Source organism: Castor canadensis, chromosome 12, assembly GCF_047511655.1.
Source record: "Castor canadensis chromosome 12, mCasCan1.hap1v2, whole genome shotgun sequence".
In the NCBI taxonomy this organism is placed as follows: Eukaryota; Metazoa; Chordata; class Mammalia; order Rodentia; family Castoridae; genus Castor; species Castor canadensis.
Genome location: NC_133397.1, coordinates 129,278,803 through 129,422,981, shown reverse-complemented (window position 1 = coordinate 129,422,981; position 144,179 = coordinate 129,278,803). Strand labels below are relative to the sequence as shown.

Below are 144,179 nucleotides of genomic sequence, written 5' to 3'. Positions count from 1 at the left end.
TATAATGAGCTACATGCTCTTGACTCGAATCCACACGGTTTACTTGGAGAGATATATGTGTTTCCACGTCTCAGCTGAATAGGCCTGTTGGCTCAACCACATCCTATCTCCACCTTGAAAAGTATGATTTGCAGGAGGATACCTTTCAAAACCTACCTCAAGGCTCACAGTGAAACAATGAAACAATGTGCTGGGTGCCCCTGTTTCTAACATAGACGGATTTCTATGGAGAGATGCATGTGTCTCTTCAACTCTTCTGAATAGGCCTATATGGAGCAAAATGAGCCTCTCTGCGGTGTGACAATTACGGTTAGCTGGAAGTATTTCTATCAAAAACTAACTCAGTTCTCACAGGGAAACAATGAGCTAGTTTTGCAGCTTCTAACATTCATGGTTTTCGTTTTGGTGAGATGCATGTATTTCTTCATCTCGGGTGAATAAGCCTCTTTGCAGCAAACAGAGCGTATGTCCAGCTTGAAACACTTAAGGCTCTGCAAGTATTCCATTCAAAATACAAATCAATTCTCACATGGAACAAGGCACTAGATGCTCCTGCTTCTGTCATCGATCCTATTCGTTCGATAGATACATGTGTTTCTTCAACTTAGCTGAATAGGCCTATTGGGAACAAAATGAGCATATCCCCACCTGGAAACCTACGATATGAAGGAAGTGATACTTTCAAAAACCAACTCGATTCTCCGACGGGAAATTTTGTGCTAGAAGTGCCTGTTTCTCACATAGATAGTTTTCTTTCGAGAGATACAACTGTTTCTTCAGCTTAACTGAATAGGCCTATGGGGAGGAAAATGAACCTATCTCCACCTTGAAAACCACGATTTGCAGGAAGTATTTCTTTCCAAAACTACCTCAGTTCTCACAGGAAAACAGTACGCTAGATCCTCCTGCTCTAACATTGATGGTTTTCCTTGTAGAGATACATGTGCTTCTTCAACTCTGCTGAATAGGCCATTTGGAACTCATGAGCCTTTCTCCAGCTTGAAATGTAGGATTTGCAGGATTTTTTCCTTTCAAAAACTACCTCAACCCTCACAGGGAATCAACGTGCTAGATGCTGTAGTTTCTAACATACATGGTTTTCTTTAGACAGATACTTGTGTTTCTTCATCTCAACCGAATAGGTCTATTTGTAGAAAACAGATCCTATCTCCACCTGAATCACCTAAGTTGCCGAAATTATTCCTTTCTAAAACTAACTCATTTCTCACAGGAAAACAATGTGCTACATGCTCCTGCTTCTAACACAGATGGTTTCCCTTGAAGAGATACATGTGTTTCTTCTACTCTGCTGAATAGGCCTTCTTGGAGCTACATGAGCCTTACTCCACATTGAAAACTGTCATTGGCATGAAGTATTTCCATCACACAAAGTAAATTCTCATAGGGAACAATGTGAAACATGCTCTTGCATCTAACACACATGGTTTTCTTTTGAGAGATACATGTGTTTCTCAACTCAGCTGAATCGGCTTCTTTGGAGCAACATAAGCCTTTCTCCACCTTTAAATCTACGATTTGCATGAAGTACTTCTTTCAAACTAATTCAACTCTCTCAGGGAAACAATGCACTAGAGTCTCCTGATTCTAACACAGATGATGTTCTTTCGAGAGATACTTGTGTACCTCTCGTGTGTAGGTCAATATTCCTATTTGGAGCAAAAGGAGGCTATCTCCACCTTGAAAGTTGCGATTGGCTGGAAATATTCCTTTCAACGCTAAATAAATTATCACAGGGAAACAATACACTAGACGCTTCTGCTGCTAACATTGATGGTTTCATTGGAGAGATACATGTGTTTCTTCAACTCTGCTGAATAGGCTCTTCTGGAAAAAAGTGAGCCTTTCTCCAGCTTGAAATGTATGTTTTGCAGGAAATATTCCTGTCACAAACGACCTGAACTCACAGGAAATCATGTGCTAGATGCTGCAGCATCTAACACACATGGTTTTCTTTGGAGAGATACATGTGTTTATCCACTGCGCTGAATAGGACTATTTGGAGCAAAGGGAGCACATCTCCACCTTGAATCACCTAAGATTCAGGAAGTATTCCTTTCCAAAACCAAGGCAGTTCTCACAGGGAAAACGTGCACTGGATGCTCCTGCTTCTAACATTGATGGTTTTCTGTCTACAGACACATGTGTTCTTCAACTCACCTGAATTGCCCTATAGGGAGCACACACAGCCTGTCTCACCCTTGAAAACTATGATATGCAGGAAGTATTTCTGTCTCACACTAAATCAATTCTCACAGAGCAACAAGGTGCTAGATGCTCCTGACTCTAACACAGATGGTTTTCTTTCGAGACATACATGCGTTTCTTCAACTCAGCTGAATAGGTCTTTTTGGAGAAACATGAGACTGACTCCACCTTGAACACTAGGATTTGCATGAAGTGTTTCAATCAAACTAACTCAATTCGCATAGGAAACAATGTCCTACATGCTCTTGATTCTAACGCAGATGGTTTTCTTTCGAGAGATACCAGTGTCTCTCCAACTTAGCTGAATAAGCCTATTTGGAGTAAACAGAGCCTACCACCACATGCAAAACTATGATTTGCAGGAAGTCTTTCTTTCAAACACTAACTCAATGCTCACATGGAAACAATGTGCTAGATGCTTCTGCTTCTAACATTGATGTTTTTCCTTAGAGAGATACATGTGTTTCATAAACTCTGCTGCAAAGTCCTATTTGGTACAAAACGAGTATTTCTACAGCTTGAAATGTACCATTTCCAGGAAGTACTCCTTTCAAAAAGTACCTCAACTCTCACAGGGCATTAATTTGCTAGATGCTGCAGCCTCTAACATACATGGTTTTTTTTTTTAGACATCCATGTATTTCTTCATCTCAGCTCAATAGGCCTATTTGGAGCAAACAGAGCATAACTTCAGCTTGAAACACAGAAGTTTCTCGAAGTATTCCTTTCAAAATGTAAGCCAATTCTCACCCGGGACAATGAGCTCGATGCTCCTGCTCCTAATATACATGGTATTCTTTCAAAAGATACATGTGTTGCTACAACTTAGCTGAATAGGCATATTTGGAACAAAATGAGACATTCCCCACGTTGAAACCTATGAACAGCCGGGTGTATTCCTTTCAAAACCTTAGTCTATTCTAACAGGGCAGGCAGTTCTAGATGGCCCGGCTTCTAGCACTGATGGTTTTCCTTGGAAGATTCATTTGTTTCTTCAACTCTGCTGAATAGGCCTCTTTGGAACATAATGAGCCTCTCTCCACCTTGAACAGTCGGATTTGCAGGAAGTATTTCCTAACAAAACTACCTCACATCTCACAGGGAAGCAATGTGCTGGTTGCTGCAGCTTCTAACTCACATGGTTTTCACTGAAGAGATACATGTGATCCTTCAAAAACTCAGCTGAGTAGAACTATTTGGAGCAAACAGAGCATATCTCTACCTTGAAACACCTAAGTTGTAGGAAATATTTCTGTCGAAAGCCAAGTGAATTCTCACAGGGAAACAATGCACTCCATTCTCCTGCTTCTGACATTGCTGGTTTTCTTTATAGATATACTTGTGCTCTTCAACTCAGCTGAATAGGCCTATTTGGGGAAAACAGAGCCTAGCTCACGTTGAAAACTATGATTTGCTGGAAGTATTGCTTTAGAAAATCTAACTCAATTCTCACAGGGAAACAATGTGCCAGAACGTCCTGCTTCTAACGCAGATGGTTTTCTTTCAAGAGACACATGTGTTTCTTCAACTTCGCTCAATATGCATAATTGTAACAAAATGATCCTATAAGCATCTTGAAAAGTATGGTTTGCAGCAAGTATTGCTTTCAACAACGAACTCAGCTCTCACAGGGAAACAAGGTGCTAGATGCTCCTGCTTCAAACATAGATGGTATTCTGGCGATAGATACATGTGTTTCTTCAACTTAGCGGAATAGGCCCACTTGCAACAAAATGAGCCTTTCCCCACTTTGGAACCTATGAATTGCAGGAAGTATTCCTTTCAAAACCTTAGTCTATTCTAACAGGGGCAGAATGGGCTGGATGGTCCTGCTTCTAGCACAGATGGTTTTCCTTGGAGTGATACGTGTGTTTCTTCAACTCTGCCGAATAGGCCTATTAGGAACAAAAGGAGCCTTTCTCCACCTTGAAAAGTGTAACTTGCAGGAATTATTCCTTTCAAAAACAAACTCAATTCTCACAGGGAAATCATGTTCTTGGTGCTGGATATTCGAAAATAAATGTTTTTCTTTGGAGTGATACATTTGTTTCTTCAACTCAGCTGAATAAACCCACTTGGAGCCATCAGATCCTATTTCCACCTTGAAAACTACGATTTACAGGAAATATTTCTTTCCAAAAGTATCTCACTTCTCACAGGTACACAATGCACTGGATGCTCCAGCTTGTACATGATGATTTTCCTTGGAGAGATACACGTGCTTGTTGCACTTTGCTGAATAGGATTACATGGAACAAAACGAGCCTTTCTCCAGCTTGAAATGTAAGATTTGTAGGAAGTATTCCTTTCCCGAACTACCTCAATTCTCACAGGGAATCAAGGTGCTAATGGTTGCAGGTTCTATTATACATGGTTTTCTTTCGAGAGATATATGTGTTTCTCCATCTCAGCTGAATAGTCCTATTGCAAGCAAACAGAGCATATCTCTACCTTGAAACACCTAAGTTGTAGGAAATATTTCTTTCAAATACCACGTGAATTCTCACAGGGAAACAATGCACTCCATTGTCCTGCTTCTGACATTGCTGGTTTTCTTTATAGATATAGTTGTGTTCTTCAACTCGGCTGAATAAGCCTATTTGGGGAAAACAGCGCCTACCTCACGTTGAAAACTATGCTTTGCAGGAAGTATTCCTGTCACAAACTAAATCTTTTCACACAAAGATATAATGAGCTACATGCTCTTGACTCGAATCCACACGGTTTACTTGGAGAGATATATGTGTTTCCACGTCTCAGCTGAATAGGCCTGTTGGCTCAACCACATCCTATCTCCACCTTGAAAAGTATGATTTGCAGGAGGATACCTTTCAAAACCTACCTCAAGGCTCACAGTGAAACAATGAAACAATGTGCTGGGTGCCCCTGTTTCTAACATAGACGGATTTCTATGGAGAGATGCATGTGTCTCTTCAACTCTTCTGAATAGGCCTATATGGAGCAAAATGAGCCTCTCTGCGGTGTGACAATTACGGTTAGCTGGAAGTATTTCTATCAAAAACTAACTCAGTTCTCACAGGGAAACAATGAGCTAGTTTTGCAGCTTCTAACATTCATGGTTTTCGTTTTGGTGAGATGCATGTATTTCTTCATCTCGGGTGAATAAGCCTCTTTGCAGCAAACAGAGCGTATGTCCAGCTTGAAACACTTAAGGCTCTGCAAGTATTCCATTCAAAATACAAATCAATTCTCACATGGAACAAGGCACTAGATGCTCCTGCTTCTGTCATCGATCCTATTCGTTCGATAGATACATGTGTTTCTTCAACTTAGCTGAATAGGCCTATTGGGAACAAAATGAGCATATCCCCACCTGGAAACCTACGATATGAAGGAAGTGATACTTTCAAAAACCAACTCGATTCTCCGACGGGAAATTTTGTGCTAGAAGTGCCTGTTTCTCACATAGATAGTTTTCTTTCGAGAGATACAACTGTTTCTTCAGCTTAACTGAATAGGCCTATGGGGAGGAAAATGAACCTATCTCCACCTTGAAAACCACGATTTGCAGGAAGTATTTCTTTCCAAAACTACCTCAGTTCTCACAGGAAAACAGTACGCTAGATCCTCCTGCTCTAACATTGATGGTTTTCCTTGTAGAGATACATGTGCTTCTTCAACTCTGCTGAATAGGCCATTTGGAACTCATGAGCCTTTCTCCAGCTTGAAATGTAGGATTTGCAGGATTTTTGCCTTTCAAAACTACCTCAACCCTCACAGGGAATCAACGTGCTAGATGCTGTAGTTTCTAACATACATGGTTTTCTTTAGACAGATACTTGTGTTTCTTCACCTCAACCGAATAGGTCTATTTGTAGAAAACAGATCCTATCTCCACCTGAATCACCTAAGTTGCCGAAATTATTCCTTTCTAAAACTAACTCATTTCTCACAGGAAAACAATGTGCTACATGCTCCTGCTTCTAACACAGATGGTTTCCCTTGAAGAGATACATGTGTTTCTTCTACTCTGCTGAATAGGCCTTCTTGGAGCTACATGAGCCTTACTCCACATTGAAAACTGTCATTGGCATGAAGTATTTCCATCACACAAAGTAAATTCTCATAGGGAACAATGTGAAACATGCTCTTGCATCTAACACACATGGTTTTCTTTTGAGAGATACATGTGTTTCTCAACTCAGCTGAATCGGCTTCTTTGGAGCAACATAAGCCTTTCTCCACCTTTAAATCTACGATTTGCATGAAGTACTTCTTTCAAACTAATTCAACTCTCTCAGGGAAACAATGCACTAGAGTCTCCTGATTCTAACACAGATGATGTTCTTTCGAGAGATACTTGTGTACCTCTCGTGTGTAGGTCAATATTCCTATTTGGAGCAAAAGGAGGCTATCTCCACCTTGAAAGTTGCGATTGGCTGGAAATATTCCTTTCAACGCTAAATAAATTATCACAGGGAAACAATACACTAGACGCTTCTGCTGCTAACATTGATGGTTTCATTGGAGAGATACATGTGTTTCTTCAACTCTGCTGAATAGGCTCTTCTGGAAAAAAGTGAGCCTTTCTCCAGCTTGAAATGTATGTTTTGCAGGAAATATTCCTGTCACAAACTACCTGAACTCACAGGAAATCATGTGCTAGATGCTGCAGCATCTAACACACATGGTTTTCTTTGGAGAGATACATGTGTTTATCCACTGCGCTGAATAGGACTATTTGGAGCAAAGGGAGCACATCTCCACCTTGAATCACCTAAGATTCAGGAAGTATTCCTTTCCAAAACCAAGGCAGTTCTCACAGGGAAAACGTGCACTGGATGCTCCTGCTTCTAACATTGATGGTTTTCTGTCTACAGACACATGTGTTCTTCAACTCACCTGAATTGCCCTATAGGGAGCACACACAGCCTGTCTCACCCTTGAAAACTATGATATGCAGGAAGTATTTCTGTCTCACACTAAATCAATTCTCACAGAGCAACAAGGTGCTAGATGCTCCTGACTCTAACACAGATGGTTTTCTTTCGAGACATACATGCGTTTCTTCAACTCAGCTGAATAGGTCTTTTTGGAGAAACATGAGACTGACTCCACCTTGAACACTAGGATTTGCATGAAGTGTTTCAATCAAACTAACTCAATTCGCATAGGAAACAATGTCCTACATGCTCTTGATTCTAACGCAGATGGTTTTCTTTCAAGAGATACCAGTGTCTCTCCAACTTAGCTGAATAAGCCTATTTGGAGTAAACAGAGCCTACCACCACATGCAAAACTATGATTTGCAGGAAGTCTTTCTTTCAAACACTAACTCAATGCTCACATGGAAACAATGTGCTAGATGCTTCTGCTTCTAACATTGATGTTTTTCCTTAGAGAGATACATGTGTTTCATAAACTCTGCTGCAAAGTCCTATTTGGTACAAAACGAGTATTTCTACAGCTTGAAATGTACCATTTCCAGGAAGTACTCCTTTCAAAAAGTACCTCAACTCTCACAGGGCAATAATTTGCTAGATGCTGCAGCCTCTAACATACATGGTTTTTTTTTAGACATCCATGTATTTCTTCATCTCAGCTCAATAGGCCTATTTGGAGCAAACAGAGCATAACTTCAGCTTGAAACACAGAAGTTTCTCGAAGTATTCCTTTCAAAATGTAAGCCAATTCTCACCCGGGACAATGAGCTCGATGCTCCTGCTCCTAATATACATGGTATTCTTTCAAAAGATACATGTGTTGCTACAACTTAGCTGAATAGGCATATTTGGAACAAAATGAGACATTCCCCACGTTGAAACCTATGAACAGCCGGGCGTATTCCTTTCAAAACCTTAGTCTATTCTAACAGGGCAGGCAGTTCTAGATGGCCCGGCTTCTAGCACTGATGGTTTTCCTTGGAAGATTCATTTGTTTCTTCAACTCTGCTGAATAGGCCTCTTTGGAACATAATGAGCCTCTCTCCACCTTGAACAGTCGGATTTGCAGGAAGTATTTCCTTCCAAAACTACCTCACATCTCACAGGGAAGCAATGTGCTGGTTGCTGCAGCTTCTAACTCACATGGTTTTCACTGAAGAGATACATGTGATCCTTCAAAAACTCAGCTAAGTAGAACTATTTGGAGCAAACAGAGCATATCTCTACCTTGAAACACCTAAGTTGTAGGAAATATTTCTGTCGAAAGCCAAGTGAATTCTCACAGGGAAACAATGCACTCCATTCTCCTGCTTCTGACATTGCTGGTTTTCTTTATAGATATACTTGTGCTCTTCAACTCAGCTGAATAGGCCTATTTGGGGAAAACAGAGCCTAGCTCACGTTGAAAACTATGATTTGCTGGAAGTATTGCTTTAGAAAATCTAACTCAATTCTCACAGGGAAACAATGTGCCAGAACGTCCTGCTTCTAACGCAGATGGTTTTCTTTCAAGAGACACATGTGTTTCTTCAACTTCGCTCAATATGCATAATTGTAACAAAATGATCCTATAAGCATCTTGAAAAGTATGGTTTGCAGGAAGTATTGCTTTCAACAACGAACTCAGCTCTCACAGGGAAACAAGGTGCTAGATGCTCCTGCTTCAAACATAGATGGTATTCTGGCGATAGATACATGTGTTTCTTCAACTTAGCGGAATAGGCCCACTTGCAACAAAATGAGCCTTTCCCCACTTTGGAACCTATGAATTGCAGGAAGTATTCCTTTCAAAACCTTAGTCTATTCTAACAGGGGCAGAATGGGCTGGATGGTCCTGCTTCTAGCACAGATGGTTTTCCTTGGAGTGATACGTGTGTTTCTTCAACTCTGCCGAATAGGCCTATTAGGAACAAAAGGAGCCTTTCTCCACCTTGAAAAGTGTAACTTGCAGGAATTATTCCTTTCAAAAACAAACTCAATTCTCACAGGGAAATCATGTTCTTGGTGCTGGATATTCGAAAATAAATGTTTTTCTTTGGAGTGATACATTTGTTTCTTCAACTCAGCTGAATAAACCCACTTGGAGCCATCAGATCCTATTTCCACCTTGAAAACTACGATTTACAGGAAATATTTCTTTCCAAAAGTATCTCACTTCTCACAGGTACACAATGCACTGGATGCTCCAGCTTGTACATGATGATTTTCCTTGGAGAGATACACGTGCTTGTTGCACTTTGCTGAATAGGATTACATGGAACAAAACGAGCCTTTCTCCAGCTTGAAATGTAAGATTTGTAGGAAGTATTCCTTTCCCGAACTACCTCAATTCTCACAGGGAATCAAGGTGCTAATGGTTGCAGGTTCTATTATACATGGTTTTCTTTCGAGAGATATATGTGTTTCTCCATCTCAGCTGAATAGTCCTATTGCAAGCAAACAGAGCATATCTCTACCTTGAAACACCTAAGTTGTAGGAAATATTTCTTTCAAATACCACGTGAATTCTCACAGGGAAACAATGCACTCCATTGTCCTGCTTCTGACATTGCTGGTTTTCTTTATAGATATAGTTGTGTTCTTCAACTCGGCTGAATAAGCCTATTTGGGGAAAACAGCGCCTACCTCACGTTGAAAACTATGCTTTGCAGGAAGTATTCCTGTCACAAACTAAATCTTTTCACACAAAGATATAATGAGCTACATGCTCTTGACTCGAATCCACACGGTTTACTTGGAGAGATATATGTGTTTCCACGTCTCAGCTGAATAGGCCTGTTGGCTCAACCACATCCTATCTCCACCTTGAAAAGTATGATTTGCAGGAGGATACCTTTCAAAACCTACCTCAAGGCTCACAGTGAAACAATGAAACAATGTGCTGGGTGCCCCTGTTTCTAACATAGACGGATTTCTATGGAGAGATGCATGTGTCTCTTCAACTCTTCTGAATAGGCCTATATGGAGCAAAATGAGCCTCTCTGCGGTGTGACAATTACGGTTAGCTGGAAGTATTTCTATCAAAAACTAACTCAGTTCTCACAGGGAAACAATGAGCTAGTTTTGCAGCTTCTAACATTCATGGTTTTCGTTTTGGTGAGATGCATGTATTTCTTCATCTCGGGTGAATAAGCCTCTTTGCAGCAAACAGAGCGTATGTCCAGCTTGAAACACTTAAGGCTCTGCAAGTATTCCATTCAAAATACAAATCAATTCTCACATGGAACAAGGCACTAGATGCTCCTGCTTCTGTCATCGATCCTATTCGTTCGATAGATACATGTGTTTCTTCAACTTAGCTGAATAGGCCTATTGGGAACAAAATGAGCATATCCCCACCTGGAAACCTACGATATGAAGGAAGTGATACTTTCAAAAACCAACTCGATTCTCCGACGGGAAATTTTGTGCTAGAAGTGCCTGTTTCTCACATAGATAGTTTTCTTTCGAGAGATACAACTGTTTCTTCAGCTTAACTGAATAGGCCTATGGGGAGGAAAATGAACCTATCTCCACCTTGAAAACCACGATTTGCAGGAAGTATTTCTTTCCAAAACTACCTCAGTTCTCACAGGAAAACAGTACGCTAGATCCTCCTGCTCTAACATTGATGGTTTTCCTTGTAGAGATACATGTGCTTCTTCAACTCTGCTGAATAGGCCATTTGGAACTCATGAGCCTTTCTCCAGCTTGAAATGTAGGATTTGCAGGATTTTTGCCTTTCAAAAACTACCTCAACCCTCACAGGGAATCAACGTGCTAGATGCTGTAGTTTCTAACATACATGGTTTTCTTTAGACAGATACTTGTGTTTCTTCATCTCAACCGAATAGGTCTATTTGTAGAAAACAGATCCTATCTCCACCTGAATCACCTAAGTTGCCGAAATTATTCCTTTCTAAAACTAACTCATTTCTCACAGGAAAACAATGTGCTACATGCTCCTGCTTCTAACACAGATGGTTTCCCTTGAAGAGATACATGTGTTTCTTCTACTCTGCTGAATAGGCCTTCTTGGAGCTACATGAGCCTTACTCCACATTGAAAACTGTCATTGGCATGAAGTATTTCCATCACACAAAGTAAATTCTCATAGGGAACAATGTGAAACATGCTCTTGCATCTAACACACATGGTTTTCTTTTGAGAGATACATGTGTTTCTCAACTCAGCTGAATCGGCTTCTTTGGAGCAACATAAGCCTTTCTCCACCTTTAAATCTACGATTTGCATGAAGTACTTCTTTCAAACTAATTCAACTCTCTCAGGGAAACAATGCACTAGAGTCTCCTGATTCTAACACAGATGATGTTCTTTCGAGAGATACTTGTGTACCTCTCGTGTGTAGGTCAATATTCCTATTTGGAGCAAAAGGAGGCTATCTCCACCTTGAAAGTTGCGATTGGCTGGAAATATTCCTTTCAACGCTAAATAAATTATCACAGGGAAACAATACACTAGACGCTTCTGCTGCTAACATTGATGGTTTCATTGGAGAGATACATGTGTTTCTTCAACTCTGCTGAATAGGCTCTTCTGGAAAAAAGTGAGCCTTTCTCCAGCTTGAAATGTATGTTTTGCAGGAAATATTCCTGTCACAAACTACCTGAACTCACAGGAAATCATGTGCTAGATGCTGCAGCATCTAACACACATGGTTTTCTTTGGAGAGATACATGTGTTTATCCACTGCGCTGAATAGGACTATTTGGAGCAAAGGGAGCACATCTCCACCTTGAATCACCTAAGATTCAGGAAGTATTCCTTTCCAAAACCAAGGCAGTTCTCACAGGGAAAACGTGCACTGGATGCTCCTGCTTCTAACATTGATGGTTTTCTGTCTACAGACACATGTGTTCTTCAACTCACCTGAATTGCCCTATAGGGAGCACACACAGCCTGTCTCACCCTTGAAAACTATGATATGCAGGAAGTATTTCTGTCTCACACTAAATCAATTCTCACAGAGCAACAAGGTGCTAGATGCTCCTGACTCTAACACAGATGGTTTTCTTTCGAGACATACATGCGTTTCTTCAACTCAGCTGAATAGGTCTTTTTGGAGAAACATGAGACTGACTCCACCTTGAACACTAGGATTTGCATGAAGTGTTTCAATCAAACTAACTCAATTCGCATAGGAAACAATGTCCTACATGCTCTTGATTCTAACGCAGATGGTTTTCTTTCAAGAGATACCAGTGTCTCTCCAACTTAGCTGAATAAGCCTATTTGGAGTAAACAGAGCCTACCACCACATGCAAAACTATGATTTGCAGGAAGTCTTTCTTTCAAACGCTAACTCAATGCTCACATGGAAACAATGTGCTAGATGCTTCTGCTTCTAACATTGATGTTTTTCCTTAGAGAGATACATGTGTTTCATAAACTCTGCTGCAAAGTCCTATTTGGTACAAAACGAGTATTTCTACAGCTTGAAATGTACCATTTCCAGGAAGTACTCCTTTCAAAAAGTACCTCAACTCTCACAGGGCATTAATTTGCTAGATGCTGCAGCCTCTAACATACATGGTTTTTTTTTTTAGACATCCATGTATTTCTTCATCTCAGCTCCATAGGCCTATTTGGAGCAAACAGAGCATAACTTCAGCTTGAAACACAGAAGTTTCTCGAAGTATTCCTTTCAAAATGTAAGCCAATTCTCACCCGGGACAATGAGCTCGATGCTCCTGCTCCTAATATACATGGTATTCTTTCAAAAGATACATGTGTTGCTACAACTTAGCTGAATAGGCATATTTGGAACAAAATGAGACATTCCCCACGTTGAAACCTATGAACAGCCGGGCGTATTCCTTTCAAAACCTTAGTCTATTCTAACAGGGCAGGCAGTTCTAGATGGCCCGGCTTCTAGCACTGATGGTTTTCCTTGGAAGATTCATTTGTTTCTTCAACTCTGCTGAATAGGCCTCTTTGGAACATAATGAGCCTCTCTCCACCTTGAACAGTCGGATTTGCAGGAAGTATTTCCTTCCAAAACTACCTCACATCTCACAGGGAAGCAATGTGCTGGTTGCTGCAGCTTCTAACTCACATGGTTTTCACTGAAGAGATACATGTGAACCTTCAAAATCTCAGCTGAGTAGAACTATTTGGAGCAAACAGAGCATATCTCTACCTTGAAACACCTAAGTTGTAGGAAATATTTCTGTCGAAAGCCAAGTGAATTCTCACAGGGAAACAATGCACTCCATTCTCCTGCTTCTGACATTGCTGGTTTTCTTTATAGATATACTTGTGCTCTTCAACTCAGCTGAATAGGCCTATTTGGGGAAAACAGAGCCTAGCTCACGTTGAAAACTATGATTTGCTGGAAGTATTGCTTTAGAAAATCTAACTCAGTTCTCACAGGGAAACAATGTGCCAGAACGTCCTGCTTCTAACGCAGATGGTTTTCTTTCAAGAGACACATGTGTTTCTTCAACTTCGCTCAATACGCATAATTGTAACAAAATGATCCTATAAGCATCTTGAAAAGTATGGTTTGCAGGAAGTATTGCTTTCAACAACGAACTCAGCTCTCACAGGGAAACAAGGTGCTAGATGCTCCTGCTTCAAACATAGATGGTATTCTGGCGATAGATACATGTGTTTCTTCAACTTAGCGGAATAGGCCCACTTGCAACAAAATGAGCCTTTCCCCACTTTGGAACCTATGAATTGCAGGAAGTATTCCTTTCAAAACCTTAGTCTATTCTAACAGGGGCAGAATGGGCTGGATGGTCCTGCTTCTAGCACAGATGGTTTTCCTTGGAGTGATACGTGTGTTTCTTCAACTCTGCCGAATAGGCCTATTAGGAACAAAAGGAGCCTTTCTCCACCTTGAAAAGTGTAACTTGCAGGAATTATTCCTTTCAAAAACAAACTCAATTCTCACAGGGAAATCATGTTCTTGGTGCTGGATATTCGAAAATAAATGTTTTTCTTTGGAGTGATACATTTGTTTCTTCAACTCAGCTGAATAAACCCATTTGGAGCCATCAGATCCTATTTCCACATTGAAAACTATGATTTACAGGAAGTATTTATTTCAAAAACTAACTCATTTCTTGCATGGAAGCAACGTGCTAGAGGCCCCTGCTTCTAACATTGATACTTTTCCTAGGAGTGATACAGTTGTTTCTTCAATTCTGATGAATAGGACTGTTTGGTACAAAATAAGCCTTTCTGCCTTTTTCCCCCATGAAAAGTATGATTTGCAGGAAGTATTTCTTTCAAAACTACCTCCACTCTCATAGGGAATTAATGTGCTAGATTCTGCAGTTTGTAACATACATAGGTTTCTTTGGAGAGATACATGTGCTTCTTCATCTCAGCTGAATAGGCATATTTGGATCAAACTAAGCCTACCTCCACTGGAAATGCGTAAGTTGCAGGAAGTATTCAACTGTAAAACTAACTCAATTCTCAAGGGAAACAATGTTCTACATGCTTCTGCTTCTAACACAGATGGTTTTCTTTCGAGAGATACATGTGTTTTTCAACTCAGCGGAATAGGCTTATTTGGAACAACATGGGCTATACTCCACGTTGAAAACTACGATTTACATGAAGTATTTATTCCAACTCACACATGTGACAGGGAAAGAATGTGATAGATGTTCCTGATTCTACACAGATGGTTTTCTTTAGAGAGATACATGTGTTTCTCAACTCTTCTAAATAGGCCTATTTGGAAGAAAATGAGCCTTTCCCCACTTTGAAAGGTATGATTTGCAGGAAGTATTCCTTTCAAAAACTACCTCAACTCTCAAATTGAAAAAATGTGCTAGATGCTGCAGCTTCTAACATAGGTCGTTTTCATTGGAGAGATACATGTGTTTCTTCAACTCAGCTGAATAGGCCTATTTGGAGCAAACAGAGCCTATCTCACCCTTAAAAACTATGATTTGCAGGAAGTATTCCTTTCCAAAACTAAATAAGTTCTAATTTTGAAACAAAGTTTTAGATGCTTTATCTTCTAACATACCTGGTTTTCTTTCAGGAGATACATGTGTTTCTTCAATTTAGCTTTAGGTCTATGTGGAGCAAATAGAGCATATCTCCACCTGAAACACCTTAGGTACAGGAAGTATTCCTTTGAAACACTAACTCAATTTTCCTAGGGAACAATGTGCTATATGCTGTAGCTTCTAACGTGGATCAGTTTCATTGGAGTGAAGCGTGTTTCTTCAACTCAGCTGAAAAGGCCTTTGGAGAAAACAGAGCATATCCTTACCTTGAAACACCTAAGTTTCTGGAAGTATCCCTTTCACAAACTAAGTCAATTCACACAGGGAAACAGTGCGCTAGATGTTCCTGCTTTTAACACAGATTGTTTTACTTGGAGAGATATATGTGTCTTTGCAACTATTCTGAATAGTCCTGTTTGCAAAAATTAAGCCTTTCTTCACCTTGAAATGTATGATTTGCAGGATGTTTTCTTTTCAAAAAGTACCTCAACTCTCACAGGGAATCAATGTGATATATTCTGTAGCCACTAGTTTAGATGGTTTTCATTGGAAAGACACATGTGTTTCTTCAACTCTGCTGAATAGACCTACTTGGAACAAAATGAGCATTACTCTACCTTGAAATGTATGATTTGCAGAAGGTAATCCTTTCATAAACTACATCAAGTCTCACAGGAAATCTACGTGCCAGGTGCTGCAGCTTCTAACACACACCGTTATCTTTGCAGAGATACTGTGTTTCTTCAACTCACCTGAATAGGCCTATTTGGAGCAAACACAGCATTTCTCCCCCTTGAAACACCTAAGTTGCAGGAAGTATTCCTTTCAAAAACTAAGTCAATTTTCACAGTAAAAAAAAATGTGCTAGATGCTCCTGCTTCTAACATTGATCATTTTCTTTATAGAGATAAATGTGTTACTCAACTTAGCAGAATAAGCATACATGGACCAAAGAAAGACTATCTCACTTATGATAACTCTGATTTGCAGGAAGTATTGCTGTAAAACTTTAAATCAATGCAAACAGAGAAACAATGTGCTACATGATCTTGACTCTAACACAGACGGTTTTGTTTCTATGGATCCATGTGTTTCTTCAACTCAGCTAAATAGGCCTATTTGGAGCAACATGAGCCTTACTCAACCTTCAAAATTGTGATTTCCATGAAGTATTTCTTTCAAAAACTAACTCCCTTCTCACAGGGAATCAATGCACTAGATGCTCCTGATTCTAACACACATGGTTTTCTTTGCAGAGATATATGTATTTCTTAAACTTAGCTGAATGGGCCTATTTGGAGCAAACAGAGCTTATCTCCACCTTGAAAACTATGATTTGCCTGAAGTATTTCTTTCAAAAACTAACTCACTTCTCACAGGGAAACAATGCACTAGATGCTCCTGCTTCTAACATTGATGATTTTCCTTGTAGAGATACATGTGTTTCTTCAAATCAGCTGAATAGGCCTATTTGTAGCAAACAGAGCCTATCTCCATCTGAAACACCTAAGTTGCAGGAACTATTCCTTTCTGAAAGTAACTCAGTTCTCACAGGGAAACAATTTGCTACATGCTCCAGCTTCTAATACAGATGGTTTTCTTTCAAGATATACATGTGTTTCTTCAACTCAGCTGAATAGGCCTATTTGAAGCAACATGAACCTTACTCCACCTTTAAAATTATGATTTTCATGAAGTATCTCTTTCAAAAACTCAGTTGTCACATGGAAACAATTCACTAGAAGCTCCTGATTCTAACACAGATGGTTTTCTTTAGAGATGCCTGTGTCTATTCAACTTAGCTGAATAGGCCTATTTTGAGCTAACAGAGCCTATCCCACCTTGAAAACTATGATTTAATGGAAGCATTTCTTTCAAACACTAAATCAATTCTCACATGGAAACAATGAGCTATATGTGCCTGCTTCCAACACTGATGGTTTTCCTTGGAGAGATACATGTGTTTCTTCTATGCTGCTGAATATGCCTATTTGAAACAAAATGAGCCTTTCTCCAGCTTCAAATGTATGATTTTCAGGAAGTATTCCTTTCACAAACTACCTGAACTCTCACAGGGAATCAATGTGGTACATGCTGCAATTTCTAACATACCTGGTTTTCTTTGGAGAGATACATATGTTTATCAACTCAGCTGAATAGGCCTATTTGGAGCAAAGGAAGTTCATCTCCACCTTGAAACAACTAAGTCACAGGAAGTATTCTTTTCAAAAACTAAGTCAATTTTCATAAGGAAAATGTGTGCTAGATGCTCCTGCTTCTAACATTGATGGCTTTCTTTATAGAGATAAATGTGTCTTTGAACTCAGCTTAAGTGGAATATAAGGATCAAACAGAGCCTATCTCACCTTAGAAAACTATGATTTGCAGGAGGAATTCCTTTCAAACACTGAGTCAATTCTCACAGGGAAAAAATGTGCTAGATATTCCTCAGTCTAACACAGATGGTTTTCTTTGAGACATATATGTGTTTCTTCAACTTAGCTGAATAGACCTATTTGGAACACAATGAGTCTTTTCCCACTTTGAAACCTTTGATTTGCAGGAAGTATGCCTTTCAAAAACTAAGTCAGTTCTCACAGGGAAACAATGAGCTAGTTGTTCCTGGTTCCAACATAGATGGTTCTCCTTGGAGAGATACATGTGTTTCCACAACACTGCTGAATGGGCCTATATGCCTGAAACTGTGCCTTTCTTCACCTTGAAAATATGATTTGCAAGAAGTATTCCTTTCAAAAACTACCTCAACTTTCACAGGGAATCAATGTGGTATATGTTGTAGTTTCTAATTTAGATGGTTTTACTTGGAGAGATACATGTGTTTTTTCAACTCTGCTGAACAGGCCTTTTTGGAACAAAATGAGCCTTTCTCCACCTTGAAAACTATGATTTCCAGGAATTATTCCTTTCAAAAACTGACTCCTTTCTCTAGGGAAACAATGTGCTAGATGCTGCAGCTTCTAACATAGATGGATGTCATTGGAGAGATACATGTGTTTCTTTAACTCAGTTTATAGGCCTATTAGGAGCAAACAGAGCCTATCTCCCCTTTGAAAACTGTGATTTGCAGGAAGTATTCCTTTCAAACACTAACTCAATTCTCACAGGAAAGTAATGTTCTAGAGGTTTCTACTTCTAATACAGATGGTTTTGTTTCAGGGGATAAATTTGTATCTTCAACTTAGCTCAAATGTTCTATTGGAACATAATGAGCCTTTCCCACCTTGAAACCTATGATTTTCAGGATATATTCCATTCAAATACTAAGTCTATTCTAACAGGGAAAGAATGTGCAAGGTGCTCCTGTTTCTAACACAGATGGTTTTCTTTCAAGACATACATCTGTTTCTTCAACTTAGCTGAATAGTCCTATTTGGAGCAAATACAGCCTATCTCAACCTTGAAAATTTTTATTTGCAAGAAATATTCCTTTCAAAAACGAACTCAGTTCTCACAGGGAAACAATGCACTAGATGCTCCTGTTTCTAACAGTGATGTTTATCCTTGGAGAGATACATGTGTTCTTCAACTCTGCTGAATAGGCCTATTTGGAAAAAAATGAGAATTTCTCCAGCTTGAAATGTGTGACTTTCAGGAAGTACTCCTTTCAAAAACTACCTCAACTCTCACAGAGATCAATGTGCTAAATGTTGTGGTTTCTAACATACATGGTTTTCTTTGGAGAGATACATGTGTTTCTTCAACTCAACTGAATAGGCCTATTTGGAGCAAACAGAGCATTTCTCCACTTTGAAACACCTAAGTTGCTGGAAGTATTCCATTCATAAACTAAGTCAGTGCTCACAGGGAAACAGTGCACTAGATGCTCCTGTTTCTAACATTGATGGTTATCCATGGGGAGATACATGTGTTTCTTAAACTCACTAAATAGGCCTATTTGGAATAAAATGAGACTTTCTCCACCTTGAAATCCTGGATTTGGAGGAACTATTCCATTCAAAAACTAAGTCAGTTGTCACAGGGAAACAAACACTAGTTGCTCCTGCTTCTAACGTAGATGTTTTTCCTGGAGTGATACATGTGTTTCTACAACTCTACTGAATAGGCCTATTTGCCAGAAACTGAGCCTTTCTCCACCTTGAAAAGTATGATTTGCAGGAAGTATTTCTTTCAAAAACTACATCAATTCTCACAGGGAAACAATGTGCTAGGTGCTGCAGCTTCTTTGGCGAGATAGATGTGTTTCTTCAACTCAACTGAATAGGCCTATTTGGACCAAAGAGAGCCCACCTACACCTGAAAACTATGATTTGACAGAAGTATTCCTTTCCAAAACTAAATCAGTTCTCAGTTTGAAACAAAGTGCTAGATACTTTATCTTCTAACATACCTGGTTTTGTTTCAAGAGATACATGTGTTTCTTCAACTTAGCTTTAGGTCTATTTGGAGCAAATAGAACATATCTCCACCTTAAACATCTAAGGTACAGGAAGTATTCCTGCTCCTAACATCAACGGTTTACTTTATAGAGATAAATGTGTTCCTCAACTTAGCAGAATTAGCATACATGGAGTAAACAGAGACTACCTACCCTTGACAACTCTGATTTTCAGGAAGTATTGCTGTCAAACTCTAAATCAATTCTCACAGAGAAACAATGTGCTACATGCTCCTGACTCTAACACAGATGGTTTTGTCTCGATAGATACATATGTTTCTTCAACTCAGCTGAATAGGCCAATTTGGAGCAACATGGGCCTTACTCCACCTTCGAAATTTTTATTTGCATGAAGTATTTCTTTCAAAAACTAACTCCCTTCTCACAGGGTATCAATGCGCTAGATGCTGCTGATTCTAACACAGATAGTTTCTTTGAGAAATACATGTATTTCTTCAACTCTGTTGAACAGGACTATTTGGAGCACACAGAGCCTATAACCACCTTGAGAACTATGATTTGCAGGAATTCTATCGTTCACAAACTAACAAAGTTCTCACAGGGAAACTATGCACTAGATGCTCCTGCTTCTAACATTGATGATTTTCCTTGCAGGGATAAATGTTTTTCTTCAAATCAGCTGAATAGGCCTGTTTGTAGCAAACAGAGCCTTTCTCCGTCTGAAACACCTTAGTTGCAGGAAGTATTCATTTCTAAAGTAACTCAGTTCTTACAGGGAATCCATGTGCTACATGCTCCTGCTTCTAAAACAGATGGTTTTCTTTCGAGATATACATGTGTTTCTTCAACTCAGCTGAATAGGCCTATTTGGAGCAACATGAGCCTTACTCCACCTTTAAAACTATGATTTTCATGAAGTACTTCTTTCAAACACTCAATTGTCACATGGAAACAATTTGCTACATGCTCCTGATTCTAACACAGATGGTTTTCTTTCGAGAGATGCCTGTATTTCTGCAACATAGCTGAATAGGCCTATTTTGAGCAAACAGAGCCTATCTCCCCCTTGAAAACTATGATTTGCTGGAAGTATTTCTTTCAAAAACTAAGTCAATTCTCACAGGGAAACAATGTGCTAGTTGCTCCTGCTTCTAACATACATGGTTTTCCTTAGAGATATATATGTGTTTCTTCAACTCAGCTGAAGAGGCCTGTTTTGATCAAGCAGATCCTATTTCCACCTTGAAACTATGATTTGCAGAAGGACTTCTTTCAAAAACTAACTCATTTCTCCTAGAGAAACAATGCACTAGATGCCTCTGCTTCCAACAGTGTTGATTTTCCTTGGAGATATACATTTGTTTCTTCAACTAACTGAATAGGCCTATTTGGAAAAAAAGAGCATTTCTCCAGGTAGAAAATATGATTTGCAGGAAGTGTTACTTTGAATAACTACCTCAATTCTCACAGGGAGTCAATATGCTAGATGCTGCAGCTTCTGATATACATGGTTTTCTTTGGAGCGATACATGTGTTTCTTCAACTCTGCTGAATAGGCCTATTTGGAACAAACAGAGCCTATCTCTACCTTGAAAACTATGATTTGCAGGAAGTATTCCTTTCAAAATCTAACTCAATTCTCACAAGGAAACAATGCTCCTGCTTCTAACACAGATGTTTGGAGCGATACATGTTTCTTCAACTCAGCTGAATAGGCCTATTTGGAAGAAAAATAGCCTATTACCACCTTTAAATATCCATGTTGCAGGATGTATTCCTTTCAAAAAACTAACTCCTTTCTCACATGGAAACAATGTGCTAGATGCTGCTGCTTCTAACGTAGATAGTTTTCTTTGGAAAGAAATATGTGTTTCTTCAACTCAGATGAATAGGCCTATTTGGAGCAAACAGAGCCCATCTCCACCTGAAACACCTAAGTTGCAGGAAGCATTCCTTTCAAAAACTTACTTAATTCAAACAGAGAAACAATGTTCTAGATGCTCCTACTTCTGACAGATGGTTTTCTTTCGGGAGATATATGTGTTTCTTCACCTCAGCTGAACCACGCCTATTTGGAGGAAACAGAACCAATCTCCACCTTGAAACACCTCAGTTGCAGGAAGCACTCCTTTCAAAATCTAACTAATTCTCGCAGGGCTCAATGTGCTATATGCTCCTGCTTCTAACACAGATGGTTTTCTTTCGAGAGATAAATGTGCTTCTTCAACTTAGCTCAATATCCTGTTTGGAGTGAACAGAGCCTGTCTCCACCTTGAGAACTATAATTAGAAGGAATTATTCCTTTCAAAAACTAACTCAATTCTGACAGCGAAACAATGTGCTAGATGCTGCAGCATCTAACATAGATGGTATTCTTTGGAGAGATACATGTGTTTCTTCAATTCAGCTGAAAAGGTCTACTTGGAGCAAACAGAGCCTATCTCCTCTTGAAACATCTAAGTTGCAGAAAGTATTCCTTTCGAAAACTAATTTGATTCTCACTGGGAAACAGTGAGCTGGATGCTCCTGCTTCTAACATGGATGGTTTTCTTTGGAGAGATACATGTGTTTCTTCAAGTCAGGTGTATAGGCCTGTTTGTAGCAAACAGAGCCTATCTCCACCTTGAAAACTTTGATTTACAGGAAGTATTCCTTTCAAAAACTAACTCAGTTTTCAAAAGGAAACAATGTGCTGGATGCTCCTACTTTTAACAAGATGGTTTCCTTTGGAGAGATACATGTGTTTCTTCAACGTAGCTTAATAGGCGTCATTGGAACAAAAGGAGCCTTCCCCGCCCCCCCCCCTTGAAAACTTTGATTTGCAGGAAGTATTCCTCTCAAAAACTAACTCAATTTTCACAGGGAATCAATGTGCTAATGCTTCAGCATCTAACATACATGGTTTTCTTGGAGAGACATGGTTTTCTTGGAGTGTTTCTTCAACTCAGCTGAATAGGCCTATTTGGAACAAACAGAGCCTATCTCCACCTGAAACTCCTAAGCTGCAGGAAGTATTCTTTTCTTTTTTTTTTTAATTCATATGTGCATACAATGTTTGGGTCATTTCTTCCCCTCCCCCCACCCCCTCCCTTACCACCCACCCCTTCCCCTCCTTCTCCCCCCCCACCCCGATACCAGGCAGAAACTATTTTGCCCTTATCTCTAATTTTGTTGAAGAGAGAGTATAAGGAATAATAGCAAAGAACAAGGGTTTTTGCTAGTTGAGATAAGGATAGCCATACAGGGAGATGACTCACATTGATTTCCTGTGCATGTGTGTTACCTTCTAGGTTAATTCTTGGAAGTATTCTTTTCAAAAATTACCTCAATTCTCACAAGAAAATAATGTGATAGATGCTCCTGTCTCTAAAACAGATGGTTTTCTCTCAAGAAATACATGTGTTGATTCGACTCAGGTGACTAGGCCTATTGGAGCAACATGAGACTTTGTCCACATTGAAAACTATGATTTGCCAAAAGTACACCTTTCAGAAGTAACTCATTTCTCACAGGGTAACAATGTGGTAGATGCTCCTGCTTCTAACACAGATTGTTTTCTCTGGAGTGATACATGTGTTTCTTTCCTTAGCTGAATAGGCCTATTTTTAGCAAACAGAGCTTACCCCCACCTTAAAAACTTGATTTGCAGGAAGTATTCCTTTAAAAACTAACTGAATTCTCACAGGGAAACAATGTGCTAGAAGTGATATACACTCCGGCTTCTAACATAGATGGATTTCTTTGGAGACATACATGTGTTTCTTCAACTCAGCTGAATAGGCTTATTGGGAACAAAATGAGCTTTTCTCCACCTTGAAAACTATGATTTCCAGGAAGTATTCATTTCAATAATAACTCAACTCTAACCCTAAACCTAACCCTAACCATAACCCTAAATCTAATCCAAAACCTAACCCTAACCCTAACAAAACCCTCACCTTAATCCTTACCATAACCCTCACCCTCACCATCACCCTCTCCCTCACCCTAAATCTCACGCTAACCCTCACCCTCAACTTAACCCTCAACCCAACCCTAGCACTATCCCTATCCCTAGCCTTAGCCCTCATCCTAATCCTAACCCTAAACCCTAAATTGTAACCCTAACCCCAACACCAACCCCAACTCACCCCAACCTCAACCCTAACCTAACCCTAACCCTAACCTTACTCTAACCCTAACCCTAACCTAACCCTAACTCTCACTCTAACCCTAAATCCTAACCCTAACCCTAACCCTAATCCTAACCCTAACAATTCTTGCATCAGATAAGTAAATTTCAAACCTAAATTCATCAGAAAACATAAAGACGGTCTCTTCATATTCACAGAAGTAGCCGCTCCTCCACATCATAGTAATATTTAACTACATGAACCCCATTTTGATATAGCCAACTCCATTAGTCATATGCTGTTGTCCTTAAAAACATAAATACAGCCCAAAACAGTGATAGTAGGAGACTTCAACAACCTGACTGTAACCAATAGATAGGTCATCCAGCCATAAGACATCAAAAAGGAAATTATAATTGAATGGCACCTTAGATTAACACAACCTACAGACTATTCCATCTAGCAAAAGCACAATACACATTCTCTCAGCTGCCCATTGAACTTTTTCCAAAATTGATCATAATTTAGTTCACAAAGCAAGTCTTATCAAATATAAGAAAACTAAATAACCCCATCCATACTGTCCAAACTCAACAGATAAAAATTAGAACTCAGCAACAAAACAGCAGAACATACTCAAACACCTGGAGACTGAACCACACATTGCTCCTTGACCAGTGGGTCATTTTTTTTTATTTCACATTCTTTTCTTTTATTGTTTTATTATTCATATGTGCATACAAGGCTTGGGTCATTTCTCCCCCCCTTGCCCCTGCCCCCTCCCGTACTACCCACTCCACCCCCTCCCTCTCCCCCCTACCCCCTCAATACCCAGCAGAAACTATTTTGCCCTTATCTCTAATTTTGTTGAAGAGTATAAGCAATAATAGGAAGGAACAGAGTTTTTGCTGGTTGAGATAAGGATAGCTACACAGGGAGCTGACTCACATTAATTTCCTGTGCGTGTGTGTTACCTTCTAGGTTAATTCTTTTTGATCTAACCTTTTCTCTAGTTCCTGGTCCCCTTTTCCTATTGGCCTCAGTTGCTTTTAAGGTATGTGCTTTAGTTTCTCTGCATTAAGGACAATAAATGCTAGCTAATTTTTTAGGTGTCTTACCTATCCTCACCCCTCCCTTGTGTGCTCTCGCTTTTATCATGTGCTCAAAGTCCAATCCCCTTGTTGTGTTTGCCCTTGATCCAATGTCCACATATGAGGGAGAACATACGATTTTTGATCTTTTGGGCCAGGCTAACCTCACTCAGAATGATGTTCTCCAATTCCATCCATTTACCAGCGAATGATAACATTTCATTCTTCTTCATGGCTGCATAAAATTCCATTGTGTATAGATACCACATTTTCTTAATCCATTTGTCGGTGGTGGGGCATCTTGGCTGTTTCCACAACTTGGCTATTGTGAATAGTGCTGCAATAAACATGGGTGTGCAGGTGCCTCTGGAGTAACCTGTGTCACAGTCTTTTGGGTATATCCCCAAGAGTGGTATTGCTAGATCAAATGGTAGATCAATGTTTCCAGTGGGTCATTGAAGAAATAAGGTAATAAATCAAAAAGTTCTTGGAATTTAATGAAAATGAAAACAGTACCAATTAGAACCTATGGGACACAGCAAAGGCATTGCTAAGGGAAAGTTTACAGTCATGGATGTACACGTTAAAACACAGAAAGATCTCAAATAAATGACCAACTGCTTCATCTTAAACTCCTAGAAAACAAGAGCAAGTTAAACCCAAAATAATCAGAAAGAGAGAAATAATAAAAAAAATAAGGACCAAAGTCAATGAAATAGAGAATGAAAAACATACAAAGAAGCAACAAAAAAAATCTAAAAGATAAATAAGATTGGGAAAATAGCCAAATTAATAAAATTAGTAATAAAAAAGGAAAGATCACAGTAAACACCAACAAATCTAGGGAATCATTAGGGATTACTTTGAAAACCTATAGTCAAATAAATTGGAAAATCTAGAAGAAATGCACAGATTTCTAGACACATATGACCACACAACATTGAACCATGAGGATATAAATCACCTGAAATTGAAGCATCAGTAAAGAGTCTCCCAATAGAATATTCCAGCACTTGGTGGTTTCACTGCTGAATTCTACTAGACTTTAAAGAAGAACTAACAGCAACACTTCTCCATCTTTTCCATCTTTTCCATGAAATAGAAAGGGAAGGAACACTGCCAAAGTCATTCGCATGATGTTACACTCATCCCAAAACCAGACAAGGATCCAAAAAGAGAATTAGTGGCCTGTCTTTTTATAGAACTTCGATGCAAAAATCCTCAATAAGATATTGGTAAATTAAATTCAACAACATATCAAAAAGATCATACACCATTGCCAAATCAGTTTCATTCCAGGGATATAGGAATGCTTCAACATACAAAAATCATTAAATATAATACAGCATATACTAAGAGAAGCAAATAGAAAAACCATATGATCATCCCAATAGACGCAGCAAAAGCCTTCAGCCAAATTTAACATCCTTTCATGATAAAAGGTCTGGTGAAACTAAGAATAAAAGGAATGTATCTCAACATAACAAAGGCTATAAATGACAAGCCTATAGCCAACACCATCCTAAATGGGAAAAGACCTAAACCGTTTCCTCTAAAGTCAGAAACAAGACAGGGATGCACACTCTCCACTTTTATTCAACCTTGCCTTGGAATTCCTAGCTAGAACAGTCAGACAGGAAGAGTAAATAAAAGGAATTCAAATAGTAAAAGAAGAAGTCAAACTATTCCTATTTGCAGATGACATGATCTTATACCTTAAAGACACAGAAAACTCCACCAAAAAACTCCTAGACATTATAAACAACTTCAGCAAAATTAGTGGGATACAAAATCAATTTACAAAACTCAGTAGCCTTCCTATGTACCAACAATGAACAGACTGAGAAAGAATATAGGAAAACAATTCCACTTACAATAGCCCCAAAAAATAATAAAATACCTAAGAATAAATTTAAAGGAAGTGAAAGACCTCAACAATGAAAACTATAAACTATTAAAGAAAGAAACCAAAGAAGACTACATAAGATGGAAAGATCTCCCATGCTCATGGACTGGCAGAATCAATATTGTAAAAATGGCTATGTTACCAAAAGCAATCTACATGTTCAACACAATTCCCACCAAAATTCCAATTTTATTCATCACAGAAATTGAAAATTCAACCCTAAAGTTCATTTGGAAGCATAAAAGATTGTAAATAGCCAAGGCAATACTAAAAAAGACCAACACTGGAGGTATCACAATACCTGACTTCAAACTACACTACAGAGCCATAGCAATAAAAACAGCACAATATTGGCAAAAAAAAAAAAAGGATATGAAAACCAAGGGAACAAAACAGAAGACCCAGATAGGAACCCATGCAGCTATACCCACTGGATTTTTTAACAAAGGTGCCCAAAATATATGATGGAGGAAAGACAGCCTCTTTAACTGGTATTGCTGGAAATATTGGATACATGCATGCAGAAAACTAAAGTAGATCCATTTCTTCCACCCTACACAAGTATCAACTCAAAATGGATAAGCACCTTAATAAGACCTAAAACTTTGAAGCTAGTGCAGGAAGGAACAGGGAATACACTAGACCTTATAGGCACAGGCAGTAACTTCCTAAATAGAACACCAGTGGCTCAGCAACTAAGAGAAAGGATTGACAAATGGAACTACATGAAACTAAAAAGCTTCTGCACAACAAAAGAAATAGTCACCAGATTGACGAGGCCACCCACAGAATGAGAGAAAATCTTTGGCAGCTATACATCTGATATGGGATTAATAACCAGAATATTACAGGAAGCTCAAAAAATTAAACTCAAAATGAAAATTAATGACCCAATGAATAAAGGTAAATGAACTGAACTGAGACATTTCAAGAACACATGAAGAAATGCTCAACATCCCTGGTCATGAAGGAAATGCAAATCAAAACCAGGTGAAGATTCCACCTCACTCCTATTAGAATAGCAATCATCAAGAACATAAACAACAAATGCTGGCAAGGATATGGGGAAAAAAGAACCTTCATACACTATTGGTGGAAATGTAAATTAGTAAAACCTCTATGAAAACAGTATGGAGGCTCATCAAAAAATTAAAACTAGAACTGCCATAGGATACAGCAATTCCACTCCTAGGGATATACCAGAAGGAACGTCAGTCAGGTTACAATAAAGACACCTGCACACCCATGTTTATTGCAGAATTATTCATGATAGCTATGGAAACAACCAAGATGCCCCACTACTGATGAATGGATTAAGAAAATGTGATAGATAGATAGATGATAGATAGATAGATAGATAGATAGATAGATAGATAGATAGATAGATAATAAATATACAACGGAGTTTTATTCATCCATAAAGAAGAAGGAAATTTTGTCATTTGCAGGTAAATGGATGGAAATGGAGAACATCATTTTAAGTGAAATTAACCAGGTTCAGAAAGGAAAAGGCCATGTTTCCTCTTATATGTGGAATATACACCTGATACAAATATAAGCAATATTATGAAAAACAGGAGCTCATTAATGGGAGAAAGAGGGCAGAAGAAGGAACTTAAGAAGGTGAAAATGGTTGATGCATTTTCTATACAAGAATGAATAAAGAATTTTCAAACTTGTTGAAATTACCATAAGAAGGGGACTAAGGTAGAAGGGAGAAAAATAGAGATGAACCAAGTTGGGTTATAATACATATATATATGGAAATGTTACAATAAAAATCGCTGTGTAGCTATCTTATACTAACAAAAATCTATTTTTTCAAAAATGTGAAACAAGTCCTGTCTGGGGATTGGCACCAGTGAGAGGGGGAAGATGTGGAGAAAGGGTATAGGAGGGTGAATATAGTGGAATTATTATGTACTCATGTATGAAAATTGAAAAATGAGACCCACTGAAACTGTTCCAGGAATGGGAGAGGAAGGATGAAGGAGGATGATGGAGGGGTGAATTCATCTATTGTACATTGTGAGAACTTGTGTAAATTTCACAATGTACCCACAGTACATCAAAAATATAATAATAATAGGTGAAAAGTGGATGAAAAAGGAAGATAATTAGAGTGCTGATAATTATTAAAGGAAGATAATTAGAGTACACTAATTAGAATATTAGAGTATTGGATGAGAATAATTAATGTTGTATTTTATATCACCTGAATAAAATAAGCCACAATTAGACAGACAAAATTCCAAATCTCCATTTCTGAGATAGGCTTTCTCTAGTTAGACTAAAGTAAATATCCCTTAACCAGGATAACCTTAGGTGAGCATAGTCATCAAATCTGTTTTTTAAATTTCTGCCTCACTGAAAAAGTAGAACTCCTACAATAACCTTAAACTGAGGGGGGAGAGTAGCCATTGATCTCTCAAAAGGTCACCCCTGAGACTTGAATCACTGAAATTAATCCTTGGTGTGGTTGGCCCCCAATGAGACAGCTTCAGTGTAAATGGGGGGAGGGGGTTGTAGACATTTCAAATGTAGACATTCAAATATCTGATGTCAAGTCCCAACTCATTTGTCACTTTTAGGAACCTTTGCCCCTTCTCTGTGCCTCAAGAGGACTTTATGAATATACCTAGTGTAGCAGATAAAATTACATTAGGATTACTTATTTATATGTGTATCTTTGGGCTATAAGCTTCTCAAAGCCTGAAAACTCACCCCAGGTCTTAGTCCAATATATAGAACAGAGAAAAAGTTAAATAAAGATTAAATGGTTTAGCTATACCCTGTGCAGAAAAAAAAACTGAGTGAAACAGTTTGGGAGCTAAATGGAATCTCTGAGGATAGTCTGAAGTACCTCTCTGGATTCAAGCCCAAAGAGAACTCCAAGTTCTACGCCTTCATCAGGGCCACTTTCCACATCTGTGTCAGATCCGGGACTAAAGTGAAATTGAACTGAGTCTTCATGGAAGATAGTAGTGAAACATGGGATACATATTCTTGTTTTACTTTTTTGCCCTATCAATCCACTGTTCTCCATATGTATTTCCTACTCTGGGAAACTGTATTAATAATTTAGGGAGTTATATGGCCAAACAGAATTTCTAATTAAAGCCTTTTGGTTTTGTGATTATTTTTCTCTAAGCATAAAGTTTTATGAATTACAATTTTTACTACTAAGTCTTATAATTTAAGCATGAAAAAACTTGTCCCAAATCTTGTCAAGCTTATACAGGAAACATGGATTTATATGAATTTAATTTGCTTTATATATCTACCACTCTTGTGTTTTCTATGGCAATCAGCCTTTGGCATTTAGAAGCAAGCATTAAAATCTCTGTAGGAAAGTAAAATTTGATGAATTTTTTCTCAATCCCAAGAAGGAGACTGAACTCTCAAAATGAATATTGTGCATAATGAAAGGCATGGCTGCACCTGAAAACATTTAAAATAAAGTAAATGACTCAATTTCTACTTTGTTGACATTCATAAAATAACTGGGTATATAACTTGTTGATATTGCATTCTTGTTAAATGTATGAAAGCTAGAAGCCAAGTACGGTTGTCCTAGAAATAAAACCAGATCAAATGTGTACAACTACTCAACATATACATACATACATACATATTAAACAAACACTTGCACAGTTTTCTAGACATAAAAGAACTCCTTCCTGGATTTAATAAAAGATTTAGTTTCTTTTTCTGTTTGGGTTTGGTTTGGTTTTTTTATGGAGGTTGGAAATGTCGGGGCAGGAAGAAAATGCTTTACTTGAGTGGAACAATGGCACTTTTACATGTCTACATGCCTGCTGAAGGCCATCAAACCAATGGAGAATGGGTGCAGTCTCCTTTGTGGGGAGGAGACTGGCATCATGGCAGGTCTAATCAAAACCTCTGTGATCCATGCCCTAGCAGAGTAGGACTTTTCATGCATTATCCTACATAATCCTACTTAATCCTCTCAACAAGATTTTGAGGGACAGGTAGTATCCTTTTCATTTTAAAGTTGAGGAAAGAGGGTAAGTCCAAAAGAGTATCTGAACCAGTATTCATTCAAGCCTCCTGATTCCAGAGACAGACAGCTTCAAACACCTGAATGCATGTACACTGATGATGGACTTACTGTATCCAAAAAAAGTGTGAGTGGTGGTCTTATGGCCATTTTAAGCTTATTGCCCCACAACTTGGTATGTTCTATATTTGATTTAAGTAGGGTATTCTGAAAAAAAAGGCTGAGTTACTTTATCACCAAACAATATAAAAGACACCTTGGAAATTGGTGTTTGATACTGTGACCATGTCTGTCTTGACCCATCTTATTCACATTCCCCAATATCAGGGAATGTGGAAGAGCTAAGGAACTTTCTGAGTAGCTTGGTTGGGTGACATGCAAAACAATGCCACACAACCAGTTTAATGACCGATTTCCACTCACTTTTCCTAGAACCAAACCATGACTGGATACTCTCAGTATTACTGCTCTTCAAAAGTTAGTTCCCTTAATTACAAGCTGTTTTGAAGCTGCCCCATGAATGCCTGCTGCAGGTGTCATCCAAAGATGTGGACAGAGTTTACCTACAATATTTGGGGGCCCCACTATCAGGTTTTCTCCTTTCTGCATCCCCTTCTCATTTCCCAGCTGCTGCAGCTATCTTTGTCTCTCTTCTCCAGTTCTTCAATCCAGTAAAAGTTCAAGTTTCTCTCCAGAATTTGTCACCCACCACCTGGGGGCCTTGAGGTCTCACTCACATTTGCATTCATCCATGCCTCCTCAAACACACTTTTGAAGTTGTGAACTGAAAATGAGAGTTTTTGAAGTTGCAAAGAAAGGGGAAGAATTGCAAGATGCTAGCTTTCTATCTCTGGATTCAGTAGTACAATGAGATTTCAGACAATACAACATTCATTGTTTCATTCCTCTTCTTCTCTTTCATCTTGTTCCCCTCTTATCCCCTCCTTTTCTCCTTCCTCTCCTCCTCCTTCTCATTCTTTTTCTCACTATTTAATTGTGTTCTAATTCAGTCTTCAGATTTTTGTATGCCTGTCTCATCTTTAAAATGGGAGAATATGTATATCAGTGTAAACCACTTTTTGCTTTAAGTTGCTAAAGTTCAATTAGAGAGTCTTTTTTTATAGTTGTAGTGACAAAACTCAACAGTCCAGTAAAAATGGATAGAATTACTCAAACACCTGATTCTTTCTTAATTTGTAAAATATTATAATAGAATTTCATAGGTTACATTGTTAATGACAAAGGGCTTCTCTAAGTATTTCTCTAATAAACATACTATAAAATGAAAACTAGAAATAAGGTTAAGTGAGTTAAATTATTTTTCCTATCTCATTCTTCTCAGATTCATGTCAGAAGACATTTAATAGGAGAAGATCAATCATAAACTGGGCCTTTTGGCAGAGTTCTAGCACTCACCTGGATAACTTACCAAATGTCACCAACATGTCCTATGCCAGTACAGCCCTTTGGAGTTTCTCTACCAGGTGTTTGTGAGAATGACAACCTGCCCAGACTTACCTTGCTAATTCTCATTTTGAGCTGTAAACTGTGAAAAGAAGTTTGAGAAGAGGGCTCTGCCCCCAAATGGAAGAGCTATAAACACCCGTGGCTTTAACTAAGAATCTTTATTCTTACTTCAAAAAATAAAAATCTTATTTGAGAGTCAGAGGCAAGATGGCAGATTGCCAACACCTCCAAACCCTGGAGCTCTCACAAACCTGAACAAAGGTGGAAACTGAGGGTCCTAGAAGATCTGCACCTGGTTCCAGAGTAAGTGATTAGAGAGCTCTGCTTGGAACCCACAGAATGAAACACCAGAATTTGTGGAGGTCTGTAGATGTGCACTCTGTGCCCTGGAGCTAAGCACCTACTCCTCCAGTGGGGAGGCAGAAGCTGAACTCTTTGTCCCAAGAACTGTGTGGAGAAAGTCAGTGCTCAAACAAGAAAGGTGCCCAGCATGTGAATTGCTGATGAAAGCTGCTGGAATTGGGGGAACAGAAGTGGAGCCACATCGCATGGGTGCCTTTGAACAAAGACTTTTCCTGTAGCCCACATACCACACTCCCTGTAGTTCACAAAATCACATTCACTGGAACCTGTGTGTCTATCTTCAGTAGTGAAGACCAGTGGGGAACAGGTACCCACCAGGGAAAACTTACTGGGAGTCAATGGCAGCCCACAGAGGTCCCAGGGAATGTGACACAGTGTGGCCTAAGAAGTTGCTGAGCACACAACAGCAGCCACAGCAGAGATAGTGACACCAACAACTTGCTGAACCTCCAACCCCACTAGAGACCTCCACCAGTGAGGACATCTGGACAAAACCCTGCATTTGTGTAATAACTACAGTCTGTAAGTTCTGGGGTGCTTGAGAGAGGGTAAAGTTGTAGTGTGGAAAAGGTGAGACTGGGAAGTTGACAGTACAAATGTCAGGGATCCCACTTAGATATTCAAACACCCCTCTCCCCAGCATCAGGCACCATCCCAAAGGCAGGTATCCAATTTAGCTTCCTATCTAATAGACTGAAAGACTCAGACACAGGGTGTGGGGGGATCAATAACTCAGAAAAGCAATAGGAAATTTGCAGTTTTTACATAAAATTTGTGTTCAATGCTCCTAAATTTGTGATACAGATTTTTTACTCATTTGTTGGTAGCTTATTTTTCTGTACACCTTAACAGCAGTTTTGCATTCTCACTCCCCAGTTTCCCTTCTCTCTGTCTACCCACCCACAATCCTTCACTACCAATACTTTTAGTGAATAGATACCCAGACTTTTTTTCAGTTCTGTGGTTTGTATATCTGTTTGCCTGTTCAATTTTCTCCATTGTTCTCCCCCCCCAGCTTAATACTTATTTGATCCTTCCTACCTTTTCCACTCTGCTGCCCAGTTAACCACTTCCATTAGCTCAGCCACCACCCCTTTCTGCTACCTGAACTTCTCACCTCATAATATCTACTAGAGCTAACCCCTTGTCTCCCTCCCATCAAAACCCTTAGTATATTTAGTCTTCTAGGACCACAAAGATTCATATTTGCTCCAGTAGACAACTAAATATACTGGGACAGTAGCACTAATTGGCACTTATTAGACTGCAGCTTGACAACTGTGAGAGCCTTAGCAGCTAAGCCCCCATACCCTGTGTGGAACAGGGGGTAGAATCCAACATCTTGAGAACAAGAAGCTGAAGGGTTTACTATCGAGCTCCCCCCACCATGTAGAGACAAGAAAGCACACGAGAGCTCAACCCCAACTAAAGGAACATAGATGACTGGAACCTCCCATCAAAAACGACCCCAAATGCACCAATCTTAATGCAGAAACATGAAGCAGCAAGGCAACAGCTCTCCCTCAAAAGCCAACTCCACCACTAAGGATCTAAACAACTGTGAAGAAAAGGAAATATCAAATACTGAATTTAAAAAATAGTAAAAATGATCAAGGAGTTCAAAGAGGAGACACATAAGCTACTGACTGAACTCAAAGAGGGTATGAACAACTAAAGGAGCTGAAATAGAATTCAAACAAATAAATGAGTGAAATGAAAGAGGAAATCAGTAAAGAGAGAAATCCTGAAAACAACCAATTTAAAATGAACAGCACAATATTCCAAAGTAAAAAACTCAATTGAAAGTTTGGCTAACACAGTGGAGCAAGTTGAAAATAGAGTATCAGGAACAAATGAATTAGATCAAACAGTCAAAGATCATTAAAAAATGCTAAGAAAATATGACTGGAACATGCAAGATGTCTGGGACACCATCAAAAGACCAAATCTATGAATCATGGGTATAGAAGAAGGAGAAGATATACAAACTAAAGGCATAGATAACTAATTCAACAACATAATAGCTGAAAACTTCCCCAGTCTTGAGAAAGAGAGGGACATCCAGGTTCAGGAGGTTTACATAACACCAAACCATCAGGACCAGAAAAGAAACCCCCCCACATAATCATAATCAAAACACTTAATATACAGAACAAAGAAAGAATACTGAAAGCTGCAAAAGAGAAAAGATAAGTCACATATAAAGGTAAAACCATTAGAATAACAGCAGATTTCTGAACACAAATTTTAAATGCAAGGTCATAGAAATATATATTTCAGGCCCTGAAAAAAAATAACCATCAACCTAGACTAGTTAATTCAACAAAACTAAACTTCCTAATTGAAGGAGAAATTAAAACTTTCCACAACAAACAAAAACTAAAGGAATTCATGACCACCAAATCAGCAGTGCAGAAAATACTTAAAGATCTCTTACATACAGAAGAACAAATTAAAGTCAGCCAGAAAATTGCAGGAAAGAATAAACCTCTTTGACCAGACAGAGTAACAAACAAGGAATAGGGATAAATAAACATCAGGGGAATAAAAATGACTAGAAACACCACACAGCTCTCAATACTAACACTGAATGTTAATGCCCCAATCAAAAGACATTGAATAACAAATTGGATTTAAAAAAACAAGACCCAACTATCTGTTGATTACAAGAAACACAACTCACTGAGAAAAATAAACACTGGCTTAGAGTTAAAGGGTGGGAAAAGATTTTTCCAAGCAAATGGACCATACAAAACAGGCAGGAGTAGTTATATTTGACAAAGTAGACTTCAGACTAAAATCAGCCAGAAGAGACAATGAAGGTCCCTTCATATTAATAAAAGAAGCAATTCATTTAGAGAAAATAATAGCATTTCTTAATATATATGTACCAAACACCAGTGTACCCAACTATGCTAATAAAAAAAAAACCACAATGAACTTAAAAGTACAAGTAGACTCCAACACAGTGGTAGTGGGAGATCTTAATACCCCACTGTCCCTAATAGATAGGACATCCAGACAAAAAAACAACAAAGAAACATCAGAATTGCTAAACACCTTAGACCATTAGACATCTACAGAGTATTTCATCCAACCACCCTGAAAAACACATTCTTCTCATCAGCTCATGAACCTTTCTCCAAAATAGATCATATTTTATCATACAAAGCAAGCCTTAACAATTTAAGAAAATTGAAATACCCCCATATCATATCAGATCACAATAGAACAAAAATAGAACTCGATAACAAAAGAAACCACAGAAAATATTCAAACACATGGAGACTGAACAACACACTGCTGAATGACCACTGGATCATCAAAGAAATAAGGGACAAAACAAAAAAATTCCTAGAATGTTGTGAAAAATGAAAACACAACCTACCAGAATCTGTGGGACATAGGAAAGGCCATGCTAAACAGACAGTTTATAGCTATGAGTGCCTACCTTAGAAAAATAGATACATCTCCAAGAAACAACCAAATGATGCACATTTAAGCTTCTAGAAAAACAAGAAAAAACCAAGTCCAAAACTAGCAGAGAGAAATAATACAGATCAGGGTCAAGATTAATGGGATCAAGACAAAAAAAAACTATACAAAGAATCAATGAAACAAAAAGTGGATTCTTTGAAAATATTCATAAGATAAATAAACCCTTAGCCAACCTGACAAGACAGAGAAGGGAAAAGACGAAAATTGATTAAAATTAAAGATAAAAAGGGTGACATACCACAGATACTAACAAAATCCAGAGAATCATCAGGAAATACTTTGAAAACATATTCAAGTAAACTGGAACATCTGGAAGAAAAGGATAAATTTCTAGATGCATATAACCAACCAAAATTGAACCAAGAAGCTACTGATCACCTAACAGATCTATAACAAGCAATGAGATTGAAGCAGTAATAAAGAATCTCCCAAAACAAAGAAGAGCCCAGGACCTGGTGGATTCACAGCTGAATTCTACAGGACCTTTATAGAAAAACTAATGCCAACAATCCTCAAACTTTTCCAGGAAATAGAAAAGGAAGGAACATTACAAAACTCACTCTATGAAGCCAGTATTACACTCATTCCAAAACCCAACAAAGATGCAATAAAAAAGAGAATTGCAAACCGATACCTTTAATGAATACAGATACAAAAATTCTCATCAAAACACTTGCAAACCAAATTCAAAAATGAAGCCCTTCCCTGGTGGTCTAGTGGTTAGGATTTGGCGTTCTCCCAAATTCAAAAATGCATTAAAAAGATCACACACCATGACAAAGTAGGCTTCATTACAGGGATGCAAGGATGGTTCAACATATACAAATCTATAAATGTAATACATCATATAAACGGAAACAAAGACAAAAATCACATGATCATCTCAATAGATGCCAAAAGAAAGTCTTTGACAAAATTCATTACCCTTTCATTATAAAAGCACTGAAGAAACTAGGAATGGAAGGAATGTTCCTCAACACAATAAAGGCTGTATGCCACAAACCTACAAACAACAACATACTAAATGGAGAACAACTAAAACCATTCCCACTAAAATCAGGACTACAACAAGGATGTCCACTTTCCCTACTTTTACTCAATATAGTTTTGGGATTCCTAGCCAGTGCAATAAAACAAGAGCTAGACATAAAAGGGATCCAAATAGAGAAGGAAGAAGCCAAACTATCCGATTTACAGATTACATGATCATAAACACTTTTGCAAAGTAGCAGGATACAAAATCAATATACAGAAATCAGTAGCTTTTCTAAATAAGAACAATAAACAGACTGAGAAAGAAATCAGGGAAACAATCCCATTTACAATAGCCTCAAAAAAATACCTAGGAATAAAGTTAACAAAGGAAACCAAAGACCTTTTCAATGAAAACTGTAAATCACTGAATAAAGAAATCAAAGAAGACATCAGAGGATGGAATTTTCTCCCATGCTCACAGATTGGTAGAATCAGCATTGTGAAAATGGCTAAAATACCAAAATCAATATAGATGTTCAATGCAATCCCTATCAAAATTCCAATGACATTCTTCACAGAGATTGAAAAATCAATCCTAAAAGTCATATGAAAACACAAAAGATCTCAAATAACCCAAGCAATTCTGAGCAAAAAGTCCAGTGCTAGAGGCATCACAATACCCGACCTCAAACTCTACTACAGAGCCATAACAATAAAAACAGCATGGTATTGGCACAAAATCAGACAGGAAGACCAATGGACCAGAATAGAAGATCCAGAAATAAACCCATGCATCTATAGAAAACTGATCTTTGACAAAGGAACCCAAAACACATAATGAAGAAAGCACAGCCTCTTCAACAAATGCTTCTGGGAAAACTGGATATCCACATGTAGAAGGCTGAAACTAGATCCCTGTCTTTCACCCTGTACCAAAATCAGCTCAAAGTGGATCAAAGACCTTAATATAAGGCCTGAAACTTCAGAACAACTCCAGGAAGCAGTAGGAAATACACTGGGAGAGTAGATATAGGGAACGACTTCCTAAACAGAATTCAAAAGGCTCAGCATATAAGAGAAACAATGAACAAATGGGACTGCATCAAACTAAAGAGCTTCTGCAAAGCAAACAGTCACCGGATTCAAGAGACAGTACACAGAATGGGAGAAAATCTTTGCCAGCTATTCATCTGATAGGCACTAATATCCAGAATCTACAGGGAACTCAAAAAACTCTGCCCCTAAAGAATCAACACCCCAGTGAAGAAATGTGCACATGAATTAAACAGGGAATTCTCAAAGGAAGAAGTACAAATGGCCAGTAAATACATGAGGAAGTGTTCAACTTCCCTGGTTATAAAAGAGATGCAAATCAAAACTACACTTAGATTTCATCTCACCCCAGTTAGGATAGCCAAAAATGCTGGCAAGGATGTGGTGAAACAGGAATCCTTATACACTGCTGGTGGGAAAGCAAATACAAGCAAGTACAACCACTATGGAAAGCAGTATGGAGATTCCTCAAAAAACTAGAGATAGACCTGCTATATGATCCAGTGATACTGCTCCTGGGCATCTACCTAAAGGAACATAAGACAGGATACAGTAGAGACACCTGTACACTGATATTCATTGCAGTACTGTTCACAATAGCCAAGCTTTGGAATCAAGCCAGGTGCCCTACAACTGTTCTGTGGACAGAAGGTGGAAGTGATTGAGGCACAGAGACATCATGGTTGCAGCTAGCTGGATGCCAGAACTGACTGACAATCAGCTGCTGTGACTGACTGAGACTTAGCTGTTTGTTATGAGTCTACTCTAAATTAGGGGTCCAGTCACTTCTGGTTGCATATTGTTAGGCAAGGTCTCAAGTGCGGAAGCATCCTCAGGCCAAATGTGTTCAATACTGGTGATTTTTAACTTTTACCCCTTGGATAAGGTGATATTGGCCAAGGGCACTGGAGGAGTAACACTTACCCCCTGGTGTTATTGACAGCATTTGCTAAGCTGGCCACACCAGCCACAAACAGCCACACCCGCCACAAACCCTCAGCTGTGACTAGGAGAAATGGGTACACATATTTTTATTTTGTTATAAATTTATATGGTAAGAACGAAAAGGATGACAAACATTTAATTCAACAATATGTTAGTTTGCTTCATGGACCTTCATGTATACTTTGCCCTAAATCATGCCAAAGTGGTCCTATTGCCAGATAGACTTTCTTTCCCAAGGCTTCTAACTGCAGTGTAAGCATGGCCTTACCAAGATATATGGCACTTTAGGTAGGCTGATAAATTAATAAACCACCAAAACAAAGGTCTTTAAGTATTTTGTATACATACAGATTGCCTCTCTATATTTTCAAAAGCTGCTCAGTTGGCCAGGCTTTGCACATGTCTACAATCCCAACTCTTGGGAGGCTGAGGCAAGAGTTCAAGGCAAGCCTGTGCTACATAGTGAGACCCTGCCTCATGAAAGAAAATGCTATTCACCACAATGGAGCCACATTTGCCTGTGAGGAATATTGTGACATTTCTCCTCTAGAGCTCTGTGACATTGGCCAGAATGGACTCAGTGTCCATTTTTCCTATTATATCAGGAATTACAGGTTGAGACTGGAGGTAACTGGCAGAATTCTGTTTTATTTCAGTGGAAGTTTTTGGAGCCACTTAACCTTGTTAATCTGAGGAAGCCCCTTCCCCTTCTCTGACATGAGCAGCTGATGTCCTGATTATGTCCTACCAAATTAAACCCAAGCACACCTGTCTCATGAGGGCAGACTTGTGTCAGTGGAAAATAAGAGTGTGGAGTTAAAATTCCTAATGAGGGTAGTCCTCTTATTCTGGCAGAACCAGTAAATTGGACATAGTAGGATGTGCTTTGTTTTCCTGACACCTGACTTGATTAAGGCCAAATTTAAAATGCAGATTCCCAGCCCCAAACCTCAGTGTCCGACTTTGTACACATGCAATATATTTAGATATCCGTCTTTTTCTATGCTGGGTATTGACCCAGAGCCTTGGACGTGTTAAACAAGTGCTCTACCACTGAGCTACACCCATAGACCTAGATATCTGTATTTGACTGGTACCTAAATCATTCCCATGCAAGAAGCACAAAGGTCACCTCTGAAGTTCTGCTAGGTGAAGGAATGCTTTCTTTTTTTGAGAGAGGATGTTGCTATGTAGTGCAGACTGACCTTGAACTCACTGTCCTCCTGCCTCAGCCTCCCTACAGCTGTGATTACAGTGATGTACCACCATGCCTGGCTGACTACTTGTTCTTGAGGTGCTGTCTTAATTTGGTTGGTTTTCATCAGTCTCCGTGTGTAATGGGAAAGGAGGCTGGATCATTTCCACAGTAACAGTTAGTTCTAAAAGAATGACAAAGGAGACTTTAAATAGCCAAGTTGACCTGCTCAGAGAGGGAGGGAGAGAGAGAGAGAGAGAGAGAGAGAGAGAGAGAGAGAGAATGAGAGTGCGGGAATCAGGGAAGACGATGAGGTGAAGGGAACAAGAAAGAGCAGCTCTTTTGCCATATAACAATGGAGTACTCAGTAAATGTCTGCACTGAAGGAGTTTACAGCCTTGGGTGCTCTGAAGCAGTAGGAAGGTACTGTGTGCAGACAGAGGAGTGGCCCTGCCCCAGGCTTGAGGCTCGTAATCAATGCTTCCTGGGGAACCCTGCATTCTCAGGACCAGGATGAGTATTCCAGGAGATGGAGACTTGGAGAAGACCAGAGAGCTTCAGGTGCAAATTCATTTTGTTTAATTTAAAATGTTTTTCCTGCTTAGAAAAGTAATACATGTTGGCTATGATAAAACATTCTTGAAAAAAAAAAAAAAAACAAGCGAAAGCCTCCTGCAACCCTCCCTGCTCCTCACCGCCCATCCTGAGGATGCTCTGCCTAGAGCGTTGGTACCTGAGGGTTTGTGGACCGAGGCACCGTCGGATACGCACCCTCCAGCCAGCAGGGGGCGGTAAACAGCACGTCTGGTAGCCCGCGCCCTCGCTCTTCCACACGTCGCTCGCGTAATCGGCGCCTACATACTGCGCATGCGCGAGGGCCACGGCCTTTTTTTTCCCCCCCTCTATCGCTGCTGGGCTGGTGTGTCGAGCTGCGGACACTGGTGTGTGGCCCGCAGGATGGTGAGTGGACACCTCCATTTCGAGGCTTCACATGTGCGGGGTTCCCTCTCCTCTTCCGAGGCCAGGTTAGGGCCCCGCAGGCGCGGCATAGAAGTCGGATGGCGTTGGATGCCGGCTCTGCGACTCTCGGGCTGACGCTCCCAGCGTGGCCTTAATGGCTGCCGTTCTGCTCGGGAGCTGGGGGGAGGGGCCGGTGGAGAAGGGTGGGCTGGCGTGAGCTGGGTGTGGGGAAGAACAGGGTGGCTCAGTTAGCTGCTTGGGGTGCTACCGGCTGGTCTGAGGGGCGCCGGGGAAAGGGGAGATTGCGTGCGTTCGGCACGGTGGTCTTCCGGGCAGCGACGCCGCATCTCCGTCCACTCCTGCCGCGGGCCGGCGGGAAGCGCTTGGGTGCGGCTGTCGGGGGAGGCCTGGCCTCGCGGGCCCGGGTTAGAGCTGGCTTGTAAGCAGTGCGCGGCCCCTGGCCTTTCCTAGTCCGGCGCGGCCCTGGTTTGCAGCGCTTGGTGGGCAGGACCCCCGAGATGGGGTGCAGCATCGGCTGAGTGTGCCCGAGTTGGGCTAGAGCTGCGGCTGGCCCTCGGTGGGTGCGGGGCCATTGCGAGGTTCCCCGACGCCGAGTTCCCGAGGCGCTGGCGGACGTCCCGCCGCAGCGCAGGGCGGCGCTCCCCGAAAGCGCCCGTGTGCTGAAAGTATGAGCAGGCGTCTAAAGATGCTTGTGTGAGCGTGATTTTGAACCTGTTGAGCCCAATAAATTGGAGTCTGCAATTTTTTTTTCTTTTTAGCAAAGTGCTGGGGGTTGGACCCAGAAATTGCTCATTCTGGGCGATCTTACCGTGTTTTCCAATATTGCATCTTTATATGAGTCTGTAGCTGACGAGAAGGGGGAAAAGTGGCTGTTGACCCCAGCTGGTTTAAAACATGGTACGAAAATTGACAGGAGTTTGCATTTGCTATGAAGTTTAAGCGTTATTTTGTTAGGATTAACTCATGTCAAACGTATCATAGGCTAAAACAGTGGGTCACTCCTGTAATCCCAGCATTCGGTATCCTGAAGCGGGAGAACGGCTAACTCAAGGCCAGCCTGGGCTACATAGAGAAACTCTGTCTGAAACAAACAGAAGTATCAGACTAAAGTATTTAACAAACTTCAATAATGTTCTCTTTTCTTTAAAGGGGTTTGTTAAAGTTGTCAAGAATAAGGCCTACTTCAAGAGATACCAAGTGAAATTTAGAAGACGACGAGGTACGGACAGTTTTGATGTTTCAGTATTAAAAGAATCCACTTTGTAGTGGAAAATCCCTTTTGAGTTTTTTTGTTGTTGTTATTTTCCTTTCAGAGGGCAAAACCGACTACTATGCTAGGAAACGCTTGGTGATCCAGGACAAAAATAAATACAACACACCCAAATACAGGATGATAGTTCGTGTAACTAACAGAGATATCATCTGTCAGGTAAGTTGTGTTCTGTTCTTAGGCAGTGCGTCATGGAACCCCACTCCATTTTATTCACTGTGCTGGAGAAATTGTACTTGTGAAAAAGACCTGGTGCTCACAGCCCTCGGTTTGATCCCCAGCAGCACATACACACAATTGGAAGGTCAGCCATGGGGCAGGAGGCTTGGAGAAGCCTATTTTATGAATGTGAGTGGGGCGAGAAAATTATTACACAAGTAGAGGATCCTGCCCATCCCAGTTCCGGTAGAATAGACTATCATTAGGTGCTGACTCTTGATATATGGCCTTACATAACATTTTGCTTATTGAGATGGGTAACTGTAAGGGTTAAACCAGATTCAAGGCTGCTCTTATTTCTCCTTGTTGTATGAAGTAGGTTTTAATAAGATGAATAGTGGTTTCTCTCACCTGAAAGATGTGCAAGAGGTGGCAATGCATTCGGGGCTTTTGGAACTAGGGACCATTTGGACGAGATTTGCTGGTCTTTTGTAGGAGGCAGGCACACCTGTTCCTGGGCAAATTGATTTGTTGGCTGGAGCAGTGTCTTCAAACCTATGTTCAGATAACAGAACATGCATTAACCTGAAACTATGGTGAACTTTATGCGTAGTTCAACGGCATTTAACATAATCATGATATCTTTTTAAGTGCCTCTTTAATTCACCAGCTCACATAGCTAAAAGCTTTTAATACTTAGAACTTGGGAACTACAGTATAATTTATTCCCAATACATTATAACATTTAGTGTCTCAGGTAATTTTAGCCTTACACGTGTCCATTGAGGTTTTGTGTTCTTTTGAAAAAGCAGGCGGTTGGGACAAGTGAAACAGTGAAAGCACAACGACTAACCTGATTTTTCTCTTGTAGATTGCTTATGCGCGTATAGAGGGGGATATGATAGTCTGCGCAGCGTATGCACACGAACTACCAAAATACGGTGTGAAAGTTGGTCTAACAAATTACGCTGCGGCCTATTGTACTGGCCTGCTGCTGGCCCGCAGGGTATGTACAAGATGACTTGAATTGCTGCACTTTGTGATTTGTTTCTCATTTGAAGTTGTCTTCAACGTGTTTCCACAGTATAAAAGACTGTTACGTCTTCAGGAGAATGCATTTGTTGCCCTGTAGACTTCAAGGGCATGCAAGTGTCCTGAACTTTGTTGGGTGGGAAAATGGAAAGACTCATTTTTGTCTTGATTATTTTTCCACCTATATGTGCTGGGTTGGTACTGGTAGGAAATGAAAATGCGAATTTTGCCTTGTTTTTGTTATTTCAGTTAATGACCTCGTTTTGCAATGTTGATTGTCAAGCATATGCATTAAGGTTGAGAGCCCACATCTTCATTGTTAGTAAATATTTTGAATAGAGAGGAGCATTGTCGCTAGTTACACAAGAGCAACTTAGTGTGAACATTGCTTGTGGTAGAACCATAGCTAGTTTACAGCTATGGCCAGCAGAGGAGTGGCCCAAAGGAGAGTAGACCCACAAAAAATGGTCCCTTCAGCCCAGGATCCTACCCTTATAATTTATTCCAGAAATACATGTGATTACACTTAATACTGAGTTGTCACAGCCAAATAAGACCAAAGAAATGTGATCACTTGAGTCAACTATAGGATAAAATTAAGAATACCATCATTGTGACATGAAATATTTTAGAATGGTCTAAATAATGTTGAAAGGTATTTACGATGACCTCTTTGTTAATAGCTTCTCAATAGGTTTGGCATGGACAAGATCTATGAAGGCCAAGTGGAGGTGACTGGAGATGAATACAATGTGGAGAGCATTGATGGTCAGCCTGGTGCCTTCACCTGCTACTTGGATGCAGGCCTTGCCAGAACTACAACTGGCAATAAAGTTTTTGGAGCCCTGAAGGGAGCTGTAGATGGAGGCTTGTCCATCCCTCACAGGTAATAGTGTTCAAGACACCATTCCTAGATTCCAGTGCCTCCCTGTTTCTAACTGGTGGGACTAGAGGTTGCTGAACTGATTACGGTTGCTATCATTCAATGCCTGCTCTGCTCAGTATTGTGCAAAAAGGAACCCAGCAGAGCAGGAAAGGACAGTAACTCATTTTCGAAATGAGACTGAGTGGATGAGCTGAGGTAGAAAGCATTACCTTTTCCATGTGACTTGATTATGGTCAGAAGTGAGCAGCCACTTTGCACGTGCATATTTCTTCATTCAAAATAAAGATAATTTGCTGGGTTAAGGAAAAATGTGTACTGTAGAATAAAAGTTTTAAAGATTTTTCTAATGGAAATCAGAATGCAGGCCATTCTTGGAAGTTCAGTAGATTAATTTGTAATTCCTTTAGTTAGAGTTACAGGATTCTTTTGTGATATTATTTATTTTATTTTTGGTAAGTAAAAGCTATGTGGGATTTTGCTTTTTAAACGTTGAGTGGCTTGGTGTGCAAGTATACCAAGAGCATTCTCATTAGACAGTTTCAGTCACGAACTTGGACAGATCACTACTTTAACTTAAGTTGGAGGCACCACTGAGAACATGCAGGATTTGGGAATAAGTTCTGAAGCCACTTTCTCTGCTAATATATTGGGGTGGGGGGCCGTGGTTGCAACTGGTGGGAAGAGAGGGCTTGAGGCAGGCGGATCAGTTGAGCCCAGGAGTTTGTGCAGCATAGCAAGGCCACCCTTTGGAAAAAAGGAAAGGTGCTTGTGGCATGATTTTCTTTTCTGATTCAGAGATGAGCTGCTGAATGATGATACCCCACTAACTGAGCAGTCAGTAGTTGGTCCTTTGGTTGCATGTGATGCAATAATTGTTTCAAGACGGGACTGATGGCAGCTTCTGAAGTGAATTTCTGTGAGTGAACTAATTTTAGTCAATCTATGCTAAAATATGAAAAACTTTATTTTAGTACCAAACGATTCCCCGGTTATGATTCTGAAAGCAAGGAGTTCAATGCAGAAGTACATCGAAAGCACATCATGGGTCAGAACGTTGCAGATTACATGCGTTACTTAATGGAAGAGGATGAAGATTCTTACAAAAAACAATTCTCTCAGTACATAAAGAACAACGTAACTCCAGACATGGTAAAAAATTTACCTAAAAATGCGTGTATTGGTTAATTTATAGAAAAGTACTGCTTGTCTTTGGTGGGTTATATTCTTACGTGTTTCAGACTAGCAGCTGTAAGTTGAATGTAGGTGTGTTTGGAGGTACAGATGGACTCACTCATCCGGTGTTGAGTGAGTACACTGACCGGTCAGGTGAGGTAGTGTAAGTAACGAGACAGTTGTATCAGACATGGTTTTTAGGAATCTTTAGGTGCTGGAGTGAGGCAGGCTCCAAGCAGCTAAAGCTTTTGTCCCTATATGCTTTAACTGATCTACATTTGTAGCTCTCGCTCCTGTGGTCACAGTTGTCATCTACTTTGGTATGAGATACTAGCTGGTGGTTTTGAGAAGGGGGAAAGCATGCACATAGAAGGGGGAGATGCAGATATTTGACACTAGGTGTGTGTGATGGTGTAGAGATAAAGGAAACCACGTCTGGAAAAGCAAGTTTAAGGTTGGAAATTTATCACCCTTAAGTTGACTCTCCAAGAGTGCCTTTGCTAAGACATTGGAAAAATTGAAAGCATAAGTAAAATCATTTGGCAGGTAGTTTTATTAGGGTCTTTCCTGTTACTGCACGGTAGTTACTGTTTTGCACAGCTTGACTATGAAGAATTTTACAGTCATAATTGAGAAGAGGTGACTTTTGTGATTAGTATGCATCGGATACTGAGATACTGGACTATGGTTCTTTCTTATGCCATACCTGCCTATGTCATGTTTGCTCCAAACTTTTCAAACTCCTCATCTGTGCCTTCAGATGTTTATTTCTTAATGCTTTCCTATGTCCACATTGGGCTGCTGTTTGGCTAATGCCCTTTTTTTTTTTTTTTTCCCTTGGTATTCCCAAGGATTCAATCCTTGGCTTTATGGCACTACTAAACACCACAGAGTTACACCTATATGCCTAGCTTGTTAACTGTGGTGGCATCTTCCCTCCTGTGCAGCTGCCATAATCCTCTGCAGACATCTGATGTGTCTAACAGAAAGTAAGCTAAACTCCACATAGATGCATTTATTACTTTACACTTTTGTCGGGGCCACTGGGGTTTCAAACTCAGGGACTCTCATTTGCTGGGCAAGTAGTCTACTACTTGAGCCAGTCGGCCAGCCCGAAGTTTCTTCAGTGCTAGGTATTGAGCCCAGGGCCTTGCGCACACTAGGCAGGTGCTCTATCACTGAACCACATCTCTTGAAATGAACTGGGTTGCTTAGATTTGTTAACTTAGTCAAAGCCTTAAAATACAGTGGACACTTTAAAGTGCTAAAGAGGTAGAGGAATTAACTTTTAACAGGAAATTTAGGCATGCCTATAATCCTGGCACTTGGGGGTGTTGAGGCAGGAAAATACAAGTTCAAGACCAGCCTGGGCTACATAGGGAGACTGTCTGAGTAAACACGGGAGGGACATTGATGTTCATTGCAGCACTGTTCACAATATCCAAGCTCTGGAAACAACCCAGATGTCCTGCAATTGATGAATGGATCAAGAAATTACGGTGTATATACACACATTGGAGTATTGCTCAGCCACAGGGTATAATGACATGTAGTTTGAAGGTAAATGGATGCAATTGAAGGACAGCATGTTATGTGAAGTTAGCCAGAATCAGAAACAAAAGCTGAGTGTTTTCTCTCATACATGAAAGATAGATCCAAAGATAAACATACACAAAAACAAGTGATATATATAAACTCAGATGTAGAACATGTTTGTAACAGTGGAACTACTCTGGAACTCAGGAAAAGGAGAATGATAGACCGTCAGTATAGGAAGGTAGAGGATATAAGGATATGTACTAAAAGTTGTTGAAAAATGGGTGGGGAGTAAGGGAGAGTAATGGAAGGGGTTGAGTAGACCGAAGTAAAGCACCCCCACAGTGGGCATACATCAAGATACTCCTTTGAGTATCAACTTAAATATTAATGATGAGAACCAGAGCTATAAAATAGGTATGATGGGAGGGTGAAGGAAGGAGATTAAGGTTACAGCATATAAAGGAGCTTCATATACCTATATGAAATTGGTGGGGAGGGGGAGAGACAGTGGGAGCACTGTAAATAATGTGCAATATAAGTCTGATCGGATTGTCACTACAAATCCCCCATGTATAATGAATATATCCTAATTTTTAAAAAACGGAGGGGTTAGGATAGATACTTACAGTCTTAAGTGCAATGAACGTTCTTGCATTGTTTTCCTCAAATGGGTGGTTTTTAAGGTATTGGGGGCTGGGCCCAAATCCCTGTTCATGCTAAGCACACTGTACCAGAGCCACACCCCAAATCTCCTATCTTGAGTTCTTTTTTTTTTTTTTCCCTCGGTGCTGGGAGTTGAACTCCCTCTACCAATTGAGTCACACCCCTACTCCTTTTTGCCTTATTTTTCTGATAGAATCTCACATTTTTGCTAGGGGAAAGATGGAAATTGTAAAGCTAGAAACATGTAAGTTGATAAAAGAATTTGACAGTGGCTTATTGCACCCATATACTTAGCATCTTAAGTACTTTGGTTTTGCCATTATCGCTTAATGGAAAGAATTCGGGTCAGACAACTATTGAGTGAGGAGCCTAGTGTATTTCTACCAAAATTAATTTGTGCTCAGCTGGGGATTATAGTTCAGTGGTAGAGCAATTACCTAAAATACACAGGACCCTGGATTCCACCTCATGCACTGTAAGAAAACACACCAAAAAAATTGCTGTACAGGGGCTTATGTATGGCTAAATTCCTCGGGCATGCATGCATGCAAGGTTTTCCTCAGTCGAATTTTGTGAATGATGTCAGTTAATGTCGCATAAGGTAAATACTGGGAATTTGTTAGGATAAGAACAGGTTATATTAAGCAGGTACCAACACTGACTTTGTTTAGTTCCTTTTGAGAATTGGGCTTAGAAGGACAACAAAGCAAGTAGTAAAATGTTGTACCTTAACGTAGCAGGGCTTAGGAAATGAAACCAAGTACTGTTTGATTTCCTTTGTTTCAGATGGAGGAGATGTATAAGAAAGCTCACACTGCCATACGAGAGAATCCAGTGTATGAGAAGAAGCCCAAGAGAGAAGTCAAAAAGAAGAGGTGTGTGTTTTATTACTATCTTCAAGAGAAAGCAGTTGGGAGTATTTCCTGTATTGCCATATTCATCTTGCTCAGACTTTCAGTGAGGTGCAAACTCGATCACTAGCTCTGCCTGGTGTGGCAGAAGCTAAGGGAACCAGGTTTGCTAAAGTAATTGTGGTGATAGGAATGTATTAGCCTCAGAAGCTCCTGAGGTGGCCCATTCTATCCTAATACAATACAAGCAAGTTACTGATTTTTATTTTATTTTATTTTATTTTTACTTTATATAGAAAAGAGTTGCCTTCAATGCTTCATATTTTGATTTGGGGGGAGAGGTACTAGGGTTTGAACGCAGCCTCACACTTGGTAGGCAGGCCACACTCCCTATTCCCTATTTTGATCTTTAAATAGAATTAAAATAATACATAATGAGAAATTTAGCCATTATACTAACATTATTTCTTATGTTTGACACTGAGTATGTAATGGGACAATATCAAGAAGTTGGCCTTTGGGGAAATTAGCTTAAGAATCTATTTAAGTATATATATTAGAACTTAAAGTTAGTCATCTTCCATTTGATTACAAATTCATTTCCAATTTGAAATTAAATATTTTCTTTAGCTATTGTTTTTAAAAACATATTTCTGTTACTTTGCTTATAGGTGGAACCGTCCCAAAATGTCCCTTGCCCAGAAGAAAGATCGGGTAGCTCAAAAGAAGGCAAGCTTCCTCAGAGCTCAGGAACGGGCTGCTGAGAGCTAAACCAAACAACTTTCTGTGAAGATTTTTTCAGACAAAGACAATAAACTTATTGAACAAGCAGCTATTTCTGTGTTAAGCTCTTGTTATGAAACTATAGGATACACCGTGAAGTACAAAAGCAAGAATTTGTCGATTTTTTTTTTTTTTTTTTTTCTTCAAGAAACAAGTGTAACTTTTTCTTGGGTCACTATTCTCCCTAAACAGGGCTTATCCCTTAAATTGCATTTTGTACATTGTGCGATAAAAATTCAAGCAACAGACGAACAATCACTAGGAAATAATTCTTCCGTCCATTTATTGTAACCAGATCATTACTGGAAAGAAAATGTATGCTGCAAGTGTACAGTCTTAAAGCAAACAAAATGTGCTAAAGGAGGTCACGTGGGTGGTGGTAACACATTTGACTTTAAATAGGCCAAACCTTTCTGCAGGAAATACCGGGGCTTTTCTCAAAGAATGTGTTCCATGTACATGCCACATATCTGAATATTTCATATATACATGTATATATATGAAAATAATGGATAAAGCCTTGCATATCAAGTTTACATGAGGAAAACAACTGGAAAAGTTCACATGATTCTATAAAAAAAAGCCCTTCAGTCCATAGGAAATAGTGGAAAATTGTTACTTAACAGTTTTCCATGATTTCAGTTGCTAATATTTCTACCTTTTCCATAGTGCAGATTCAGGATGTATGGATCTTAATGGGGTCTATGACCTTAAGACTGCTTTGTACTACTTGGGGTTCACATGTACTACATAAGCACTTAACCACTGAGCTATATCCCCTGCCAGCCCAAGAGAACTTTTGGCAGTCCTGGGGTTTGAACTGGGGCTTTGTACTTGCTAGGCAAGTCATGCCTCCAGCCCAAGATACTCAATTTTAGTGGGTTCAGTTGAAGGCTGGTTAAGACAGACCTATAGAGTCTAGGCTAGTGAAAGTTCATCCAGTTTCAGTCAGTACAGTTGCGTAATTGCACGCTGTCAAGTTGAATAATTTCTGAAGCCACGTTTTCCAGCTACACATAACACTCGATGTCTGAAGTTAAAATGTTTAAGTCTATAATGGAATAATCCATGCTATTGACTGTCTCATAAAGGACTAATTTTAATTTGCCTGCTTTGCAGTCTTAATGTGCAAACTTTACCATGCTAAGACAGAAAATTCCAGGATAATTTTTTTCAAACAGCAGCTTCAATGCAAACAGTGTTCCCCAGCAGTGGTATTTTGGCTAAGAGAAATCTACAAAACATTCATTGTCGATATTTCTGGAATGAGGTTTTTTTGTTTTGTTTTTTAAGTCAGAATAGTACACAGTGAATGTACTTGGGAAATGTAACAGGGCTTCTGGAAGGGTAGGGATGAACTCTTGGAAATGGTCTTACACTTGCTGTTACTCTGGAAATCACATGCACTGAAGGTGATAGCTTCACAGGCCCAGGGGAAGGGATCTCTGAATCAGAACCATTCTTTTAAGCGCTTAAAATTGTTCCTACAATAGTGACAATGTCCAAATGAATTAAGAGTCATTTGTGTAGGAAATTTTCTTCCACAATAATGTTTTTAGGTTATTTAGTATCAAAGAATGTTCCATTTCCATTTGATTTGCTGTGACTTTGAGAGCGATACAAGAATAAAGCTGCTTTTCTAATTCTTCACGAATTTCATTTGGAGCACCACGCAGTAAGTAGTCTTTGAGTAACTGACAGGCTTTTGCCAAGTTTGGCTGTATTACTTCTGAAGTACATCTCATTGTGTTCTGGTCACAGCTAGTTCTGCAGTCTGTGCCATAAACACAGTCCAGGTCAGACTCACAGTGGCGATCCTTAATAAGTTCTTTTAGGTTTGTCTCTGGCACAATTTTTCTCATATCCACCATCTTCAAATCATACTTATCATTATATCCTAGGTTTTTGGCACTAGTATCACACATGAGAAAGTTTCCATAGGGACCATGGAAAACGTCTTCCACAAATTCTAGAAGTCCTATGGCTATTTTAGCCTTTCTAGGCCATGATGGTGTGAACAACTGATCCATGCTTCTTCTGAACCCAGATGGAATAAAAAGTTCAATGACCCATGGAAGGCTTATTCCATAAAGAGAGGTATATTCGATACTTTCCATCACATAGAGGTCACCACAGAACCCCATTAGTTTAGGGGTATGTTCTTTATCTTGAAGTATCACCATAAGAAGAAATTCATTTAACTGAAGAAGTGCCCATGCTGACTTTGCTTCTCCCAAGGAAACCTGGCCATCTTTGTCTCCATCAGCCACCGTCAAAATGAGATTAACAAGTTCAGAGAGGTTTCCTTGGTCCCCCAACTTTGCCTAACAAAACAAGAAGTTGGCAAATTACACAGAAGGAATGAGCAAATGGGTGTAATGGTGCACACCTGTAATCCCAGGTACCCAGGAAACTGAGGCAGAAGGATGGTGAGTTCGAGGGCAGCCTCAGTAACAGCCAGACCTGTCTCAAAAATAAAAATGGCTGCGGTTGTAGCTCAACGGTACAGTACTTCCCAATTGTGTGAGGCCCTGGTTTCAATTCATAGCATTAAAAAAAGTATCTCTCATGTAACATACTAAATAATTCTCCTGTGGGGTCACTGCCATATAACTGCGGTAAAACTGAGTTGGTTTTGTTTTGTTTTGTTGGTGGGACTGGAGTTTGAACTCAGGGTTTCATTTTTGCAAAGCAGGCTCTCTACCGCTTGAGCCACACCTCCCCAAGTATTTTTTTGTTAAGAAATGGCTTCCCTACCTCCACCAAGATAGTTAACAAAGACGCTAACTTGTTATTCCTTGTCCTACATTCTACTTGAACTGCATTCATTGCAATGTACTCACATCAAAGTTATAAGGGGCAAAAGTTCTTCCTTTTTTGGAGGTTAAAAAGTCTGAAATGCATGTAAAATAGTCAAAGAAAAGAAAGCTTTCAAGCGAAAGTACAAATGAGACATTCTAACACTAATTTCATTCTTGGAGAGACAGATTTTTGGGGGAGTGGGAGGCATACTGAGGCCTCATCTGTGCTGCACAAGTTCTCTATCACTTTAGCCATGCCTCCCTCCCTCTATATTTTGTTTTAAATTTTTTAAAATTTTATGAAATAATCTGAAGCAGGTGCAATGGTGCACACATATAATCCCAGCTACTCAGAAGACTGAGAGAGGCAGATTCCCAAGTTCAAGGAGCCTGAGCAACTTCGAGCCTTTATCAAAATAAAATGTAAAGGGTGGGCTACAGAAGTAGCGCAGTGGTTCTGGGCTCACTCCTGTTAAGGTTTGAATATGAAATGTCAGCCACAGGCTCATGTGCAGAGCTCTGGTTCTGAAAACATCGGGAGGTGGAACCTGACTGGAGGAAGTGAGTCAAGGACAGGGAGGGACATGCCTTTGAAGGTTATACCAGGACCCAATCTGCTCCTCTGCTCCCTGCGCCGTGATGTCAGCTGCCTCACCATGTCTTCCCCACCATAATGGACTGTGCCTTCTGAAACATGAACAAAATTAAGCACTTCCAAATCCTTCCTCCCTTAAGTTATTCTCTCAGGTATTTTGGTCACAGCAACACAAAAGTAACCAATAAAATTCCCTAGTACCACATAATTTAATTAATAATAAATGTGCAATCAGAGTGCACTCACTGTGTGTGTGTGTGTGTGTGTGTATATATGTGTCTTGCTAGGAATCAAACCCAGACAAACACTCTACCACTGAGCTACATCCCCATGTAGCTATGTTGCCCATGCTGGCCTTGAACTCCTGGGATAAAGGAGATGGTGCTTTCTAAGCCTCCAGAATAGCTGGGATTATAGGCATATACCACTGTGACTGGGTGGAGTGTACTAATTTAATTTCATTTTTTTTGGTATCAGTTTTAATGTCAAAATGTACAGGTATCCAAGTAGTTAAACTCTTCCGTCATATCTGGATAGTTTTAGCCATTATGAATATCTTAAAGTTATCATCCTCCAACATGGTTTTCTTCTTTCTTTCCTTAAGATGGAATCCCTGATAGATGGTCAAAGAATATCAACATTATAATGACTCCATCTAGAAGAATTTAGCACCACACTGGCAGTATGTGAACAGACAAACCCACCTTAAAGAGGCTGTAGACCATTTCTTTGAACTTCTGTACAGTGGTCCCCCTCGTTGGCTTATCAAAGAGCACCACTTCTTTTCTTGGCTCCAATTCAGCTCCAAAGTCAAGATGAAGTGCTTGTTCCATTTGACATTTCACAACACCTGGTAGATTATCCCAAATCCCTAAATACATCTTTATGAAGAAGAATGACAAGTTATATATTACACTGAATAGAAAACTCTAAAGTATTTATCACTGTATTCTTAGGGTCCTCCACTACAAAACACAAACAAGCAACAAGACACTGAACTTTATTTTTAATTTTTTGTTTCTGTTCTCTTGAGACAGGGTCTTACTATGTAGCTCTACTGGTCTTGAACTTGAAATCCTCCTGCCTCAGCCTCCTGAGTACTAGGGCTACAGGAAGGCATTATGCCTAGCCTTGTGACTTTATTTTTGAACTGCAAATAGGAAACCCTTGGAAGACATTTTTTCTTACATTTTTGGGGGTAGAACTTGAATTTGAACTCAGTCGAGTTTTACACTTGCAAAGCAGGTGCTCTACCACTTGAGTCACAACTCTGGTCCTCTTAGATTGTTTTGGGTTTTTTTGTTTGTTTGTTTTTTGGGTTTTTTTGGTGATGCTGGGGTTTGAACTCAATGCCTCGTACTTCCTAGGCAAGTGCTCTACCCCTTGAGCCAAACCCCCAGACTTTTTGCTTTGATTATTTTTGAGATAGGGTCTCATGCTTTTGCCTGGGCTGGCCCAGACCACAGTCTTCCTACTTACACTTCCCATGTAGCTGGGATGACAAGTGCATGCCACCACACCCAGCTTTTTGTTGTCATTGCTGAGATGGAGTCTCACTTACATTTCTGCCTGGGCTGGCCTTGAACTGCCATCTTCCTGATCTCTGCCTCCCAAGCAGCTAGATTATAGGCATGAGCCACTGCACCTGATCTAGGTGATTTTTTAAATTATGAACATAATGTATACATAGACACATACACACATTATATTAATTTTATATTATACTACATGTAAATTTTTTAGCAGCACTGGTGTTTGAACTCAGGGCTTTGTAGTTGCTAGGCAGGTGCTCTACTGCTCAAACCACATCTCCAGCTCCTAAATATATTTTTTGAAAAGTGAGATTAGATAGGATGTAAAGCAAATCTAGACTCCTCCACATTCCATTTTCCCAGTACCACTGCCAAGAATTAATTGCTACTTTTTCTTTGTGGTACTGGGGTTTGAACTCAGGACCTACACCTTGAGCCACTCCACCAGCCCTTTTTTGTGATGGATTTTTTTACAGATAGGGTCTCGCAAACTATTTGCCCAGGCTGGCTTTGAACCATGATCCTCCTGATCTCTGCTTTCCGAGTAGCTAGGATTACAGGTGTGAGCCTCCAGCACCCAATCAATCTTGTCCGTCTTAATCACCATTGTATTCCTAATAACTAAAACAGTGTTTGAACACAGTGAGAATAGGGAATTAATAAATAGCAAAGCATACAAAATTGAAATACATATAATGTCCTAAAGCTTGGGTTCAAGAATTGTTTTAAAATGTTTTCAGTTGACAGCAAAATAAGAGCCCACTGATGTTCTGGAAAGTCCATACCTGATTGTTGGGCTTGGTGGATAAGCATTTCCCAAAGTAAAGAGTTTCTGTGACACAAAGGCTGTTGCATGCAGGCCCGTCAATCACTCCAGTCTTGTACTTGTCACACTAAAAACCAGAAAATAAAAGTAGTTCATAGAACATTGTTCATAAGAAACATTGGGAAAATACCAGTGAAAGATATTTACATCCTTGAAGAGAAATTCTCTCATAAAAGAGCTCAAACTCTGGATGCAGGCAGACCTGGAGTTGAATCGAAGCTGTTTCTTCCTGGCTGTGAGATGACGAGAACTTGCAGCTCTGGGGTGCTCAGGATGTTTTCCCACTTAGCATGGCCCGTCCCTCCTCCCACCAAGAGCAGAGACACTTTTTTTAAGTGGCTCTGGTTTAAAAACAAATTTTAACATTTCTAATAACAAAATAACTTAAAATAAGTTATGCCTGTCCTTTTGTTATCCTAGGAAAAGATATGCAAACTTTATCTTTGATAAATACAAATTTTATCTTTCATGAAATTAGGTATCAATGCCAGGTATGGTGGCCCACACCTGAATTCCCAGCACTCAGAAGGCTAAGGCAGGAGGGATCATGAGTTCAAGGTGAGCCTGAGCTACATAGTGAGACCCTGTCTCCAGGGGCAAAAGAAAACAGGTTATCAATGTACCCTAGGCACAATAAATAAGAACAATTTCTAAATTCAGAGATTATGCCAAAGGCCAGAAGTACGCTAAAATTAAAAGAGTTGCCGTGGCCTCAGTTCTCAGACAAGGGTGGGCACCAAGTAGAAAGTAGAACCTCCTGAGGAGCAGAACCAGCATCCTAGGTGGCAATGAGTGCTTACAGGGCACAAGCTATGGAGACTTCCCAGGACTCCATCTGGCACCATGAAGAAGTAGGGCAAGGCAGTGCTAAATGATAAAATTCTTCAACCATTATCTTTGTTGCAGGCAGTCTCCTGAAAGACTAGTGTTTGCAGAAACTATGTTATGAGCAGCCCTGTAGGTGCTGGGGAGAAATACAGGCTAAGTCAATTTATGTGAGTATCTGTCTCTCTCTGCCTCACCTTAGATCTCTCTCTCTCTCTCTCTCTCTCTCTCTCTCTCTCTCTCACACACACACACACACACACACACAGCTTCACTACCAGCTTAGCTGACTGGTTGAAGATGAACTCATTTCATGCAGGAATGAGTAATAATCAAGATAAAACAAGCAAATCTACACAGAAAATCTTACCAAAATTAGGACAAAAGGAATAGGAAAGCAAATGTCACATACAGAAATTTTCTAGAAAAAAAATGTTGCCTTGAAGCAGAACAAACATGAATTCAAAATATTTACTGAAAGAGTTTATAATAACATCTCCAAGCAGAAAAAATGATGAGGCAACACAGGAAATGTAAAATAAGCTAACAGAACTCAAAAACGAAGAAAAAAATCCTAGAAATTAAAAACTACATATTAAGTGGCGTAGGAGGAAGGATAAACAAGGACTAAAAACACATAAGACTTATGATGACTAGATTGAGAAAAGTCAGATAAATGAATTTGAGATAAATTTGCAAACAGGTTGGGCACACAGTAGCTCCTTCCTATAAACCTAGCTACTCAGGAGGTAGAGATTGGGAAGACTGCAGTTCCTTGGGGGAAAAAAAGACAAAACAACAAAAAAAGTGACACCCTACCTGAAAAATAACTAGAGCAAAAAAAAAAGGGGGGGGACTGGAGGCATGGCTCAAGTAGTAGAACACCTGCTTAGCAAGCTCAAGACCCTGAGTTTAAACCCCAGTACCATTAATTAATTAATTAATAATCATTTGAGTACCTATTCAAAAAGATCAAGTCACCTTCAAGAGGAAAGAAATCAGATTTTACCACAGTCATCTTCAGTGGTAGACAGCAGTGGTGCCATGCCAACAAATCTTTGGGAAAGGAAGTATGACTTGCCTGTGTCTTGGTTTTCTCCTCCGTAAAAGAGGGTGTTACATAATTTATGGCATGATTATGAGGATTAGAGGTACAATAATACAGATCACCTGTGACTTCAATAAACTCAGTAATATCTATCCTTATTTTACATTCTTTCTTACAAGTAAAAAGCTTTGAATGATTCTGAACATACAGGCTCAGAAAATACAGCTCCCAATAGCATCTCTTGAAGAGAATATTAGAAAATGAATTCCAGCAACCAAGAGATGAATGGAGAAATATAGGACTGGACTGAAAACAGTCTTGGGAACTGAATTAATAACTGTTAATACAATATCTGACTGTTACTCCATATTTACAATGTGTCAGGCTCTGCCCTTGTGTTATACATTTATCATCATGACAATAACCCTGTGATACAGAACCTATTGCTAGATTCATTATAAAGCTAAGGAAACAGGACTATCCATTGAGTAACTTGTTCATAGCTACAAAATGATAAAGCCATGATTCCAACTCAGGCAATCCAGCTTCAGAGTCCATTCTCTCAATCATTACTGAACATTGTTCTGGATGGCACAGCTCTTCAGACCTGCCCACTGGGCCTTCTCCATGCCGTTTGCTAAGAAGATAATAGTCCTGATAGAGGATAAGAGTCCTGCCCATGTGCAGAGCAAAGTGTCAATTAACAGCCCTTCTGCTACCAACAGCAGAGGAGATCCTAGATAAGCCCTTGAGCATGACCTGCTTTCTCCTTCAAATCTGGCTATAACTAAGAATATGGAGTTTCACCTTCAAAGAAGGAGCAGAGAAATCAAGTTCCTGGCCTCGTGTCCGGGGGCGGGACATGGAGGGCAGAGTGACAACCTCTGGAGAGTTTTGGGAAATGCAGCTGCATCTGTTTAGCAGCAACAGCCAGCAATTTCACTGGCATGTTTCTTCTTTGATGAGTGGTGGGAATTCGAAGGCCACACTCAGAAGCTTAAGTGGAAACTCCTGAAGGTATAGTTTAGGGAAGGGATTTAAACCTCACAGAACACATTTTCTGACCAGAAATAAATAAACAAGTGGAAGAAAAACAAAAGTTAGTTTGCTCAAACATAGCCTAGTGCAAAAGAAAACAGAAAATGAAAGTACTGAAATATGAGAAAGGAAGAAGAAAAAGAAAGAAAGGAAGAAAGGAAAGGAAAAACAGTTTAGAAAGTAAAAGGCACATTCCTAAATAATTTGGGTTAGAGTAGAAATCACAATGAAAATGCAGACTGTTTAAAACTGAACAACAAAACTTGTGGGAGACAGCTAAAGCAGTACTTCCTGGGAAATCTGCAGTTTTAAATGCAATGATGAAACAGTCAGAGTCTGAATAGAGCTAAGCAAGTACTCAATTAAAGAGGCTTTAAAAACTAACAATTATGATAGCAAGTAAACTCCTAAAAGATGTAGAAGAAATACAAATGCAGAAATTGGTGGGAGAAAGTCAACAGCATCTACAGCTACTTCTTTTTGACAACTTAACAAAGTCAACCTGTAGAGCACTGATCATGAAGATGTGAGAGGCGGCTCACATGGCACTGTGAGAAGAGAGGGAGGTGATGGTGAAGACATGAATGACTGTATGCCAACACAGCTGAATGACTTTTTCTAGAAAAAAAATAAAATTATGCAAGAAGAAAAAGCAGAACATTAAGATTAAAATTTTTTTAATTGAATCAGTAGGGCTGATCAGTGAGGAGGGATGTGGCTCAGTAGTAGGGTGCTGCCTGTATGTGTGAGGGTTTGATCCCAGCACTGAAAAAAAAAAAATTGAATCAGTGACCCAAAATCTTTCCCTCCAGAGACAGTTGGCCGAGGATGACCTTTGCACACCAACATGTGGTTCCATTTTCAAGAGTGGAAAATGGGTAACAATAGAAATGCCCTCAACAAGAGATAATTAGTCACCAGCCGTTGTGGTGCACACCTGTAATCCCAGCACAAGGGGCTTAGGCAGGACAATCATGAGTTTGAGACCAGCCTGGGCTACAAAGGGAGAACCTTTCCCAAAAAAAGCTAAAAACAAACAAAAAGCCATGTATATATTTGTAAAATAAATACTATATAGGAATTGAAATGAAAGAACCAGGCCCATATATTAACATGGAAAACGTTAAAAACATAATGAGGACAAAGTTGTAGGATGATAGGCAGTTTAGTACCATTTATCACAGCTCAGAAACATGTGGGCACACTATATATATATATGTATGTATGTATGTATTGTTATGTGCCCACATACATGTAGCAAAAGTATGAAAATATGATGACAAGGACTCATACCAAATCTAAGAACGCTGTTATTCTGGAGAAAGAGATGTCAGAGTGATACAAAGAACTGCAACTGACCTGTGAAGTTTTACATATTTTGAAAAATGAAGCAAATATACCAAAAGATTAAGAAGGCAGTAGGTAGCACCCGCATCTGTCAAATTCTTTTGGTACGCCAAACACTGTCCTAAGAGAGCTGCATGTGAAGTAAGTGTTTCCATTGTCTCCAGGACAGGGAGGTCAAGAAGAGGTTGAGAAAGTGCACAGCAGGCTAATGGTAGACTCCAAGTCCATAGTCTACCTCCAGAGCTGGTGCTTCTAACCAGTCAGTTAAAAGAAAAAGAATTACCTTTATTGGAGAGGAGCTGACAGAGCAGGTTCCCTACTGACAGGGTCAGATGCCTCTCCCTAGAGTTCCCATTAAAGGTCTGTCATCATACTCAGTCCCTCCACACAAGCAACTCAAAACAGAGCAGAACTTTCATCTTTGTTTCCTTAGGGCTTTCACAGTGCCTGACACATAACCAAACTCATATGAAAAGCTCCTGCTAATCATATGAGTGAATGAATGAAGTGTGTGTCAGGTTCTTATCTAGAATTCTATCATGAGCAACTTCTGGGATAGGGCTCAAGGAGCTATTCCTTCAACTGTCCTCATCATGGGTTCCTGAATCCTTAACTTGTCCAAGGTCAAGATTTAAACATGGTCCTTTCTGCAACACCCATCTTTCCAAATGAATAATCTCAAAGCTGTATATTTCTTTCATGAATATTCTTCCTACCTTCTTTGCTTATATTTCTAAATCTAACACCGTTTGCATTCATGTTATCTTCCCAGCTAGAAAGTAAGGTTATTTAAAGGCACAGACACAGTCATATTCATTTTTTAACTTCCTCTTTCCCTATAGCATGTAGCAGTTTGATATTTAAGTGTTCAGTAAATGCTTTTTAAATAACTAACATAAAGAACATAGCAGGCTTGGTTTTAAAATCTCATTGAGGAGCCGGGTACAGTGGTTCACTTCTGTAATCCTAGTTACTCTGGAGGCAGAGATCTGGAAGACTGTGGCTTGAGGACAGCCCACGCAAAAAGTTCACAAGACTCCAAAAAACAGGGCATGGTGGCACATGACTGTCATCCTGAGACTGGAAGTTAGGAGACAGAAATGGTCAGGCAGAACAGGGACAGGGAAACTCATGGAAACTTACCAAAGACACAGAGATGGGATAAACAGGTGTGGGAAATGGGGAGTCTTAAAACCACATGCCCAAGCCTTAAAACTGCTGAGGCACATAAACTAGGCCCTGATAGGATGTCCAGCCGATGCACTGGACCTCAGGGCTATTGGTAAGGGAAAGGGGGGCATGCACAGTGCCCCAGTGATGCCCACGGACTGGCACAGATGTACACCCCCTAAATTGACTGTAACAAAGAGACACAATCAGCTCCCCTTCAACCAGAAAATAAAATTCCTATAAAAACCTCTAGACAAAGAGCCTTGAGGGCTCTGAGACCCCTCGAACGTACACGGGAGCTTTTCTACTCTTTCCTCTCCTCTACTTAAATAAAACTGCTCTTTTGTTCACCTGTTGTCGGTGAGTTTCATTCTTCCATTGCTCAAGACAAAATCCCTGGCAACTATGACAGCACACCTGAGCACAAAGATTGTGATCTGGGCTGGCCTGGGCATAAATATCCGACCCTATTCGAAAAAATAACTAACGCAAAAGAGGCTGGGGGGGTGTGGCTCAAGTGGTAGAGCACCTGCCTAGCAAACAAAACACCCTGAGTTCAAATCCCAGTACCACAAAAATGATAGCTATATAGATGACAGGTAGATAGACAGACAGACAGACAGATAAAAACCTCTTTGGGAGCGAAGTGCAATGGTATGCACTTGTAGTTCCTGCTACTCCTGAGGTTTATGCAAAAGGATCTCTTGGCCCAGGAGTTTGAAGCCAGTGTGTGCAACAGACAAATAACCCATCTTTTTAAAAAACAAAAACTTACTGGTAAAAGAGTATTACTTTTCCATATATCTAAATCACTTTTAAAGTACAGACTAGGTATCACTTAGTAACTGGCAAGCAATGAAGACTACTCTGGCATTCAGCAACAAGAATCAGATTCCTTGTTTTGAGCAAAGGCCTCAAGCCAACCCTGGATCAAAGAGGTGGTCACAAAAAACAGGCTCCTCAACTTGTGGTGTCTGTCACAAACCAAAAGCAAACTTCCCACACACCTGTCTGGAAAGGGTAGTTAGTTGGTCGCATACTGTTTTGTTGCTTTTCAGGCACAGCCATACATTCAAACCATAATCACTGTAAGCAATATGATCTTCTAAACAAAAACAATGCTCTACTTTACAGTAAGATAATCACAGAAAATGTCAAAGGTTTTTCCGCCCCTAAAACTTTTTCTACTTTAATTCCAATAAAGGCCATCCCTTGGCTGGGGTCATGGCTCATGTGGTAGAGCACTTGCCTACCAAGCACAGGGCCCTGAGTTCAAACTTCAGTACCACCAAAAAAAAAAACCACACATACACACACACACACACACACACACACACACACACACACACACACACAAAACCCACACCTTTGCTTGCATATACCTCATAATGCCAGAAGATAGCACTCTTTGGCTTCATTTTACAAAGCTCACCATGTTGAAGGAATAATTTCATAAACTATACCACAAGGGGGCAATAAGAACAAACATGGATATTACTAGACCTTAAATAATTTTGTTAAGATCTATGTTCTAAAAATGAATTTCAGACATCAATTTCAGACTTCAGTTCCTTACTAAGGAAAAAAAAAAAAGAGTTCTTCACAATGCCTGAAAATCCTTATGTCCGTGTTAACAATGCCATTCCCAAAATCAACTATTCTAAATCTTTGCCATTTTCTCCTATCTTCTCCCTCTACTGACGTCTCAAATCTCTTCCCTGCACACACACACACATCTTGTCCATTTTCCCTTCCTTACTGTTATAATGGCCATAATTCAACTAAAATTTTCCTGGTGCACATCGTACAGTATTTGTGTGCGCACAGCTTATAGTTAGGTGTCTCTAATATCCTAACTAAAAATGCACAGATGTTCAGCTAAGCTCTGATCAGAAAGCCACCCTCCAGAGGCAACCCTTCTAAGTATGTCTACATTCCTGATCTTGACTGAGATGGAACCATTACCCAATTTGGATTTTTTGCTGGATATCAAACCCAGGGCTTCATGAGCTACAGCCCTAGTGCCATTTCTGATATTTTGCTAATTAGAAAATTAGTATTTTATTAGTAAAATTTGTGGCATCCATCAATGGATTGATGTTGATAAAATTAAAGGCTTTTAAGATATATAGATTAGCTAACTATAAGATATTCTATAATCTTTCTTGAAGAGGGTATAAGAACCTGTTGGAACTATAACTTTTCTCTTTAGAAAGAGACCTCAACCTAATGGAGCTAATCATTTTACACAGACATTCTCAAACAGTAACAAAGTCTCACAGTTTCTGTCTCTTTAAGTCTTGGGTGGGGCTGAAAATATACATGGATAGCAACTTCCCGGGTGAAGTGGATTTGGCTGATCTAAGAACTATTTTGAGAATCATTGGTTCAGAATCTGTAGCTGCCTAATGTTAATTACAAGTTCACAGACAACTGCCTCAAGAGTGTCACTGCGTCTTGCCTTGCGTAAATCTTTCACATTCAAGTTAATAGGGCAACTAAAAAAAGTGTTAGAATTTTAATGAGTTTATAGATTATATGACATGTTTTGTGACTGCTTTCAAATATATTCATATACGGAAAATAAATGTTTTATGACTGAATAACTATTTTATGCCTGTGCATATGTAACAGAAATTGTTTTCATCATAGAGTAAGGTTGCATGGGAATAGTTAATCCTTACCTATATCAAACACTTTTCAGTGGCTTCCCATTCTCCCACTTCCTTCCTTCCTTCTCAATCTCTATTCTTTTTATTTAGTTAGTTAGTTAGTTAGTTTTGGTGGGACTGGAGTTTGAATTCAGGGTTGATACTTGCAAACCAGGCACTCTAACATTTGAGCCACACCTCCACTCCATTTTTCTCTGGTTATTTTGGAGATGGGGTCTCCAACTATTTGCCAGAGCTGGCCTCGAACTGCAATCCTCCTAATCTCAGCCTTCCAAGTAGCTATGTTTACAGGTGTAAGCCACCGTCACCCAGCTTTCTCTAAGCCTTTTATTTATATTTCTTGTCTTATTTCAGTGGCTAGGACACTCGGTAAAATGCAGAATAGAAACAAGGAAAATATACATCCTTGCCATGATCTTGATCTCAGAGATTATATGAATTCAGACACTCACCATTACATATGATGTTGGCAAGCAGAGGTTTTGTAGTCAGGTTGTGAAAGTTCCTTTGTACTGTTAGCTTGCTAAGAATTTATTGAATTTTGTCAAGTGCATCAATTTAGACAATCATATTGTTCGTCTCTTCTACTCCTTTAAGTTGATAATGGATTTTCAAATGCTGAGCCAATCTTTCATTATAGGAATTACTTTTAATTAGGATCAACTACCTTTCAAATAAAATCTAAGGACTGTGATAGACCAAACTAGTAATTTAAAACAATTTCTCAGCTAAAAAAGTAAAAGCAATCCAAATCTCCACCAATGATGAACAGATAAATAAAATATACTATATACATACAACAAGATATTAGCTTAAAGAGGAAGGAAATTCTGACATACATACATATCCATTCAACATGGATGAATCTTGAGGACATTATGCTAAGTAAAATAAGCCAGTCACGAAAGGACAAAACCTGTATGATTTCACTTCTACAGTAGTCAGATTTGTAGAAACAGAAAGTATGATGTTGATTGTTAGGGAATTAAGGGAAGAGAAAAGGGAGTTGTTGCTTAATGGATACAGAGTTTTAGTTTACAAAATGAAAGTTATGGAGATGGTTGCACAACAGTATGAATACCAAGACTACTGAAAATCGTCAAGATGGTAAAGCTTTATCATGTACATTTTATGGCAAATTTAAAACAACCTACCCCCAAAAATGCAACCAATAAAAAACCCACTTACTAGAACTTTCTAGAAACATTAGTCTGTACTCACTGTTCACTTACTCCCCCCACTCCAACTAGATCCAACACATGACATTTTTTTATTATTATTAATGTTATACTGGAGTTACATTGTGACATTTACAAAAGTTCTTACAATATATCACAGTTGAATTCACCCCTCCATCATTCTTACCCCTGTTCCTAGAATAGTTTCAACAGGTCTCATTTTTCCATTTTCATACATGTGTCACATTTGATTTTTGACTCTACTATATTTTTAAAATACTCATAACACTTTAAAGTATGAACTCTGAATTATAAATTTCAATCTCATATTATTCAACCTCCTTCAGATTTTGTCCTTGCTGACCTCACTGCTTAAAATCTTTTTCCTAATGGCTTCTCTCCTTGTGTTTTTCTCCAACTTCTCAGGCAACTCCTTATGAGTCTTTTTCATGGAATTATCTTCTTTTCTCACGTGTTTAAATATCATTGTTTTCCAGGGGTTTGTTCTACTTTCTTTGGATTCTCTGTACACTGTCACAAGGGATATTTATTCTTACAGCTCTGAGGAACCTGGCTCTCTCCCAGACCAGGCCTTTCTTTAGAACTAAACATTCAAACGCCTCCTGTCTCCATTTGGATAGTTTACTTGTACTTCACACTCAACCAACCACAAACTGAGCTCACCACCTCCTGCTCCGACAAAGGGTTGTCCTCCTTTATTCCCTACCTCAATGAAAGGTGTCATCATTCACCCAAATATTTTAAAAATACAGGATAATGCCACAAAATGGACCTATCCAGCCAAATAATAATTGATCTTAAGCAAAGAGTAAAGCCAAATGAAATATAGATATTATTATCTAACCAAAAACATGATTCTAAATAAATTTAGTTTATCTTAAGCTCATTGTTTTAAGCAATAAACCATTATCCCTAGAAACTGAATCTCAATAGAGACTGTAATAAAATGTAGCGGCCCTTCCATCTTTTAATGCTTCTGTTTACAGTGGCAGCTGCTTTCCTAGCCACAAAGGTCTGTAGAGTGGTGCAGGAAGTGAGTCCTCACATTAGTCAGGTTGGATCTTGAAAAGCCAAAAGATCCCAGCATTAAACAATGGACCTGAGAATGCACAGAAGGGAAATATCCCAACAAATGAAAGAGATTGTGTCAAGGGAATCTTGCCTAACGAGTCAAACTGTGCAAGGTTCTTTATGAGTAGGCACTAATCAGGATTTGCTGACATAATGGATCAATCAGGGTTTCTATTAACAGAGAAAATGTATTCTGAAGCACATAACATATTATCTGCTTGGCTGAAAAAGAAAAAAAAGTGAAGATGATCCTTCCAAGCAAATCTGACGAGGGCTAGAGGTAGCTCTCATTTTTAGAGAACTGCTTCCAAACAAGGAAGAGCAGAACAATTCTCATCCTTACAAACTTCCACAGTTAACCGTGGCTTTCTGAGCATAGTACTCTACTCCATTTACCTTCTCAGAGTTTTAAAAGCCTATTATCCACTTCATTAGAGTCAAGCCTATGGACTGAATAGGAGAGTAGGAAAATTTATTCCCTCCCACCCCACTGGCTGGCCTCCAACTCTTGATCCTCCTGCCTCAGTCTCCTGAATGCTGGGATTACAAGCATGAACCACCAAGCCCTGCTTCATGATTCTTCTGATGGGTCAGTTTGCCTAGGCTATAGTTCCTGGTTGTTGAAGAAAACAAGCTAGGTATTGCTGTGAAGATATTTTGCTGATGTGACTAAAGTCCACAATCACTTGAGTTTAAGGGAGATTATCTTAGATAATCTGAGTGGTCCTGACTCAGTTAGTTGCAGGGCTTTCGAGCAATGCTACAGCTTCTGTGAAGAAGAAATTCTGCCTGTAGATGACGTCCTCATTTAGTCATGCCCAGGAGTTTCGGCCTGCCCTTCCTCACAGTCGACCCTAAGAACTTCTGGATGTGTCTCCCACAATTGCATAAGCCACTTCCTTGCAGTAAGTTTCTCGTATTGGCTTTGCATCTCTGGTGGAACTCTGACTGGTACACATGAACATATAATATCATGTGTATGTGTGTAGATGTCTTATCTTTCCAATCAGACTCAAGGGTAGCAACCAGAGGAATGATAATAATGATACTATATGTCAGGCACAGTGATAAGCCTTTTAAGATATGAACTCGTTTTATCCTCACAACCACCTGATATAGAAAAATTATTAATTTCCATTTTTTAAAGGCTAAAAACTCACCCAACTTACACAGATCAGAAAGGACAAACTGGAACTAAAACCTAAAGCTCTTGTATTCCAATTTAGGCTCCTAACTGGTACAGTAGATATGACCCCTCACAGAAATGGAGAGGGCGGAGAGACAGACATACAGAGAAGAATGCTGTATAAACCAGGGTAGACCATGCTTGTTGAACAGCTATAAAGTGCTTATCACCTGTTAATATCCTCTCATCCCTAATTCCTAAAGAGTGAGCTCAGCCGGGAGGCAATGCTCTAAGTGGGATGGTTACAGCACTCCTCCAGGAGAACCTCTGACTTAACTAATACCATGGTTCTTGCCCCATGAAAACAAGCCAAGGACTCGAGAACCTCCTTTATATCCAGTAAATATGTCAGAGCCATGCAACCAACCATATTCATCAACACTGCTTTCCTTTTTGGGCATTTGTTTACAAAACCAGTTATCATATTGTGATATTTGCCAATTTCTGGACTGGGTGGAATGGGAGGCTAAACCTTTATTGAAAAGCAAAGCAGATATACGGTATTCTCATGAGATCCAGGGTACAGGTACGAACCTGCCAGAGGCAGAAGCCTCAAGGAATGCCAGGCTCTCAGTTAAAAACCTTGGAGAACCAGGCACAGTGGTGCAAAGGCTCTTCTGGTTTCTTTTCTTCCCTTCTTTTTCTGGGGGGAGGTAGTACTGGGGATTGCCGGTGCTCTACCACTTGAGCTACACCCCCAGTCCCTGTTCTGCCAATTTCTTGTCCCCAGCTTCTTATATGCTTTGTTAACAACTTGAATATTTCCGAGAAATGCATAGTTAAGCAATTTCATCTTTGTGCTAACATCACAGAATATACTTACACGAACATAGATGATATAGCCTACTACCCACATATATGGCATTTGCTAACATGTTATATCTGTCATTGACTGAAATATCCTCATGTACAGCATAACTGTAGTTTTGCTTCTCAGACCCCCGCCCACATCCAGAACCAGCAAATTCCCCCAGGGTAAAAGAAATTACAGAATTTGGCTCACCATTCTGAATTTTAACTCACCTTTACTCTTGGGGTTCAGACCCTCAGGGTTTCAGCCTAAAGCATGGTGTACCAGGATTCTCACCCTTCATTGGATCTGTACCAGATTTTATTTACCTAGCTCCATAAGACTGCATCTCAAAGCAAACATCTCCATGTAAAAGCAGCCACAAAAACTACGCTCACCTCTATCAAGTCTTATCCTCTCCCAGAACTTAATCAAGTCATTCCTCACTATCTTGGTAGCTCTTTGAAGCTTTAGAATATTTTTTTCTGCTTGCCTTTTAGTTCTCATCCCACAGTTCCTATGAAACATTAGTATTAGCTTAGTACTGTCCTTAGTATTAGAAGTTACGGGAGGTTCTAGGAACATAATCCCAAATGCAGAGTATGTACAGTTTTTTTTAAAGCCAGCCTTAATAAATATGATGTATTTTACACTCAGAAAGCTTTTTTAGCATTTTCAGGTTTTAGTAAAATAGCCATCAACTTAGGCTAGAATTATTCTGTTTCTCTATTTCTCATGAAATAAAGGAAAATGAAATCAGAGCAAAAATGATGAATTACTTCAACTGTAGTTCACTCATGAGAAAGCATGTACCAATATGAGCCTTATACTTAGTAAGATGTTACAGCAATACAAGATATTTAAAACCATATCCATTTCATTTTGGTTTAATCGCTTAGCATAATATTCCTAATATCACCAGAGGATGATAACACACTTTCCTGGAAGGGTGGTGGTGGGCTTGTATTTTTTTTTCCAACCAAGTAAATGTGTTCTCTTAGGGATGTATAACACATATTACTGTATCATACACCCTAAAGAGTCTCCAGGAAAGTCAGCTATAATTTTTGCTTAACCCTTTGTTTCCAATATATCTGACCAGAGAACTAGCTTATCTATAGAATACCTATGTTTTTAAGCTGCTGGGGATTGAGCCCAGGGCCTCATGCATTCTAAGCAAGCACGCTACCACTGAGCTACACCTCCAACTCTACATTACTATTGATGTGCCCCAAGGTACATAGGTTGAAAAAGATGGCCTACTGGAAGGGACACAAACATTTCAAACAGTTTTGGTAATTTGTAGGTTTTTGTAATTGATTGATAATTTTTGCTTCCTCCTTCTTCATAGAAGGTGAGCAGATGAGTTTTAGGGGCAGGGGGGTTCATCAGCTTTATTAGACTATAGGTTCCTCTGTCTTTTGTGGCATGGGGTAGCAGAAAGACTAAGCTTTATATAGAAACAGAATTGGATCAAATCATCTTGGGCAAATTTTCTCCAGGTCATATTTCTGTATTTGTAAAATAGGCATGGGGAGTTTACAGTATTATTTTTAAGAAATAATTAAACAGGTAAAGTACCTACTGCATTACCTGGCCACAGAGGTTTCTCCTACCTTGAAATTCTTCAAGAATCTGGAATGCCAACAGTATGAGACAGGACTGACATATTTGAACCTCAACTGGGGACTCCTGATTGGGGACTCTGTTTCTCAAATTAGTAATTCCTCCCTTTCTACTTAAAAGACCACAGTAATAGTGCTGAGATTTGTTGTTGTTGTTTTTGGTGGCACTCTACCACTTGAGCCACACTCCAGCTGTTGTTTTTTAATCCAATTTGATAGAACACTGAGTGTTAAACTGACTTTCATTTTCTTAGACCTTTGGGAAGACTCAGAGCTGACTGGCTTATGTTCCTATAACACTTACTATGGTAACATTTATCTTGTTGAGTACTGTGACTACTCATTTTCCTCCCTGCTCAGCTGTAAATTCTAAAAGGTCAGGGACATCTTGTTTCCCACTGTATGCACACACCTAACACAACTGGCCTGGGTAAAGAGTCACATTCAGTAATTATAGAATATGTAATAATTTATAATCATTGGAATCCCAATAATCTGGGGATTTTTTTAAGTCAGAGTCTTGCTATGTTGCTCAAGCTGGTCTAGAACTTGTGATTCTCCTGTCTTAGCCCTCTGAGTCCTGGGATTACAGTTGTGTACCACCACCCCAGCCTCCAGAGATCACTATTAAAAATATAACTGTATTGGATAGGGGTGTAGCTCAATAGTACAGCACCAGCTTAGCATGCAGCAGGTCCTGGGTTTGAGCCCTAGCACCAGAAAAATGAGATAAAACAAAACAAAAAAACATATATATATATAATTCTGAGATAAACTGTTTTAGTATTTCTTATATTAGAAGATATTGGTAGAAAACAAGAAATTAAATTTACTTGAAATCTTCAAATATTTAAAATGTAAGTGCTATGGAATCAACAGAAAGCTGAGACAGACACAATGATCTCCCTGCACTGCATCAAATCAGTAGAAGAGAAAACAGAAAAGAAATACAGGCATTATAGATAAATTTCAAATGTATTTGAGAAACACAAAACAAAAACTCCTCTTTGTAGTGAGGATGCTCCCACACTAAGTATCTGTGTTATATCTATACTGTACTTTTCAAAGTGGGGAACACTCCTGATGTGATCATATCAAAAGTCATGAAGTTCAGCATAGCTCTAAGGTCAAACTGACTTTAACTGTTGTAAGTGCTTACGTAGTGCACATGGTATGTCATTAGAAAACCAAAAAAGCAAAAATACTTACTATTATTTTCTTACAGTCCTTTCCTCTGCATAGTTCTGTATAGGTGGAATACTGCACATATATAATCCAGCTTCCAACAAAAACCACCAGCCAGGAAAAGAAAAGATACTTCATCCGCACGTACGAGAAGCGAGCCTGGGAGGGGAAGAGCACATAGCAATCGTTCATCAGCACCAAGTCACACTCGCTGCTGGAACAGGATTTCCCTTCCTTAGAATGCACAGAGTATGTCTTAGGCTTTCTTATGGAGGTACAGAACAAAGTTCACTTTCAGAGTCCAAACAACAGTGGACTTGGGAAAAGGAAGCTCCTCGTCTTGCCAGGAAAAAAAGGGAACAAATATCCTTTCCAGTATCTTCTAAGAAAAGCTACTCATGAACACAAGTGTGAGCCAGGCTACCGAATAATAAGCTCAGGTACAGAGACACAGCTGCCACCTACCAGAGGCTGACAAAACATTGTTTCACACAAGGATTTTAAAGGTCTATATGAATAATCATGATAAAAAATACTTTTAAAATTAAAATTAAAAATACTTTTAAAGAAAAGTAAGAACAGAGTGGAGCATGCCTGTAATCCTAGCTACTTGGGAAGCAGAGATTAGGAGGATCACAGGTTCAAGGCCAGCCTGGACAAAAAAGTTAGCGAGACCCCCCCCCCATCTCAACCAACAAGCTGGGTATTGTGGTTCACTCTTATAGACCCAGCTACACAGGAGGCATAGGAAGGAGGATCTCCATTCAGGCTGGACAGGGGTGGGGAAAACTGAGAGACTCTATCTCAAAAATAACTAAAGCAAAAAGGGCTGGGGGTGAGGCCCAAGTGGTAGAACACCTGCCTAGCAAGCACAAGATCCTGAGTTCAAACTCCAGTACCAGAGTGGGGAAAAAAAGGAACAGAGAATCTGGTTATCGTCTACTATGTCATGGTGACAACCAGAAGAACTCAAACTCCAGAGTCATTCTCATGCCTGCTTGTACTTACCTGGGCTTTGGATTCTTCTATTTAGCCACCCAATGTTTCACCTAATAGATATTCTGGAAACTGGGCAGAATGCTGCAACTAGGAGGGACAAATGTCTGAGAAGGACAAAGGTGTGTTAAGAATAAATTGCCCTTTCACATCCATGTGAAAAGCTGCACAAAGGGTCCTCTTCATGTGGTTTTGCTTCCAGGGCTCTGATATCTAATTGCAACTTAGACTATTTGGGGCTTTTCTCCATCAAACACATACCAGACACCATAATCTTTTAAAGTGATGCTTGGAGCTGGGCACTGGTGGCTCACGCCTATAATCCTAGCTACTCAAGAGGCAGAGATCAGGAGGATGGCAGTTCAAAGCCAGCCAGGGAAAAATAGTTTGCAAGACCCTATCATGAAAAAACTCACCACAAAAAAAGGCTGGTAGTGTGGCCCAAGATGTAGGCCCTGAGTTCAAGCCCCAGTACCACAAAAATATATAGAATAATAATGGTCAACTTAATTTGACATTTTTTGGGCAGTGGGGGGTTCCTAGAGCTCCAGTGGTCTGATTTTATAAACAGTAGATTATGGAAAGACTTGAGCAGAATAAATTAGAGGTACATGAACAATGAAAAGCTAGTTTTGCTTTTATAATCCCAAGCCAGTTTCTCACACTGGGAAACTGTGAGCACTGTGAGCATGCAAAGAAGGCAGAGAAGGTGAAAGAGCTGTAAGCGCACCTGCAGAGGACAAGGACATGCAGAAAACGCTGGATTCTGTGGCCCACTGGCTGTCTTTGTGAGGGTCACACATGGTGAACCCTAGTTCCAAAGGCTTCAGTACAGTGAACTCATAATCACATGATAGGCAGATAGGTCTTTGAGATTTATTATTAAAATTTACAGGGCCTTTACTGTAAAACATGTTTGTATAGCTCTAAATGAATTCATAAAGAAAGTGAAGATGAAATTCACATTAAATCACATAAGTGACAGTGGGATATATACCAAGGCTTTTAAGACTTTTAAGATTACTTGACCCTAACAAGAGATCAGATCACATAGCAACTGGTAAGTAATATTATTATGAGGCTTAACTAACATTAAATGACTTAATGTTTATAGTAAATAAGAACATTTCTGGGCACATGACAGATAAAGAATTGCAGCTCAGCTAGGTACCAGTGTCTCAGTCCTGTAATCCTAGCTATTCAGGAGGATCGTGGTTCGAAGCCAGCCTGGGTAAATAGTTGAAGAGACCCTATCTCAAAAATACCCAACACAAAACAGGGCTGGCAGAGTGGCTCAAGTGGTACAGCACCTGCCTAGTAAGTGTGAGGCCCTGAATTCAAATCCCAGTACCACCAAAAAAGGAAAAGAAAGTCAGCTCAGTTTGCAAGAGGCCAACAACACTGCCATTGGTGATTGCCTTCTTTCTGGACTTGCCAAAAAAGAAAAGAAAATCTGGATCTGATCAAGCATTTAACTGCAACTACCAGTTTACAGTAACCAGCAGAGACAGACAGGAAAACAAGTGACACCGAGGCAACTCCAGGCGGTGGGAAACAACACAGTTTCTTCAACAAGTAAATTACAAGGGGGAAGAGAGATGGAGAAACTTAAAAGATTAGGAAAGATTTAAGGAATGTATCAAATCATCACACGGAAATCTTTTTGCAGTTCTGATTTAAATGAAAAACTAAAAAGGAAAATGACATCTAAAACAAGTGGAAGTTGAAGAATGAGAGCACACATGATGCTCTTAGGAGCTTATCTAACTTTCTAGGTGTGATAATGGTTCTGTGGTAATATTTAAATATCCTGCTTTTTTCTCTCAATAAGCCACATTTTTCTACTTCCTCTGGTATGTGTTTAAACTGACTTTCAGGATAAGCTCCTCCTGATACAGGACGTTAGACTAAGGATGCTCCCAGCAGGGGCTGGTCGTCACTGGTGTAGACACAATGACAAATGCAGTGGCACATTTTTATTCCCCCTGCTTTGGAAAGCCGCTGTGAACACAGCCAAGAACCTCATGTGTCCTTTAATATCTACAGGTCCTCAGCCTTACATTTAAAAATGATGAAGAAAGAAATAGTCATAAGCTACATCTGTGACAATTAACTAATTTTATTTCCTCAGCATGGTATTCAGTAAACTATTTCTACTGTTCTGTTCTATACCAATGACCTACACAATCTAGGCTTTGCTTAAGAAATGTAATCTGACATTTTTGTTCATACTGAATGATTCAAAATTACTGCCTAGCACATTTTTTTATTCTGATTTTGCACCTAGCTACTAGTGGAACATTGCTTTATTCCAAATTATGTTGCTGAAAAGCATGACAACAGCTTCCACCAATGCACCAAGGCAGTGACTGTCAACTGCAGGTGACACTAAAATGTCAAGGGCAGTTATCCAAAATGGTCAAGAGGGTTACGGATTTTTATTTTTCTTCTCTATTACATACACTTCGTATGCTTTTCTTAGAGAAAAAAACTGTATATTTATACCTGCGTGTTTAACGTACATATTTTGAAAATATATTCCTAGGATCTGGAAGTCTCTTGATTGCTTTGAAATGTCTTACTGTAGGGTAAAGGCTACAGGTCAGTGGTAAAGCACTTGCCCAGCATGCATGCAGTCCTGGGCTCCATTCTCCCCACCACACACACAGAAACACTTTTCCTGTGAAATATACTATTCATTTGCAAGTGTTTAAAAGTTTATACATATAGCTCAAATGGTTACTACAAGGCAAATACTTATGTAAATACCATTTGAGTCAACAATCCCCTACAGACATCTTTCCTCCCCAATAAAGGGTTAATTAACTTGTTCCTACATACTATGATAACCAAGTAGAAGCCTTTCTAGGTAGTCTGACCACAAATCATGTGTCCCTAAAATGTGGAGTTTGATGTGAATTGCTCCTGAACCTTCCATAAGTAGATGCACACACACAATGGATTCTATTTTAACTTGCACCCTTCTCTCAGCATTACATTGTCATTCACCCATGCTGGTATATGGCTAATCTGTTCATTTTCTTTGCTATAGAGTGTTCCACTGGTTTTCAGTAAACTTTTTTTTTTTTTGGTAGTATGGGAGATTGAACGAGGCAAGTAGTCTACCACCCGAATGGCATCTCCAGTGCTTTTGTTTTTATTTTGTTTTTGAGATAGAACTTTGTGCTGACTTTGCCAAGGATTGCCTCAAACTTGTGATCCTCCTGTCTCTGCCTCCTGAGGAGCTGGGATTACAGGCATGTACCACCATGGCCAAGTTCTATAATCTTACATTTTATATACAATCAATATGTACACTTTTCAAACTCAAAAAAAAAAGAATGTGAAGTTGCACTCTGCCAGACAATACTATGTTCATCTCATGTATTTTGTGCAATGTTCCTGGAAATGGACTTGAAGGTGTGAGAGACTACGAGAATGTACAGCTCATTCACATGCTGATGTAATAATAGGTTTACAAAGATGAGAGTTTGGGCTCTAAGTCAGTTCTGCCAGGAAGGCAGCTAAAGGCATCACACAGGTGCAGGCGGTATTACAGAACTGCCCTGGGGTAGGTGCAAGGTTAGTTCCTAACCAATGAGGGAGTGATTTTCCCACCAAAAGCTGAAGACTGCAAAATCCTTCACTTTGCTGCTACTTTAAAGAACACAGGCAAGACATATGTTAAAGAGAGCTATGAGACCAAGAAAAAGATCAAACCTATCCCCAGCATTAAAAGAAGGCATGCAGAAGGCTCAGCCATGTGATTTGCTTTGGCCAATGTTTGTTAGTAAACGTAATGCAATTGGATTTGCTGTGCTCCACTTCAGACACTGCCAGTAGAAAAACAGGTCCCTGGTAGTTTATTTACTCCAAAAGAGTAAGTGACATGGTAGTCCTCCTGAACCAAACTGCTGTCCTGAGCCAAGCTCAGCCTACATCAGCTGAGCTCCAACTGACCTATAGATGTGCGAGTGAGAAACAAATGAGTTTGGGAGAATTGTGTTATGTGGCACTGCTGTGGCTAATACTCAAAGGGATCCTGCTGCCCTCTTACAAGAAGAACTATTCCACACTGAGACACACAGAGTAAGCAAGTTCACCTTAGTCATGAGTAGCACAGCTGGGATGTGAATTGAGGTAACCTGACTTCAGGGCCTACTCAACTTCTACTGCATTAAGTACAAAAATATTTGCTTGAGTATTTGATTATTTCTTCAGCAGAGATTTCAGTAAGTGAAATTTCTAGATCAAAGGCTATGCAGTTTTAAGAGCTTTATGATAACATATTATGACACTGCTTTCCAAAAAGCTTGTAACAACTAGTATTCACTGTTTCTCCAAATGTATTTATTGTCTTCCCCAGAACCCAGTTCTAGAGGCAATTATACTTTCAGTTTCATTTCTTTGACAGTGGCCTTGACATTTTACAGAATGCTGTCTGAATTCTGAGCACTAAACCTGGCAAAAGTCCAGGGATACACAGTCCAGTGGGACACTGAATAGAATTGGTGAATAGCCTTCTCAGGACTCCTGCAATGCACAAATGTCAGGGATGTATCTGGGAAATTTATTTCAAAGTTATTACAGAAGACAAGAGTTTTGTCACATTTTAAAAGTACCCTGCAGGTAGCGATGACCTAGGTCAACTTCACATATCTTAAGAGCACCCAAGACTAAATTCTTCAGACTTGACCCAGAATAATTAAAACAGAGGAGAATCTATGTTACATGGGTCCCCAGAATGAGGCCTTAACCTGCCCAGATACAGTCTCTCAGAGAACAGAGAGCTCCCTTCTTGTAGCGAACATCACCAACATCTATCTAGCTATGCTCTTGAGTTTGACAATAAAATGTTAATAGTTGCAGAGTTTTCAGAATACCCTAAAAATCTGTTTGGAATGACAAAATCCTCTTTTCATGCAAACCAGATGGCCAACTCTAGTTAGGGGATTTCTTAGACTGGTATTAATCCAAAATTGCCTTCCCATTTTTCTCTTAAATCCCAAAGAAGGCTAACAGCAAAACAAAACCAATTTAAAAATGCTTCAGAGACAAATGACAGCTGTTTTGTTCATAGCAATGTTCCCTTAGAAGGTGCCAACTTATTTTTTAAAAATGCACTGAAAGCCAGGCTTCAGGGGCTCACACCTGTAATCCTAGCTACTCAGGAGGCAGAGATCAGGAGGATCACAGTTCCAAGCCAGCCTGTAAAAATAGTTTACAAGACCCTACCTCGAAAAACCCTATCACAAAAAATTGGGCTAGTGGAGGTAGCTCAAGGTGAAGGGCCCTGAGCTCAAGCCCTAGTACCACAAAGAAAAAAAAAATGCACTGAGACATTGTAGGGAATTGAAGTACCAGTACTTAAGAAAATAACAGGCTTCACTTTGGCATAAAGGAAAATAACTACCCAAAATCTGCATGAAAATATACTGATAGAATTACCTATGATGCTTAAAGTAATGGATATCTTGTAAATTATGTCTGAAGTGGCTGTTGCCACTTTTTTAAAAATTAAATCAGGTCAGTGGATGCTTTAGTAGATGACTAGGAAAGTCACAAGAGAAATTTCTAGAGAGATGGAAATATTCTGTCTTAATGGGGAGAACATTATGCTATGAACACATCTGTTCTAATCTGCTTTTTAGAGCAGAGAAATAGAGGGAAAAGAGAAGGGTTGTGTTAGCGTGAATAAAAGGAAGCCATGTGAGAACTGACCCCCACACACCCTTGCAGGCAACTTACTGGAAAGGCCACCCTTAGCCTCAAGGGAATGACAAACTATACCTTGTGGGGGAGGGGGTTAACCCAGGAAAAAATTTCCCCCACAGATAAACTTTCCCTCCAGACCCCTCTCCTATATTTACTCCAAGTCCATAAGTAGTAGTGGGGTTCCGGCACTGGCTAGATACTTACCCCTTCACAAGGTTTCTTCCCGAATAAATCCTGTTTGGGTCATCTCCTGCCTATCTGTTCTGTGCCTCTTTCAGTCTAATAGATTGAAAGATAGGGAGGCAAAAGGAACAGGATTAATTCACAGGTTAAATGGACAAGGACTGATATTGAAGAAGAAATTAAGTTTCTGGCTTGAGCAACTAGATAAATTATGGTGCCATTCCTTGGACAGGGAACACTGGAGGACAAAAACATTGGGGAAAAGATGAGTTTCCCCATGACTTCAGTTTTGTACATGTTGAGACAGAAGACTCTGTGGGTCACACATGATATTTAGGAGTGTCTGGAGGTACAGATCAATGGCTAAGAAAACAGAAGTTAGAACTGGCAATAGAAGTTTGAGAGTCACAGGGAAAATAACAGAAGTCACGGGAATAGCTGCCATCACTTGGATAAATTTAGTGAGAAAAGGGTTTAGGACTGAGTCCTGGGCAACGGACAAGAGCAGGGAGAAATCAGCAAGGTAGAAGAAAACTAGACTGGTATAGCACGGAAACCATGGAAGGAATTTTAAGGAGTAGAGAGTGGTTGGTGGTCAGTGGTGTAAGGAGCTGGAGACTGAAAAGCACCATTGAATTTAGTGAACTGGAAGTCCCTGCTGACTTGACAAGAGCAACCTGATGAGAGAGAAAACAGAGTAAAGTTGACTGAAAATAAAGACAACCAGGTAGATACTGGTAAGAGAAAGTTGGCTATGAAGGAGAGGAAAGACATACGGCATTTGTGAGGTAGTTTATTTGTTTTGTTTTTCTGACACTGGGGTTTGAACCCAGGGCCTCAAGCTTGCTAGGCAGGTACTCTACCACTTCAGCCATGCCCCCAGTCCTTTCTTGCTTTAGTAACTTTTTAGATAGGGCCAGCTTAGACTGCGATCCTCCTACCTATGCCCATGGCGTAGCTGGGAATTACAGGCACCATGCCCACCCTGTTAGTAGAGATGCAGGACTCCCTAAGTTTTCCTCTGGGCTGTCTCAAACCCATCTCCACCTCTCAAACAGCTGGTATGACAGATGTGAGCCACCTTGTCAGCTCCAGAGATTTTTTTGAAAGTTAAGAGAAACTAGGACATATTTCAATATTAACAGAAAGAAGTTCATAGAAAAAGATAGGTTTGAGGAAGTGAGTTGTTGGCAGATAAACAGAACAAGGTTCCTGAGAGGTAAGAAGGGAAGGGATCAAGAGAAGAGGTGGAGGGGCTGGAATCACAGCAAAGAGAGACACCAATCCCATTGTACCTACGGGGAAGAAGGAGATGGGTCCATATATATCTGAAGGTGGAGAAATGGATCAGTTTCTATCAGATGATTTCTGTGTTGTTTTGAGAATAAAGAACCTTCAAGCTTTAGGAAAGTTAACGTGACCTAGATCGTTTTTTCCGTTTTATTTTAAATTACAAAACATTTCAAAATATAAAAAGTCTGTGTCAAAAAAAAAATGTTCCTCTATTTCTTACTACCACACCCTAGTGTGATAGTCTCTTAATGTACCTTTCTTTCCTAACTCTGTAGGAGACAGACAACAAATGTCAGTTGTACATGTGAATAAATGAATAAAAATAAAATAAAAAATAAAAATAAATTTTAAAAAATGTCACTTTGCCTTATTCATTTAAAACTCTTTTCTAAGAAATAAAATGTTACAACCAGACCTAAACTTTTTCTTTTACATTCTTCATCTCTCCCTCATCCTGGGAGGAAATACAAATATGTTTTTGTATTTTTACCACATATAATGCCAAGTTACACATAGTGCTATAAGCTATGAGCACAAAGATACAATAAAAGCTACACACCAATGTGAGGTGCTCAATAAAAGAACCCACTAAAAGTCAAATGTGTCAGGGCTGGTTCTCTGATGCATCTGAGTCAGATGCACGATCACAGGAAGACAGAATCTGCAGCAGTTTCTCTGGAGAGGTATGCTACTCCAATGTGGCTACCCTTAAAAGGAAGGGATGAGGTCACTCTGGCCCACACCTGCAGAGAGTAGCTTCCCCAGGACAAATCCCAAGATCAAGCACATTGCCCAGATATTTGGGAAGCAGCTGAACCTAGCTCTGACATAAACCCAAAGAATCCCCAAAAGAAGATGTTCTGATTATACGCTTAAGGTGGCAGAGCATAGACAGGGTCACCCAGATTTCAAAAACCTGCAACCTAAGCATCCCAAAAGGCAGAAGAGGAATTTCTTTGGATTTGCTTTTCAATATATACCAACACTAGGGGTTGGGGAGCCTGGCATGGTGGCATGCACCTATAGTCCCAGTAACTTGGGAGGGTGAGGTGGGAAGATCAATTGAGCTCAGGAGTTCAAGGCCAGTCTAAGCAACATAGTGAGACTCTATCTCAAAGAAAGAAAAGAAAAAGAAAAAAACTAGGGTTTAGGGGGAAAGCAGAAGAAGAAAAGATGGACCAATTACTTTAGTTGGAACTTCACTGTCCAAAAAGAAGGAATTAAAAGAGTACACCATTTCCTGAGTGGTCTGGCTTTCCTACCCTAGTGGAGCATTCTTTTTTATACAACCAGGTAATGAAGTAGGAGTCTTTGCATTCTTTGACCACATAAATCATGAGAGGTCAGGAAGCCCAAAAAGTTAAGAGATGGGCAGGCTCCTTCAACATGAGTACCAAGGCAAGATCTTTTGAAGTTCATGTTGATTCAGAGTAACCACAAAGATAAAAAGGCAACAACCAATAAAAAGGGATTTAAAGAGTTCCTATTTGCTCACAATTCTGATTCATTTTCATGACTGCTGATCTCTTGAATCAAAATCAGCTGATATGATTCGATTCTTTATTTTTTTATTGTTTTATTATTCATATGTGCATACAAGGCTTGGGTCATTTCTCCCCTCTGCCCCCACCCCCTCCCTTACCACCCTCTCCACCCCCTCCCTCTCCCCCCTACCCCCTCAATACCCAGCAGAAACTATTTTGCCCTTATCTCTAATTTTGTTGACGAGAGAGTATAAGCAATAATAGGAAGGAACAAGGGTTTTTACTGGTTGAGATAAGGATAGCTATACAGGGAGTTGACTCACATTGATTTCCTGTGCGTGGGTGTTACCTTCTAGGTTAATTCTTTTTGATCTAACCTTTTCTCTAGTTCCTGGTCCCCTTTTCCTATTGGCCTCAGTTGCTTTTAAGGTAACTGCTTTAGTTTCTCTGCGTTAAGGGCAACAAATGCTAGCTAATTTTTTAGGTGTCTTACCTATCCTCACCCCTCCCTTGTGTGCTCTCGCTTTTATCATGTGCTCAAAGTCCAATCCCCTTGTTGTGTTTGCCCTTGATCTAATGTCCGCATATGAGGGAGAACATACAATTTTTGATCTCTTGGGCCAGGCTAACCTCACTCAGAATGATGTTCTCCAAATCCATTCATTTACCAGCGAATGATAACATTTCGTTCTTCTTCATGGCTGCATAAAATTCCATTGTGTATAGATACCACATTTTCTTAATCCATTCGTCAGTGGTGGGGCATCTTGGCTGTTTCCACAACTTGGCTATTGTGAATAGTGCTGCAATAAACATGGGTGTGCAGGTGCCTCTGGAGTAACCTGTGTCACAGTCTTTTGGGTATATCCCCAAGAGTGGTATTGCTGGATCAAATGGTAGATCAATGTGGGAATTGCATTAAACATGTAGATTACTTTTGGGAGTATAGACATTTTTACTATGTTGATTCTACCAATCCATGAGCATGGGAGATCTCTCCACTTTCTATAGTCTTCCTCAATCTCTTTCTTCAGAAGTTTATAGTTTTCCTTGTAGAGGTCATTCACGTCTTTTGTTAGGTTTACACCTAGGTATTTGATTTTTTTTGAGGCTATTGTAAATGGAATTGTTTTCATACATTCTTTTTCAGTTTGCTCATTGTTAGTGTATAGAAATGCTAATGATTTTTCTATGTTGATTTCATATCCTGCTACCTTGCTATAGCTATTGATGATGTCTAGAAGCTTCTGAGTAGAGTTTTTTGGGTCTTTAAGGTATAGGATCATGTCGTCTGCAAATAGGGATATTTTGACAGTTTCTTTACCTATTTGTATTCCTTTTATTCCTTCTTCTTGCCTAATTGCTCTGACTAGGAATTCCAGTACTATGTTGAATAGGAGTGGAGATAGTGGGCATCCTTGTCTGGTTCCTGATTTTAGAGGGAATGGTTTGGTTTTCTCCGTTAAGTATAATGCTGGCTGTAGGTTTGTCATATATAGCTTTTATAATGTTGAGGTATTTTCCTTCTATTCCTAGTTTTCTTAGAGCTTTTATCATGAAATGGTGTTGGATTTTATCAAAGGCTTTTTCTGCATCTATTGAGATGATCAAGTGGTTTTTGTCTTTGCTTCTGTTAATGTGGTTTATTACATTTATTGAATTTTGTATGTTGAACCACCCCTGCATTCCTGGGATGAAGCCTACGTGGTCGTGGTGAATAATCTTTTTGATGTGTTGTTGAATTCGGTTTGCCATTATTTTGTTGAGGATTTTTGCATCAATGTTCATTAAGGAGATTGGCCTATAGTTCTCCTTTTTGGAGCTGTCTTTGCCTGGTTACGATTCGATACTTTAAATGTAGTTGCTAGGACTCACCCCAAACCTACTGAATCAGAATCCTCAGGAACGATGTCTGGGAATATGCATCTTAGAAGCTCCCCAGGGTTAGGGGGAAATGGCTATAAACAAAAGCTAAATAAATAATGAAAACCTCCAAGGAACACATGTCTAGTTTAAATGAGATTATACTAAACAACTACTTACTGACAACAGTGTCAAGCCTAGAGTGCAAAGTCCTTTCCGTTCCAAGATTACATTTACTAATAAATTATTTATCAATAAATAACTTTATTGACCATGCTAAAAGCATGCTATAGTTCCTAAATATTTGAACTAATAATTTTGTAATTCAAAATTGCATTTTTTAAAGTTGAGATGGTGGTACATGCCTATAATCCCAGCATTCAAGCGGCTGAGGCAGAAATATCATGAGTTTGAGGCCAGCCTGGGCTACACAGAGAAACAAAAGAAAAAAACCAACATTTTTTTAAAAAATTACACATAAAGGTTGAAGGTGTGGCTCAAGCATAGAACACCTGCCTTGCAAGCACAAAGTTAAGTTCAAACCCCACTACCGCAAAAAAATAAAGAGAAAGAGACATAATTGTAGGATCATATGCAGTTGTTAAGAAATAATACAGTGGACCACCCAAGTATTTCAAGTGGTACAGCACCTGCCTACCAAGCCTGAGGCCCTGAGTTCAACCCCCGGTACCACCAAAAAATAGTAATAATAATAACAATAATAGAGATTCCTAACCCAGTTTTCCCCATGGATAACATTTTGCAAAATCATAATATCACAACTATGCTATTGATATATTCCAATGATTTCATTCAGATTTCAGATTTCTTGCTTGACTTGCACATGTTATAGATGTGGGGGTGGGGGTGGATATATTTAGTTCTATAACAATTTTATGCTCTGTTGGTTTGTGTACCCACTACTATAGTCAAGATGCACAACAGTTCTATTGCTGCAGGCATGGTGCCCTGTTACAAAACCACATCCACCTCAGTCCCCTGCCCCATTCCCTGGCAACCACTACTCAGTTCTTCATCGCTACAGTTTCAAGAATATCATAAAACAGATTCATACAGTAGGCAAACTTTTGAGACTGGCTCCTTTCACTCAGCATAATTCCATGGAGATTTATCCAGGTGCTTGTAAATGCTTGGCTTGAATGTTTGTGTCTCCCCTCAATTCATGTTGCCCAATGTGATGGTATTAGGAGAAGGAGTTTTTGGAAGGTAACCAGGCCATGAAGACAGAGCACTAATTAATAGGATTAATGCCCTTGCAAAGAGGCTCACAGTGATTCTTTGTCTTTTCTACCATTTGAGGACATAGCTAGAAGGCTATGCCCACTCTACAGAACAGAAAGGGCGCTCTCAACAGACACTGAATCTGCGGGCACCCTGATCTTGGACTTCCCAGTCACCAAAACTGTGAGAAATAAATGTTTGCTATTTATAAGCACTGCCCCCACCCTAGTTTACAGCATTTTGTTCCTTAGCCTAAATGGTCTAAGATATTGTGTATATCAACAGTTATATTTCATTGCTGAGCAGTATTTCATGATCTGTATTTGGCCATTCACTACTGCAGGACATCAGCTGATTTCAGTTTCAGAGTATTACAAATAAAGCTGCTATAAATTTCATACATAGGCTTTTGTGTCAAAATAAGTTTTCATCTCTCTGGAATAAATATCCAGAAGTGTAATTGCTAGGTCATATGGCAATTACATGTTTAGCTCTTTTTTGAGGGACAGGGAGGTGGCACTGAGGTTTGAACTTGGGGTCTTGCACTTGCCAGGTAGGTGCTTTACCACTTGAGCCACTGGTCCCACATGCTCAGCTTTTAAAGACATTGCCAAGGTCTTCCAGACCAGTTATACCATTTTATATTCTCTCCCCTACCAGTGATACACAAGTGATCGAGTTTCTCCACAACCTCACCAGTACTTGGGGTTGTAACAGATTTCAATCTGTGTGAACTGCAATACTACACATTTTAAAATGAGGAATGATATGTACCAATATAAAGATACTTATTACCAGGTTCAATGGCTCACACCTGTAATCCTAGCTATTTGGGAGGCTGAGATCAGGAGGGTTGCAGTTCAAGGCCAGTCCAGGAAAATAATTCACAAGACCCCATCTCCAAAATAACCAGAGCAAAGCAGACTAGAGCTGTGGCTCAAGTGTAGAGCAATTGCTTAGCAACCATAAAGCCCTGAGTTCAAACCCCAGAGCCACCAAAAAATAAATAAAAAGAAATAAAAGATACTTAGCAGGAAGAGCTCTGGACCTTAGGTGGGAGTGTTTAGGTTCCTGCCAACCTAGCACTTACTAAACAAGACAAACTTTAACTTTTAACTTTTTTGTTGTTGTGTTTTTGGTGGGACTGGGGTTTGAACTCAGGGTATTGCACTTGGTAGGCAGGCACTCTAGTGCTTGAGCCACTCCTCCAGTCCCTAAACTTTTTTTTTTTTTTTTTTTTGAGATAGGGTCTTGCCTGTGTTGCCCAAGCTGGTCTTGAACTCATGTTCCTCCTGCCTCAGCCTCTGGAGTAGCTGGAATTACACTTGTGAAGCACCATGTCTGGCAACTTAAAACACTTAAGTTGTGACAGTTTCATAGGTGTTAGTTTTTTTTACTGTGATTCATACTTAAAAATACATAATACAATGCCAAACATTAACGGAAGTTTTAAAAAACAATACAACTCTCATTATAGATTAAAGAATTCCCTTAGACCTAAAAAGAGACAGAGTATAAAAGCATTATATGAAAATACAGATGCAATTTTAAAAACACTATAGACTATTAGATGTCTGCAAAATAGTTTCACCTGCTTCAATCTTCAAGCCTCCCCCCACCCCCAACCCCACCACACACACACACCACTGGTTCTCCAAGGTTTAATGAATCCAAACAGGCCGAAGATGTGTGAAGTGGTAGAACACCTGCCTACAGTCACAAGGCTTTGAATTCAAGCCTTAGTAGTGGGGGGAAAAAAAAAAAGTATGCGACCAGAGAGTCCAATATCCTCACTCAAATTTCCTCCAAATTCACAGGTCAGGAAAAGCTAAGTCAGAAGCTAGGTTTAATCATCTAAAATATGTACTATCTTTTTTGTTGTTCTGATAGCTATACCTAATACATTATATTACTGGCTACAATATGTGTACACACACATAGTAAGTCAAAGAGTTAACTAAGCCACTATTTCCACTCACCTTACTCATGCTAAAGTACACTGGCTTTCTTACGAAGGGTAAAATTCAATAGTGACTCACTAAAAATACTGTAGCTTCCACATTTATTTCCAAGCTTATCAACTACTGATATCTGAGACAGACTTAAAAGTTGGTCAAGATACCAATCATCTCAATCTCAGTCAGCCACCTCCCACTGACAGTAGTCATGTCTCCCCATGGTGTTTTCACTATTACACCATGATGTGAAGAGATGGGGAAATGATGACCTATTCATTTGTCACCCTATTTTGGGAACAGTCTGCTGTGAGAGTAAGAGATGAACTCTGAATCATCAAATAAAGGGTAGCAAAAATGCCTCAGTTATTTTTCCTATTAACAGCCTCTTCTGTATCAACTGGGGTAGAAACTGGGTACTTTTAGCATGTTCCATGTCATTCTTTTTGAAGTGAATTCAGTAATCTCTAAAGTTTATTCTAGCTCTGGGACCTGTGATTAAATTGTTTTATTGAATTAACATCCAGAAACAATGTAATGTATGATACAGTACATATCCTGAGGCCTTAACACTTCCCTGCCCCATAGACCCACTCTGGCCAAGCCTTTATTTTGTATTTTTCCTCTGATCTGTATCTTTCCACTTGAGCCATGCCCTTAGCCCTTTCCTCATTTCCTTCTTCCTCTTCCTTCCAGGGTCTCCTTCCCATTTTCTAGACCTAAAAAACAAAGAACCTTTTAAGGTTTTTATTATCTCAACTATGACACTGGGGGGCCAAGCTTCAGTGAACTGTGGGACAAACATCCAAACTGTGGCACGTATGCAGGGTTCAATACTATCCCTCCCCCATGGATGGGGGAGGGATCTACTACAATTTCATTTTACTTCACAGACTCAGGGTAATCATCAGTCTCCCTAATTAAAACAGTGAAGAGTGTCAGTATGAAAGTTGGCATCTAGCCAATGTTTACTACATAAAAGGCATTGTGTTAAGAACTGGAAGGGATGACAAAAGACATCAAGGACCCTCCTACATTTCTGGTGGGCATGTAAAATAGTGCACCTGCTTTGGAAAACAGGTTGACAACACCTCAGAAATGTTAAACAAAGTCTGCCACGTGTCTTAGCAATTCCACTGCTAGGTATATGCTCAAAAGAACTGAAAACGTATACTCACACAAAATTCAGACAATTTTCCAAGTGTTCATAACTACTTGCTATTGTAAATAATAGCAAAAAATGGAAACAATCCAACTATCTACTGATGAGTAAACAAAATATTTATGCCATGGAATATTATTTCATCATAAAAAGCAATGAAGTAGTGATACGTATTACAACATGGGTGTGCCATGAAAGCATTACACTAAGTAAAAGAAGCCAGAAGCAAAAGGCCACATAGTGGCAGTGAATTTAACTAAGACATATTGTAAGTAAGCACTTTTGTAAATACCACAATGTACCCCAAGTACAACAATAATATGATAATAACATAAATAATAACCTGTACTTGTACTTTGAGATGATAGGAAAAAACCACATACTACATGATTTCCATTTATATGAAATGTCCAGAACAGACAAATCCATAGAGGCAGAAAGTAAATTAGTGGTTGCCAGGAGCCAGGATTTCTTTTAAAGCCTTCTGTAAATGGAGTCTGCACTCTCCCCCCAGGGACCATTCTAGTGTCATATGCCCTGAGAGTGTTCATTTTATAATTTTGTAAGAAAGTTGAGGTTTCCTTCTTTCTAGGACATAATTATTCTGGCCAATGAGAGAATAGAAAGGGGGTACAGATTTCAGAGTCCTTCCTTTACTGCAAAAGTACCAGAACAATAATCTGAACCAATTGACAACCTGAAACTCTATATTTTTCCAATTTCATGAAAAGAAAATACAATTTTTAAATCTGCCTGTAATTCCACTACACTAGAAGAATGGCGGTTCTCATCATCCATTTTCCTGTCTGATTATCCCCATGCAATTCATTTTATACACAGCTATAATCAGTGTACATATAATTTTCTATTCTTTTTGTACTATAAACATTCTAAGTTGTTGACATAGTTTTATGACAATAGTTTTCAGTATTGCAATAATATTTCATCTAGTTGATACATCATTATTTACCTAACTTTTCCTCTTCTTTGACTTTATTTCCTCAACTTTTTTGCATGTAGACAAGGCTACATACAGATTTTAGATTTTCCTTCTTTTGAATTATTTCCTTACGGTTTTTTTGTTTTTGTTTTTGTTTTTGCAGTGTTGGTAGTAGTGGTAGTAGGGATGTGATGTGAAAGGGTGGAATTGTAAATCTATATAGTAATGTTAATTTAATAGACCTGGAATAGTACTACAGTCTATATTACTGAATTTCATTTTTGCAAACTGAATCATGTTTACCTTTTAATTACAAGAATAGCAAAAGCTCATTGTCAAATATAAACGAAGTACACAGGATGGTGGAGTGGCTCAAGCGGTAAAAGCACAAGGCCTTGGGTTCAAACCCCAGAGCCACCAAAAAAAAAAAAAAAAAAACCATAGAGTATAAAAGAGAAAGTGAAAGGTTCCTCCATCCTTCCTTTGGAGGGGTTGATCCAAACACAGCATCTCTTCAATTTGAGTGTGTAGTGAACAGGCCCACGAAAGTGTGCACTCAATCATGGCGTTCAACCACCCTTGGCCAGCGACACACGTGAAGGAGAACCCAGAGCCACAGGATCAGTGCACACATTTATTGAGGGCTCACCAAGTAGGAGAAGGGTCCTCGGTGGGGATCTCGGGGGGCCTCCCGAGACCACTCAGTCCACTGGAAGGCTGCTGGGGAAAAGGTGAGCATGGTACCGGACTAAGGAGCTGAGCGGCTGACATGTGGCAGGAGGCCCGAGCTAGATGGTACTGGTCGCGGTGGACCAGTGCTGCAACACAGGAAACCAAGGAAGGTCGCCCGCCACAGCAGGGAGAAGGCTGGCAAGGAGAGGCAGCAGGAATGGTCCCCGATGCTGGTGGACTGCGAGTGCGAAGGATGCGACAAATGCCTCTAGTGGTCGAGTCCAGCTGGTCAGCTTTCATAGTGTCAGCCACCAGTGCTTCTTGGGCTGTCCCTGTCCCAGTGTGGATGGGTGTGTCCCCAAGCTCTCGCTTCATGTGCTTGCACGAGTGATGTCACGTCTTGACATGAGTGAGTCCATATTATCCATGTTCGTGTCAGTGTGTGAGATATACCTGATGATCAAGGGTCTAGAAAGGCCCACACAGACATCCTCATGGCCTGCCAAAAGCCTGCACTAGCATTACAGAAGAAAGAGCGCGCCAGCAGAGTGGAAGCAACGTGAGGACCAGAGGGACAAGGAGAAAGTGCCGGCTTAGTACACTCTACAAGGAAAAGGGCTGAGGCTGTGGCATATTTTTGAGAGCAAAGAAATGAAGGGAGGGGCTGAGATACTCCCAGAGGAGTGGCTTGGCAGAAATACAGAAACTTTTGGCAATACTGGAGCTTTGAACTGAGGGCCTCAAGCTTGCTAGGCAGGCACTCTACCACTTCAGCCACTACACCAGCCCTCCCCCTTGTTGATTTTTTTTTTTTTTTGCTTTAGTTATTTTTTGGATAGGGTCTCATGTTTTTTACGTACAACCTAACTTGGACCATGATCCTCATACCTGTGCCTCCCTAATTTTTTGCTCAGGCCGACCTCAAACCACTTAGCCTCTTGAACTACGCCTCCCAGGTAGTTGGGATTACAGCCATGAACCACTATACTCTGCTCTCAAAAGAATCCATTTTATATAAACAATAATAAAAAATCCTCCAAGGCAAACTGAATTCATGAAAATAAAATTAGTGGAGGGCTGGGGTATAACTCAGTGGTAAAGCACTTGCCTTAAATACCTGAGCTCCTGGGTTTGATCCCCAGCACCACAGAATAAATAAATAAAAATGTTAAAATAAATAAAATTAGCAGAAAGTAACTTTTAACTAAAGACATAAAACCTAACACAGGCTTATGTCTTTAGTAGCAAATAAGAAAATATATTTGATATAAAGAAAAAAATTAGAAAAATAAATGTGTCCTACTTATACTACAAAGCTCAAAGGTTGGTATAGGTAGGAGGTCATTTCTTACTCATAAACAGCAGAATATTGAAATGTTTCTAATTCAGCCAGGCACCAGGGGCTCATGGCTATAATCCAAGTTACTCAGGAGGCAGAGATAAGGAGGATCATAGTTTGAGGCCAGCCTGGACAAAAAGTGAGACCCTATCTCAAAAATACCTAACACAAAAAACAGCTAATGAGTGACTCAAGTGATTAGTACCTGCCTAGCAAAATGAGGACCTGAGTTCAAACCCCAATGCTGCCAAAAAAAAAAATTTTCTAATTTAAAAGTGCACTCCTCAATTTTCATTTTCCATAGTCACCTACCTCTGACAGTTGTTGTTCTTCTTAAGCCAAAATTAGGTTCTTTCTTTTTAAACCCATACTTTTCCAATAATTCCTATAACTCTTAATCAAGATTGTTTATTTACTATTTTTACAATTTTAGTTTGCAGTAGTCTGTAGAGTACTTGGTAATACTCTGCACTGTTTGCGTAGGCAGACCTTACAGTCTCAACAAGATGCAAACTCCAGAGCACATCTGCCTTTTGATGATCACCCACATCACAAGCTCTAAAATGTAGCTAAATGACAACAAAACCTTGCAAAAGTCTATGAAGGGAAGAATCAAAAATTACAATGACAGCTTCTGTTTTGGAATGAAAACATCTCCAGCTAAAGATCCTGCACCCTCTTAACTAAAGAGTTGCCCAAACATAAAAGATGTGAGCAAGTAAAATATTTCCTGTAACCCCAGATTCATCTTTCACCACCACCTCACCTCCCTTCTGCCCTTCACGCTGCAGATGCTAACCAACCGCTCACCGTTTCTGAACTCCAGTGCTACTTCATGTGTTTAGGCCTTTGCGTGTGCTGTCTTCTGCCAGAGTACCTTTCACCAACCTGAGCATCTGGTGTCTCTTCACCCTTCATAGCTCACTCAGAAGTCATGTCCTCCAGAGTCCCCAGGCCCACTCTAGGAACTCTTTCATGCTTGGCTCTGTAATACATCTATGTTGTTGCAACCCAATTAATAAATGGGCAAGTGAACTGAACAGACAAGTCTTGGAAGAAGTACAAATGGCCAATAAATACATGAAGAAAGTTCAACTTCCTGGCCATCAAGGAAATGCAGATCAAAACATTGAGATTTCATCTCATCCTAGTCATAATGTGTATCAAGAATTCAAGCCCACTGGCCTTGGCTTGGTCTCAGAGGAAGCTGTTTCCCATTCTACATCTGTGTCTTCATCTATTTGGGCAGCTGTGGCAAAAATATCACAGCTGGGGTATATTCATGGAATGGGGAGGGTGAATGAAGGAGATGGAGGTGAGGGAATATGGTGGATGGGCTTCATATATTTACATGAAATGGAACAAAGAAACCTCTTACAATGGCTTTAAGTGGGGTGGGAAGGGGATCGAGGGGGAGAGATAGCAGGCGTGATCTGCCCAATGTACAATGTAAGTCTATTTGGAATTGTCACAATGAATCTCCCCAATACAATGAATATATTTATTTAACAAAAAGAAAAAAAAACCACAACTGAATACTTACACACAACAGAAATTTATTTATTTAAAAAAAAAAGAATTCAAACAACATGTGCTAGTGAGAATGGGGGAGAGAGGATCCTTTATACACTACTGGGAATGTAAATTAGCACAGTCCACAATGGAAAGCAGCATGGAGGCTCCTCAAAAAACTAAAAATAAAACCACCATATGAGCTGGTGATACCAGTCTTGGGTACATATCCAAAGAAACGCTAAGTCAGGCTACAACAGAGACACCTGTACACCCACGTTTATAGCAGTACCATTTCCAACAGCCAAACTCTGGAATCAGCCTAGAAGCCTTTCAAACAATAACTGAATAAAGAAAATGTGGTATATATACACAATGGAGCATTAATTGGCCATAAATAAGAATGAAATATGGTGTTTGCAGAAAAATAGATGGAACTGGAGATATTTTAAAAAGTAAGCCAGGTTCAGGAAGACAAAGGTCACATGTTCTCTCCCATATGTGGAATCTAGACCTAAAATATATATTGATGTGTACATATATATATATACAAAAATATGACTGTAAATTGAGGGACTGTGTGCTGGAGGGACGAGAGGAAGGAGGGAGATGGAAAGAGAATGATGTGATAGGGGAAACATGCCAAAATACATTGTGTCTATGTATGAAGGTGGCACAAAGCAACTCACTGAAAAACAGGGAGAGAGATGGTATAGAGAACAGAGAGAGCAATCGAGGGGTTTAATCTGATCAATGTACAATATATGCCTGTATGAAACACCATGATTTAACCCCTCTGTATAATTAGTACACACTAATAAAAAAATTTCTATTGTTGCACTGAGTATACAGTATTGTAATTAATTTTTACATGTGTTTATTCCATCATGTACAATTCCAGGCTCAGTAAATATTTAAACAGACAAGAAAGAAAGGAGAAATGGAAGGAAGGTGACTCCTTCAAGAATAACTTCATGGAAGAGATGGTCCCTGAACTCAATCTTGGATGTCCAAAGCACGTTTCAAACAAATTTGGCTAGTGGGTTAGTTAGTCTTGTGGCATGTTCCTAACATCCTCCCAAGAAGGAGCTCATTCTAAGGAGTGAATCCTAGCACATAAGCCTGAGAGAAGATGGTATTGGAGGAGCAAGCCAATACTGTGCTTGAACTAGACCAGGTGAAGAACCCAACAGAAAAATAACTTCTCAGAAAAGATTGTATATCAGAGCATGGGAATGGCAGAATTTACCATAGTAGTCAGAGTATAAAAGGGATGAGGGATGTGGGATGTGGTGGCTGAGAGAAAAAGATTCATAGGACACAGGGAACTGTGCTGGAAGACAGATTTAAGCTATCCCTGGAGACTCCATGAACTAGCCGGGGAAGGGTTTGGAGGAAAACAGAGTTCTACAATTGGAAGGCTAATAACTACTTGATGTTACTAACACTTTTTAAGTTATTATGTTTTTAATCCCAGGTTGCTTCATCCTAGATTACATAAGAAAAGTATGAGGCACTATCTGAGTCCTCAAGGAGTTCACAATTGCATTGAGAAAGCAATTTTGTGTTCTAGAATCACACTGTAGATAAAAGAATAGTGAAAGACTTCCCAAAAAAGGAGAGCATGAAAGCAGAATACAAGATGAGAATATCAGACCAAACCTAGACATTATGTACAGAGAATACAATGAGTGAAAAAACTATAAACTACAGACTTCAAAGTAAAACAAGGCAGCCTAACAAAAGAGAGGGGAGTCCGGTGATGGGGAATAAAAAACAAGGCACTTTCTACGTTCTAAGCACCCTTAAGGATGGAAGGATGGTGGGATCCAAAGGAGGAGACTTGGGAAAAGAGTGGTTGTGGGTCTTGGGCAGGATGTTTCAGGATTGACAACAGTCTGGAGAAAGACCAATTCCTCTCAGATGGGATGGAGGTAAGAAGGATCGAGAGTGAAGGGTCTATAAGGTTCTGACAGTCAAGTGTCTAGGAAGACATTGGGAAAGATTTCCTGAGTCTGGAGTAGCATATACAATACAGAGAACTCTCTGCAGCAACCTTACCTGAGGCTAGTGTGGAGGAGGCCCCCATTTTAAGGAAACATAGCAGACAAAAAAATACCAAGGAACAGATGGAATGTGGAAGTGGATCCAGCCCCCTGAGAGGCCCAGAAGGAACAGAGATGTTTTCCTAATGGAGAAATTCAAACCATGATCCCAGGAAGAGACAACCAATCAGTAAGGTCCATAACAATGGAGATGGCCAATCAAAAGTGGCCTAACCTGAAGGTATAAAACTTACTCTACACCCTGTCTCTATGTGCTATGCTCCTTTGCACAGCTGTCCTCCATTATATCCCCTTTCAATGGTGTCCTAATAAATATTTGCTTTCTCCTACTCTCTGTCTCGAAAAATGCTTTTACCAACTCACGGCTCCCCAAATTCATTGGGCAGTTGGGAGGCTCCCAGAGAAGGCACTTTTTTGTCACCTTTGTGTTGTCCAGTGTTGGCAGGTAGGTAGGGAATGAGAATGTAAAACTGTCCAGAGCCAGCAAGATAATAGAGATTTCTGTTTTTCTCTTTAGGTATTTATAGAGAAAGGATGACCAGGTGGACTATCGACTGCTAGAGATGGAGCCTAGGTAGGTATGATGACTAAATGTTTGATTCTGCTTCTATTTACAGGCACTGAATTGGGGTAGTCACTGCCAAGGGCAAGCAAGTCATCTATAAAATGCACAAGACAAGGGACAGGAGTTTTGTTCTCAGCCCCTTGGCTCTCCACCCAGAAATTACCTAAAAAGCCATCAGGCTTGAAGATCATCAGAATGTGGTTTAATTGTTTGCATCAAATCAGAGGTTACCTCACAAGAGTATTAAGACTTTGTTTTCATCTCCTCTAGGCTATAAAATTTAAGAATTTTAAATAAGGAGCTGGGGGTTTGGCTCAAAGGTAGAACACTTTCCCAGCATACCTGAGACCCTGAATTCATTCCCAGCACCACTACCAAAAAAAAAAAGATAGACTGAAAGACAGATTGATAGTCCCTTTTACATTGTTTTACTAATACTATACTTTGAAAAGCATTTGTGTTCCCATTTTAATTGTTTAATTAAAAAAATTTTTTGCAGGGTTGAACTCAGGGCCTTGCACTTGCTAGGCAGGTACTCTGTCACTTGAGCCATACTCCCAGCCCTACTTAATGAAATCTTTACTGTTTTTGTCTTTTTCTTGTTCCACTATTTCATATCGCTGGCAGAGTAGCTCAAGCATTAACAGCACCTGCCTGGCAAGCATAAGGCACTGAGTTCAACCCCCAGTGCTGCCAAATATGTATGTGTGTATATACACAATTTCATATATTCTTTTTGCTTAGTAATAGCACTTTCATCAATTTTCCTTTATCTGTAGTTTTTTGTTGAAAACACATTTTCATTTCAAAAGCTGCAAAATACAAGAAAGTAGTATATTTTAAAACCACTGTCTCATAGTATTCAATTAATTTCTTTAACATTTGAAGTATTTCCTTTCAGTCTTTTACTTCTGAATTTTCTTTTTCTAACATTGTATTGTTATCTCACTTAATTGAACCTCTGAATCTTGTGGCAAACAATACTCAAGAGAGATTTTCCAGATGAATTGTTTGTGCCCATTATATAATTTTGTCCTGGGGGCATAACAACTCATAAATCAAACACAGTTAAATTTAGTCCAGATGCCAACCTGGTAACATCCATCAGCACAGACAGTCCAATCCGTAGGGTTTATTGAGCAGTTGGGATGGCCTCATACTTCCTGGAGTCCTTTAGAAGTCTGCAGGCCTTTTTAACACATGTTCCATTTCTGAGTTCACCTTGATTTCTCTGTCAGTCAATGCAGAAGGGCTCATGAATGGTGTATTTTGAATCTGAGATTATTTTTGAACCTTGGCATACCTGAATGTCTATAACAAGGGAGCCAGGAGTAAGGGAGAAAAGAATGAAACAAAATGCAACAAGATACAACATTCTCTACCCCAACCTCTTCTTTGGCTCACTCTCTGCGCAGGTGTTCTGGAAAATGCTGTCATCCATAGCTCACAGTTTCCATCTCTTCCATTTTTCTCCTCTACTTTCCAAGACAATTTCTCAGGTGTGTTCTTCCACATCATCAGCACACCTCAGTGTGAATCTTGCTTTTCACTGTCTCCAATTGTGTGTGTGTGTGTGTGTGTGTGTGTGTGTGGTGCTGAGGATTGAACTCAGGGTCTCCTGCTTTCAAGGCAGACATTCTACCACTTCAACCAAGTCCCCAGCCCTCTGGTTTATATTTTAATTCTGCTATTGCATGTCATTTTACCATTTTACCATGTTTCTTGCTCCCTTTTCATCTCAGTCCATGCTTGTATGCTTCAGTCCAGAGGGCCTATGTCTTCCTAAATAAACTAAGAAAAGTTTTAATTTTCCTGTAATTTTATAATAAATAATAATTGTAAAGAGTTGTTCTTCCTCTAAATCTTCATAATGATGCTCCTTTTGCCATGTTCTGTAAGTTTTATAAGCCTTATATTATTATGTGATCTGTCATTCGAGGATAAGAAAAACATCTGCACCTGGTATTTGACAACAGAGTATGAGGACGACCACTGGCCCAGACTGCAGTGCATGTGCTGATGGAATTCCTGTCTAACTCACAGTCAGACAGTTGATGAACACAATTTCTAACTTCTGGTGTCTAACAGGCTTCCATCTGGTCCAGGTCTGCCAAACTAAGCTCCAACTATTAGGCATACTGCTACACAGAAAAGATGAAATATTAAATAAAAAACCCTACAATCTCCAGTGTTTTACCTGAGATGCTTTTGATTATGAGTAACATAACAGAAATAGTACTTAGGGAATCAAATAAATGAGAAGTTCTGTACTGTGGTGGGCTACCTTTTCAGAATACAGTAGACGTACAGAAAGTAAACAGACTCATACAATGAGCCTGCATGTACCCATTGCCCAGCTTTAACAAGTTATCAAGATTCTGCCATTCTTATATTATCTATGCCTTCATCCCTAAGGTTAAGGATAGTCTATTATATTTTCTTCTAAAAGCTTTATAGGTTTAATTTTTATGCTTTGGTCTCTGATACTTCCTGAATTAATTTTTTTGTTTATGGTTAATGTAGGAATTGATTCTTTTCCAGTTATACAGTTGTTCCGACATTATTTCTTGAATAGTTTCTTTTCTCTATTAAATTGCTTTAGTCCTTTTAGGAAAAATCAATTGACTATACACAATTTCTGGAGCTCTCTAGTTCTATTGCTCTATATGTCTATCCTTACGCCAATACTATTACATGTTGATCGTTACCAGTTTATAGCTAAATCATGAAATAGGACAGCATAAATTCTCTAGCTTTGATGTTCTTTTTCAGTAGATGAGGGGTTTTGTTGTTTTGCAGGTGTAAGGATTGAAACCCGGACCTCCTGCATGCTAGGTAAGCACTGTACCACTGAGCTACATTCTGAGCCCTAAATTTCTCTTTAAGCAGCATTTTTATTGTGTCCCACTAATGCTGGCATTTGATAATGAAAACATTATCATTCAGTTTAAAATATTTACCAATTCTCTTTGATCCATGGACTATTTTTGAATACACTGCTTAATTTCCAAGTCTTTAGGAATTTTTTTAATGTCTTTGTGTTGCTGACCCCTACCCCCTGCCCAGTGCTGGGGATCAAACCCAGGCCTCCACACATGCTTGGCAAGTGCTCTAACACCAAGCTACATCCCCAGCCCCAATTTGAGTATTTTCTATTGTTGTCTTCAAGTTAATTACTTTGTTGTCCCAAATCTGGTAAGCGCTTTTTTTTTTTTTCCTTTGAGACAGGGCTTTGCTATGTAGCCCAGGCTGTCCTTAAACTCAAAACCTCAGCCTCCCATCCACTGGCATTACAGATATACACCACCACACCCAGCTTGAGTGCATTTTTCATTTGTTCTTATACTTTTCTGTTCTGTAACTTTCATTTTAAAAAAAGAACTACCTCAGAGGTAGTTCCTTTGTTTCTAATTGAGTTTCTGCTTTCTTTTATTTCTTTCCAAATAGCTATCTAAAATACATACACGCACACATACTTTTCTTAAAAAATGAAAGTTCTCTAATTTTACCTATGGAAGATTATTTTACATAATCTATCATGCCATTACCAGAAGTTTAGTCTTCGGTGTTGTTTTGGTTCAGTATCTCAACACTGTTACCTAAGAGTCAGTTTCTTTGATTCTCCATTCACCTTCTAGAGGTTCACTTGTATCCTAAGGCTGACTTTTCAAGTTGTCACACGATGGAATCAGCAGCTTTCAGAGCTACATGTTTCCATCTTCAAACCCAGAGGAAAAAAAGGTTATCACTAGCCAAAGAATCAAACAGGTCTGAGGCTTCACATCAACTAAAAAAGCTTTAGAAAATATAACCACCCCTGAACAAGCACTGTGGCCAGTAGAGTGTCAAGAGTTGACTGATATGGACTTCATTGGCCATCTCCTTCTCAGCCTTTGTCCTTGTTTGTGAGTCTTGAAGGCCTAAAACCTAATTTCCAAGTCCCCTGTTGCCTTCTTAGGCCAGCAGAGTAAAGTTGTTCTATACCTATGTTTAAATATAGCCTTTGTGACTCAAAAGACAAGATCAGTTCCAATTCTCTCACAGCCCTCTAAAATAAAAAATTTTTTTAAAAAGCCAGGCCCAGTAGCTCATGCTTGTAATCCTAGCTATCCAGGAGGGAGATCAGGAGAGTCATGGCTTGAAGCCATCCCCGGCAAATAGTTCATGAGACCCCTATCTTGAAAAAGCCATCATGGATGGTGGAGTGGGTCAAGGTGTAGGCCCTGAGTACAAACCCCAGTACTAAAAAAAAAAAAAAAAACTCTTCAGCCCTTACTCCCCATTGTCCATTTAGGCTGTAGGCTCCTTTTCATGTCTGGGTTTTAGTTTTCTCCTTTTCTTGCTTTCAAGTTTAGTTATATAGGAAAAAAACTCAAAAAACTAGGAAAAGTATCTTATATTTTACCCAGTATTTCCATGTATTATATGAAGCTAGTTTAAAATTATAAAATTAAGCACAAGAAAGTCTAAAATGATATATCTGACAAACTATTTAACATTACATATGTATGTCATAAGTTTTCAATTTGTATAAACATATACACATTCACATAGTTCAAATTCACTTCCAGTATCAACAAATACTGTAGAAAGCTTCTCACCTTGTTTTCATTCCATTTTGGCTCACTTCTACCCTCAAAACATCTTGAAACATAGATAGTATGGAGCATCACTGAGAGCATTCAGAATCAAAGAGCTCAGCATTCCTCTTCTTCTTCACTAGACCATGCACTGCACCACAAAATTAAACAAACATCTCTAGGGACACAGATTTGCCAAGAGAATTTCTGGCAAAATCAAATCTGGCCCTTCTCCAGACTGTTACACGTGGACAACAGCAGCTGTTGTACAGATGGAGATTGATTGCCAGCTGCTGGTCTGTGGTTACTTACTAGTGTCAAGACAAAGACTATTAGACACAGATCATTTCATGTCCAAAGACTTCTGACAATGAATTTGCTCGGCCTAACTCCTCACACTCACACTCAGCAATGATGAGTTACTTACTGGCAAGACAGTTATAATCCCACACTGTCCCTTTACGTTATAAACAAGCCAACTGAAGCCCAGAGAATGTAGATTTGTCCCAAATCACACAGCTAGCTAGTGACAGGACAAATGTAGGTCTTTAGACTCTCAGTTCAATAACCTTTCAACCTCTATTGAGCAATACTACCTTCCAAATAATTTAAAAGAACAAGCTGCTCATGTTTTAAATTCTTTTTATCTAACTCATCTCAAAAACTTAAAAGCCATAGACTCTTTCCCATTCAGTATTATGCATATGGCAATATATGCTTTTATTTTTGTGAGACCCTGTGCATAATAGGTTTTTTTTTTCTTTTTGGCAGTACTGGGACTTGAACTCCGGGCCTTCGCCTTGAGCCACTCCACCAGCCCTATTTTTGTGAAGGGTTTTTCCGAGATAGGGTCTCGCGAACTTTTTTTGCCCGGTCTGGCTTTGAACTGCGATCCTCCTGATCTCTGCCTCCTGAGTAGCTACGATTACAGGCGTGAGCCACCAGCACCCAGCACATAATGGTTTTTTAAAGAACTATGTAATTGAAGTCCCAGAGTCATGCAAGTAAGTCTGAAGATTTGAATATTTGAAGATTCTTTAAGTAATGTGACACAATATACTTAAAAGGAAGAGAGGCATTACAATCAAAATCCTATAGCCAAGATTTAAGTCCTAGCTCTACCACTGACCAGATGTACGACTTAAGTCTGTTTCTTCCTCATCTACAAAAGAGCAGATTAAATCAGGATCACTAAAATTAATGCATTATTTAAAAAAATGATTCCAGATAATGCAATGATATTTATCTTATCCTTATTATGCTCTAACTTTGTTCCATACCTGATTAACTAAAGAAATTAAAATACAGAAACATCATCTCTACTATCAAACAGCTGTGTATTCAGCTCTACAAAGAGCCAGAGAGAAAAACAATATTGTCAGAAAAATGTAGCACCCAGTGGGTGCCAGATGTGATTTGGATCACATCTTCCTCCGTTCCTCTATTAAAAGTACCATTTTTAAAAACCTAAGCATAGCTTTCTAAAGGGGAAATAGAGAAGGAGATGTTAACAAAACACAGAGTAGCTGTTCTAATCTAGTTCTTTTTATAATAATTTTTCAGGTTTCTTATTTTAAAATTTTTGGTAATAGCCATTGATATTATTCTAGTTCTAACAGAACCACCATAGCAAGTACAAGCTACTGCTATCAAATGTTAAGAACTTTTATCTACTGATCTGTTGAGTATCACTATATATGGCCCTGGATGATTTAAGTTTGAGCCTGTTTAACAAATAGGTCGTTTAGATTTTCTGGGGGGAAAAAAAATCTACCATTCATAGAAACAACTTTTATCTTCATGTTTCTACTACTGGAGACAACTGTTAGTTCACAGACTATAGTATCTATTGCATGCAATCCACTGTTAGTTTTTCTTCCTAAATCCCAAAAAGCATAAACACAGTCCCTCACCCACCAGCTGCCCAGAGTTTACAATTGAGTAGGGTAATGCAAATTTCATGACCTCTGAGTTACACTATTAAATTCTTACCAGTCTTTACCTTGATTGTATTTAGGGCTTTTGTCGTTTAGCTAACAGATGTAAAACAGGAAAATTAACTTGCAAATACTAGAAAAAAAGATTTAGGCATAGTAAAGAGCTAACCTAGTTGACAGTCCTAAAAGGCAGCTAACAAGAGAATGTGAGATTATCCAGCTCTATGAGCTGAGATCCCTACAAGCTCCAGCTCATTTGTCTGACCTATAATTTTATTTTCAATAAGCATTAAAGCTTAATGTCCTTTTGGTAGAATAAATCATATTTTGGGTCTCTCTGCTACCCAGTTTGCCTAGAATTGTCTGGTAGATTGCTGGATCAGGGAAGACTGGATTATCAGTTTTACCAAATCACTTACAAAGCTAATTAACTGATCAGAGTAGCTTTTCTTCTGTTAAGCTGGGACAATAATAGTTCTTTGTAAGCTGTTCTATAAATGTGAGAAATCGTTATTAATTTTCTTAATTCTACAACTGATGAATGGATCAAGAAAATGTGGTATATTCAAGCAATGGAATTTTACTCAGCCATAAGGAATAATGACACAGAGTTTGAAGGTAAATGGATGTAATTGGAGCACATCATGTTAAGTGAAGTAAGCCACATGTTTTCTCTCATACGTGGAAGACAGATCCAACAGATAAATGTATACATAAAAACAAACATGATTGTATACAAACTCAGATGTAGAACACGTTTGTAACAGTGGAACCACTCTATGGAACTGGGTGAAAGAGGGAAAGGAAAAGAATGATAGAACATCAGTAATATCATAAAACATCACATCTGTGAAGGTAGAGGACACAAGGATGTGTACTGAAAGCTGTTGAAAAATGGAGGGTGGGAGGTAAAGGGGTAAAGGAGAGCAATGGAAGGGGTTGAATGGACCAAAGTAAAGTACACCCACAGCAGGGGTACACTGAGAAACCCCTTTGAACACCAACTTAAATATTAATAATGAAAGACAGGACTGTAAAATAGGTATAGTGTGGGGGAGGGAGGTACCAGAGGAGAGAGGAGGATGAATAAAGGAGATGAATATGAGGGTATATGGTTGATGGACTTCATACATTTATATGAAATAGAACAAAGAAACCTCCTGCAATTGCTTTAAGTGGGGCAGGGAGGGGATTGAGGGGGAGAGACAATGGGGGCGATGTAACTAATGTACAATATAAGCCTAATCGGAATTGTCACTATGAATTCCCCCCTCCAGGTATAACAAATATATCCTAATAAAAATTTTTCATTAAAAAAATTCTTAATTTTTAGCCTTTTCTATAAAGCCCCAAACTGGATATTGTCAGCTATCTTTTTTGATCACTCCAACTTCCTCCTAGTACGTTAACTGGTGGGGATCTCATCATGAACAGTTTGCAAGTGTTTCAATTACTGAATGTTATTCTTCTCCCTACCTCTGGGACGGGGGACTTCCAGTGTATGGGGAATCCCAACAGAAATCCCTACCAGCTGTACTCAGACTTCTTCGGTGTATGGGGAATCCCAACAGAAATCCCTACCAACTGTATTCAGTAGTGGAAGCTCTACCACTTGATCATGCCCCCAGCCCCCTGCTTTACTTGGAAGAGACTAAGTGGTATATCGGGGAGGAAAAGAGGCCTTGAGACATCTTTCAGCCTCCCTTTGGGTCAGGATTGGAACTCATTCTAGTGGTGAATAACTCAACTATTGCCAGGGCATTCATGCTGCTTTTCAAAAATTTCAGCACTAGGTCATCTGAATATCCAATTGGGGGAAAAAGGCATCTTAAATTCTAAAAACATGACATATAAAAATCAGTTCCTGATAATCTACAGCAAAAGACCAGAGACTATCTTTGTGACCTTAGGTATTTAAATACTTGTATGCTTTTAAAAGGCAAAAACTCTGACCATAAAAAAAAATGATAAATTTAACTAGATTAAGAATTTATGTTCATCAAAAGACAACATGCAATATGACCATTCACAAAAGTAGAAAATATGAGAATAGCGTATCTGACAAATGATATAGAAATTGTGTAGAGAATTCCTTTTAGTCAGTAATAAATGCACAGATTCTCCAATAGAAATAAGAACAAGAGACCTGACCTTGAATGAGCTCACAGGAATGTTCCATTTTCTGCCCTTCCACCTTCCATTATGTGAGGATGTCACAGGAGAAGGCAACAGCAATGGAGCAAGCCCTCACCTTGAGGGCTGTGGTGCCTTCATTATGCACTCGCCAGCCTCCACAACATGAGAGACATAGCTCTACTATTAAAAGGTTTCCACTCTCAGGAATTTTGTTATAGCAGCACAAACAGACTAAGACACTGCCAGTGTGTGGAACTTGTGGAAAAGTCTTCTGAGTCAGCATGTAGCAGGCATCCTCTCCCTGGATGGCTTTTGACACCAGGCCAGGCTCTGTGCCCTCCCATCACCCTGCCCATACAAAGTCGCCATGAGTTTGAGAAAACAAAGCAAAATAAAACAAAAGCTGGCAGAATCTTTTGGAAAACTCGCTGTATTTATTAAAAGTGCACATGGTGGGGAAGGGTTGGTCAGAGGATACAAAACTTCAGTTAGACAGGAGGAATAAGTTCAGGAGATCTACTATACAACAGATCTACTGCACAACACTAACAACAATGTATTGAGGCCTAGCTTGGAGGCCTGTATCTATAATCCCAGAGTTCCCTGAATTTAGGAGGCTGAGGCAGGAGGATCACAAGTTTGAGGCTCATAGTGAGACCCTGTGTCTGAAAAAAAAAAAAAAAACCCAGATGTATCGTATACTAGACATTTGCTGACAGTAGAGTTCTGAGACACTTCTGAGGGACACAGTGTCTGCTAGAAGACGTGTGCTCCTTTTTGGTGTTTTGACAGTATCCAAGGCCTTGAGCTTGCTAAGCAAGTGCTCAAGCAAGGGGTAGTCACACGCCTACCCCTTTTATTTTATGTTTTATTTTGTTTTTATTTTGGTCTGACTCAAGGTCTCACTAACTTTTGCCCAAACTGACCTCAAACTTGCAATCCCCTGCCTCTGCATCCCAAGTAGCTGGGATTACAGGAGTGCACCACCATACCCTGCTTCTTTTATGATTTAAGAAAATTTAAAAGGCATTTGAAAGGAATGGTTCCCCCCCCATTGTTTTTATTAAGTTATATGCAGAGCAACATGCATTACATATATTATTTCCTTTCATATTCATAGTAAATGCATTAAATAATATTTTATCGTTAAGGAGTTTTGAGTTGAGTAGGTAGTAGTACAGATGTGGTAGAGCCAGAATTGAATCCTGGTTTGTCTGACTCTTGTTCACCATTTATACTGCACACGGTGATGATGACTCTGCCTTTTGTCCAGTCTCTTTACAAAGCCAGATCTGAACAGAACACCACACATACACTTTTTCTTTAAATACAGACCCATAGAAGGAAAGAACTGTTAAGGAACGAAGCTGAGCATCAACAAGCCAAAATGGAGAGTCCAAGCTATCAGCAGGCTCATAATAAAAACATCTGCAGGCTTTAACAAGTGGCCACAAGGGAAGGTGGGTACAGGTCTCAGCAGACTGGTCATAAATGAGCCAACAATTCAGTGTTCCATCAAGCCCATAATGAAGAATTAGAGCTAAGCTAAGCAATTCTATCAAAACTGAATGTTGATGAAAACGTTCCTGATTGTGCACAGGTGTCTGCATTTCTCTGGCTCTTCTTCTAGAGTATATACTTTTTCAACAGTTGTGGTGGCCAGTATTGATTCTTTAACATGGATACTAATAAAGTGTTAATAAAGTTCGGGCTGGCAGGAAAATGACTGACTTATGACTGTAATGAGGTATCTCACTTGTCAGTAAGACAGCAGACACTTCCTCCATTGCAGATACAGTATCTAGAAGAAAATTTCCCTTTTACTCATCCTACTACTTTGGGTCAAAATCAATGTGGTTTGTCCCCCAAAGGCCCACCTGTTGGAAACAAAGTCCCACGTGAGGTGATATGAATGTGGGGACCTGTAAGAGGTGGGGCCTAGTTAAAGGTGATTAAGCTACTGAGGGATTGTCCTCAGAAGGATCAATGCTATTGTGAAAGAGTAAGACTGCTAGGCTGGTAGAGTGGCTCTAGTGGTGGAATGCCTGCCTAGCAAGCATGAGGCTCTGAGTACAAACCCCAATGCAACTACAAAAGAGTAAGACCAGCCCCTCCCTATCCTCTAGCTTCCTGGTGAGGAAGGTGATCACTCCCTCTTGCACATGCTCTGACCATGCTGCCGTCCATCTGCCTGCCATGCTGTGACCCAACAGGACTGCCCGGTCTGGAACTTCCAACCTCCAAAACTGTGAGCTAAATAAACCTCGTTTCTTTATACAATATATCCAATTCATGTATTTTGTTATAGCATCAGAAAATGGACAAATATAATATCATAGTTAAAAATCACACCTTGAACTGAGAGGAATTCCATCATCCTTCATTTAAAGAATTTCAAAGTTTATTTTTGAATCACTCAATATCAATTCATTTGAAATTTAAATCTCATTCCTTATAATAAAGGGAAAACATCAGCCAATACATTAGAGTTGGGTTTGTTTGTTTTACAGTGCTGGGCTTGAACTCAGGGTCTCACACTTGCTAGGCAGGCGCTCTAACACTTGAGCCACTCCTCCACCCCTTTTTTGTGTTGGGTATTTTCAAGATACGGTCTCACTTGAACCTCAATCCTCCTGATCTGTGCTTCCTGAGTAGCTAGGATTACAGGCTTGAGCCACCAGCACCCGGCTGAGTGGAGTTTTTAACACAAAGGCATAATTTTAAATTATGAGTTAGGGCTACTTCCCATTTGCAGCTCACTGCACCTCTAGGTGAAGCAGCTTCCCACATGTGCTAAGAGCTCCACAGCTGCCTTCAGCTGAAAAAGCCCAATGTTTAAATCCACTCTGCCCACCTGATGTAGGCCTTACATGAAAGCCATCTCATCCAGATTTATTTCCTGACTGCTCTCTGGGAAGTGTTTACAGATGGGGGAGTAAAAATCACAGATTCTTTTTAGTAAGTGTACTTAAGATCCATTTATATTTCCATTGTTATTCTACCTAGGCCCTTTCTTCAAGTAACAATGTAGCTTTTCTTATGCAAAGTCCTTTTCACATTAGGTTACATAAATATGTACCTATTTACTTATTAAAAGTGAACATTTTTGTGTAACTTTGCAATTTGTTACAACAGTTGCTTGTTATCAGGTATAATAATAAAAGTTTCTATATTAAATCTGACATAATTTAAAAAGAACTGGCATGTAAATTTTTAGAAATCTTATGTAACAAAAAATATGTTGAGTCCTCCAAGGCAACCCTAAACACATACAAAGGATAAATAAGACAATCAACTCAAAAGGGTATACTGACTGTTTCACTAAGTGAACTTCAAAAAGTTCTTAAAATAGACAAGAGTTCAACATAGAACATTCTCATGTGTTTTTAAAAAGTCATTTAGATATCATACTACTTAATGAGGGAACAAAAGCATTCCTCTTTCAATAGTCAATTCATTCTCTCAGAATTGAAATCATTGTCATTACCTCACCAATAAATGAAAATACAAGGCTCAAAAAGACAGAAGAGATGTACAAGAAACATCTCATGCTTGAAATCTCTGTTGCTCCTCTGTAATCATGTTATTTCACAAATGTTACATAATTAGAATCATGCAATATGTGTTCTTTTGAGACTGGCTTTTTGCTTAGTTCAAGACGCTTAAGGTTCATCTAAGCAGTTGTGTATATCAATAGTTCATTCTTTTTTATTGCTGAGTTGTATTCTACTCAGCAACAGTAGTATGGACCTAACATAGTTTGCTTAACCACTCATCCACTGAAGGCAATCTGGGTTGCTTCTGGGTTTTGTCCATTATAAACAAAGTTGCTAGGAACAGTAATGCATTGCGTGAATATAAGCATATTAAGTCAACTTGGGCTGCCACAACAAAACACCACAGGCTGGATGACTTAAACAACAGAAATGTACTTTCCCACAGTTCTGGAAGTGGAAGTCTGAGATCTGGGTGCCAGCATAGCCAGGTTCCATTAGGAACACTCTTCCTGACATGCATACAGCTGACTTGTCTTCTGTGTCCTTCCATGGCAGAGAAAGACAGACAGACATGGAAGGAGAAAGGACAGGAGGCAGAGGGTACAAGAGAGCAAATTCTCTGGTGTCTTTTCTTACAAGGGTAATCACCCTAATGACCTCATCTAAACCTAATTATCTCCTGCAGACAACATCTCCAAATACCTCACAGTGGGATTTGGGTTTCAATATATGAACTTTGGGGGAGGGCACAGTTCAGTCCATAATAATGAGTTTTCATTTTTCTGGGCTAAATGTCCAGGAGTATGACTGCTGAGTCATACGACAGCTGTATATTCAGATTTTAAAGAAACTACCAAACTGTTTTCCATGGCTGTTTCATTGAACACCTATCTATGACTGACCCAGTCTCTGCATCCATTCTGTTTGGTGCTGTCACAGCTTTTAAATTTAGCATTCTGATTATTGTCAGTTCCCTAAGAGCTGATGAACCTGAAGGTCTTCTCATGCACGCTCATTTGTCATTTGTGGATCATTTTGGGGAAATGTCTGCGCACATCTATTTCCCATTTTCTAATTCAGTTGTTCACTTTTTACGCTGAGTTTGAAAGTTCTTCACAGTTTAGGTACTAGACCTTTATCAGACAATGTGGTTTGTAACTCTTTAACTTGTCTTTTCATCCTCTTAATGTTTTTTTGCACAGCAAAAGATTTTTTACAAGATCCAATATATCAATTTTTCCTCTTCCAGATCATACTTTCAACAATAAGTCCAAGAATATTTTGCTCAGTCCTACACCCAAAGATTTTCTCCTTTTTTTATCTAGAATTTTAATCATTTTATGCTTTCAATTTATGACCATGATCCATTTTGTATTAATGGTGAATATTTAGGTAAAGGGGTCTTGGTTTTTTGTTTGAGGGTTTTTTTGGTCCACGGATACCTAATTTAGCATATTTATGTGGCTCACTTTATTTGTTATTATTTTTGCAGAGCTGGGGATTGAACCCAGGGTCCTATGCATGCTAGGCAAGCACTTTACCACTTAGCTATATCCCTGCCCTTATTTGGTTCTACTTCCAGGTTATATATATTCTATCCCTTGCATCTATATATACTGTCCCTCTGCCAGCACCACAATATTTTGATTAATGCAACTACACAGAAAATACTGACATTGGAAAAGTAGATTTCTTCCATACAAATTACTTTTAATGTGATATATTCCGTATTTGAACGTCTTTTACTGACCACTGTATAATTGTTTTTGGCTGTACTTGGATTTGAACTCAGGGCCTCATGCTTGCTAGGTAGGTGCTCCAGCGCTTGAGCCTTGCCCCAGCCCTTTTTGCTCTGGTTATTTTGGATATAGGGTCTTGTTTTTTGCCCAGGCCAGCATAAACTGTGTTCCTATTTTACACTTTCCACCATTGCTGGGGTGGCAGGCATGCACCCCCATTCCACTGAGTTGAGGGTCTCTCAAACTTTTTTTCCCAGGTTAGCATGAACAGTGATCCTCCCAATCTCACCCTCCCTCACAGCCTGGGATCACAGGCATGTGCTACTGCACCCAGCGATAGGATGAGATGGGATCTCCCAAACTTTTTGCCTGGGCTGGCCTTGAGCCCCAATTCTCCTAATGTCAACCTCCCAAGTAGCTAGGACTGATTACAGGTGTGAGCCACCAGTTCCCAGCTTCTATTACATTTTTTTCTCAACAAAAATCTGTCTATAAATTAAAAATAAACTTCTCTTTATGTTCTAAAAGACTCCAAGTGTTTTGAGTTTTCTTGCAATTATTACTACCTTATCAATTAAAATATAAATATACTACATGTTTTTAATGAAAAGATTCTTAAAGTTAAGAAGGGAAGCTTTATTGTACTTGCATCACTTAAACAGATGGGTAAGAGTTTTCTTTTTGATTAATTCACATTTCCATGCAGGGACTATCATGTATTGCCAGAATGAAACAGGAGGTAGCTTCACTTCTATCCCTATTTTTGTTGTTGTTGTTGTTTTTATCATTTTAACTGGTAAGAAACCTTTTTCATGTAAACATAAGAATTAAAGTCTTGTTATAGCAATTCTCTCAACTCTTTGCAATCTTTTGAGTTATTTGACAAAACTAACAGTAACCTACCACCAAAATATACTCAGTGATTTGTTAGTTAGTGACTTAGCAGACAACTCAGGTTTTCTTTCTGTTTTGTTGAGAGCAAAATATTGGAAACTATTTGAGTTGCAACAGAAGTGCTACCCAGTAACTCCCTGAGATGGTGTTATTCAGTCACTTTCTTAACACAGACAGTAATATGTTCAATTGTCCTTTGTTGGCACCCTGGTGGATTTCTCACCTGGCGCAATGAACCCTTGTAAGTTCTGAGGTAGAGGAACAGTATGCCTTTCTTTTACAAAAGTTGGAGACACATAACTGTGCAAGAGAATGTGGGAATCAGAGCCTGCACCCCATCACAGACAACTCTCAGGCAGAGCTGTGTTAGGAAAAGTACATAGGGAAATCAAAAACCTCGAAAATGATTCCTGTAAACTACCTATGCTCCATACTCTGTGAAAAGTGTGCCCAAGTTTAAAGTAAAAGTCAGCATGCATCTGCAGCCCACAGCATAACAGCAACACAGGAGTACATGAAAGTGAACAGTGAATACTTTTTGATGAGGAAAAGTGCAGTGGCAAAATGATGACACCAAAATAGTCACACAAGACCCATCAAGGGAGAAACTCCACCTGAAAGCGAAGACTCAGACTGAAGCAAATTAGGTTCTTGCTTAAAGCATAATAATTAAGGATTTTAAATTCACCAAATCATTCTGGTAGCACAGACTAAAAAGACTTGTTTATTCCTTCTCTGTCCTAGGGGAATAAATTATCTCATAGTTCACCAAATGTTATTTAAAAGCTGATGAAATGTTTAAGCAATTAATTACATTAATATAAAAATCCTTCACAGGACAGAAGTATGATCAAAACTAACATGTGGGTAGCATTGTAAAAAACGTGGAAAAGATGCTATTTATAACCAATAGAAATAAGGCATAAAAATTGCTGCTAATCTTAAGACCCTTTTCTTTTTTACTAAAATAAACTTGCTATTATACAAGATTTTCTTTTAAAATGTGCTCATATATCTTTTGTTTCATTTAATTTTAAACTGACACATGTGATGTTTCAATACATGTATCTATTGTATGTTTAGATAATCAGGTTAACAGTGTCTGTCTCTTCAAACATCATTTCTTCTGGGGGAACACATTCAAAACCCTTTCTTTTCACCTTCTGAAATGTGCAGCACATGACTGTTAAGTATAGTCTCCCTGCTATGCAACAGTATACCAGAACATCCTCCTCTTACCAAAATGAAACCCCGTGCACACTAACTGGCCTCTCCCTATTCCTCCTAGCCTCTGGTAACTACCATTCTATTCTCAACTTCAGTGAAATGTTTGTTTGTTTTTACTTTACATCCCATTTATGAGTGACATCATATGCTGTTTCCTGTGCCTGGCTTATTTCACTTAACATACACCATGTCATCATGCTGCAAATAGCAGGATTTCATTCTTTTCTATGGCCTGGAATGTATGTACCACATTTTCCTTATCCATCATCAATTAATGGACACTTTGGTTGACTGCATTCCTTTGCTATTGTGAATAGTGCCGCACTGAACATGGAAGCACAGATGTCTCTGTGAATATCAATTTAATTTCCTTTGGTATTGCTAAATCATATAGGAGTCCTATTTTTAATTTTCTGAGAAACTCTATACTGTTTTCCATAATGGCTCTACTAGTTTATATTCCAACCAGCAGTGTGCAAATGGTTCCCTTTTCTTTACATCCTTTCCAGCACTTGCTATCATTAGTCTTTTTGATGAGAACCATTCTTACTGAAGTGACATCTCATTATGGTTTTTTATTGTTGTTTGTGTGTGTGTGTATGGTACTGGAGTTTGAACTCAGGGCCTGCCCCTCGAGCCACTCCACCAGCCTTTTTTCCTGATGGGTTTTTTCAAGACAGATCGCAAACTATTAGCTCAGACTAGCTTCAAACTTCTATCCCTCTGATCTCTAACTCCTGAGTAGCTAGGATTACAGGCGTGGCCACTGGCACCCAGCTTCATTATGGTTTTGATTTGTATTTTAAATCCCTGATGAATAAATAATGTGCAATATAAGACTGATCGGAATTGTCACTGCAAATCCCATAATGAATATATACTCATAAAAAATTTATTTAAAAAAATCCCTGATGATTAATGATGTTGAGCACTTTTTCATATACCTGTGGGCCATTTGTACAAACTCTTTTGAGAAATGCCTGTTTAGGTTTATCAGGTTATTTGTTTAGGTTTATCAGGCTATTGAGTTTTTGGAGCTTCTTACATATTCTGGATATTAATCCCTTATTAGATGTTTATCATGCAAATATTTTCTCTCATTTGATGGTTATTTCTTTACTCTGATGATTATTTGCTTGGCTGTACAGAAGCTTTTCAGTTTGATGGAATGCCATTTGTCTATTTTCACTTTTGTTTCCATGTCATCATATATTTCTTCCTCTGAAGTTATTTACTAATTCTCTTGCCTTATTTTAATGAAGTAATTTATTAATTCTGAAATGATTAAACAGACACTGCAGCCATGAAAATAAACAGGATAGATATTCAGAAAATAGATAAACTTTTTTATCAAGACTTTTAATTCAAGATGACAGATTGAGGATATATGTTTGATAATTATAGTTTGTAAAACTACACTCAAGCAAGGGAGGCAAAGGAAGTGATAAACCTCTAACATCAGAGAAAGGAAAGTAGGGGATTCACTAGCAGATTAAAGATTCAACAAATTTCTAAAACTCAAAAAGCAAATAGAATTGTGTTGATGGATGAGGCAAGCAGAAAAAGCCACAGCCCAGAATACTCCACCAGGCAATCTAAAAGGGGCTGGAAGCCAAACTAGTATTGGAAAGCCAGAAAGAAGCTATAGAGGCCCAATCTACCCCTTGGCACACCTGAGGGCTCTGGGCTCTGAGCCACCCAGCACAAGGGAGGGCAGGAATGTGAAGTGAGGCTGAAGACAGAAAGGATAACTGTAAATCTGTACCTAGGGCAGCAATGGTTGGCACCCGACTGCTTCCCCACCTCACAGATCATGGGCAGCCTGGTCAAAAAAACAGACAGCCGAAGAAGCAAACAACCCAGGAAGGCTAAAGCTGCTGGGTAGGTACAGTGTGCCCAGAGGAAAGTAGTACACTGATACAAGGGACCCCAGGGCCCACTACAAGCTCACCTTAGAGCAAAGAGGCAGCCAGTGCATCCCTCCTTACAGAGGACTGAGTCAACCATCCACTTTTTCGAGTTGCAGGGGTAGAGCAACTGCCTAGCAAGCGAGAGGCACTGAGTTCCAAACCCAGTACCATCAAAAAAGAAAAATAACAAAATAAAATAGCAAAGGAAATCCAGTTACCCAGTCATTCTTTCTAAAATAAACAACCAAGGATCACCAGGCACATAAGGAAATCCAACAGCATGAAAAAGAAGAACTAAGAATGCATTTTAAAAAAATTTTTTTAATTATTTAAAAAATAAAACTCTGAAGGGAATGAAGGTAAAGGGATATAAAAAAACATTTTTTAAAAACTACTATAGGGGCTAGGGATAACTCAGTGGTAGAACACTTGCTCAGTGGGCCTTGGATTTGATCCCCAGCACTGCAAAGTAAACCCCTACTATAATCAAAATATTGAGGAGGATAATGTATCCATATACAATAGGAATAGGAAGCTATGAAAAAGAAACAAAGGCTGGGAGTGTGGCTCAGTAGCAGTGCCTGCCTAGCATGTGTGAAGCCCTGGGTTCAATCTCCAGCACTGCAAAACAACAAACAAAAAGCTGGAAGAACACTTTTAAGTCAAATTTTAATTGTAGTACACATGTGCATAGAAGCAATGCTAGGAATCTCTCTGTACAGCTATTCTTATCTCAAAGTAAAAAAATATCCTTCTTATTATAGCTAATGCCTTCTCTTCAACAAAATTGGAGAAGAGAGCAGAACAGATTCTGCATGGAAGCGAGGGGGGTGGGGAGGAGAGGGAGGGTCCAGGGGGAGCAATGGCCCAAACAATGTATGCACATATGAATAAATAAATAAAATTTTTAAAAAAGTAATTAGAAAAAGGAAGAATAATTCAGCAGATAATTTGGAACATAAAATTAAGAAACTCACAATGAAAGTACTTTATACTTTTTTTATCTCTAGTAAAAAGATGGACATAGTAGAGAAAGTATGAGACATAAAGAGCCAATCCAAGAGGTACACCCTTTGACTAACAAGAGCCCTAGAAAGAAGAAACAGGGAAAAGAAATGAGTGAAACTCAAAGTAATCACACAAGTTTCCACAGCTAAGAAAAAAAAGACCCAAGTTTTAAGATTCAAATGAGCAATGCAACTAATTGAAATTCCTGAAGGAATTTCAAAACAAGAGATTCTGAACAGGAAAAACAGGTCACCCACAAAGGATTGATAATCAAACTGGTTCCTTGTCAGCATAGGGGATATGACAAGACAGCAGAATGTCTTCAAATTTTCTAAAGACAACTATCTTTGGCCCCAAATTCTACACCCAGCTCAACAACAAACAAGTACTAGGGTACAATAAAGTCAATTTTAGACATAAAAGCACTCAGAAAGTTTACTTCCCACACATCCTTCCTAAAGAACTTATTTTAGGATATACTCCAGTACAATGGTGGCGTAAATCACTACAGAGGAAGACTTGGGATCCTGAGAACGGTGACTCCAATCCCGAAGAGGAGGGAAATCCTAGGAAGACAGTTGTATAGTAGACATAGAAAGCATTTTGATCACCATGGGAACTGGAAATGGAGGAGGGAAATATCTGATAGGAAAAAAAAAGACAGAGAGGGGAGTGTTCCACAGAATATAAAAATATAACCGAAAGTATAGGAAAAAATGAGGCTATAAAGGTATATTAGACCAGAGAAAAAGAATATGGGCAATTAAAAACTCCCTGGACTTTTTTTTTAATGAAAGAAGGAAAAAGTAGTATAGTACAAAAAAGCTACATTTCAAATATGAAGCAGCTTACATGTACCCCAGTTATAAGAAATTGATGGTATATGAGAAAAGAGGATCCAGTTCCTAGTAATGTTAGAACCTTGAAAGCCTGAGGGTCATTACCCTAGCCCTGGAGAAAATAAAATGTAATCTTAGCATACAAATTGGCTCTGCACTAAATCGTATTTATAGAATCATACTTTAGGGGGTACTAAAATTAGAGATGTCCTTCATCTCAGACCAGAACTTACTTTGGTATGTTTGATCCCAAGATAAATTTCAGGATGCAGAGAGAAAGAACAGCTGAAAGTATTTTATTATGCCTTTATATTTTATACACATGACACCAAATGATACCTACTTCCTACCTGCAATGCTCTACCTGAAGGTGACAGTCATTTTCATTATTCAAATGGTTCAATGCTCCAAAACTAGCTCAGTTCATTTGGACTGCAGGAGCAGATAACAGAAGAAATGTCTACTTCCTGCAGCTGAACATAACCAGATAACCATTCCAAAAGACAAACTGATTGCTCCAGGAAGAAATTATTGTCCACAGCAATCTCAAATATAACGCTGTTACTTTATGAGGGATCCTGGAGGCTAGGTTTTAAATTACTATTCTTGAATCAAAACATCAAAAAACAAGCAAGCATGATTTCTAAATAAAAAGGGACCTTTTATAGGGAATTTGCAAATGTCACCTGTTCTTTTCCCTACTGGCAGATATATGATGTAGCTTCTAAGAAGAGATAAATCCTTGCAGTAATGTGCTTAATAACAAGAAGCAATTGTTAAGGTCTGTAAATTCTACTTGCTTCCCATGACGAAGAAAAGAACTATAAGCTGCAGTCTGTGGGCTTCAGGTTCATAAAGGAGATTTTCTTTTATGGAAGAACTAATGAGTATAATAATGTAATTCTGTGTAGTTTTTATACTTAATATTCAACTTATATGGAGACTTGTGGTGACAGGATAAAGTATAAATGTAACCACTCTGACACTGTAAACATGTAGATGACAGGAAAAGGGAAGTAGAGGAAAACAAGTTGAAAAAGGACCACATGTGCTCTTAAAAAGAATTCCAAACTTCAGAGTACTTGTGGGGGAGGGAAAGGAGGGAGGGAAAGGAGGGAGGGAAGGAGGGGGGAGGGAGAGAGGGGGGAGGGAGGGGGAGAGAGAAGAAACAGAGGTAAAAATCTGTTATTTAGGGCAATGTTTTGGTTTTGGTGCAGGGGATGAACCCCCAGGGCTTTGCACAAACTAAATGCACCCCAGCCCCTAATTTTTTTGATAGTGTAACTCTCTCAAGGAAAACATTTCTAAGTACAAATCTCTTAACATAAGTAGGTTTTATGTATGGCCTACATAAATTTATGACTATAATCTATTATATGTTGCTAACTTGTACAAAAATAGAAATTAAAATTATATAACAAGCCAGATACTGGTGGCTCATGCCTACAATTCTAGCTACTCAGGAGAGATCAGAAGGATCTTGGTTCAAACTTGCCCCAGGCAAATAATTTGCAAGACCCTATCTCAAAAAAAAAAAAAAAAAATCGCAAAAATAGGAACCTGGGAGTGGCACAAGTGGTAGAGCACCTGACTAGCAAGCGTGAGGCTCTGAGTTCAAATCCCAGGGCCACCAAAAAAATATATATATATATATTTACATACATATATGTGTGTGTATACATATAATAGTAATTTTTAATGGATTCTGTAAGCCAGGGAGGTGCTTATTATAATACACTAAATAATACAGTAAATTGTCAGCTATTCTGACAAACAATAAATAAAACTTGAAATAATCTCTTCCAGTACTCAAATTCAGCATTTTATGTACTGCCCAGGATGGGTACAGTTCCCTTCAGAGACACAGTTCTACAAGTTAGAGGTATAGCCACCATAAAATCAAAAAATATAAGCAGTTTTTAAAAAATGCTACCATTTGGGAATAAAGTAAGGGCAGGGAGAAGTGGAAGGAGACATGTATGGTTTGCATATGCCCACTATGCTATTTTCCTTATTGTGTACATAAATCCTTCTCATAAGGAATTAGCTTACACAGTCAGCTCCACAAAACTCAGTCTCTACCAGAGTCTAAGACCATTCACTTCATTCAACAAACATTTACTTACCATCAGCTCAATTTCAGCTCTAAAGGAGATCACTGTCTGGGGCAGAAAAAAGATAGGAAAACCTAGATGACAACAATGATGGTTCAGTATCCTGTAAGAGAAGCAGGTGCCAGGTATCGTTTGCTCACAGTCTGGGGCACAGACAGGTAGATAACACCTGTGGGGTGTGCGGGAGGAATTGTTAAAAGGCCACTTCCTCTTTGAGTTGAGACTTAAAAGGGTAAGTAGAAAAGTGAGACTAAACCAGGTAAACAGCTATGCAGGGCAAATGGGGAAGGGTAGTCTAAGGCAGAGAAGAAAGGTGACACATGAGAGTCTGTAGCATGTTTGGGAAACGAGTTTTTCACGACTGCTAGACCAAATGGTGTCTGCAATAGTAGTGGCAAAAATGAAGAGACAAGATAGGAAAGGGTTAGAAATGAAGGACCATGCTCTGCTCAGAACCGTGCGAGTTCTCCTGACAAGGAAAGCCACTGAAGGATGTCAATAACAGGAAGCAACATCTGATCAGCTGTGCACTAGGGAGAAGACAAAGCTGAGGCAAGGTGGAGGGAAGATGGCTCTGAAAAGGGTAGATTAGGCTATTTTGGTGGGCCTAATAAGACAAGGAGTGAATAACAGCATCAACAGAAGAATGAAGAGAAATAATGTATTCAGTTTGATGAGTTTAGGTTTGGATGTGGTCAATATGAAATGCTAGTTTCTACAGTCAGATATCCAGTTTTTCCAGCAACTGTTGAAGAGGCTGTCTCTTATGACTATAATCTATTACATGTTGTAACTTGTACAAAAACAGAAATAAAATTATATAATAAGCTGGACAGTGGTGGCTTGCACTTGTAATTCTAGCTAATCAGGAGGCAAAGATCAGGAGGATCTCAGTTCAAACCTGCCCCAGGCAAATAATTTGCAAGACCCTATCTCAAATAAACTCATCATGAAAAGGCTGTTGAAGAGGCTGTCTCATCGTCATCACGTTTTGGGCTCCTTGTCAAGAAATCAAGTGGCTGTAGTTGTGTGGATTTATGTCTGGGTCTTCTATTCAGTTCCATTATTCTTTGTGTCTATTTTGTGCCAGTGCCATGTTGTTTTTATTGCTATGGCTCTGTAGTATAATTTGAAGTCAGGTGTTGTGATACCTCCAGTGTTGCTCTTTTTGCTCAGCATTGCCTTGGCTACTCGAGGTCTTTTGTGCTTCCTATATGAACTTTAGGGTTGATTTTTCAAACCCTGTGAGGAATGTCACTGGAATTTTGATGGGAAGTGCACTGAACACATAGTATAGCCATTTTCATGATACTAATTCTGCACATCCATAACCATGGGAGATCTTTCCATCTTTTCATGTCTTCTTCAATTTCTTTCTTCAGTGATTTACAATTTTCATTGTAGGGGTCTTTCACTTCCTTTGATAAACTTATTTCTAGTTATTTTTGAAGCTATGATAAGTGGGATAGTTTTCCTAAATTCTTTCTGAGTCAGTTCATTGTAGGTTTTTAGAAAAGATTCAAATTTTTATATATTGATTTTACATCCTGCTACTTTGCTGAAGGTGTTTAAGATGTCTAGGAGTTCTTTAGTAGAGTTTTTAGGGTCTCTTAGGTATAAGATCATGTCATCTGTAAATATGGATAATTTGATTTCTTCCTTTCCTACTTGAATTCTTTTTATTTTTTCTTCCTGTCTTATTGCTATAAGTAGGAATTCCAAAACTATGTTGACTAAGAGTGAGAAGAGTGAACGACCTTATCCTGACTGTAGAGGAAATGATTTCAGTTGTTTTCCTATTTAGTATAATGTTGGCTATAGGCTTGTCATTTACAGACCTGTCTTTCACTCTGTACAAATATCAATTCAAACTGGATCAAGGACCTTCATATAAGGCCTGAAACTTTGAAACTACGGCAAGAAAGAATAAATAATATACACTGGAACATATAGGCATAGGCAATGACTTCCTAAATAGAACTTCAATAGCTCAGCAATTAAAAAGAAAGGATTGACAAATGGGACTACATGAAACTAAAAAGCTTTTGCCCAACAAAGAAAACAATCACTAGACTGAAGAGGCAACCCACAAAATGGGAGAAATCTTTTGCCAGCTATACATCTAACAAGGGATTAGTAATCAGAATTTACGGGGAGCTCAAAAAACTAACCTCCCAAAGAATCAAGGACCTAATGAAGAAATGGGCAAATAAATGAGCAAAAATTTTTCAGGGGAAGTACAAAATGCCCAAAAAATACATGAAGAAGTGTTCAACATCCCTGGCCATAAAGAAAATGCAAATCAAAACCACATTAAGATTCCACTTCACTCCTATGGAAACAGCCCAGATGTCCTACAACTGATGAACAGATTAAGAAAATATGAGCTACACACACACACACACACACACACACATACACACACACATACACACACACACACAACACACACAAATATATACAATGGAATATTATTCAGGCATAAAGAATAAAGAAATTTTGTCATTTGCAGGTAAATGGATGGAACTGGAGAACATAATGTTAAGTGAAGTAAACCAGGTTCAGAAAGACAAAAAGGTCAAATTTTTTCTCTCATATGTGGAAGATGGATCCACATACAAGCATTATCATATTTACAAATATATACAGAACATGTCTCTACTAGTGGGACTGTTAGAGGAGACTAGGGAAAAGGGAAAGAAGAAAATGGTAAGAGTGAATAATTATTGAAATACACTGCATCTGTGTAGGAGCAAAACACAATGAAACTCACTGAAAACTGATCCTTAATGTAACTTTGGACACAGTTCATGTTTCCAGCCATAGTATATGTTTCCATTTCATACTTTTATGAAGTCCACTGTCTTTCCCCCCCCACTTACTTTGAAATGTTCAAATCTATAGAAAATTTAAAATAGTACGATGAGTACTCTCATTCCTATAGCTTTATTAGCAAATTGCTAATTTGCTCCCAAAGATGTTTGACAGTGTTTGGAGAGATTTCTGACTGTCACTGATGAATGATGCTACAGCAGAGGGATGCTCTACATTCTACAATACAGAACCCCACACAACAAAGAACTATTCAGCACAAAATATCAATAATGTTAAGGTTAAGAAACCCTGTTCTCCGTACACAAACCTTCTTCTCCAGCACAGTTTAAAAGTAAGTTATAAAGTTAGGCATGGAGGCAATGCCTGTAATCCCAGCACTTGGGGACCAGAAGTACCATGACCAGCCTGGGCTACAAAGGGAGACCTTACATCAAAAACAGCAACAACAACAAAATACACACATTATGATACCTTTTGCTAACTTATATCTCCTAAAAAGGACACCATCTCATACAGCACAATACTATACTATTACTACTACCCAAGTCCATTTTCTAATTCCCCCATTATCTTAAAAAGACATCCATCTTCAGGATCCAATCAGGGTACATAGATTAGCATGTTGATTCACTGATGTAAGTGTAAAATAAGTAAGAAGCTCTGATTATTAAACAATGGGGGATGGAGATGCTATGCCATGTCTGGAATGGAACATTAAAAATCTCTCTTGCTAGAATATCCTCAGATATGACTATTCTGTTCTTGGGAAAGAAAAGAGAATTCTATTTACAATAACCCATAAAACTCCATTGAATGATCAAACTGAAAAAAATTAATTAAGAAAAACTTTTTCCAAAGACACAAACTGCCAACGAGCACATGAGAAGAGGTTCATCACTAAGTATCAGGAAAATGAAATCAAAACCACAGTGAGATTTCACCTCATGCCATGAAGATGACCACTCCCTTGGGCTGCAAGTATGGCTCAAGTGGCCCTGAGTTCAAATCCCAGTAATCACAGGGGGAAAAAAATGGCCAAAAAAAATAGAAAATAACAAGTGTTGGAGGAGATATGGAAAAACTGGACCCCTTGGGCATTGTTGGTAGGAATGTAAATTTTTCATAAAAATGGTATCGCCACTATGGAAAACAGTATAAAGGTTCATCAAGAAAATTAAGAATAAGGGGCTGGAAATATAGCTTAGTGGTAGAGCATTTGCCTAGCTTGTACAAAGCCCCAGGTTCAATCCCCCAGCAATAAAAAAAAAAAAAAAATTATCCCACTCAGGAGGCAAAGGCAGGAGGATTGCGAGTTCAATGCCAGCTTGGGCCACATAGCAAGATCCTGTCTCAAAAAAAAAAGACTGCACAATTCCAATTACACATTTACATGAGATATTTAAGGCAGTCAAACTAACAGAAACAGAAAGCAGGATGTGGTTACCAACGACTCTGGGGTAAGAAGGAAATGGAGTTGTTGAGTGGGTGGAGTTCAGTTTTACAAGATGATAAAGTTCTACAGATCCACTGTACAACAGTGCAGAGTCAACACTACTGCACCATACAGTTAGACATGGTTAAGACTGTGCATTTTATGTTATATGTTTTTATCACAATGAAAACCAAAACAAAAAAACAGAAGCACTATACCATAACCACACCTAAGGAGATAGTTATTTAATTTCATTAAATACCAATTAATAAAAAAGAAATACTCATTTCTAAAGATAAATTCATCTACTAATATTTTGGGTTATTTAAAATATATTCATATGTGCAATGGTAACACAAGCCTATAACCTCAGCTACCCGGGAGGCTGAGATGGGAGAATGGCTTGAATCCAGCAGCTGGACCAGCTTGAGCAACGTAATAAGAATCCATCTCAAATAAATAAACAACAAAAAAAGGGCTGTGATAAGAGCACCTGCCTAGCAAGTACAAGGCCCTGAGTTCAAACCCCAATAACACCAAAAATAAACAACAAAAAAGTATTCACATTTTAATATCCTGGTTTTATAAATAAACGCATATACTTTGTTTACTAAGAGGTTTTTTTTTTTGTGGGAGTTGTTTGTTTGTTTGTTTATAGTGCTGGGGATGGAGCCCAGGATCCTGCCATGCTAGGTGAGAGCTTTGCCACTGAGCCACTCTCCCAACACTAAATTAAAAAACTAATGTAAACTATTCACAAATAATTGAATATCTAGAAATGCATATGTTTAAAATGTTAAAAGTTTGCCTTTTTAGTCAATGTAAAAAGATGCTATTTAACAGACTGGCATAGTATGTTTTTAGAAGCAACTTTAAGAAACGAAAACATTAATGCCTGACAAGTATAAGGCCCTGAGTTCAATCCCTAGTAGTGCCAAAAAAGAAGGAAGGAAGGAAGGAAGGAAGACACTAAAATACACCTAACTGCCAAGATACAAAAAACATTATAATCCATAAAGATGAAAATTTAGAACACTCCACATAAAAACCTGAACAGATGCTTATATAACAGCTTTAGTCATAATTGCCAATTATAAACAACTAAGGTGTCTTTTAATAAGTGAATGTGTACAAATGACGATACATCCAGACATTGGATACATTAAACAGAAATGAGCTATTGAGTCATGGAAGAAACTTAGACGCACATTACTAAGTGAAAAAGGCCCATGTGACAAGGATACACACTACATGACTCTAGTAAATGACATTTTGCAAAAGGGTAAAACTATGGAGATCAGTGGTTGCTACGGCTTAGTGGGGAGAGGGATTAATAGGATCTTTAAGACATTGATATTACTCTGTAATAGACACGTGTCGTTATACATTTGCCAAAATCCATAGAACATACAACACCAAGAGTGAACCCTAGCTGGGCGTGTAGCTCAAGTGTTACAGCACTTGCCTATGGTATATGAGGCCCTCAGTTTGACCCCCAGCAGAGAGAGAGAGAGAGAGAGAGAGAGAGAGAGAGAGAGAGAGAAGAAAAGAAGAGACAGTAAAGGGTGAAGTCTAATGTAAATTACAGACTTTGGGTGACAATGTGTCTGCCTTAGGTTCCTTGACCATAAGGAATGCACCACTCAGGTGGATGATGTTAACAATGAGGGAGGCCATGAATGTGTGGAGGTAGGCTAGATCTCTACCTCTTGATTTTACTGTGAATCTAAAACTGCTCCAAAAGTCTTTTAATTAAAACAAAAGACCTAGGGCACTGGAAAGTTTATAAGGAAACACTTTTACTGTATGCTCCAGTCTCAAGAAGTACCTGAGGATGAAATCTGCTGGAGAGTTCAGGGTTCAGGGTCTCCAACAGGAACGAAAAGCAACAATGTAATACCAAATGGCTACATGAGGATTCTTTCTTTTTTTTTTTTTTTTAATGGTACTGGGGTTTGAACTCAGGGCCTACATCTTGAGCCACTCCACTAGCCCTTTTTTTGTGATGGTTTTTTTCGAGATAGGGTCTCACAAACTATTCGCCTAGGTTGGCTTTGAACCACGATCCTCCTGATATCTGCCTCCTGAGTAGCTAGGGTTACGGGCATGAGCCACTGGTGCTGGGCTTACATGAGAATTCTATGCCTGAATTTCTTTTGGATTTTGAGACAATGTCTTGCTATATATAGCCCAGATTGGCCGAGAACTTTCTATGTATATCAGGCTGGTCTCTACCTCTCAAGTTCTGGGATTATAAGTGTGTACCACCACACCTAGCATACGCTTGAATTTGAGACATTATGGAGTACATACGCTGTCTGTACACACAAAATATCAGAAAGCTAATGAGATCTCTGGAGATGTAGATTCAGGCAAAGGCAAACGCATGAGCCTTCTCTTTGTAGCCTTTTGGGAATAAAGAACAACCACCAACTCTATCTTTAGATTTAAAAAAAAACTCCTGGAGACTGAAAATGGACAAGAAACCACATTACTCTTTCTACACTATTTGTCAGCATTGCCCCTTTACAGTTCATCTGTGTCAGTGACTGCAACTAAATCCCACAAAATACCCACATTAAGTCAAAAGGGCAAAAGTATTTGAAAAACAGTACTAATAAAAGCCAAAAAATCAGGTATCAAAATTGCTAAATAAGCACCAGAGCCTAATTAGGACATGCCATCTACCCATCATTCCTGACAGCCCTACTGAACACATACTGAAATCTCACAGTAGTTATTTTTAAGAGGATGTCTCAAAGAATTTAAAGTTTCTGTAATCTTGAAAATCTTTAAAGGACCCAATAGTCTCAGGCTTCAGATTCCATTAGAATTGTATCATCTTTTCATATGCAACAGGTTGTGGGCAGAATGACTGCAAAGGAAAATGTGTATAATCTAAGTAAAATGAATTACCCTAAATTGTCTTAACTTTCATTCTTTAAAGACTTAACGATACTGAGAAGGAAGCATTTATTCTAAACTAAAACCAACAAACTACAGGGCTACTGTGTTATCAGCCTCACTCAGATGAGTGAACCCCAAACAAAAGATCCCAATTTGTTGCGAAAACACTCAAACGCAGTTGGACTGGCCACACCCAGCAGTCTACAAGTACATGCACTATGGAGGTGGGTGAAAGAGAAATACCACCTAAAAATGCCTTAAGTGGTTAACAAACCATAATTGCTGATCTCAGAGGCAAGACTCTAACTCTGTTTAACATGCTACAACATTTGATCAGTCCAGAAAGTACTATTTCCCAGGTAAATTTTCAACAAACAACTGCGAAGGATGGAGGTATAAATTAGCTTGTTGTGGCAACGATGCCTTGCCATTAGAAGCTTATTACTAAGGTAGATGTTTGTTGGCCACCTCCTTCAAGCCCTCCTGCTCTCAGGGAGAGCTACTCTAAAAGGCTGGCATGGGTGAACTCTGTAGCAAGGGGCAGAAACAACGACCACATCGACATCAATGGGATAAACTCCCTTCCTCCTTTCCTCCCTCCCTCCCTCCCTTCCTTCCTTCCTTTTCAGCTTTATTAAATTATATTCATATACCACAGAATTTACTCATTTAAAGTACAGGATTCAGTAGTTTTAAGTATACTCACAGGGTTGTGCAGCCATCACCACTATCAACTCTAGAACATTTCTAGCCCCTCACCCCTCATCCTCCTACCATTAGTCACTCTTCATTTCCCATCAACCCTACTAGCTTTAGGCAACCACTAATTTATTTTCTGTCTTTATAAATGTGCCCATTCTGGACATTTCATATGGATGGAATCATACAACATGTTCCTCAGTAACTGGCTTGTTTCATATATTTAATGTGTTCAACATTCACCCACATTAAAAGATGAATCAGTACTTCACTTCATTGTATTGCTGAGCAGTATTCTGCATGGATACACACAACTTTTCACAAACAGTAGAATCTCTTTTTCCTATATAAACAAAAGTACACACAGTGATTAGGTCCCCAGATTAGCCCATAAGTATGTACCTATTATAGCTGAAATTTTATCAATTTACAAAATGCTAAGTTCTCTAGAAGTGTTATCAACTACCACAGAGACACCAGGATTAATAAAGTTTAGAGATGGAGCTCCTTCAGAAGTAAGTCAAATGCTTCAAAGTTTTTCCCTGTAAATTTAGGAAAAGAAGAAACTCACAAGCTCTAAGGCCTGAACACCTCAGGACACAACTGTTCTTTGACCTTATTCCGTTGAAAGCAAACAGCAAAGCTGCGTGTCTACAAAGCTGGCCTTGGAAACCTTGTCCTCTTGCTAGGCTCTTCATCTCTTCCCCCACTCTTTGAAATAGTTCCAGTTGCTTCTTGTACTCTTTGCTCCATCTCCTACCCACAAACAAAACAAAATCTCTTAAACTTGCTCAATAATTACAGCCTCATTCTAAATTAAAAGACATTCACAAAGAAATGTTACTTAAAGCAGATACTTGTATTCTGAGACATTCTCCCAAAACATGAAATGAAAATTAGTTTCCCTGTATAAAGAATTTCTGACATGAACAGGCTAGTAAGGGGAGAGTTTGGGTTTGGGTTTTTTTTTTTTTTTTAAGTCAGTACCCTAAGGATGAAGGATAACTAGAAAGAAGATGGGTAAAAATAAGAAATTATTTTTAAGTTTGTTAGGCATGATAACAGTATTATGATTATGTCTAAGAATTTCCTTAACATTTAGAAATCCCTTCTGGTACTTTGATGAAATAATGTGATGCCTGAGATTTGCTTTAAAATACTTTGGTTGAAATGGGGTATGGGGAAGGGGGGAACAAATTGTTGAGGTCAGGTAATGGGTACATAGAGCTATTTTTTCTGCTTTATATATGTGCAAAAAACTCCAGTGAAATACTTTTATGAGAGAGAACAAAACTGTTCTTTCAGCCTTTGCCCCTCTCTTTTCCTTCATGGCACTTCCTGTTGTCACCACATATTCCTCAGATGATGTGATTAATATCTGTAAGCTCCCTGAGGATCACAAAGGTGCTTGCTCAGCTCTCTCAGAATCCCACTACCTCATATAGTTCTGGTATAACAGGCATCCAACAAATGAGAATTAAGTAATTGACTGAATCCTAGCATGGACCTCAGCATGCCGCTCCTAAAGGAATACAATTTTATTCTGAAGAAAAAGAACTGCATATAGAATTCAAGCTTTCAGTGGTGAGAATCTAGCTGTATAACAGTCTCAGGTGAAAGTATTTTATTTTGACTTTAAAACATCTTGAGTTTGAAGCATCTAGTAATAGAAGAAGTGTAAAAAGCACTGACCATGCAACGGGGAATGGAAGAAGGTACGACACTTGAATAACTTGAAGATTTTTTTTTTTTGTAAAAAAAATTCTGGTTAAATTGAAACAGAATGGTGGGAGATACCTAACAAGAGAATCCATACAGAATAACTATTAATACTAAGATGATGTTTAAAACACTAGCCCCCTGGAATTCTAGTTCCTAGGTTTTAGATTTCTTTCTCTTTTTTTTTAAATCTGTAATACTAAAGACCACAAAGTTTCTATCTAATAATTATTTTATATAGAAATAATCTACTAATATGTCACTATGCCCCAAAATCGTTTTGAAATCCCTAAATTCTGAATTTACCTTGATTTGGGTAATACATAATGATGTGTAAGTTCAGAAAGCCAGAAATTCCAAATGATTGCCATTAATGGAAGCACAACTATTTGTAAAAACTAATCTTAACCCAGCCAATCTGAAAGTCCTGCGTTCCAGTGCCAAACAATGTCACAGTCACATGTGTGGAAATCATTTTCAGCCAAAAGCACTACAGTCTAAAATAAAGTGTACCACCAAATCTAAAAGATTAAGCATAGATGACTAGGTAATTTTAATTTAAAAAAAAATTAAGTATCCCAAGATACTTTCACTCACATACAGCATCACCTGGCCTGAGTTAAGCTCTAGACTGGATTGTGAAACTGTTACTCAAGGCACAGTTACTACTGGTGGGGCTGCTACAAACACTGGAGCATTCTTACACCTTAGTATCATCAGCTGTCAAATCGTGCTGCTAATTTGCAGTACATACAATTTCCAAATACAAATGCAAGATTTACTTGCCCCATAATGGTTCCTTCTCGACCTCTTAAACAATTTTTAAAGCACCTGCTGACCCTTGCTGACGTACCAATGCCTTTAAGCCTTTCAAGTGTAACATAAAGGGTCACTGCCGGCCGGCGCCCGGCGAGGCTGGATCTCCAGCTGTCCACGCAGAGCGGGGGTGTGCGTGCCACCCACTGCGCCCACCAGCGCCCCCTGGCGACCACACGGTACGTGCAGGCAGTAGTAGGGCTCCAAGGAGGACCGGACTGGCAGCCGCAGGGAAAAGCATGAAAAATTAACAGGCGAGCGGACACACGACATGACTGCGAATCACCATGGCCCTGTGGGCGCGGAGATCCGCTCGCCCGAGCCCGCGCCCCTTCCTCCTCTAGGGCGAATGCTGCGGCCCTACCGCCCGTTCAATCGCGGCAGCGATGGCACCAACCCGAGGGGCTGGGCGCGAGGCGCACGCCGCTTCTCGGGGTGTGCGAGCCCCTGGTACACACTACTGTCACAATCGTGTGAGTGACACGCCACCTTCCCTCCCCGACCGACGCCGGCACGCGCGCGCTCGGGAGCACCCGGGGGGAGGGCGCGGGGTCGCCCCAGGTCCCGCCCCGGCCTCGGGCTGCGGAAGGCGGCGCTGTCCCCGCGAAGCCCGAGGGGCCGCGGCGTCGGGACCGCCGGGGCGCAGCCAGGTGCGGGTGGCGGGGACCGCGGCGGGGAGGCGGGCGCGTCCCGCGCGGCGACGCCCGAGGCGGGGGCGACACCACCGGCCTACCTGGAGGTAACAGGGCTTCCTCAGCCAGGCCCCCGGACAGAGACTCCTCGCCATGGTAATCACACATCGCCCCGCCGCGCCGCAGTCGGAGGCGGACCGAGCAGGCGGAGGGCTCGGGCCCCCGCCCCCGCCCCCGCCCGGCCGGGCCCGCCCACTCCCCGCCCACTCCCGGGCCCGCTGCAGTCGCGGCGGCGGCGTTGGCGGCGTTGGCGGCGTTGGCGGCGGCCTGAGGCCCGGCCTCGCGCGCGGTGCGCCGAGCCGGCACGGCTGTCAGAGCTGCGACCGCGTCTCCGCCGACACAAATCCAGCCGCAGCTCGCGCTTAAAGGGGAGGCGGAGGGGGCGGGAGGGGGCGGTCCGCCTCGGCGTCCTGCGCTCCCGCCGGACTCCTCTCCTAGCGCCCGAGCCCCAGCCGGAGCCGGAGCCGGAGCCGTAGCTGGAACCCGGAGCGTCGGGGCGCCCAGGAACCTCAGGCTTTTTACTGGGACCGGCCCGGCCCAGCTCGCGCGCGCACGGCGGGAATGAGGGCGCCCTGCGGACTGCACCCAGCCCTGGGCTTCCCCTCGCGGAACTCAGGTGCCTCCTCCCGGCTCGCCTCTCGGTTTTCAGCTGGTTTTTTTTAATTGCTTTTTTACAATTCCGAATTGTTGTCAGGGAGGCCTTGGGTTCTCTGGCTCCGCCTCAGAGCCCTGATTCTCAAGTTGCAGGACGAAGCACGTCCCGAGGTAGGCGCGCAGCGCAGGTGCGACGCCCCTTACCTCCACGTCCGCTAACCTCGTGGGGATCCGAGTGACGGTGCCGAGCCGAGTGACCGTGGAGGAAGGTGCGCTGTGCTGCCCTTACCCCACCTGCAGCTGGCTCGGGCCTGTGGCTCCCAGAAGCGAACTCCCGCCCAGGGAGGCTCCACCCGAGCCTTGCTCTGGGGTTTTAAACCTCGATGGTATTTTACCGCGTGCAAAGAAAGCCACTTTTCATTGATTTTTCGCTTGGTTTTAGGAGACTTAAGTAATTTTTAAGTTCCAAAAAGTCCCAGGAGGATTGGACCAGACATTCCCAGAAGGAAGGGGCATATCCCAAGGTGACATTTCCCATCCCATGCCCTAAACCCCAATAAAAACATTCACCAAAAAATAATTTCTGAGTAAGATAAGGATGGATTCTACTGGTTTTATTTATTCATTTACCCAACAGCTATTTATTGGGTACCCACACTGTTCGAGTTGTTTTGGCTACAAACATTAACAAGACACAAAAATTCCTACCCTTGTGGATATCACCTTTTGGTAGAGCGGCAATAAATAATAAATGCACCCAATGTAGAAAATCGGATAATCTGGGCGCCTGTGGCTGTGCCTGTAATCCTAGCTACTCAGGAGGCAGTGATCAGTAGGCTCACTGTTCGAAGTCAGCCTGGAAAAATAGTTTAAGCGACCCTATCTTGAAAATACCCACCACAAAAAAATGCTGGTGGAGTGTATCAAATGGTAGAGCACCTGCCTAGCAAGCCTAAGGCCATGAGTTCAAACCCTAGTACCGCCAAAAAAGAAAATAAAAGTAAGTTTTGAGAAAGATTATGGGGGGAAACCTGGAAGATGGAGAAGACTACCTACTGGTAGAGTTGGTTTGAGAGGAAAGATCAGTTCAATTTTACACATGCTACATTTGAGATATCCATTACAAATTCAAGTGGAGATCTTGAGTAGGCAGTTGTACAAAGATGAGGTTAAGGAGAATGATCCAAGATAGAGATGCATGGGACATATCATCATTTAGATGGTATTTAAAGTTATGAGATTGGATGAGGTCACCAAAGGAAAGAGTGTTAAGTAGAAAGGAGAGAACCAAGGATGAAGCCTTAAGGTTAGTGCAAAATGAAGGGAGAATTGAATGAGCCAATAAAGGAGACTGAGAAGAGGCAGCCAATGAGGTAGGAGCAACAAGTGAGCTGCCCTGAAAGCAAATACAGCTAACCTATCAAAGAGGATTGAGTTGTGTATTGAGGAGTGAGATTGACCACTGGATTTAATCACTGGTAACACTTCAGTAGAGCAACAGGGGGAAACTTGATAGTCTTAAGAAAAGAATGGGAGTGGAGGAATTGAAGATGACTAATACAATTCTCCTGAGAAGTTCTCCTGCAAATGGGGAGCCCAAAACTGGGACAGTAGCCAGTGGCTGCAATGGAGGCAAAAGGAGTTTGAAAAAATTGGGGAGTGGGCTGGTGGAATGGCTCAAGTGGTAGAGCGCCTGCCTAGCAAACACAAGGCCCTGAATTCAAGCCCTAATAACACAAAAAATTGGGGAGAAATATTTGTTTCTCTCAAGTGTCAGAACAAGAAGAAAATTGCTAGAATGGTGCTTTGAAGTTTTGGTCTTGGGGAAGGATGGTCTAGGCAGGTAGGTTGGTAGAAGTAGTAGTGGGAATCTGTTCTGATGTTTTAATTTTCTTAGAGACATGAGAAGAAGTGGGAAGATTAATACAGGTTTGAGGAGAAAAGGTGTGAAATGGCCATCTAGGAGAATGGGAAGATGAATGGACTAGAAAAAACATGCTTGCCAAGTGTCATTAAGGGCCCACGTCAAAGACAACATGAATTAAGTCATCAGAAGGTACTCTTTTCTCCAGTAATAATTATCTGCCAGGATGCAAACTCAGAGTAAGTTAGGCATTCTGTTTAATCACATTTTACCAAGAGGCTAAGAGTAAGGAGAGGGGAGCAAGGAAGAGAAAATGTAAGGCCAGGTATGGTGACACACATCTATTATCCCAGCTACTTGGGAGGTAGAGAAAGGATTGCTGATCAAGGCTAACCCAGGCAAAATCACAAAACCCTATCTGATAAAAGCAAAACTAGCTTAAGTGGTAGAGCACTTGTCTGGCAAGTGCAAGGACCTGAGTTCAATCCTCAGTACCACCAAAAAGAGAGGGAGAAAGAATATGAATGTAAGCAAGGGAGTGATTATGACTCACTGTGGAATTTCAGATGAGTGAGGAAGAGTAGTTTATGGACAGTGAAAAGATGGTAGAAATGATGAATTGGCGAGCACTCTATCACTGAGCCACACCCTCAACCCTAGGATCAAAGAATTGGAAGTCTGTGGCTCTGAGAGACTATAGAAGTCAAGGGAAAAGAGAATGATCTAGTACCTTTCACAATGACCTTGTGACCTCTGAGTTAAAGTCAAAACAAGTTACTGGGAAGGAAAAGCTTCCAGTGAAAAAGATGGAAGGGAGGAAATGGGTCTGGAGTAAATATTCCATTAAGAGAGAACCCAGGGGTGTAGTTTAAGCCCTGGGTTGGAACCCAGCAGGAATGGGGAGCCAGAGAGAAACCTAGACTGAAATAACAGACAGGACTCTTTTTTGTTGTTGTTGTTTTATCCTCCATGAAAAGACACATTGAATATTGGAATTTGAAAACACAATAGTTCTAATTTTTCACAGATGATGTTCAGAGCATGGAACACAAGAAACTTGTCATGAAGCAGGGCAAGTATTGTGTGTATCTGGTATCAGTATGGAATGCAGTGCTTAAAAATGATCCTAATTTGAAGACCAATTCTGATTCATTGTAATGGCTCTTACATCTAGCACACTTGCATATAGAAGGTAATCCATAAACATTTTTAAAGAATGAAAGACTAAATAGGGCTGCCGGGAGGATAAAAAGTACAAAAATATGATGTTTTAAGCTTGAAAGCAGCATTCAAAATCTGAAGCAGAATCATGAGTGCCAATCTTTATTTTGTTCGTTATTGTTGATAAATTTCCTGAAGAAATTCTTTTTGGGGGGATAGAGGGGTTATAGTTCTTTAAGAAAACAAGCAGCCTACAGTAATTTGGTGTTAGGTTTTTGTCTGACTTGGAGCAAAACAATGTAGTTCTGGAAATTGGAATTCCCCCTAATGAAAATGCTGCACTAAATGGCATACTGGGAATTCACAATGACTGTGACAAATGTGTCAGAAATGAATGTCATATGAAATCTGTCATGTAGAAGTTACTGAAGGATCACCTTATTACGATCTGTTAACATCTTCAGAAGGATATGAACTTGTCCTGAGACAGAATATTTTCAGACTCTGGCAATAGCCTCAAGATTTTTGTGTAAACTGTCAGTGCCATGCTATTAAAACAACATTTCACAATATGATTTCCCTACTTTTAATTTTTTATATCAGGATATGCCATGTTCTCCACAGAAGAGGAAAATTGCACAGAGGCATGGGCAACAAGAGATGACCTGGCTACACTGTTCACTGTTCCCTGGTGATTTGTGTTTTCTTCTCTCTGATGACCAGCCCTACACACTTCCCAATCCTCTTGCACGAAAGGAATGACCATCCAAAGCCAGGAAACACCGGGTTCTCTCAGGTCCTAGAGGACTCAGATGTTTCCTTATGGATTCCTCCTGTGAAATCCAGTTAGAACTGCCCAACTGAGAAAATGCAATGGTTCCAACACTGAGGGGGCTACTCCTCATCGCTGTCCTGTTTCCTGAGGCTGAAAGCTCAGTTTTATGTTAAAGGGCATGTGTTTTTCCACACAAATTATGTTTTCCTTTTCTCTTTTTAAAATATCTATATATTTATTTTTTTCTGATTAAATTTTGTTTTAATGGGTCTAAAAATTCTGTGCTAGATTTTGGTCAAGTTGTTTCCTTTAAAAAGTACTCCAGCTGGGCATGGTGACATATTGCCTGTAATCCCAATACTTGGGGGGTAGAGGTAGAACGATTGTCACTTCAAGACCAGCCTGAGATCCTGTCTCAAAAAAGTACTGGTTGTAAAAACCAATAACTTAAAACTACTGCCTACTCGAAAAGACAAATGGTCCACAAAAACATTCTTCTTTCCTTCTGAAGGTTTTGTGACACATTGTTGTCACTAGCCAGTCTCTTACTATTCTACCTAAATGGCCAATTGAGACAAACAGTGCTGAGACCATTCTTCCACATTAATGAAGTCTTGGGTGGCAGATGTTAGGGATGATTTTCACTCAGCCTTGTGCACTTTCTGGGCTGACTTGGTGGACTGCCTAGCTCCAGCAGCCTCCTTGTCCTCTCCTTTGAGGACACCCACAGCAACTGTCTGTCGTTGGAAACAGCAAGATGACCCAGAGAAGGGTGGTCAGAGAAGCTCTCAACACACGTGGACTTGCCAGGAACCACAGCCACAACAGCAGTATCACCAGAGCTCAAGAAATTAGGCCAGCTTCCAGCTTCTTACCAAAATGGCAGTCTTTTCTCTCTGTTTAGCAAGCTTGCAAGCAATGTGAGCCATGTGACAATCCAGTGCCCGGGCACAGCCAGTGTTGACATTGCCTGATGTCTCATGATAGTCATCTGACCAGTGAAGCCAGCTTCTTGCATTGGTGGGTCATTCTTCCTGTCACCAGCCATATTGTCACTACAAACATCTTTGATAGACATGTTCTTGACATTGAAGCCCAGACTGTCCCCAGGAATAATTTCACAGAAAGCTTCATGTTGCATTTCAAGACTTTACTTCAGTAGTGAGATTAACTGGAGCAAACATGACTGCCATGCTCCTCTCACTGCACAGGACACTACCAATTGCCATCAGTTTTTTAGACATCCTACAGGGACAGATGCTAGGGCCCGTCGGGTGGACAAGTTTTAGTGAAATGTAACCCAGAGCTTCAAGCAGCATAGCTTCATAACACTGTCATCTTTACAGGTGACTTTTCATCCCTTGAACCAAAGCATATTAGCTGTCAGCACTTGGCTCCAGTGTGCTGTCACTTTTCCAACCAGAACTTGGCACAAATGCTACCCTGTCAGGGTTATAGCTAATTTTCTTAATGTAAACACTGACTTCCTTAATCATTTCCTTGTGTCTGTTCTGGCTATAGGTAGCTCAGTGGAATCATTTTGTTAACACCAAAAATTAGCTGTTCCACACATGTGTAAACCACAGATGCATGCTCATAGGCCTGCTATTCTTGGAGAACCTAGCTTCGAGTTCACCAATACCAGCAGCAACAATCAGGACAGCACAGTCAGTATGAGATATGTCTGTAATCATATTTTTAATAAAAGTCTGTATCACAGGGCGTCACATAGTACTTGCTGATCTCAAATCTCCTTGGGGAAATATCAACAGTAATCACCACCTTACATGCATTTTCAGTTTATCCAAGACCCAGGCATTCTTGAAGGAGCCATTTCCTGTCTCAAATCTTTCAGTTTTTGTTGTTGAGCCCACACATTCGTAGATCAAATGCCCAGTAGTGGTAGACCTCCCTGATCTACATAGCCAGTGACAAGAGTCTGAGTCTTTTCCTTTCCCATTTTGACTTTGATTTAGTTTTCACAACACCTACATTCTGGTGACAAACTCTATGTGAATAAAGCATTAATTTTCTTTTTTTGTTGTTGTTGCGGGACTGGGTTTTGAACTCAGGGATTTGAGTTTGCAAAGAAGGCACTCTGCTGTTTGAGCCACACCTCCAGTCCATTTCGCTCTGATTATTTTGGAGATGGGGTGAACTGTTTGCCCCAGCTGACCTCAAACTGAGATTATCCTGACTTTAGCCTTCCAAGTAGCTAGGATTACTGGAGTGAGCCACAGGCACCAGCTATTTGTTTTCTTAATAAACAAAACTAATCCTTTAGGCACCAATTCTTACAAAACTTTTGGTCATTGTTACATTAATAGATACTTTTTGACTATTTGCTTCCTAGAGCTCAAACTGAGGGCCTCACATGTGCTCAGCTCACTGTGCTGAGCTGAGTATCACTTTGTTATACTCCTGGTCCCCAAAAGAGGTCATTATGAACTCTGTCACCAATGTCCCTGTCTTATTAAGCGCACCATAATGAAAACAATGTAACAATTTCCTAATGCTGAAGGATCGTATAGTATAGAATCACACATCCAGTATCTTGGGAGTAGACTGGCCATGGCCTACTAATACCAGAGAAGGGAAGAGAACAAGTATTGGACACATCCACGGAGGGAGGACTGGAATTTTGGGATACTGGCAACCAACAGTGTGTTTGTAAGAGGTGCTCAAACTGCCTTTTTTGAAAAGCACTGACTCCTTACTGGGGCACACAATTAACTAAGAACAGGAGAAGCTTGGCATCCCTACCTCCATTTTGTATCTGTCTTTGCTCTAAGCCATTCTCTTTACAGTCACTTTACAATCACCTTGGATTCCAGAAAGGACAGAACTGATAACATCTTTATGACAAGGGACTAAAACTTCCCATAATAAGTGGAACATGCAAAACAGACCACCCCTCCAAATGAGGACAATTATAATTATGAGGCTACCCCCTGGAGCAAGAGTAGTCATCTCATGGGAACCAGATTGCTGCCCTCAAGTGATGACAGCAATAACATCTTCTCTGAAACCCTTCTGGGGACACTTGGACTGAGATAATGGTCAACCAGAACACACCTGTGACTGGGACTGTTTAACTGTGTATACCTTTTGTCCCCTGCCCCTTTCTCTTTTTCTCCTTAAACCTGTAGCTCATGTCTGTACCCCAAAAATGGCTGAAGATGAGCTGAGTGCTCACTCTGCCTCTTCCCACAGCATGTCCCGAGCTGTGTAACAAACCTCCTTTCTCTGCCTTCACCATGCCTCTCTACTTGGCATTTAGGGGCAGGTGGCCGGACCTGGCATATGGAATCTCAGGAGTTTGAACCTTGGGTCCAAAATGCTGGTTTCACGTTCAAAGTATTTCAGGGATAGGTGGTATGAATTTGATCAAAGTACAATATATACACGTATGGAAACACCGTGATGAAACCTCTTTTACAATTAATATGTACTAATAAAAATATTTCAGGGTATCAGGCTAGAGTTCACAAAGTGGTTGTGAATAGATAGCACAGGAGGGGCAACTGGGCAGAATTGAGTTGGCACATAATCAAATAGCTCAGAGGGAGATGCTCAAAGTGGCAGGTTGAAGGTGGAAACTATTCAAAGATAGTCAGGATCTATAACCACCACCTCATACAAGTCAGGGCTCCAAACCAAATCTAAATCAACTGAGCAGTGCAGTCAACTGAAAACTAAATTTTGAAATAAGGACCTAGACAAAAGTTCAAAATGAAAAACGAGAGCTGTGTGGAGAGCTAAGGTTTAGAATCTCGTCAAGGTGAAGGTCACAGCAAGGATGACGACACAAGGTCACAGACGGTGGGATGAACATGGATTAAAGTCTTTCTCAGACAGAGAGAGCTGACGTAACATGCCAAGTCATGCCATGACAGCACGCAGCCAGAACTCTGCACAATCTGTCCAACTCACTACATATTTCTACTACTTTGCTCTATTCACTTTAAGATAAAATAAAAGTTATATTGTTCTGGCAATATAACAACTGGATTTGTTTTCCCGATTCCAAGGAAAATTCCAACTCTATCATTCTAGAGTCATGTAACTCATTACTTTTGAAGGGACAAGAGTGAGTTACATATTTATTTTTAACACATTGTTAGTCTGAAACTGCTTGCTGAAGAATTAACTCTGGTCTGGTGTAGTGGCACATACCTGCAATCCCAGCATTCAGGAGGAGGAGACAGGCAGATCTGGAGTTCAAGATCAGCCAAGGCTGCACAGAGACTCTGTCTCCAAAAAGAAAAAAAGGAAGGGGAGGGAGAGAAAAGACAGAGAAGGAAGGAAGAAAGAGAGACAAAGAGACAGAGACAGAGAGAGAAAAAAAAAGAAAAAAAGAAATTAGCTCTCTTAATTTCTACAACCTAATTTTTTGGGGGTTTGGCAGTACTGGGATTTGAACTCAGGGCCTCTACCACTTGAGTCAAGCTCCTAGCTCTCTTTTGTTTCAGTTTTTGGATTGAGTCTCACTTTTTGCCCAGGGTCAGGCTGGGACTGTGACCCTCCTACCTATAACTCCCTTATGGCTGGGATGTACTTGTAGATGGCTTGCACCACAACCAGCCCCTACAACCTAAATTAAACCAGAAGCCAGATAGTTCTACAAAAAGTAAAGCAGTTATTATATTGAAGATGAAACACTGGTTTCAAATTTAGAACACTAGAAATAATTTACTAGTAGTATTTATGAATGTTAAATTTACCCATTTTAAAACATCTAAACTCAGGGCTAGGAGTTTAGTTCACTGGTACAGTGCTTGTCTAGCCTGCACAAAGCCCTGGCTTTTTAATCCCCAGCACTGCAAAAAAAAAAAAAAAAAAAAAAAAACTAACTCTATACATTTAAAACTTGATAGTAAGCTATAGGCATTTAGTTTAAAGGAACTAAATTTTTGTGATATGAAAAATAAAATATTAAGAATCAACTATCTATCAGGGTTCTCCTATTTTTTTTATGGTTACTATTTTATTATCTGCATCACCAATAATAACAGGCTTCCTGTTTGAATTCGGACCTGTTTCACTTTAGTCTCCATTTTTGTTGCTAGAGTCAGTTCTAAAGAAACCCAAGCTGTCCCCATTCTAATCCCGCATTTCCTCTTTCCAAAAAGGCATTTCCTCTTGGTTACTCCACCTCCAGCTCTAAGTACATGTCAGTTCTGGGATTGTGAACAATAGTGGATCTTTACCAAAACAGTTTTAAAAAATCAAAAAGATGAAGGAAGATGGAAGCAGGGTATTGTCTAGGCAGTGGTCCAGCATGGAAAACCAGGAATCAAGACATACAGAGAGAGCTGGAGATGGGACTAAGGGTGGAACACTTGCTGAGTGTGCACAGGCCCTGGGTTCAACCTGCAGCATGATTTTTGTTTGTTTTTTTAACTCAGGAGCCAAAGAACAGGAAAAATCATTGATCCAGATGTCAAAAGACAGGCAGAATTCAGAGTGTGTCAGAAACTGGGCATAGAGATAGCAACCAAGAAGACCAGAAATCCCAAAGGAGCCCAGGAATACCAAAATCAGGCAAGTGGTTTGGAACCCACTGAGCCAAGAGGACGTAAGAGCACAGCCTCAGCAAGAGGTCTGGGCAGCAGAGGTTGAACACCCAGGCAGAGTCCCCAGGAAAACCTGGTTCTCTAGCAAACTGTGTTCAGTTTAAAACTACCAGAAGGTGAAATAGATGGCTAGTGTTTTTGCCCAGGGAATATGGAACCGGGCAACCAGAACTGGTTCTTCCTCATACTACTGTTAACAAATGGTTTGACTCCATTACTAGACAACTGGCCAATTTTCTTCACTTTCGGGTAATTTCATCCAGACACTTTCTGCTGCTCTCTTCGTGGGTACTGTAGAGTTCTCAATGAGAATCTGCAGATGCTGCTGCACTGATTCAACTTGGCATGAGCCTTGGAGCACTTGGGGACAAGTTGAGAATTGAAATAGATCCTGCCATTGACTCAGCAGGACTGGAGGGCTTGCTTCTTAATAATCCCACAGCAAGCTAGAACTCGTCGTGTCTAGAACATCCTGTTCCTTCATAGTATGGGTCTGATTTTGTTCCAAAGGTGGCTTTCATATTAAAACAAGTATTGACAGCTGATACCAGATTATACTCTTCCTTTTTACAGACTCTAACAAAGTTGTAGAGCTATACAAGTCTGGTGACATTTCTCTTCTCTTCATAAAGTATAGCTTTCACAGAACTCAACCCCTATCCCTAGGCCATCTGGGAAAACAGGATCTTTTATCTCTCCTGGCAGAAGAGCTTATGGTTTACTTCTGTCCTTTAAAAGCTGGGGACCTTTTCATTTTATCCAGTTAAAAAAATCTGTAGTTATTTGGTAGGTTTTTGTTTTTGTTTTTGTTTTTGTTCTTGCGGTACTGGGACTTGAACTCAGGACCTTCACCTTAAGCCACTCCACCAGCCACCAGCCCTAGTTTTGTGAAGGGTATTTCGAGATAGGGTCTCCTGAACATTTTCCTCGGCTGGCTTCAAACTGCGATCCTCCTGATCTCTGCCTCCTGAGTAGCTAGGATTATAGGGGTGATACCTACTGGCCCCCAGCTAGGTAAATTATTTTCTGCCCCTGCATTACTGACTGGGTTGATAGCCAAAGTGAGGGCATTTCCTCATAAGGTAAGATTCCTTTTACATTGGGTACATGAATGAGGATTGGTGGATCTGGTCTTCTCCTCCTACCTCATGTCCACCCCACTGCAGATCTGGCGGGCAATTCTGGGTCACTTTAGGTCTTGTGGGTAACCCCATGGTGAGGGCTCTTTACATGGATTAGGCCACCTGAATTTGAGTCTCAGCTCTGTACTTTTCTGGCTAGGTGACCATGGGTGAATTACTTATTTTCTCTTCCCTAGTTTTCTCATCTCTAAAATAGAAAGAAAAAAAAAGGTACTGTACTTACATTCCAGGCTTCTTGTGAGGATTTAAAAAATAATATACAGTGTGTGAAAGGGTCATATGGTCTAGGGATGTATCTCAATGGCAGAGCACTTCCTAGCATGTGCAAGATACGAGGTCCCAGTAAAAATGATAGATAATAAAATAAATAAATTAAAAAGAACGAAAGTGTCTCACCTGCTGGCAGTATTCTGTGGAGGTCCGCAAGTGGTAGAGCGCTTACTGAGCAAGCACTAGGTCCTGAGTACTGTGAAACAAAAATACAAGACAAAACAAAAACTCCTAAGGGGATGAGGCAGACATTATTCTCCCTAGGATTTTGATAATAGGACTTTTGTCCTATCATAGCACATAATTTGATTTCCTTTTTTTTTTTTTTTTTTTTTGCAGTAATGGGAATTGAAACCCGCAGCCTCTAGTACTCGCTGGGCAAGTGCTCTACAACTTGATTCGCAACCTCAACCCTTTTGTTTTTATTCTGCTTTTGAGATAGGGGCTCACTAGCTTTCTCTGGGCTAGCATCAAACTTTTAATTCTCCTCCCTTTACCTGACTAGCTGGGATTACAGTCATGCTTCATCAAACCCAGCTAGGGTCATTTTTCTGCAGCTGACTTTTATTTTGAGTAAGCAGAAATTTCCAGTATTCTGATTCCTAGAAAAAGTTTAACTTAACTTTGTAACTTTAATGGGAGCTCAGAGGACAGCACAGCATCTCCATGCACCTAAGGGTCAGAGTTTATTTAGTGCCCAGAACAGGCTTAGAAAGGGCGGCGGAGGGGCAGTTACTTATTGCGCTCGTGTGGTTAGTCAGTGTTGACTGGTTTGATGTTAATATTGAGGACATGGTATTAATATGATATAATCACAAACCTCATAAAAGACTAATTTATGATTTGAATCGTGTGAGGTTTAGTAAATTATGTTTAAAAAGTGGATCCCTTAGCACCCTTCATTTAAAAAAGAACAAAAAGGATTTGAAGTAATACACACACGAATAAATGCATAAACAAGTTTTTGAAAAAGATTTGAGGTAGTTTACAGAAATGTATTAATTTTAAAATATATTTGTGCTTGCTTCAGCAGGACATGTACTAAAATTGGAGCAATACAGAGAAGATTAGCCCCTGTGCAAGGTGACACACAAATTTGTGAAGCATTCCATATTTTTTGGTGCAATGATTTTCTGGGTAGGACCTCAAAAGCACAGGAAACTAAAGCAAAAATTGACAAGTGAAATTACATCAAACCAAATAGCTTCTACACAGTCAACACAGTGAAGGAAAAACCTACTGAATGGGAGAAAATATTTTCCAGCTGGTCATCTGACAGAAGGTTAATATCTAGAATATATAAAGAACACAAAAATCTTAACAGTAAAAATTAAGTAATCCAAGCTGGACACTGGTGGCTTATACCTGTAATCCCAGCTACTCAGGAGGCAGAGATCAGGAGGATCACGGTTCGAAGCCAGCAAGATCCTAGCTCGAAAAAACCCAATTCAAAAAGGGCAGGTGGAGTGGCTCAAGGTGTAGGCCCTGAGTTCAAGCCCCAGTGCTGAAAAAAAAAAAAAAAAAGGTAAGTGCCAGGCACTGGTGGCTCATGCCTGTAATCCCAGCTACTCAGGAGGCAGAGATCAGGAGGATCATGGTTCAAAGCCAGCCCCAGGCAAACAATTTCTGAGACCCTATTTTGAAAAACACCCATCAGAAAAAAGGTGGAGTGGCTCAAGTGGTAGGCCCTGAGTTCAAACTTCAGTACCGTAAAAACAATAACGACAAAAAAAGGTCCTGTCATGAGATGAGGGTAAAGGGTAATGGTAAAGAACTCTCTCCAAAGACCTGTCTCCAAACCTGACCAGATTTATAAGGACTAGCGAATAAGCCCATTCATGTCAATTCTTGTTTGGTCCCTGAACGTGCTTTTCTTTTTTTCATTCTTCCCCATCCCCCTTTTTCTTTTCTATTTTTGCAGTACTGGGGTTTGAACTGAACTTATGGCCTGGTGCTTACTAGGGCAGTCACTCTACCACTTGGGCCACACCAGCAGCCTCTGAGGATGAATTTTACAACGAAACAGCTGCTAATAATTCAACACCAGATAATTCAAGATTATATTCTCTATTTTCTGTTTTCTGAGAAGAACTTGACACGTGGAAGTTCTATGGTGTAATTAAGCATAACTGGCTCAGAACTGATGATCTGTGTGAAAGGACAGCCCAGAACAGTATGTGTACTTAAAGAGAAAGTGATGCACTGGGAAGCTCAGGTGGTGGTGAGGGTCCATTGTTCCGCTTAGATGGAAATCAAAGGTGGATTGGAGCAGCAAAGGTCAGGAAAGTTTTATTTGCAGAGAAGAGAAAGGAAAGGCAGCATGGGGTCATACAGAGGGACCTGGAAACCAGTGGTCCCCTAGGTCAGGTTGGAAGTTGGGTTTTATAACTTTTTTATTGCCAGAGGGCAGAGATTTTGGTGGGAATGGGTGTCTCTTGGGAAGGAGAGGTGTCTCGCTGGCACAAACAGGTGTTTCTTGGGAAGAAGAAGGGGCATTTTTCCTCCTGGCTAATAGCTATCTTTTAGGAACACATAGACCTCCCGCAGTCTGCCTTTCATGACCCCTTCTCAATGATCACCCTAACTGCTGTTAGGAACAGGGACGACAAAGTCTATTCAGTAACTGCTTGCTGAAAGGGGGTGGTGAAGGGGCCCACTGAGTCAGGGCTGACCACAAGAGGGGTTGTTGAGGGGACCACAATGGTAGGTCATTTTCATCTACATTGGGGCATCTTTAGTTTGATGGATTCTAGGCGAGAGGAAACAAATTTGACAAGTAAGTTTAAAATGCTTCTCTTAAGTGGATTAGCTCAGATGTTTTGCTGCAGCAACAAAAAGCTAATACACTTTAAAAACTTGTAACAAAGAAGGGAGTTTTGACAAAATATTTATTTTGTGAATTACTCAACTAAAAGTAATCTGAAGTTACCTATAAACATTTATTGTAAGTAAAAAAATTAATAAATAAATAAAATGCAAGACCCAAACACAAGTAAGAGAATAATGGCAACCATAGGCCCCAGAAATGGTAGGACCCATGTCATAGAGGGGAGCCAGGATTTTATTTGATCCCATACCTGTGCGGATACCTGAGTTTCAAGGGACTATTCCTGGAGCCACTTAGCCTGTTGGAGAATGTAGTCTGCATGTTCCTCTACAATGCCTGAAGTGTTTATATATGTTATTTTATAATGACAGGAAGTATTAGCAATGGCACATACCCCTCCTTGTTTAGCCAAAAGAAAATCTAGGGCCAGGCAGTGGTCCATGACCATACAGGCAAGGGATGACAAAGTCCTTTGCATGTCCTTAATGGCAAGGCCAACCTGATCCAAGGTGCTCTCTACTACTTTGGTTAGGTTTTTTGCAGTTACATGATTGGCAACCACCCCCATAGCTTATTCTAGCTAGGGCTGCAATCAATACCATTATCCCTAAGACTAGTACAGTAACCTCTCTTTTATCCCTATGGGAAGTCGTTCCTGTTCATTGGAAAAATTCAGTCTGGTGTACTATAATATTATTCCAAAAAGAGATATGCTCAGGATTGGGAAATTGCCCAATTTCCTCGAGTATGATTTGGGTGTAGACATGACCCCACACCTGGTTCTTTTTCCATGACCTCCCTACAAAGAGATATCCTTCCTCAAGGCATAAAATCCCTTGGGTATTGTTAGCCTGGGCCTGAGAGGTATCTCCTGGAAACAGGTAGTGGGAGACATTAAGGCTGCTGGTAAAAGATGGAGGCATAGGAGGTGGCAAGATAGAGTTAAACAGCTTTTTTAACCCTCTTGTATATTTTGTTAAGATACATTGGTGATGACCAGTAGAAAGTATGCAATAAGAGTTTTTACCAGTGAGGTTTGAGGACTTGGTCAGCTTGGAGACAAGGCTCTGATTACAAGCACTAGCCCTAAGCACATCGGGACCCATAAAAGTGGGGCCCTTAGAGTTATTCATATAGCACCAACTGGTTGCCAGATGATAGTCCCCTTTAAAAGTAGTGAAGTTGAATATGTCCTTTCTTTGGCTTGTAGGCCCTAGGCCCTTTATTAATGAATGACAAACTGGTATAATAACTGTCCAGGACAGAATGACAAACTGGTATAATAGCTGTCCAGGACAGAGACGTTAAACATCTAAATTTTTGTCTGATAGATGAACCCAAGCCAACAGTAAGACATAGTAGACTGGTTCTCTCATGGGACCCCTGTAAGAGAAACCTTGGCATAGGAGAAGTTATCTGGCCTTAATATCAAAGAAGGGAGAGGACCCTGAGTGAAATTTAATAGGACCCATGCTGGCAGGTGAGTGACTGTCAGTCTCTCATAGCAAACACAGGAGCCTTATGAGGGGATTTTGGAAGGACAAATGCTCAAGAGAGGTTTAAAAACCTGTTGATCTTCCATGAAGTGCTGTAGCTCTTCCCATATAGGGGTGCTAGTGTACCCAGAAGACCAAGCCCCATAGGAATATAGTTAGCAAATAAAAGGAACATGCTGATGCTGCCTTTTGGGTTCTAGTCCAATTAGAGGGAGCTGTAGTGGCTAGTCCCATTCCCAAAGAAATTACAAACAGAATGGATAGACTGATTAGGAGGTATTGGAGGTTTGAATCAAGAAGGCTCATGAAGGTGGCTCATCTGTATCTGTAGGTGTTTTCCTTTTGAACAGCAGTTTTAGTCCATCCAAAGGTTCACACAAGGAGGCAGGCTCTGATTCTGGGTCCAGAGACAGAGGTGTGATGGTCACAGGGGGATTCCAGCCCTTGACTCTTGAGTGATGGATCGAAGAATCCAGACCAGCCACTTGACCTGCTATTGAGATAGACAGAATAACTGGATGTGGCCCCTCCCAAGAAGGGGTGTTTAAGTCCCAGGTTGGATTTGGAGACTTTATGAGGACTAGGTCATCAGGGCAAAAGAGAGGGGTTCCTTTATATTCTCCCTGGGGGTGGTTGTTTGATCTCTGAGAGTGTTTGTTGGGATTTAGCAAGTTGAGTGACATGGGAGATTAACTGAGCTGTCTCTTGGTCAAGAAGGAGGTCGTTGGTTAGGAAGGGTCTGCCATATAGAGATTAGAAAGGGGTCAGTCCCTGCTTGCCCAGATGAGAGCCTGATGAGAGCAATAAGGAGGAGCTTGGTCCAAGGGAGAGTAGATTTCTTGGGTCAATTTAGCCAGGTGTCTTTTTAAAAGTTTGGTTTTTTCTACTTTTCCAGATGACTGGGGATTCCAGGCACAGTATAGATGGTATTCTATGCCTAGTGCCCTAGAGAGTCCCTGAGTTACTTCTGCCTTAAATGCAGACCCATTATCACTTTGAAGGCTTTTGGGGAGACCAAAGCAAGGGATTATTTCTGTGATTAGAACTTGACCACCTCCCTAGCACGTTCTGTTCTGCAAGGAAAGGCCTCCACCCACACAGTGAACAGGTCCACCAACACTGACAGTAGTTTTGATTTTTGGTTTCTTGGCATATGGGTAAAGTCTAATTGCCAATCTTCCCCAGGGTCAGACCCCTACCTCTGTGCCCCTGGCACCTGGAGTCTTTCATTATTGGGATTTTTTTTTTTTTTGGCACATTTCATATCCCTGTACAACTTGTTGGTCAGTATCCCTTAATTTAGTCCCCCCAAACATTTTGTTGACCAAAACCAAAGTATTGTCTAAGCCCAAATGATAAGATTGATGGAGGGTCTTAAGAATTTTCCACTGGAGTGCCTCAGGAAGCCATAGCTTCCCTTCAGGGGACACCCACCAGCCCCGGTGACCCAACTAGTACCCTTGGTCTGAGGTTTATTTACCTTCCTCTGACTGATAATGTGGTCTCTCTGGAGAAGGAGAGTCCTTTCCCAGAGGAGAGGCCAGCTGCATATTCCTGCATGGCTGCCCATTTAGCAGCCTCGTCAACCACTTTGTTTCCCTTTGCTATCTTATCTTCCCCTTTTTTGGTGACCTCTGCAAGGAATCACCAAGACCTCTTTAGGCAATAGAATGGCATCTAGGAGGAGACTGTCCTTTTGACAGTCTTAAGGCTTCTGTTAGGGCCACTAATCCTGCCAATTGAGCACTTGTATTAGGAGGAAGAAAACCTGATTTGAGGATGCCAAATTCTGTCACAACTGCAAACCTTGCATGTCTGACACCATTTTTGACAAAAGAGCTGCTGTTGGTATATAATTCTAGATCTGCATTCTCCAAAGGCTGATTATTCAACTCAGGTTGGGCAGCATAATTTTCCATCAGCACCTCCTCACACAAGTGTTCAGGATTGCCCCCTGTCTCTGGTAGAAGGGATGCAGGGTTTAGGCTCTGACAGGTCCTTAAAGTTATTTCTGTCCCTCCCAGCAGCTGGGCCTGGTATTTAAGTAGGTGACTGTTGGATGGCCAAAATCCTCCTTTTGAGTTTAAAATTCCCCCTAGGTCGTGTGGGGTACAAACTGTTAGGGGCCAGTTTAGGACAAGGTTTTGAGCTT

At 39.9% G+C, this 144,179-nt stretch overlaps 2 protein-coding genes, 2 non-coding genes and 1 pseudogene across 7 annotated transcripts; 4 read left to right on the top strand and 1 right to left on the bottom strand.

The window, feature by feature from the left end:
- Positions 1-40,953: 40,953 nt before the first annotated feature.
- On the top strand, positions 40,954-49,496 carry Rpl5 (ribosomal protein L5). The gene is made up of 8 exons (XM_020171851.2): positions 40,954-41,067; positions 42,238-42,307; positions 42,402-42,517; positions 43,389-43,523; positions 44,233-44,435; positions 45,407-45,584; positions 48,597-48,685; positions 49,333-49,496. Exons 1-8 carry the CDS (start codon positions 40,975-40,977, stop codon positions 49,430-49,432), a joined length of 984 nt encoding a protein of 327 aa, XP_020027440.2. The 5' UTR covers positions 40,954-40,974; the 3' UTR covers positions 49,433-49,496.
- LOC141415243 (small nucleolar RNA SNORD21) lies at positions 45,240-45,334 on the top strand. The gene has a single exon (XR_012440241.1). It is a non-coding gene; the product is annotated as a small nucleolar RNA SNORD21 (small nucleolar RNA).
- On the top strand, positions 48,773-48,905 carry LOC141415248 (small nucleolar RNA SNORA66). Its single transcript, XR_012440245.1, has one exon. It is a non-coding gene; the product is annotated as a small nucleolar RNA SNORA66 (small nucleolar RNA).
- Positions 49,497-49,710: 214 nt separating the features above from the next.
- Dipk1a (divergent protein kinase domain 1A) lies at positions 49,711-126,502 on the bottom strand. 4 transcript variants are annotated; one of them, XM_074050982.1, is made up of 6 exons: positions 126,364-126,427; positions 123,667-123,851; positions 70,379-70,513; positions 55,158-55,265; positions 53,545-53,721; positions 49,711-51,768 (listed from the first exon to the last, which is right to left on the bottom strand). In XM_074050982.1, the coding sequence occupies exons 3-6, from the start codon at positions 70,490-70,492 to the stop codon at positions 50,956-50,958; spliced, it is 1,212 nt and encodes a 403-aa protein (XP_073907083.1). In that variant the 5' UTR covers positions 70,493-70,513; positions 123,667-123,851; positions 126,364-126,427; the 3' UTR covers positions 49,711-50,955. The 4 variants fall into 4 exon arrangements, with proteins under 4 accessions (XP_073907083.1, XP_073907082.1, XP_020027438.1 ...); XM_074050981.1 differs by lacking the exon at positions 123,667-123,851 and adding an exon at positions 77,270-77,344 and having other exon boundaries at positions 126,364-126,419; XM_020171849.2 differs by lacking the exon at positions 123,667-123,851 and having other exon boundaries at positions 126,364-126,502.
- A 12,219-nt stretch (positions 126,503-138,721) lies between these two features.
- LOC141415191 (U6 spliceosomal RNA) lies at positions 138,722-138,822 on the top strand (annotated as a pseudogene).
- The last annotated feature ends 5,357 nt before the right edge of the window (positions 138,823-144,179 follow it).

Coding starts and splice junctions, on each gene's coding strand:
- Rpl5 (XM_020171851.2), top strand. CDS start 40,975: ATGCGCGAGGGCCACGGCCTTTTTTTTCCCCCCCTCTATCGCTGCTGG. Junction 42,308..42,401: donor GAAATTTAGAAGACGACGAG/GTACGGACAGTT, acceptor TTTTCCTTTCAG/AGGGCAAAACCGACTACTAT. Junction 48,686..49,332: donor AGAGAAGTCAAAAAGAAGAG/GTGTGTGTTTTA, acceptor CTTTGCTTATAG/GTGGAACCGTCCCAAAATGT.
- Dipk1a (XM_020171849.2), bottom strand. CDS start 126,417: ATGGCGAGGAGTCTCTGTCCGGGGGCCTGGCTGAGGAAGCCCTGTTAC. Junction 53,722..55,157: donor CCACCAAGCCCAACAATCAG/GTATGGACTTTC, acceptor TTCTTCATAAAG/ATGTATTTAGGGATTTGGGA. Junction 51,769..53,544: donor TGGTCTACAGCCTCTTTAAG/GTGGGTTTGTCT, acceptor TTGTTTTGTTAG/GCAAAGTTGGGGGACCAAGG.